Source organism: Micropterus salmoides, unplaced genomic scaffold (assembly GCF_014851395.1).
Source record: "Micropterus salmoides isolate LMB-PRFRI ecotype aquatic unplaced genomic scaffold, ASM1485139v1 Ms_hic_scaffold_4, whole genome shotgun sequence".
Lineage (NCBI taxonomy): Eukaryota > Metazoa > Chordata > Actinopteri > Centrarchiformes > Centrarchidae > Micropterus > Micropterus salmoides.
In genome coordinates, this window is record NW_024043372.1 from 13,474,288 (window position 1) to 13,618,466 (window position 144,179).

General features: G+C 39.3%; 2 protein-coding genes across 4 annotated transcripts in view; one reads left to right on the forward strand and one right to left on the reverse strand.

Moving 5' to 3' along the window:
• Positions 1 to 8,634: 8,634 nt before the first annotated feature.
• Positions 8,635 to 118,399, reverse strand: tafa3a (TAFA chemokine like family member 3a). 3 transcript variants are annotated; one of them, XM_038697798.1, is made up of 6 exons: positions 117,935 to 118,399; positions 55,567 to 55,682; positions 52,839 to 52,951; positions 19,073 to 19,222; positions 18,123 to 18,247; positions 8,635 to 9,419 (listed from the first exon to the last, which is right to left on the reverse strand). In XM_038697798.1, the coding sequence occupies exons 3-6, from the start codon at positions 52,948 to 52,950 to the stop codon at positions 9,408 to 9,410; spliced, it is 399 nt and encodes a 132-aa protein (XP_038553726.1). In that variant the 5' UTR covers position 52,951; positions 55,567 to 55,682; positions 117,935 to 118,399; the 3' UTR covers positions 8,635 to 9,407. The 3 variants fall into 3 exon arrangements, with proteins under 3 accessions (XP_038553726.1, XP_038553727.1, XP_038553725.1); XM_038697799.1 differs by lacking the exon at positions 55,567 to 55,682 and adding an exon at positions 104,696 to 104,827; XM_038697797.1 differs by lacking the exon at positions 55,567 to 55,682 and having other exon boundaries at positions 117,935 to 118,398.
• A 9,969-nt stretch (positions 118,400 to 128,368) lies between these two features.
• The window catches only part of ppm1j (protein phosphatase, Mg2+/Mn2+ dependent, 1J), a 19,488-nt gene continuing 3,677 nt past the window's right edge, over positions 128,369 to 144,179 (forward strand). The window contains exons 1-8 of the mRNA XM_038697081.1: positions 128,369 to 128,906; positions 134,849 to 134,963; positions 137,030 to 137,359; positions 140,664 to 140,776; positions 141,038 to 141,122; positions 141,608 to 141,726; positions 142,157 to 142,220; positions 142,623 to 142,730. Coding sequence (XP_038553009.1) covers positions 128,647 to 128,906; positions 134,849 to 134,963; positions 137,030 to 137,359; positions 140,664 to 140,776; positions 141,038 to 141,122; positions 141,608 to 141,726; positions 142,157 to 142,220; positions 142,623 to 142,730 — 1,194 coding nt within the window. The 5' untranslated portion in view covers positions 128,369 to 128,646. The remainder of the gene's footprint in view (positions 128,907 to 134,848; positions 134,964 to 137,029; positions 137,360 to 140,663; positions 140,777 to 141,037; positions 141,123 to 141,607; positions 141,727 to 142,156; positions 142,221 to 142,622; positions 142,731 to 144,179) is intronic.

Consider the following 144,179-nt stretch of genomic DNA (forward strand, 5'->3'; position numbering starts at 1 on the left):
GTTGTCAACAATTTCTATGAAAAGAGCCAAACCAACAATGCATTGATCCTACTACCAAGGATTCCCTGTGTAGCCAAAGTCTGACATTGTGTGTTTTTCTGTGCCATAGAACTCCATTGTTGTCCAAAGAAAAATATTAAAAACATGTCAGTTAGCTATATTGTTGCACTGGGTGACATGTTCCCTTATTAGAAAGACAATTTATTCATAAACCACACTACTGCTCCAAATACTCACTAGAGCCTCAAACATATTAATCCACAGCTGAAAATAGTCAACAACAAATGCACTATTAACTCCTGTTTGAGTGACGTTGGCTAAAAACTACAGTGCCCTGCTATTTCAGTAAACTACATTTTAAAAATGTAACTATATATTTGTGACCCTTTTTAATGTTTTACATCTTCAATAGGAACAATTGTGTAGTATGAGAGATGGACTAACACATAAGACTGTCGCGTTAACCGCAAAATTGATCAAGCCTACCACGGGGGACGGCAATCACCGCAACAACTGCAATGTTTATACTGTACACTTCTGGGCTTGTTAAATTAATAAATGAGTGCTTCAAAAGTTCCACAACCGCAACAAGCTCTGTAATGGTTCAAGGATGGATTGCCATGGGCTGTACGTGACCCGACTTCAAACTTGGAAGCTGTAAGTGTTGCCGTATTTTGTGTTGTTTTACTGTTCATTTGAAAGGTTAGCTAACTTGGTGTTAGCATATTGCGTGGCTAATGTGGCTAGCAGGCTCAGCGATGTTGGACTAACGTTGTAATCCTGAGGGACAGTCAAGACAAACTGAACGGTAAACCTAATTTGAAGCTCACTAACTAACGAGAGTAGTGTGTCGGATGCCTGCAGCTGTTTTTCATGTTGCTTTCTGTTGAAATTTAGTTACTTTACTAAAATCCCCTATTTTAGGATGGAGATTTGGTTTAAGGTTAGGGTAAGGATTACTTTTAGTCAAGTAGTCATTAGGGTAAGGGTAAGTCTCCGGGGTGTGTGTGTGTTTAATATGTGAAAGAAATACCATGAGAATTAGTGAGTATATTGTGGTATGAAAAACAGACCATGCCTAATAGAAAGTTACTGTACAGTACATTTTTGTTGAAATGCAATGGTGTAAATCATTACTAACTTATAAATAGAATAACATGTGCCCTATGGGTCCAGGGGTGAAAATCATGTAAGATTGGCAGGAAATTTAACAATCTTTCATCATGCATCTTCCGAAATTGTTATGTAAACTGATTTAGAGGAGGGGACTGCAAATTCAAAGGTGGCGGCATCAACACCCTTCAAGATCCCCTTTGACTTCACCTCTTCTATCAGCCAACATGGTTTAATCTGAAACACAAGCCTGGGGTTGCAAAAGTCACTCTACATCTTGTCAGGACAATATTTTCCCTGCCTCCGTTCCCCAGCGGCGATGACCTTCCTGCGTCTCGATCTGTGCCAGCCCACAGCCACAGACCACATTGACAAGACTGCGAAATGCAGCCAAGCATATCTTAATCCATTCTAGCTTTGCTTTGCTCTGGCCTGGGTTGTCTAAGGTGCAGCTGGAGTTCTGTCTGTGTACAGAAAGGGTTTTCTCAACTAGCTAGTCCATTAGTCCAAGTGGAAGATGCTGGAGAGCTTTAGACAGCTGACAGAACCAGACAGAGTCTGACGTTTCATGTCATGTAGCTAAACCTGCCATTTTTTCTCTGACCCTACTTTACTGAAATATTCAGGCTGTGTATGAAAGTGTGCAAACTGTTTCAATTTGCTCTCTGTGTAAACGCTCTTTTGTTGAATTATTCATCAGGAATGAATGTGCCAACATGCTCATCTTAGAGAACGGCCTTAAGAGCAGAAAACCCATTTTTTGTCTCAGATGCTAAACTTTTTTCAAAAGGGATTCACACAGCATTAACTCTGCAGAGTGCAGAATTAAGTCACAAACCGTCGCATGGTTCACAAACATAAGAATTATTTTTTTCAGTTTTATGCTTTTTCACTCTCATTGAATTTATTCTACTTGTTGAATTTGATGCATAAAATGAATCTGAATGAATAACTACAATGAATAGGCTTTGAAAAGCCTAACTAGAAAAGATGTTCAAAGGTCTGTTTCCATAAATAACCACATGCCTTCATCAAAGTCCAGTGCACCACGCCACAGCTGTTTTTTGCAAAGCACACTTAAACATAATAGCTGTAGACTGTTGCACTTTATATAACTCCTCTCCCACTGAGCTTAAGCAGCAAGATAGAAGGGTGTTTGCACTTGAAAATGACAGCTAAAAGGTGTGTGTATGGTGTTGTATGGTGGGCTAGTCTGTGTGTCTTTCCAGTTTCCTTCACAGATGGAGAGGACTGCCCCAGGTAAGTGGAGACCAAGCCAAGGATATGAAACAGGGATGACCAGGCTCCCACCGGAAGACAACAGAGGAACTGAGGGATTATGGGATCTGTGCTACAATAGATAATTAGTCAGGAACATCTGTTGCAGGAAGTTCCCCTGTACCTCATGGGCCATAGATCTTAAATCACTCTCTGGCTCAGAGTGGAGAGTGAGCAGCTCAAGCTATTTACTTTGATAAATCATTTTGTATTAATCACCAAGGTCCACCTGGGCACTTCCATATGGCTGTAACAGGGCGGTACGTGAACTTCAGTCGCTCCCAACGTGATGAAAACCAAACCTAAATCTCAACCAAGATACAACTGAAATAAACATTTTAAACAAAGTCACAACTTTTGCGGACCTCCTCTTCTAGTTTTTAACATTTTAGAGTTTAATCTCTCATCTCAGCTTTTAAAAAAAACTGTCTTAAAAAGCTTTTTGCAAATGGCATCAAATTCAAGGAATTCCCATATTCCCACTTTTAGCTACAGCTTATACTGAGTTAAAGGGTTTGATTTCCACCTGAGTGATTGTGAGATGTTATGAGTGCTTTGTCATGTGTCTATCAAGATAGAACTGATATAGAAATACACTGCCAAACTGAATTCTTTGATTTTCCACTGCCACCATTTCATATTTAGCATTTCAGTGTAATTCACAAATCAGTGTGCTAACATGCTGATCTCTAGAGCAGATGTAATGTTTACCACGTTCACCATCTTAGTTGAGCGTGTTAGCATGTTAATATTTGCTAATTAGCAATAAACACAAAGTCATTAGTTTAGCAGGTATTTGATCATACACCAAAGTAATTGACAAATTTGGGGTGGTGGTGGCGCATAGACAAGATGCTTGCCTTTGGTGTGTGGGAGACCTGGGTTCAATTCCCAGACATCCACCATTCACCATCGGGTCCCTGAGCAAGACACTTAACCCCTAGTTGCTCCAGAGGCGTGCGACCTCTGATATGTATAGCAATTGTAAGTCGCTTTGCATAAAAGCTTAAGCTAAATGAAATTTAGATTCTGACCCGATGATGCGTGAAAAGGGGAACAAAGTTTACTATTTAACTGGTGAACAATGAAGGTGATTACCAAAAGTCCTGGCAATCCATTCAATAGTTGTCAGACATTCGTCTAAAAAACAAACATGTCAAACTCATGGATGCAATGATTATCAAAATGTCAGGACAATCCAACGAAGGTTAAAATGAAGGGCTTCATTTTAACCTTCGTTGGATAACTATGACCTGGATGACTGAGAATCTTCATAGACATCATGTCAGGACAATCCATCGAATAGTTATTGAGATATTTCACGCTGGACCAAAGTGGTGGAACGATCGTGCGGCTGAAAAAACAAGCAATTCAGCTGCATCTAAAAGTAACGAGGGACATTTGCACATCATAAACATAATGGAGGATCCCTTTTCAGCAGAATGACAGTCCATTGGCCCTCTACCTACTTCTACTAGTCCCTTCAATCATCAAATGTCGCACTGGGGCTGGCCCTGTTCCTGGTGTAGTGTAACCTGACTATTAGCATGAAATGAATGCTATTTACGGTGTCAAGAAATGAGGCAAATAAATAAATAAATCCAGTTACGCGCCACAAAGTGGGGCCAAGGAGAAAAAAGGCAGTTAGAAATCCATCAGAATGTCATTTTGTGTGTCTCTGCCTCTCTCTCTCTGCCCATCCAGATAGATATCAGCTCATTGCAGACCTCACTCCCATTAACCTGTTCACAGGTTGCCAAGAGAGGAGTAGTACTTTTCACCTTTCTATCAACTCCCCTTGCCAATAGACACCCACTCACCCCTTTCCCTCTTTTTCTCCCCCCACTTTTAGGTCTGTTTGAGTAAGTTCCACAAAAGATAATTTCCTTTTCAAATTACAGCAGGCCTTTTCACTGACCCGAGGGCATTGTGATAATGCAGTGTGGGAGCTGAGAGTTTCTCTGATGAGGGGTGAGAGCAAATGCACTGGCCAGCACTAATGTCTTGTCAACACCATACTTGGACATGGGCGCCTATTGGATACCGCACAGCCTCAGACTGACTGAGCAGGGCAGGTCAGTCAGATTTTGTGCTACAGAAAAGTCTAGTATAATTAGCTGACACTTGCTTCACACAAAACTTGTTAGTGTATGTGAAGGTACAGTGTGTGCTTTCGTAAATAGCCAGAAAAAAAGAAGAAAAAAAACACAACTTTGGATAGGAAGCCTCAACAGGATGTGTGAATGACTTGCTGAAGCAGCTTGCAGGCTGTGTCGTGATTCATGGTCTAATCGCCTCCCAGTCCAGTCAGGCATGAGAAACACAGAGAGGAGGAGGTGTCAGGTACAGCGAGGAATACTTTGATATTAGAATTCAAGGCATCTACGTCTTGCCTTGAGCAGGATAATCCCATTATGCCTCAGGTCACAGCAGCGCATGCAGAGAGAGAGAGAGAGGCACAACTCACTTCAAAATAAACTGCTTACGGATGACGAGAATAACACAAACAGCCGTCAGAAATAACATCAAACTCCGACCCAAACTGAATTAGAACATCCAATTTAGGGGTGAAAAATACCCAAGATATTGAAAAGAGAAAATAACGCAATTGGATTTTAAAAAAGCAGGAACGTTTTTCCAGCTAGACTTTTACAGTTCATCTTGGATGTTTGAAGATGGAGTGTTTTTTCATTACTGTCTGTCAGCTTTCATTATGAAATAAGAAAATCTAATTTCGCTTGGTGTATCTGACAGTTTTTAAAACTAATTCATCCTGTCAAGATAAAGCCCTGGCAAACCCAGCAGATGGTGTTTGTGTAACTGAGAGCTTTGTTTTCGGTGTACACACTTCTTAAGTGCAAGACCCTTCTTGATTTAGATCAAAATGTGCATTGTGTTTTGTTTCTTTTTTTTTCTTTAGGAGAAGGAAAATTGTCTCCAATCTTTGACTACTATCTTTTGTTTAGATAAGACCCCAAAAACAAATTGGTTTAGTGCTCTTCAATTTAGATTTGGGTCTTCTAATTCTTAGATAATTTTAGATATTTCTAAACAAAAAAAGCGAAATACTACAAATAGAAAGCTGCAACTCTGAGATAGTGAAATATTGCTCTCATATCGGCCTTCCATTAAAAATAGGATTGGTGAGTCATGTCATCCACTTCCAGTAAGATGTGTGCTCCTCCCTGACCTGAGCTACAAAATGCCATTTTACTAATATTTTCTACTTCAGATGCCTGACCAGGGAATTTATTCCAGGGAGGGAATGTGGGAGGATTTTAATCAACAGCTACAGAGGCATCAGTCTGTAAAACCTGCAATGAAACCAGCTGTAAGCTAATGACCTAAACTAACCCACCTCAAATTATTTTATTAGTAGGAGTTACACTGGAGAAGTTTAATGTGCAGAATGACTTAAATGCAGTTTTTGAGGTATTTTTCTTACTAAATACAACATTTGGGGAAAATAGGATAGGATAAGAAAATTGTAATGTTAAAAAAAAAAACAGCACAGATATAACATGTTAATAGTTTGGCATCTTCAGAAATACATTTATTTACTTTCTTGCAGAGAGTTAGAGCTGCCAACAGCAGCCAATTAGCTTAGCTTAGCACAAAGACTTAGGTACCAGACTATTTCTTGGTGATTAGCAGTGAGCTATAGTCAGGGAACCAGCGTAAACTGCAAGAAGTCACTGCACCCAGCCAAGAAATAACCTGGAACCTAATCCCTTGTAAAACAACATTTTACACTTTTTTAACCTGTTTTTATTCTGATTAAAAAAACATTATAATAATAATATAATATATATAATGTGTTAATTAGCTTTAAGGGTGCTGGTAAGCATATTTTGTTACAGTAGGAAAGAACCAAGCTACATGTTTCCAGTTTTTGTGCTAAACTAAGCTAACCAGCTGCTGGCTGTAGCGTCATATTTACTGTACAGACGACTCTGCTGTGGGACCACAAAAGCCACAGAAACAATCATGTTGCGACGTCTCTGCCTGAATAGTTGGGTGTTGAACTACTAACCTTATAAACTGTGCTTGTATATGTCAGTTTTGTACTGAACTGAATGTAGCAGTTTCAACCAGCAAGTGACTGAACAAACTACTAAAGTAAAGAATGTCTAGGTGGTATGAGTGGTGATGTCTAAGAAAAACAATCAGTGTTCTCCTCTAATTCAGCAAGAAACTAAATATGTTAGCAAAATGTTGAACTCCTTTAAACAACATCAGTGAGAGCTTATAATGACAGAGAAAATGACTGGAATGAGGATTTCAGTGGCTACAGGTGGTCTCTGCCTACACAACAGGTGATTTATCTCCAGTATGTGTATTCTGCCCGACTCATTGTACTGCAGAGAATGAAACACCGAAGTCAATAGCAGCACACAGAATTGTCAAACAGCCAGCCCTCAGATCCACACTGCGGTTTCCAAACATGCAGAATACATTTCCATTCAACTTTTGTGAAGGTCTTTTATGGCAGAGCAACAAAACCCAGAGGAGCTATGGTATGAAAAGATCTTTCATTATTAATAGAATATTAGCCCACATAAAGGTGAATGATTGAAGGATTGTGTTTCAACACTGCAGGGGCTGTAAAGTGCACAGGGGTTAATTCTCTGATCCAAGGGTAGATTTGTATCATTGTTTGTAGATAGAAAGGGTTTTTCCAGGGGACTGGATTCATGTCTTCTCTCGCTGTTCCTTGGAGCACTGTGGTGGATTGCCTGGTCTGATTAATCTTAATGAATTATGCAAATAGCCTTTATCTCAAATGATTTAGCAATGTTTCTGTATTGTTTTATTAATGCACTTTTGAATTGCTCTGTATAATCACGTAGCCTTTCCTCAGCCGTTCGCTGTTTGTAATTCATCGCCAGCTCTTTATTAAATCCATGGTGGTCTCCAGTGAATTGCATGCAGGAATGAGAAATTAGTCATTACTGTAATTTAATGATTTCTAACCAAACAAGAGGCAACCTGGATTGCTAACCATAGCACCCCTTCGCACTCCTCCCCTTCAGCGCTGGTCCCTCGGGTCTGATCTTTGGGAGCGAGGCATCTACATTTTTGCTTAATTAATTATGTTGAGTATAAGGAGCGTTCTGCGGTGAATGCACTGTTTCAATTACAGATGAAAATTGACTTACAAAATGTGAAATTCCCCATAAAGTGGTGGTTTGTTTGGAGTATAGACACCCTTACAGTTGACTAAAGCTTTCTCTACTTCAGTGTGAATTTGTGTAAGATTAGTATCAACTGTCTTTTTGTCATTTTGTTACAACAAAACATTTCTGGAATTTGATTATTGTTCATACACAGATGGTATGTGGATGTTTGTCTTGGAGTCAAAAACAAGACCGCTATAGAGAGAATCGACATTTTAGAAATGTCTCTTGTTATCACAACAGAGGTGGGGGGCGCTGTATTATCGCATATACCATGGGATCCTGTCCCTAAGGTCTAAATGACACATGCAGGTGAAATATAAATATGTCTCTGACTATTTTCTGCCTCCTCAGAGCAGCCTGCCTCTAACCTGTTGAGAGGGGAATAGAGCTGCATGTTGATATGAGTGATGATTGTAACCACAGTATATAAATGTCAAAATGGATGGACATCTCCTTGGAGTACACAGATTCAGATAGTTAGCATGGCCTCTAGGGCTAAAAAACCCTGTTCTGCTGTGCTTTGGTTTCTGTCTTTGTCCTCGGAAGGTTTATTTTCTGTAACCTTTTAATATCATGCCCTAAAAATCCTTTTGGGATTTCTAACAAACAACGCCTTACTGGAAATCATTCAGACAAAAACAAAAGTTGGTGATGTGTAGCATTATTTCAACATAAGAAATGTAGGCTTGGATGACAACAACACCTAGCTTTGGAAATGAATCAAACAGGATTAGGGATGTGTTAGGGTGAGAGCTAATTATCAGTCTCTCCCTGGACTAGATTTCAGATGGCTTTTTGTGAAGTCTGTTCATTTTAAGAAACAGTGCGGTGAGATTTTCCCTACGTATTTTTGAACATGGCCTATTTTTGCATTTGCTGAATTTCACATTTCAGTTCCATCATGAACACAGTATTGACTAGCTGTGAGCTTTCCTCCTCCTCCTCCTCCTCCTCCTCTCTTTGTCAAATTATTTGCTTGACCTGCTAATTTAGTCTCAGCAGATACTGGCCTGGTATACAAAGAGAATTAACACAGACTGTAAAAACCCAGATTTTTCTTAACAGTGATATCCATTGAGTTAGATTTATTAAGATAATATTGACATTTGTAATCAATGGTAGTCACCAGGCTTTGAAAACAACAGATACCATTAAAACATTTTGGCAGAACTCAGCTATGTTGACTCTTGGTGACTTGTAGTCAAACATCATTACATTTTTTCTGGGTTTTATTGTTGTGGCATCGTCTTTTGTCTTTAAAAAAGGAGACTTGACATCCTAACAAACTTAAGAAAGCCAAACACTTGATAGTTTCAAATGAACAAAAAAAGAGAAGATATATCTGCTGCATAAGGCTAAAAGTAATGAAAATGCTTATGATCTCACTAGATCTTCAACACAGATATGCATCCAAGAGTCCTGGGGATCTTTGTGGCAAAATAACACAAATGTTTCACATCACATGGTTTTGCTTTATGGGTGATTTTTTTCTGGTGTAATCCACAGTCTTTTAGTCAATAAATATCTTCATGGTTGAGTCTTCTAGTTCATAGGAATAAAACTATAATACAAAGAGAGATTTGGTGGGCAGTAGAGGTCAGAGACAGCTACTGTTGATGCTGGATCTAAAGTCAGGACTCTTTTTGGATATGTAGTCTTATAATGCTCCATGGTCCTTTTCTTCCATTCGTTCAGTGGAATGTCCGTGATTATTATTTATCCTTGTTGGTCCCTGGTTTCCACCGGTCCTTAAAACGCATGGTATCCAAATGTCCTACAGTGTTGGTCAAACAAACAACGTCTGGTTCCAAGCAAGGTTATCCTGGAAATAGACGACTATCGTGTGACCTAGAAAGGGGGAAAAAAGAAATGTGAAGGAAATTGTGACAGTGACATGAATGGAAGCTGGGGATAAAAAGGGATTTGACTAATGATGACAAATACTAGTAGTAACACTCAAAGTCAGTGCTATCTGACATTTGACAGATACCACTGAGAGACGAGTGAAATAATTAAACCCACTGTACTTATTATAGTTGAGCCATGTTTATCTAAGCAGAAGTGTAGCAACAAAAAATCTAGATAAAATTTAAAAAATTACTTTAGAAAATCCAGGGTTCAAGTATTATGGTTTTGTAAACATGGACAAATGTCTATACACATAGTACTAACAATTGCTACTCTGTACTATACTCTGTAATTTCTAAAGTTAAGCATCACTTACATCACATTAAGCCTGCAACTAAAGATTATTTTCTCAATTAATTGCTTAACGGTTTGGCCTGTAAAATGTCATTAAATAGCCAAAAATTATTCATTGTTAAAATTGTTGCTGATGATTTTAGCCATGGAGCCATCGAGGGATGACAATGATAGTCAGTCTGCCCTTTGGTCCAGACTGAAATATTTAAACTATTGGATGGTTTGCTATAATATATTGTACAAACAGGAATGAATCCTCATGAATTTGGTGATACTTGGCTACTTGATACTGACTATTCTGCCATTTCTACTAGAATGTGATTGGGATGTCTTCATGTCCCCTTCAGGATGACTTAGTTAGCATTATCTTTTAATAACTGCAATAGACTCATTCAGTTTTTTGTCTATCGACCAATTTATTGAGGTATTTATCATTTCAGCTCCACTTCAAATTGTGACTCTGTCTCATTAAAACTAACTTGTTTTGGTGCCGCACATCGAGCAATTGCATATTTGTCAAAAGTGTGACAGGTTCAAGGTGTGTGTATTCCCAGCTGGCACATTCGTGACTCAAACATCTGTGGTGTTCTACAAAAAAAGTTTGACAGTGACAGAGACAGTGAGCAGCTAGAAGTCAGATGTAATGCAATGTACATCATGCTCAATAATTTCCATGCAAACAGGGGAATTATTATTATTCATGAATGGCATACTGCTAGTATAAGTATTCTCAGATGTTTTCATGAATATTAATCTAAAATATTGAAAGATGCAGTTTGTACTACTCTCACTTTAAGCATAATGCTAAAAATACTCTGGGAGGTGAATGTTGTTCCTTGTTGGTTTGCCCTTTAAAAGTAGAACACAAGTAACTTTTTGACTTGCCCTCTGAACAAAACACACTCTCACACACACACACACACACACATATATACAGAGAAATAAACCCAGGTGTTCCTGTGTGAATATTTGCACATTACTGTCATTCAATTAGCAGTTAGCAAGGTCTCACCAGTTAATCAGCGAGGGGTTTACCGCACGCAATCAGTCTTCCAAGCAATACGATTCTAATATTTTGTGGAAGTGTGATTTTTATGCTGATTAGAGCTGCAGCTGAAGACACAGTGCTTGCTGTTTGGGGAGTCACAATTTCATTTTCACCTCCATGTGAAAATCCTCAGGAATCATGGGTGTGAGGGAGCATATGGAAATTATTGGGTCTTGCTACTTTTGCAGCAGCAGGCTGTAGACATACATTCACATACTGAGTTAAACCTTGTTATTTGGTCACGACATTATCAGAGGCAAACAGTTTTAGTTATGGCCTCTGGCATATTTCTACTGGCAGCAACATTTTGGATCTACTGCATTGGTACAATAATCAACCAATACATAGATTTACAACCACAGTTATACTGATTATTGTTGTTCTGATACTTGTCATGTAGACAATATTTATTCTACGCATGTTGAGCTCAGTTTTACTTTCTAATTATAAAAGAAAATATAAAACATAGTAAAATATACAGATAGGAAACACATTTTTAACTGCATGAGAAGCTTATAAAGGGAATTTAATCTCATAAAGGATAAGTAGAAGGGATAAAGAGTTTAGACACAAAATCAACAGAGAATCTAAATCTAAAAAATGTATATGGCAGCAGAAAGAAAAGTGTGAAGCAAGAGAAACCTTATCAAAGCAATTAGCATGCCATGCTGTGGGTGTCACTGGGAGGGTTATCGGTGAGTAAACACACAAAGGGGAATCAAGGGAACGAAAGGCAGTTCCTCAGGGCTTGATCCTTAAGCTGCTTCAGGATGAAATACCACACTTGACTGGTCAGCTGCAGGTTCAAAGACCTACTGACAAACAAACTAATACCCTACTTTTGATGGAGAGCTACTGAAGCAGATGTGTGTGTTGTGCACATGTGTGTCTATCCCATAGTCTTATAATTTATAGAGCAATAAAAAAAAAAACTAAGCATCTCTTAATTTTGAGTTATTGAAATCTATTATTTTAGGTTTTAATGTTGATCTAAATTCGCAAATTCAGTGTCAGTCTCCAGCTACGTCTTAATGGACTATAAAAAAAACAAATCAATTATCAATAGAATAATTTAACTCCTCCTTTCAGGCTATCGACTAAATTTCGTCTTTCAGCCCTTTAACTATAAACATCAATTTATTTACACGCTGTTTCTGACTGATACTGCAGGCTGAGAACTACAATCACAAATTGGTTCAATTTCAGTGACAATAGCTTGTTTGCCGTGGGAAAAAAAACATATTTTACATTCAACTAAAACTTAAGCTGCCAATCTCCACTTCACCTGCTGCACCCCCAATCCCCGTTCACCAACGGTTGCAGGGAGTTGTGTATATTTTGTGCCATTAAATCCACCTCGTCTTCATTTTCCATAAAGGTTGTTTGTCTCCTATTGCCCTAATAATAGGATTAATTCTTCAGATTGCTATATTTTAATTTTAACATAATTATAATGTAAAAAACTTTACATCAGGCGGTGGTCGTAGAAAACGCTGTGGATTCAAGATCATTTATTCTCACTATCCCACTGGTCAACTGCATCTATGAGCTGTCCTTCATTTGCAGAGTGTAATAAGTTACTGCCATAGTAAATCAGGAGCTACATACATGCAAACTGTGGCCCAAAACCTTTTGAGCATCTTGATATACAGTTGTGGCACAGAAAAGTGACAAGTATCCCAGTACAAACTGTAAGTCTGTATACAGCATATTAAGGCCAGGATACATACTGTTTATTTTAAGTGTAGTAAAGTGAAGGCATATTTTCATTGTGTCTGGAAAAGAAATCTAACTCAGACAGCTATCCATCACCACCCCTCAACACATTCTGAATGAGCATCATAGCACCTGTCAAGTGCAAAGGCTCTGTGGTTCTTTTGCCTTCTGTCCTCTGATTGATAGGAAGTGAATAGGGGGAGCAGCTAGGGTTATAATTCCTGAAATTACCAGCAGGACTATAAAACTAGCTGCTCCCAGACATGCAGAGAAAGAGGTAACAACTGGAGTTGTCCAAGAGGGGGCCTGCAGGGTGTCAAGACATCTGATTTATTGATGTGACTTCATCATGAGGTGAAACGACAGCATCATCTTTTTTTATCAACAAAGCCATCGCTGGACATCAGAGAATAAAGAATTTATGGAATATATATGAGACATGTACTGCAATGGAGGAGTTTAATCACACCTCTATTTATCCAGTTTGAGAATATATTAAGAAAAATTAGTAACGTTTTCAGCGTTAATATAAAATAAATAAACAATATAACTATAGCATTTTCCAGAGCAGTAGACTTTAGACTTGGACTCCAGTAAGACTTAATAACAATATTTATTGATATTTTGGCTACTTGTGGGCAGCAGAACAAGCAGTAAACACAAGTGACATATAATGACCATATAAAGTTGTTGTGGTAACCATGTTAGCTAATGATTGCTTATCTTTACATCTTTCAGACATCTTTATTTATAGAGCATGTTACAAAACTGAAGTTACAAAGTGTTTCACACTAGGGAGCAATTATCATCAACAAATTCTAAAATGTGCTATGATATAATGAAAAAACAGTTTCAGTAATGTAAAATGAAAGGAATAGATTTCTTTAAAGGAATAAAAACAGAAATAAAAAGACAGTTAAAACTACATTAAAAAGCTGTTAAATTTTGAGTTTTGCTGTCTCCAATAGCTCCTTCGGAAGAGCTGCTAAATGCTAAATGTTCACCAGCATGTCGCTAAATTTGTATGTTAACTGTTTAGTCCTGGGCAGGTGGTGGGTTTTTCATGCTGTTTTGTTAAAAAAACAGCTGTATGCTGTTGGAAAGGGTTTGATGAGAGCTGTGAGACTGAAACAAACAGTTAAGTTGCAGGCTAAAAAAAACAAAACAACGAGCTGAAAGATACTAAAATGCATTGTATGGTCAGGTGATATTTTCTTGTGTTTGTCACTATAAGCTACCCTTTCACATACATGTAGTTATTTGATACATTTTCATTATAAAAACATTAATTAGTGCCACAAAAATGAGGACTTGAGACTTGAGTTGGACCTGAATGCTGCTGAAAGTTGTTTAAGACTTAAACCATAAACCTTTAGGTCTCAAGTTCTTTCCTGGCTACTGGCAGACTTTGAATAGCCACACACCTTTAATATGAGTTTTTAAGTTTATGCAGTAAAAGGATGTATTCTGTTACGTAAAATGTTTAGGTGCCAGGTCATTTAAATAGTGTTCAGAGACCTTAAAGGCTTGCAACTGACTAGCAGTTTGCTTACAAATTCACCTGGACTTCACCGTGACACTTTGACAACTTGTGATTTGATTAGCATATTAAATTAAAAGAAAATATAAGTCATCTATTATTCTATGCTGGATACTATGCAGGACAGGTTTGTTTTTTTTATACATGACTTATCAAGTAATTTGAGTAATTTAAATAATCTGGGGCTTTTCTCAAAAGAAACTGTCACACAATACTTGTGATCCTGAGCTTGATCCACAGCAGAGCCCTCCATTTATTCCTCAGAATGATGTTAACTGACCAGGAAGCTCGGGTACAGAGCCCTCTAGCATACACAGGCTGTCCCTTGCTGGCTCTCTGTGGGAGGCAGCAGGGCCATGAGCATGGAGCAACCCCCGCTGACTCCCAAATCAAAAAAGAGTCGAGGTTCTGACAGGTTCTACTAGCCACCTGGACCCCTGCTTGTCTGTGCCTCTGTTTCTACTTTCCTGTGGCTGTATGAGAGGGCATGAATTATTAACCCGGCTAAAATAAAAAGCTCTGCTTCGTCCAGGCCTCCTGTAGCCATGAATAATGGAAGAGGCAGCTCAACTACAGGCGTTTGGTGAGTCAAACACAGGGCCGTGATGGATGGCTAAGGGCCCACTGAGTCCCCCCCTCCTCACCTACCATCTACTTCAGGTCCACCACACCCTAAAACCCAAAATACACGTCCAGATAACCTCTATTAATCTGAAAGTGCTACAGCTAGAGTCCTCCTGCCCAGTCTCAGCATTCCCACTTGATAATTTGGATTCCTGAAGGGATTTTTGTTTGTTGTTTGTTTGTCTTTCTCCTGCCCTTGCTTGCCTCTGTTTTGCTTCACGCTGGCACTTCTGTAGTCATATGCAAGCCTGCCCTGATTTTTCAAAGGCAGGACCTGACTCAAGCCAGCTCTCTTTCCCCTTAATACTAAAACCCTGAGGATGAGGCGGATACATGTGAGCTGGATTTCTGCTCAGTTCCCAAGAGGATGCGTTTTCCAATTTGTACCAATGGATTGGTGTATGATCACATCATTTTTTTATACAGAAGTGATAATTGATTTTCCATTTGCAAAGTTGTCATGTTCTGTATGCATCCGCATGTCATTTCTCACCTAAACCACCAACTGAGAATCTCATCTCAATTTCTCATGATAATATATGTATTTGATCTATTTTTATACATATTTCTGTTCTCAACTGATAGTTATTATTAATATATATTATTTGATTACTATTATTATTCAAGTGAATCAATTTGACATGTTCATTCAACCCTGTAATTCAAATTTTTGTGAAATTATACAGTAGTTCCATGCAGAAACATGGTATATTAATGTGAGACATCATGTATATCCATGAAAATGTTTGACACTAAATATTCTGTTTTGTAGTTAGACTCTGTCTTAAAACGAGCTCAAATCTCAGCTTGTGATAAAAACCCAGAAAATAGTTAATGATTATTAATGAGGAGCAATGGCATCGTAAAATAGGCATCAAACTATATTTTTTTATGCTAATCACTTTTCAATCAAATATGTGAAATTACAATTTAATTACCCTTGAAATTACATGGTTTGTCAGTCTAAGTTTGGCAAAACAAAAATTCATAAATGTCATAAAATAAATATATTTTAACTTTTTTAAACTGTCAAATCTGTCTCAAGTCATACACAAAAGCCAAATAAGTCTTGTACACATTTGGCATTTATGGTGTTTGGGGGAGTTTTGTATTCATTTCTAATATCTATTAACTTCAGTCTGCATTCACTCTCTAGAGAAACAATCATGTAAAAAAAATCAGTCAAAGGGTGCTTTTACACCTATTGTTCTTTTCAATTAGTCTGTCCAAGGAATACATTATACATTTTTGGCTTTTACATTCTTGGCTTATGGTCCGTTACATGTTCACACCGACGAACCAAGACCTGAAATCCCAGGTTACCCCATTGACTTTCATCCGGCATCATCAGAGCTACATGGACACACGTTGGAAATTCAGATTCTAGAGAATGACAGCAATCAGTGCATCACATTACTGCACCTTATTTTTTTTATTGATCTTCTCTGATGAGCACACAGAAATAAAATTTTAAAAAGAGCACTGTTTGTCGAGACTGAAACTTGACTATGACCTTGTAAAGCATTTCTGAAATAGGATGAACAGGTGGAATTGGGACAAAATGAGGTATTATGTACTATAATATTACTGGTGGATAGTTACTTTATTGGAGAACTGCAACACATACAGATGATTGCTTCCTAACCAGCCCATGATCAGCAGATAGATTTAGCAGTTTGGCCTTTGAAATCATGCTTAAATCATATATCAAAAAATCCTGTGGTTTGTCTGCAGGCTTTCATGTCACAGCCCAACTACACCAGAGTCTGCATCGAAGTGGATAAAGACCCACCTTTTCAAGCAGACTCACTAATCAAACTGAACAAAATGGGCAATGCTGGCGGAGCTGATCGCAGCCATTCAAGTAAATGTTTGTGTTGACACCAGAAGCGCTGCTGTGCGTCCCAGAAGTGTCCCAGCATCGAGCAGCACAGAGCAGATGAACCGGGAAGGTTGTCAGACACACAAACGGCAGAAAATCTGGTCAATTTCCAAAATAAAACATCCGGTACAGACTTTGAATCGTATATCAATAATAAACACAGTTAAGTGAGACAAAAAATAAATAATTTAACTACGTCGCCTACTCAATCATAGTACAAGCACAAAAAGCAAGCACTAATCACCTAATCAACAAAATCTAAACATGTTGGCAAAATCCAGCAGGCAAATCGCTCTTATTCTGAAATGCTCCCTGTGGTAGATGCGAGATGCACCCGTCAAGACGAGGAACGCAAGCAGAGAGCTGTGAAGAATGTAGTAGAAGCACAAAAAGGACATATTAAAAACAAGTGTTTAACGTGTGTCAGGCTGTATGCTCCGCTGCTGAAACACTTCTGAGAGGCCTCCAGTGGACTTTGACGCCGGAAATAAAACAACTACTCACACGCAGCCTACGTCTGTCCCCCAGAATTCCCATGATGCAAGAGGGTGAAAGGAGTTTTGTTAAAATTTTTCTAATAAGTTTGCCATTTGTTTGAAATGCAAATGTTACTATATGATTTATGTTTATTAAAATGTGTCTCCTTAGAATATAGTGTTTTTGTTGGTCATTCTTGTGCTGGGTTTATAATTGAAGCCGGGAGTGAAGGGACTGTTTCATTTGACAAGTGCTGCTGAATTTTACCCGTACACCGGAACTGCATGCAGTTGTTCACATATATCCATAATCAACTGAGCTAAACTTCATGGCCCACACGTAGGGGGGCCTCCAGCTGGGGTCCTGGGTAGGCCGCCCCCATGCACCCACGCTACCTCCGCATATGGTGGAAAGCAACCTAAAAATATACTGATACTTCTGTATTGTGTGAAGAATCCTTTGGCTTTCACAGTGGAGTGGATGTCTGGGTTTTGGTTTGGAAGCAGCTTACCCAGAACACCCAGCTCTGTCCCCCACTGTTCCCTGTCTCTCCACAACTGTGCACAATAAGCTGACATGCTCCTGGATTGCTGACTACCAGATCTACTTGGCTCTGGCAAATGTTCAACTTAGGTAGAAATACGATAAATTGACTGCTGTTAGACTTCCGCAATAAAATGCGAGATGTAGCTAAATAAATATCTGAACTTAACTCAACCCTTTCTACTGTTGTAAGCCGCTTCAAGAAACACTTCACTGACTCTCTCCCCTGTGAGTCACATCTTCCTCTCCTTCTGCCTCCTACTCTGCCTGCTCTGCTATGCGCTCATCTGAAGTTGATAGAAAGAATTGTCTCCAGCGCGCTCTCTAGCTTGTGTTTCTTTCTTCTTCAAACACTTATCTAGCCCTCCTCCATTATTCCAGGGTCACATTTTGTTACAACTACTATGCAAGGCCATGTGTTTTGCACTCCTTTTCGTTGCCTCTAATCTGTGACTTATAAGCATGATATCTTAAGAATATCTACTTTCTGCTAACAAATATTTTGTGAATTAAACCCACCTTGGTTGTCTTAACTTTGTTTCCTGTACTGCAGCTCCATCCTTTGAGATCTGGCAGCACTTTACACTCTTCCCCGTCCATGCAGGGATGCATCTGGCACCACCATTTCTGTGCAACTATGGATGCTGTAAAGGAAAAGAAAAGAAAGAAAATGGTTAAAAAAAGAAAGGGCTACTTGGGGTAGCAAACAAAATGCAGTTTGAAGGTGTACCATGGTTCTGCCCTGTCTGAAGCAACAAGTGCCTTTGGTTTCTCTATACATCACAGTGATTGGAGACAGTGTCTTTTGATCTCCGGCTGACAGAGGAGACCCGTCAGTCCTGCCACGGTGTGTTGTCAGGTCTGAATTACAGGGCGTGGGTCAATGTCAAGTATTTGTGTGTTGGTGGCTGGTGAATGCAGTGTGTGAAGAGGGATGATGTTTGTATGTAGGAGGGGTAATAATGTGTGCAGCAGAGGTTGGTGAGTCAAGGTCTTGAGTTCCTCTGAGGAGGCCTACAGGGGAGAAACAGCTTCCCCTGATATTTCCAAAGTGAAAAAATAACTGTCAAAGTCGAGGTAGCCCCTGTCAGAGCCATTACACTGAAAAGAGGAGATAGGGATCGATTCACCTGTAACTGAGGCCACTTTTGACATGATAATAAATGTCCTGGCTATCTGTCTGTCTGCACAGGGTTTGATATAGCCTCAACAAAAGGGTGAATGAATGCACAGGTTTGCTATTTAATTTCAAAGATTATAAAGCCTTTGGGACACAACAGCAGGACCATGAAAATCTCAGCTCTGTATTTTGTTTTCTTCTTTCATACAATAAACCTCTCATGTCCAAATAATAAGTGAAATAATTACCAGAGGCACAGTGACAGGTGTGACAGTTTTGCACCATACTACAGTTCTACCCTAATCAAAAGTCAATCATTACCAAAACTATAATGAGAAGCTTGGCATACCGTCTACACAAGATGGAGCTGCTCTTGTTGTTCCTGCCACCTGTCCAGGGAAGCAGGAGCATTTGACAGTCTGGGATCTCTCTTCAATCTTGTTCTTGTTGCAGCATCGGTGTGCAGCAATTACCTCACAGGTTCCTGCTTTCACATGAACTGAAAGCACAAGCATACACAATGGTTAGATTGCATGTGACGGCTCTCTGCAACTGTAGTTCAAATTTTTATGATGCTTCTCACCAAAGCATTATAGTAACACATAATAGAACTCTGTAAGAATATGCTAGTCACTGTTGGAGTCTTCTTTTATGTAAAAATGTGTTTCTTTGTTTTTTTTTGTGTTTTTAAAAGATTGCATTAAAAGACCTAAAGTATCAGCCTGGTTCTCTTTCGGACTTCCCTGTCTGTATCCCTCAGCTGCGAGGGCATTTGTTGCCACTGAAGACACAGATCTTTAAAAATATATAATTTCCGAAATATATAATTTCATTTTTTAAAAAGTCAAAGCAATTTGTAAACCAGCTAGGCACTGTAAAAGGTGTATTTATTGGGTACTATTTTCATCTGCAGATGAATGCACTTTTAATTATATTAATACATGTTATTGGATAATTACAGCACCAGCACAGTGAATATGGCATTGTTTCAAAATTAATATAGTGCCCATGTATCATAATTAAGAAACATGTCACCAAGTGCAACTGCGTGGCTCACCGATGTGTTTTAATAATTTTTTTTGAAAACAATGGATGTCTATCATGGCACATTGGAAAAAGATATGTCAGTCTTTGGATACACAGACAATACTTTATTGATTCATTATTAACGTTGGTATTTTCATAGGATTTGTTGACATTCACCCATAGTACTTGATACTTGAATGACCTTAAAGAAATAGAAACACTTATTCACTTTATTGCCAAGAAGTAGATGAGAAGATCACTCTCATGCCTGTAAATTAAATATAAAGTAACTGTAGCTTGTTAGCTTAGCTTAGCACATAGACTGGACACAGGGAGAAACGGTAAGTCTGGCTGAGGGCATTTGAGTAATATCTCGGCACAGTCTTGTTTCAAACATCATAGCTACTTGAAATCCAGGTCATCTCCCAGGTGGAAGAGCCTGGCTTTGAACCCAGTGCAGCCCCACCTGTCCACGTATCCTTGAGCAATACGCTTAATCCACTGACCCTGCACCCCAACCAGAGGACGAAAAGAGAATTTCTCCATTGGGATAAGACTGATGTAGTTACACAACACCAAAAACACACAGACTTCCAGAAAATGACTGGATTAACATCAGTAAACTGCAGAGAACTGCAAAAAACATTGCAATATCAATTACAAGGACACTGTTTTCCCTGTCAGTAAGTTGGATCAAACATCAATACTGCTCTCTATTTTGTATTCATTACTTTTCTGCATAGACTCATCACCATTCTGGGCATGTTTGTGTATTTATACGCAACAATCAGGATTGGACGGGTGAAAAAAATAAATAAAAAAAGCATTTCAAAAGTTTTGACATTCCTTTCAGATAAGCCTTAATTATGCCCGTAAAGATTTTCAATTTGGAACTTGACTTGAAAATAGATTGCAGTGAGCTTCTATCTTCCTATTAGCTAGCAATCCAGAAATCTCATCTAGAACATTAAAAACATTTAGCTTCCAATCAATAAGGTGCTATTCACATTCCCACAAAAGGCAAGACAACAATTGCCGATTGAGTGCTTTTCACCGACCAGAAACTTACTGATGCAAAAACAGGTCAGGCTCCATGCCCTTGATGTGATTATCTTTAAGCCAGCAGCACGCCCCCCGGTCAAAGTTAATTTCAAAAGTTGGAATAGCTTGTATAGAATATTCAAACTTTGTTTAAGAGATAGATGCGCATGGACAATAGGCAATCACAAAAGGTGCAACGAGCAAAGGCACTCATTATAAATCATCTTATTATAAGGGAAAACTAATAATATGTTTGCTGTCAGTGTCTAGAAAGTGCTCAACCATTTTAACTTGACAGCATTATAAACACAAATCAAGACTGCAATACAATAATAAGATAATATTTCTCTATTACCCTTATAATAGAACTGTATTATCTGTCAAATGGAACATGTCAAGGGACAGGTTGTCATGTTGGGTCAAGTCTGTCTTTGTTCTCCCTTTCCCTTTGTTTCTGTCTCCCCTGTTAGTTCTCTGTGCGTCTATGCACGTGTGTGAGTCTGTTGGCATGGGCGTGGCCTTTTCCTGCCACCTCTCCTGGCTTCACACACCTGTTTACTTTCTACCAATGCTCCTGCTCAGCTTACTCAGAGTCCTGCATTTGGGTGCAGTCTCTTAGAAAACGTAACACAGATATCATTCTCAAAGCCTTTTAAATATTTTCAGCTTTGTCTGCAAGTCTTGTACAGTGATGTGCTTCATTGGATGTAGTTTTGCTGTACGTACGCCCACTCTGCTGTGGTGTGAAAAGAAGCTACTATGTGAGCTGCGGCTAGGTCTGGCCTGGGACTCTCGACTCATTAAGGTGCAGGAAACGGCTGGTTGGGGCTGCGTTCATGTGGAGAGAACTGCTGATTAAAACTGGAGCTGCAAGCCAAGGTTGCTGACTCCGAGGCTGGACCCCAAACCACCATGCAGTGTGGACAGGATGAGAGGTCAGAGAGCAAGGTGTGGTGGTCAGCCCAAGCTGGCAACCATCCACATGAGAAGAAACAACCATGAACTGTCTGACTACTGTTGTTACTGTATACTAAATGTCGGGTTTGTGAGACAATGGAGCATAGAAAGTGTATTAAAAAAATAGGGAAAGAACTTTAACTAAATTGAACTAATGAAGATAATATTATTTTGCAATCTTCACAGCATTGAAGCATGTCACAAGAAAGGAGATAAAGTGAACACAGTGTAAAGAGTACACCCTCGACTTAACGAGGTGGACATTAAACATTAAAGGAATGGTTTGACATTTGGGAAATACACATGAGAGGATTGATACCAGTGTCGTGTCAGTCCACTGAATCTACAGCCAGGAGATGGTTAACTTAGCTTAGCATAACCCACTGTAAAGCCACATCTTGTCATTTTTACATTTTGGTCTTAAATTAAACTAAGGAAATAAAATGTATTAATTAGTGAGCTTCAGTGGTGATGATAGGTGGAATTTGTTACCGTTGGACAGAGCCAGGCTAGTTTCCCCATAAGCATATCTTCCAAAACATCTCTTTTTTTAAGGATATATTTGAAAGAATGTGGAAAGGGTGATGTCAACTTAGATTTCATAATGATACAACATATATTTTATTTGCTTTGCAGTTTATTGTGTAGGCACAATGTTTGTGTGAAGTATGGAGAGAGATACAAACGTTTATAGTTATGATCACTTGTATGTTATGAGCTAATGACTATGGCTACTTAAGGGTTCTGGATGGCCCTTTGTTTGAAAGAAAAGAAAAAATATAAGTGACAAGAACAACGTTTATAAATCATTTGGGGAAAGGTGTGTATATTATCGCTGCTTTTTTTTCTCACATCCTTTCAGTCAAACAAACAGTACACAAATGCTTACAGTTGAGAGCTGGCAGGTAATATTGCTCAAGGACACATTGACTGATTCTCTGGTTGTAAAACCACCAGGGTCACCTTGTCACCCTGTTCACAAACCATGCTCTCTGTTTGTATCAATGGGAACAACTGAATGTCAAGAAGTGTTAATGCATACATGTAAGAGAGAAGCTGCCTGTTTTCTCCATGTGCTCTGTGTGTGTGTGTGTATCCAGGCGAATATTTAAATATACTCACAACACCGGTGGTTAATACATTTCAAGCACTTAGGATTGTCATCAGTAAGAATCACAAGCTACCCACGTCAGCAGGAGGGAGAGATGAGGGACAAAGAAAGTTGAAAGGACAGAGACCACTAATGAGAACTGACTGCCCAACCCTTCAGCCAATCAATACCACTCTGAAACAAAGCACTCTCCTCTACAATCATATTAATCGATTCCTGATTGATAAATGCCAGTATGCAACCAAAAAATGCACAGAGCTTAAGGGGAAAAATAGAGGGAAACTCATTTTGTTCTAACCTTCTCTTAAAACACATGCTGTACATGTGAGCATATGAGGTGCTTACGTCAGTTTCAATTTATTACTACAGCAAATTTAAAGCATTTCTTTTAAAGGACTCAGGTTGTGTTTGAGATTAGGACTGGGTGACAAAGTATAAAATCTGTATGCATAAATTGCCAGATTGATGTCATCAGTTTTGTAGCAATGACATTAGCTAATACATTTATCACATCTTCTATGACAAATATACAAAACTTATCCAAGCTCCTTTTTAGATTAAAATTTGCCCATCTTGTCAAGACATCACAGTTGTTAAGATACGTAAGACAAAAACCAGGTATGTGAGTGTCACTAACCAACTGACTGGAATTTGGCTGATGGAAAAACCTGGAATAATTTGCAAGACTAGCTCCTCCAACATTCATATTTCAGCATTAAAGTACGTTCACATCTATTCATCCCAGTCCAGTATCCCCAGGAATTACCTTCCTATTGGGTGATTTGCATTTTACAATTTTTGCACAGCACCAATGTTGAGTGCTAATGCCACATTCACGTTATATCGTTTAAACTGTAAATGCATGTCTATAAAAACTTTGCGTTCTAATTTCCATGTCAAAGACATTCTGCATATCCAACAGTGACAATAACCCCAATAACTTAGTAAAATGAACTACAGACATGTTGTTTGTATTTGGTTTTACTGGTTAAACAGATACAAATATGTAAAAAAGTAGCAAATTAAAACTATTAAATTGTGTGGGAGACCGAACTTCGCATCTCATCCCAGGCCTGCAAATAATGTAACAGTAACTAGTCATTACCTAAACTTAACCAGTTGTTATAGTTGCTGAACTTTAACAATAGTTTATTTGATATAACCACAATATTTACCTAACCACAACTATAGTAGAAGATACAAAAATCTTTTTTTTTTTATTTTTAAGGTAAAAAATGTATTTGAAAAATTCAACATAATGGGGGTTGGTTTTGCATAATTGTCATATCAGTGTTCTTCTCCAACAATAGGGTTGATTCATCCAAATACATATTCTCTACTTTCCACAGAGGGGTTGAATAAGTAGCAGGTTTGTTGTGACAGCTGATGTAAAACACATTAAGGATTCAAGAGGTTGCCAAAGTTACCTTAATAACAAATTCCATATTAAGAGGCGTTAATAAAGAAAGGATTTAATTTAAACACATAGGAGCTACATTGGCTGGGACATGTCTTCTTTTTCATGCAGGGTTGGAATCTGTTTGTTTCTATAATTTGCACCACAACATTGTATAACAAACACACATGTGGCTCTGGTGAAGTAACAGCTGGAATATTAAAACCAAAAGATTAAAAGACCTAAATTCAAACAATAGTGATTAAATGAAACTGACAGAAATGTCTTGTTTCTGATGAGCAGCTACCCCATTTATAAAATGAGTGTGTCAAACACTGCGAACTACACAACACAGTAAAAAATATGAACCTGTTATTACTTTAATGAGGGTACAGGGCATTTATAAATAAGACATTGCAACGTGTGAATCCTCTGACAATCCTCCGACTTTCAATTTGCTTATTTTACCTGTCACATTGCCTGCTGCACTTTGACTTGATATCATGTTTTTCATGTAGGAGCTAGCTAACGAATTGACAAAATCTATGGCAGGAGATTGGCATTTCCCCTGACTTTATTTATAAATGTGTTAATGGCTAAATTTGCATTGTTAGATTTGGAAGCCATTTAGTTTTCCCAAACATGTTATGTTCATAAACTGTTACATAAAGCAGGAAAATCAAGCAACAAAACACATGTGAATTCAACAGGGATGGGGAAATTATCTGTTTAATTAAGCAGCTGCCAGTCACTTTTACTCACAAAAAAATAATAATGATTATATTAATACCACTAAATATACAAGGACACAATAAATAGGATGTAACATGTCCTAACTCAAAATAAATAATGTCTCAGCTCAGAAAGCCCTTGACCAATTCCACTGCAGACTAAACTTTACTGTATTTTGGGAGTAATGCTATACATTCATTCTGTACTGAATCTGCTGCTCATTACTGGTTAAAGTGCTCTCTTGTTGTCCTTAACAAAGAAATAGACTGTACAAGTTAGAAAGAAGCCACAGGTTGCTTTCAGCTTCTACTGCGATCAAACAATTGAGATAACATTCAGGTAGGGAGGCTTCAAGAACAACACACTGTTACAAATGTCAGCTGCATGACTGGTTGTATCAGCCTCAACTCGCCAGTGAAGCAGAAGATACAGTAATAGAAGCACAACAGGGGATACATGAAAAACAGAAGCACATTCATTCTAATGCTGACAGGGAAACTTCACTGAACACAACAAGCATCAGAAATCCTTCATATGCCAAACATAATGCACAGGATGCTTCATTTGTCACTGTGACACTGAGCAGGTATTCTGTTAAAAGATCTCAACCAGATGTTTATTTTTACATACTAAAAAGAGTCCGTCATTGGGGTGAAATTATTTATGAATTCCTGGAATAGAGTAATTTTCTTGCATTTGTTTATTTTTGTAAGCACTGTTCTGAAATAGCATTCTGGCACAAGGTCAAATATACTTGGAGACTATTATCTAATGCCAATGGTAGAATTCTTTCTTATTTTGCAGGTTCAATATGAGACTGGTGTGGCTGTGTTGAAAGTGACCAATCATAAGATGGCCAGTGCCTCCCTTGGGTTCCGCCTCCAAATTGTCAAGTCAGGTTGATTAGTGCGAGCAGAACTCTACTTCGAGAGTGGAGTGTCAGAGTGTATGCCCTCCAGCGCTCGCCAAGCAGAAACTCTCTCGCATACGGAGGCACGAGCATGTTTTATCATGCTTCTGATATATAGAAAGCACAAGACAGAGCCACCTCTAAAAAGCAACTACTTCAGCATCACAAAGATGACATCCATAACTACACAACTACATTGGAAATGACAGATTATTAGAGCTTGTTAAATGCATACATTGGCAGGCCGATATCAGCTTACCACACATTTAGCTCTGTCTGAATACAAGTTCGTCAAATAAGGGAAAAAAAATTGCAGTACAGGAACGTCAAACACAATCCGTGTCAAACCGTACAATACCTGGTGTGACAAAGACAGTTTGTGATTTTTCCTATTTCTTGGTTCGGAGCAGTGACTTCATGGTACAGTGGAGACTCCAGGAAATTATTGCTCACATCCAAGAAATAATCCTGCACCTAATACCTCATAAGACATTATCATTTTTACATTACACAGTTTTTGTACAGATTAAGCAAATATAACCTGTTTATCAGTGAAACTTAGAGGTGCTGGTACATTTTATTACAGGATGTAGCCAGGCTAGCTGTTTCCCCCTGGTTTTGTGTCTTTATGCTAAACTAAGCTATCGGTTGCTGGCTTTAATTTCATAATTAATATACAGATATGAGAGATTGCTGCTACTGCTCTCACAAGAGAATAAGCATATTTTTGCCAAAATGTGTTTTTATGTTCTGTGCTAATGTTAATAAAGGAATATACATTACTATGTCCCCAGTTTGATTCTAGCTGGGAACTTGTGTGGCATGTCAGACCGCTTTCTCTCTCTCTCCGTGTGTGTATGCAAAAAATGCAAAAGAAAACAAAAACTTAAACAAAATGAATATTGATCAATGTCATTATCTGACTCTCAAATATTGACATCAGTATCATCCACAAATATCTGCAACATGAATATTCAGTATTTATGTACCATGAATTTAACGTATAATGTGCACTCTGTTACATCTCATTGTTTAGACACAAATACAGAGTTGTCTTCAAGGTTTGAATTCATCAAGGAACTGCAAAATGACAAAAAAAGACACTAAGTTATACATATCTATGACCTGTTACATAATCTCAGTAAAGAAAATGTTCAGATAAGCCAATTTCATGCTTAGCTACACCTCTCAGATGCCGATTCACTGACATCACAACACCAATACTTTGCTTTTGCAAAATATGAAGCACAATATGATTTATTTTTAATGATTGTGTTTCAAAACACAGAGGAATCAATGCACAGTGAATCACAGACAGGATTTATACTGTCAGCTGCGTACACTCCAGCAGATCACACACCTACTCAGGGAGCCGAGATTGTATGGAAGGAAAAAAACACAATTAGTGAAGTGCATTACAGCTTAAACATTTTAATAGTTAAATTACACAGCAATTTACAGCAAGTCACTAATCAAGAACCTGGTCATCTAAACACAGAGTGCAGAGATCAAAACAAGCATACTTCACAAAGCTTGGTACACAATCTTGGGAGGCCGAATCAAGTACCCAAAAATGTTCAGTCAAATTAACGTCAAATCAAATCCTATTCCTTGACCGCATTGTTGACATGAACAGATGTATCTTTCTGACAGGAAACAACAAACTTCTTCATCCACTGAGACATGAAGCAACAAGTCCGGCTTCAGAAAGCTTTCACCATGGAAGGACAAACAAAATATACAGTGTGTATTTTCTGTTTCAATTCAACCTCATGCAGAGTGCGGCCAGCCGGCTTTTTTCAGTAGGCAAATGCAGAGGCAGATCAAAACACTGAAAACAGAGTCACATCCTGGCCACAGGCTCAGACCCAGAAACACCAGCAGCCATAAAAAAAGGAGGTTGTAGGCCATACAATGGAGACACCCTATGATTTAGTAATGATTTAAATCATATCGTTCGCTTCCGATGCTGATAACCTATTTTGGTTGACTCAAAAATCTTTCCATGCTGAATAAAACTAACTACAATAGGTAAAACTCAGCCTATGATGCCGAAGGACCACAGCTGCCTGTTTCACAGGGCCAAAACACTCATTAAAAACATTCATTAAAAGGAAATTTGAGTGAGTAGTTCCAGGTAAAATAATTCAAATGGCCACGTCAAAAAGTATGCTAATGTGGTAGTAAACCCAAGACAAACTGAAGTATTAGTTTATGAAACATTCATTCATCTTGTCTGGTTTGAAACATGAAGAGAACTCTCACAAGACCAGTGTTTAATGGGATCATTGTATTCAGAAAAGACTGACTCATTTTGAACCCAGCTGTAAACCTGCTGACAATCAGGCTGAGCAAGACCCAAGAAATAAGCCCATGTCTGACAGAGAGACTGAAGCAGGAGTTTAATTTAAATGGCCCACTCTGCCGTTAATGCTCTGTTACCCTTGTTTTAGCATCTTTAGGGTATTATTTACAGTTTTGATTCAAAGGCTCATTAGCATCATTTCCAGCAGCAGCAGTTAGCTGTTTTCAGCAAAAAAGCTCCAAAATACCCTGTGTACGCTACCTGACCAGCATCAAACAGCAGGTAGACAACGTTAGTGGTGAACCTAGCATTCAGCTGCTAAAGAGCCAAATATATTTACCTCAGGAGATGCTGGAGATCAAAACTGAGCTAACAGGAGAGTGAATACAGGACTTACATTTGGCACAACTCTAAATGAACGCTATTGTCTGCTGGATGTGTGAATAGGAAACTGTTTGCTAACACCTTCACCATAACAATTTATATGGTGATAATATGTCAGTGTCAGCCCAAAATGAGCCAAATAAAAACCATTATAGAAGGTTTAAAGTGAACAGAAATAATCTTAATAAACTGCATAGCACAGCAGACATAATAAGGATCAATTTGCCAAATGATCTAAATAACTACCTATCATAGATAATCGAATACGCTATGCTGTCCACAACAACAGCTACAGGAATTTCTAGGGGACTAATTTCTGTATTTACACTTGTTGGACTCAGAGATGTGGAGTTTGAAATTATCTGAGACTGACCTCACCAGGAAAAATATAGCACTGGGTAATTTGTTCAAACACTAAAAAGAGCATATTTCTAGCTATACCTGACAAAGACCTCTTGTGGTCAGTCTGATAATTTGTAACAGCACTGACAATGTCGCCCCACCAGATAAGAAAACCCTTGTTATGGATAATTTTGGAAGGCAATGCCAATGGATCATTTTGGGGAAAGATCCTTTTCCTATATCAACACAGTATCTCTACAATAGACATGGTAAGAAAATGTTGTACGATATAATCTATGCCTCTCTTTTCAGGATACACACATGGCTAAAGGTCATGGATGGCTGTGGGGAAATCTTTGTGACAGACAGTAATAGTGCTCAAAAGCAACCATTTCTTCTACACAGTTTGTTTATAATAAATTGATTTGATGCAAATTCTTTTTGTCATGATAATTTGTAACAGCACTGACAATATCGCCCCACACAATAAGAAAACCCTTATTATGGATCATTTTGGACGGCAATGCCAAACAACCAATTTTGTCCTTCAGTTTGGAGGACATTTTAGATTTCTATTAGTTTGAAGTTTAAGGGGGGAAAGATCCTTTTCACAACACAGTAAACACAGTATCTCTACAATAGACATGGTAAGAAAATGTTATATGATATAATCATAATTGACAAAAATATAAGAATAACAACCAAGTTGACAAATACTGTAAGTTTTCATTAAGAGCAATATATATTATATTCAGTGGTTTATTATTCCTGTGACGGTCCCCAAGCCAAGAGTCAAACTAACTATTATGCAACTGCAACATGAAGCTTTTGAGATCATACTACTTTCAGTTACTAAAATGAAGTCTAAGTTTTGCTTACTCATCTGTCTTTATTCTCATAGGTCACTTTCATGGAAGCAGAATTTATTTTATTTTTTAAGCTCTTACTCACTAAGGACAATCTTTAGAGAGAAAGAATATAGAAACAGATGAGTGGGCTTGCATATTCCTCGAGAGTATGCTTTAGTGGTTTAGATGTAGTCCATGTCAGTACTATTCATCTGGCTGCCAAGATGTTACAGCCCACCACTGACTGATCAATTGGAATCCCTCAAGGAATCATACAGCCTTATAAGTGAAAGGCTACTGAAGTTATTAAACCAAGGGACAGCAACGGCAGCAGCAGAGAGGCAGAATAGGACTCCTACACAGACTCAAAGCTTTCTGCAAAGAAAGTGTTGTCTCGACACGGTTACTCATTCTCTAGACAGTCACAGAAAATGTAATAAGAGATGTTCAGACACACCATCAGAGAACCATTATTGTCTTTTTCTCATTTCATCACATATCATTTTCTGCCACTTTTAGCGCATAACACTGTATGTGCATTTGTCATAATCTCATATTAACATTGCAAGACACAGTGCAATATTGGCATTTTTTTCTTTCTCTTGAATGAAACATTCTCTAAATATTAGAAGGCTATTCCACATGAAGAAAAGTGATGCTAACTTAATATGTAGCTTGAATTACCTTTTCATTTCATGGACCAACACTAGATGAAATGTCTTGTTTTGGCTTAAATGTTCTTGTTGTAATGTAACTACAGAGGAATTTAACTGTTAAAAGTTTACTGTTAAAACTGTTAAAACTCAGCAATTAGAAATCACCTGTACTGTCATTCTTGTTAGGTTTTACCTGCAGAAACTTGTCTTGCTGGTTCTCTTGATTTGTTTTTATATTAATATGAAAAGGAAAAAAATACATTATTTCCAATGGCCTGAAATTGTCATTCTGCTGCAATTTAGCAGAGAAGGATTTTTTTATTTCATTTTCGAGTTGTTTTCTTTGCTACTGGGAATTGACTTGAAGTTCACCCGACAGTTCTGAAAATTGGGCAACACTGATTTAAAATTCTTTCAAATTACTGTGTGAATGTAAAAGGTGAATTTCCTCTGTGTATTTCTTCAGTGTTTAGTCATCATAGGCATATGAGACCATTTGCATTTAGACTATTTCTATATGAAATATTACTTCATGGCAGAATATTAATTTTACGTGGGACAAACTAGAGACACAGTACACTACAACTATTTTTCCAAACTGTCCCCATCTTTTCAGGACACACATGGCTAAAGGCCATAGATGGCTGTGGGGAAATCTTTGTGACAGACAGCAATAGTGCTCAAAAGCAACAGTTTCTTTTACACAGTTTGTTTATGAACATTTTTTGAACATTAGTAGCGCTATTGAGCAATGTTTTGATGAGCGGATCCCTGTTTGTTTGTTTGTCTCTCGTGTCACACGCACAATGACCTATGAAAGCACATGGGAAAAGAATAAGACATTCCTGATAATGGGTTGTTTGGGGTAGCAATAGAGCAGTGGATAAGACACATGCCTGGAGACACATGTTTGATTCTCACTGTGACACGTCCACCAATGTGTCCCTGAGCAAGACCTAGTTGCTCCAGAGATGTGCAACCTCTGACATATATAGCAATTGTAAGTCGCTTTGGATAAAAGCGTCAGCTAAATGAGTAAATAATGTAATGTTAATATTTCCACTGTGTGTGTTCATTTACTTTCCCCTTAAAAAAATTATACTAATGGGTAGTATAGCTCTGTCTGGCCCCGTCCAGTTCTGCTCAGCTTTCAAACCAAAGTCTGAAGCACATGGATTAGCTAGCGCTAATTTACAGTACAAACCTTGTCAGTGAACTAAAAACAAAACAAAAACAAAATAATTGTTGATTAACTGTAACCGAGGTAAAATGTTCAGTTAATCTTATATTTGGATTTAGGCCAAATTTAGGCCAGTCCTACTTTGCAGATATGTTCAGTAAAGTGTTCCTTGCTATTTGAAAAATAATACATTCTGCAGCAAAACATTTCCTACAACAAGCATTTCCTAATAAAAATTAGCTGAATATGAACAACAGGAGACATTGTTGCCATGGCTATGCTACAGCTTCTGTCCACAAGGGCTGCCAAACAGGAGTTCAAACGCCTGGTAGCAGCTTTAAAAGACCAAGATCTCTCTTCCTTTAAGTAAGTAAGTAATCAATAGTTTACAATAACTTATAACACAATATTATAGCATGCCTGCAAGTTTATTTTCTGTAAGTGTAACCAATAGAGTTCCATGCCCAGTTTCATCATGACTGTTTTGGTCTCCACCGAGGCAGACAAAAGAGAAGCCGGAGATCCCTCTACTCCTGTCTGTGGTCTCTCATCTGACATGCACACATGCTGGTTATCTGTCAAGCAGATGTCATGTCTGCTCTAAACGGCTGCCATCTCTGCTCTCCAACTGGATTCCCATGTTTTTCATCTTGAGCAGATTCCACTGATGCCTTTCAGAGCTGAGTGACAGGCACAGTGTCATGAAACATGGTGCAACTAAAAGGAGATGAGGGTCCCCAGTTAAACTGTACATTTCTGCAACAATGACAGAACCACAACGATCTGAACCACAGGCGGATTCGTCTTCATTAAACGGAGGAGACAACAGACTGCGTTAAAAGTAGAGAAACGAGCACAGTCTGAAAATAAAAGGAATGGTTTGCTTCTAATTACTCATAGCTGAGGATCACAGATTACAGTAATGTAATTACATTAACAATGTTGTTAACTGAGAGGTACATTTAACCAGTCGCTCCAAAGCAAACCTCACCCTGGAAAACAATATTATCTCGTTAGTGGTAAGGCAGCCACTGGCACTGATCCTCTGTTGAATTGCGGGCCGCCCGAGGACACTATTAAAGGAGCAGCTGACCTGTCCACCCACTGACAGCTCAATATAAATGTTCCTCTTTTTAATAGACCCTCTTGCTGAAAAATATGTCGACAAACCTTTTAAAAAAAGCCATTTCAGGAGAACTCCAATGGTTCCACCCATTACATTTTATGCTCCAGTACATTCACATAAACTTGATGCTCAGCCTCGGTAGCTGTTTTTATGGTCCGATGTGGACAGTCAGCACTGCACCTCATTCCTGGGGAGATGTGAGCCAGAAGGCGAACAGTCATGGAGCACAACTAGAAGATGGAAGCAAGCAATTGATAGAGTGCATTTTAGAAGCTTATATTTCACTTTATTCAGTCAGTATCCAGCCTCTAGTGAATAACTATCAGACCATAGCGTTAGCATTACTTTAAAATAAAAAAGGAAACTACCCAAGGCTGAACGGCTGACGAGTTTCTCTCCGACTTCTGTCTTAACATTGCCTGACTACAGATGAGCACACATAAATGTCTGTCAGGATTTATATTATCAGACTGCATGGAAAAGAGGTTTCAGGGGACAGTTGTTAAGGCAAATGTGTTATATTTACGATTAGGGACTGCAAATCCGTAATACTAAGTACAGAGAATTAGTGTTTAGAGAGGACATTAAACTTTCACAAAGATGTTCTCCCACATCTTGAAATAATAGTATATGCCAATTTAGAGACAGATGTCGAGTTGTTGGAAAGCTTTCAACGGTCTTACTGACAGCAGAGCTACAACAAGTAGCCCTCGAGGAAAAAAAGGAAAGCCACAAGATGAATTTCAACTGATCATGACGAACACATTACATGTCTCAAAGCAACCTGCTAGAATACCCCACCCCACCCCCCCAACACCTGCTGTTTTGGAACAACAGTTACTATAATGCGTTGGGGGATGTAAACAGGAAGCATACTGCTGCCATGGATATACTGTAGGCTACAACTTGAGCCCTGTTTGTTTAGCTTGCATTTTGAAAAACTGATTCTGAAGAAAACGTGATTGGGTTAAAAGAAGCGATTTGTTTGGACGTTTAACGATGGACATCAGAGATAACGATATCCTCAAAAAGTGTCGCGATGAATATAAATATGTGTCATGTCATCTATTCAGATCTAGAAGTAGGAGTGCTATTTTTGACGCACATTGCGTCATCCAGGCGCTAGGGGTTTTAAAATATGTTATTGCCACTGCTGCTGCAGCAAAACTGTTGACTGTGATGGTGAGCAGGCCAAACTAAAATAACTTCCCGTTGTTTTCAGAACACCGGCATGCATCTGTGCCTTTCACCTTGCACTGTATCTTTGCCTCACATCTCTCACATCGCTCCTGTGCCTTCTCTCTGGTCTAAAAGGTACAATTTATCTTTTCTGTGAAGCATGTGTCAGTATTTTTAGTCTAAAATTTATTGAGATGAGGCACTTTCATTTGGATACTGGTATTAAGGCTAACACTGAAAGCTTTTCAAGTTCAAAGGACTGATCCCTAATTGATTAACTACCATTTCACCTTTTATAACTTTTTTTCCTTTACGTCTTTCTAACTTTTATTTATTAATCTTCTTCCTGAACTCACTGTAAACTCAGCAGGTGGTTGTTCCATCCAGACATCAGGTTGTAAATATCAAATATGTTCGATATAATAAGGGCACCTCAGATCAGTCTGTGAGTCAATCACTATAAGAATTTCTAAATCCCACTGTGAAGGAATTTTAGGGGTACTATGTCACAGGTTTCCCCAGGTCTTGTTAAGCATGTCAAGCCAAAGCCTGTGACTCTCCAACAGTAGGTCAGAGTCTATCTCTCCTCTCTCTCTGCTTGATCGACTGACTGACAAAGCTGTCTTGATAAGGATGCACTCTGTGATCCATCTCCTAGGTAACCCAAGGTCGAGATCATCTTTTTCAGTTTGTTTTATTACAGACAGACTAACTGGGTCTCTTCAGTATGTTATGCATGTGCCCTCTGTCTCCAATGTAGCTTAGGTAAGGGATTTGAGTCTAGCAACCAGCAGAAGTACTGTACGTAATTAGGTCATTTAAGGATAACCTTGTATGGAGCACACCATAGACAGTATGGGGATTTAGCACAGGGACTATATTGTGGATCAGGATTGCTTATTCAGATTTGGTGGTACCACAATTTGTGTATGCTGTTGCCTGGCTCCACGGCCGAATTTCAATAAACAATGCTTTATAATACATCCTGTGTTTTCTTGAGGTCTTCTTCTGAGAACTTTGATAACACCCTTAAACTACTAGACAATCTGCTCAGACTATTAGTTCAGACCCAATATCTCTGTGTCACCTGCTTTATATGAAAATGCTGTATGTTGAACTTTGATGCAATATTTTAGATGCACTGTTGTAGTGAATTTGACGGCGTAGATTAAAATAGGTGTGCAGGTCTTGAAAACCTTCCCTAAAAAGTTAAATGAGTGGAAATACTATTCTCTTTACCTGGCTTTCTTTCTGTACTCCATGTGATTGGTTCTGCAATAACACGTCTCAGGCTTCTGTAAGTATGGCTGCACTTGTCTGCTTCTGTTTCCATCATGACTCAGACATCCCGGCCTACTTCTCCGAAGCTATTAAAACCACTATGATACACTCTATAGGCATATAGTGAGTGTGTCACTCCAGAACACTCATTTGTAGAGCATTTAGCGTAACACAACTCAAGCATTTGCGTGAGCAATTCTTATAGCCTACGTCAGTTCATTCATAATGTGTGAGCTCAAAATATTCTATGAAAGTAGACATCAGAGAAGTAAACGTGTAATCTGTGATTCCATGCTGGCATGCTGCTACCACATCATTGACAAAAATTAGGAAGGGAGAATGTTTTGGATTCACATGCTTAGGATGCATTGTGCATTTTTTCCTGTATGTTACCTTGTTTTCTTTGTCTTTGAGCAAACATAGTTTTGTCTTTAACAAATGTTACTAACTAACTAACTGCATCACCAGCCCTCCCCTCCGCAACCTCCTGCACTCTTCCACGGGGATGACTTCTATTAATCTATATATCTTTCTTCATCCACCATATTCTCTCTCTTTTCTTCTTCCCCTTTCATTTATCTCTAATAGTTTTACATTATTTTTATTGCATACAGGCATCCCTCTAGATCACTCTAAGAACTCTAGATCATAATAAGTATGACACATATGCACTACATCCATTCATGTATTCCTCTACCATATCAACCACTATCTTGCACTCATTACCATTCCTCTGTCTGAGTCTTTGTAAGTTGAAACCGATTCTTTCTAAGCTGAATTTTGAGATCTTTATACACGCCTTTGTAACTACTAGACTGGATTACTGCAATGCACTTTTTGTGGGGATGAATAGATCGTCTCTCGTCCATCTCCAGATGGTGCAAAACGCTGGAGCTCGTCTTTTAACGGGAACACGTAAATATGAACACATCTCCCCAGTTCTACGTTCACTCCATTGGCTACCCATTCAATTTAGGATCGATTTTAAACTTCTTTTACTGACTTTTAAATCCTTAAATGGCCTTGCCCCCACTTACATATCTGAGCTGCTTCATCCTTATACACCTGCCCGTTCGCTCAGGTCAGTTGACAAACTTCTCCTGAGAGTGCCAAAAACCTGTCGCAAACTTTTGCGGTGGCAGCTCCAAAACTGTGGAATGCCCTTCCACTGACCATTAGACAGGCTTCCTCACTATCTGATTTTAAAACTTGTCTTAAAACCCATCTCTTCCATCAGGCTTTTGACCCTTGAGGATGACACTTGGAATAACTCAATTGTTAGTATTTTTAACTCTATTGTAGCGAACCAACAGTGTGGATTTGTGCATTTTATATTAAATAATTTGGAGACTCAACTCCTCTTTTCTCTCTCAGAGAGAAGGAGGAGGGGGTTTGATCATCAACCCTCTACAGACGGCTGAAGAGACCCCAAAAGAGGTGGGGTTGAAAGGTTTCTCTCTCTAAGTGCTGTCTCTGGGCAGCTGATCGTAAAACTGGCCACCTTTGGCAACAGCCGAGATAAGCCTCTCAGTACCCGAATTGTTACAATGACGAAGAAACTAACCAGAGATTACAAACAGCCTATCAGAACTCTTCTTAAAGAAAGGGGCAGGAAACCCTAAACTGCCCCACACATGTAACCATGGCAACTGACCTTCCTCTGCTTTTAATTATCTCTCATCAAAGGGATACTCCTTGTCACACCCAGGTGTGACAAAATCCAGGACACCAAGGACAGCCCTGAACTTTATGTACACAAAGACTGCTGTCTCCAAAGACTCAAAGTGTTACCTGTTTAATTAATCTTTTAGTTACTTGATTACGTTTGCCTCTATTTGAGTAGTTATGTTACCATGTTGTTGCTATCTGTTGTTGATATTATTGCTGAAAAGAATCTAAATAAGTTACTTTTGCAGTGTTTTAATTTTCAGCAAGGTTAAGGACACTCCTTCATTTTATGTGTAACTAATGCTTGTTCACAATACTTTCTGACAACACCTTTAGAACTAATGATAAAGAAATGTCATACTATACGCTATTAATTGCCAGCTTGAATTTAAGGCTAAATAACAAAATTTCCCAGTTCCTAAGCAAAGATTGTTTTCAGATTAATCTAAGCTGTCGTTATGTAACCTGAGCTCCCCCAAGTGGACGAAATAAGTATTACATGCCATCATTCTGAAATGCTAACCTTTTAAGGTCTAATTACTGACAATTGTTTTCCTGTTACCAAATGCTTAAACTTATGACCATTGAAGTTTGATTGTGGGAAGATTTTTGATTATAAATACGCGCAAATAGATTTTCTTTTCCTTTTATAGACATATTAAAAGTTTAGAAAGACAGTCCCTCGGGAAACCGGAAACGGCCCGCCCTGCGGGAAATGAAGGACTGCCCTCTGGGGAACCACGCCCCGCCAAATGAGCGACACACGACGTCTTTCGCTGTCTTGACTCTGCTCTCTGGATGCTTCCCTCTTGTCTCCCGGCTTGTTCCGGGCTCTTCAGCAGCGCTTAGACACGCGCCTGGCGTGCCCCTTCTCCCGGCAATGCCCTAAGAGTCGGCCCGACCTTTGTTCGTTCAAGCTACACACGCGAAGTGCCGCAACCTCAGTTTTCCCTCATTTCCGGCAACTTTACTTGTTTTATTTTCTTTCTTTTGTTTTGTTAAAAGTTATCAGTCCGCTAAGTTACACTAGTTAATTCAAGAACGACCAAGTGCGTCGAGCTAAGCCCACGGAAGTCGGACGCCGCCACGTGGCCTGCCAGCAGTAACCAAGGACGACGAAAACTGCTAACCCGAGCCAGGGTTGGCCCCCACTGCGAGTTTCTCCATTAAAGCCGACAAGAGACGGACCCCGGAGCAATTCCCTGGCAGAGAAAGCGACTGGCCGGCGGCTTGAAGCTGTCCTAAACGAGAACGCACGGACTCTGCCAGTGTGAGGCTGTTTACCAGCAAACCGCGGGGAGAAACACAAGCAGTAAGACCGAAACAAAGCATTCTGTGTTCAGGGATGTCCCATAGTGTTAATATTGTCTTTTTAACTCCTAAACTCATAGCTTAGCTTTCATTAGTTCTCCTCTGCCGTATGAGTCAAATCCTCTCACAATCGAACCTCCCTTCTCATTGTTTAGCCATTGTTTATTTCTTTGTTGTATTTAACCGCAATTTTATATCACCTTAGTTAGTTAATAAATTCACTGTAACCAAGGAATTGTGTGTATTGCCTACTTCTAAGTCCCTGCCAAGAGAATTTACCCTTTAAATATGAGACTGACTGACTGATTGATTTAAGATAATTGAGCGATTATTAACTAACTGATCACTGGTGAATAATTGTATAATTATTAAAAGCTACCTAGAGGTCCGGAGACTCTAGGTTAATAACAACTCCGGTGGTGCCCCTGCAAAACGAGAGCTTTTTATGGATTAATATTTTCTGAATATTAAAATTCGTAATTGGGTATTCATTCTCATAAATTTATTAAAATTCATACGTAGTTTAGACCTGCTACACTATACATTATATGTATGTGATAACCTGTAAATTGATGTTTGCTTTTAATCTTTGTACAGCACTTTGTGCAACTTCGCAATTGCTGTTTGCTGACTTTTTGGGGACAGAGCCTTCAGCGTCGCTCTGGAACTCCATCCCCACAGAGATCCGAAATACTCCCTCTCTGGACACCTTCAAAAAACTCCTAAAAACCCACCTCTTCACAAAGGCATTCAACCCTGAATGACTTTTTGTTGCTCTGTCTCTGCAATTATGTGTAAAGCGTCCTTGGGTCTCATGAAAGGCGCTATATAAATATTAGTTATTATTATTATATAAGTTATTATTGCTGTTAAAGTGCTCTATAAATAAATTTTGATTGATTGATTGATAATGTTATGCCTGTCAATGTTATGTTTTGTCTTTCTTAACCAACTAAATAAAAAAGTATCACATCATACTGTAGCGCTTTTAAGGGTTATCTTTGTTCAAATAGAAAATGTGACCTTTTGTACAGTAACATGTTATTATACAACTCTTACATGATCCATATGGAAATGAAAGAAAGGGCAAAAGCATCCTATCTTTCGAGTTACTAGACAACAACTGAAAGAAAACACACACCTATTTTAGCAAGGTGGAACACTTATGGTCTTACTTAAGTAAAGAAAGTGCAAAGATGAATAATAAACATTCTTGAAGTAAAAATGACTGAATCCAAACATATTAATGTGCATATGCAATTATTCATAGTATTAGAGACTGCAACACAGTTATACATGTATGGCATACCCACAGATGCTCACAAGTCTTTGAGCTAGAGTCCAAATCAAGTCTCAAGTCTCTCATGGTTATAATGAATGTTGAATCACCTGCTGCATTCAAACCAGGCTGCATATAAAACTGCATAGCTATAAGGAATTCTGTAACTGTAACCTGTTTTTCACTTACAGAGCACAACCATGTAATCTGCAATGCAATCAATGACAGCTTATTACTAACTATTGTAAATCAACACATCCCCCAGACTCTCAAACCAGTCTAACGCTATAACTAAATAAAACTGTAACGTTAAATGATCAACAATAAACCTGTAACCTGTGTGCAGCCGATGTTAATAATAAACGTGATGGCAGCCAGCGGGACGTAAATGATTACGTTTATCTACCACCATAAGTTTGGCAAGCAAACAAACGCTCATTCATCTTTTAGGTCGTAGCTAAAGCAAGAAGCAAGCTAACGTTAGATGGCCAATGCCAAGGACATTTCCAGGCTCTTGAAACATTGGGGGCTTAGCCCAGCCCATAAATCTTTCATGTTTTCACCTGTTTTCACCCCCCACCCCCCGTTGCCGCCTACCCAAAGTACATCTATAAAGCAACAGTAAATTACCTCCACACAGTAACTCTAACAACTGGCTCATTTTCTGAAAATAATTAACACTGATAATATTAACTCAAAAAATTTGGGCTTTAAACACTTAATTTCCTGCATTCTGGTGAATTGTTTTGCATTATTGAAGAAATGTCTGAGGTGACAATTAAGAAAAAAAATATATATATAGTGTAATATAATGCAGTGCAGCTCTCAGGCATTCTGTATTGCAGTCAGGTATGTTTCTCCTGTAGAACACCATTTCTCATTTAATTTAATCCCAGCTGAGTCTACATACATGCAGGCATGCCTGAAGTAGCCTAAAGTCTTTTCAAATGTGAAGATGGCACCTTATCACCTCAACGATAAATTAGCTTAATTAATTAGAATTCAGTTATTGAGGAAAAATTTGATAGGGAGGTACGGGGATCCTCCCCCAGAAGATTTTGAGCATTAAACACTTGAATCACACCTGAATCCTGGAGACATTTTCTGCACCGATTTGTGGTGGAAATGTCTTTATTTTTATAAAGGAAGGACAATATTTAGGTGGCAGGTGATAATTCAAAATATAAAAATATAATAGAATGTAATGCAGTAATCAGTAGCTTATTCTTTTTTTAGCTTAAGTTACTTTTTTTTTAATATAGAGATTTATTCAATATTTACACTGCAATGCAGGTTTATTTTGCAAATAAACCTTTCCCTTAGCATTTATTTTGTTAATTAACATTTCTTGGTGCAAGGTATTTTTCAGACAGTGGTGGGTACATATCCCCAGTGTAATGGTGCTTTCAGACCAAAAGTGAAGCGAGTGTTTGGGGCGGTTAGTTTATATACAAAATCTATGCAAAGACGCATAGAGCCGCAATTTCCTGTCGGGTGGTGCGAAGCTACGCAAAGAATATTTTCAACTCAAGCGAGAAAGTTGCATGACGCTGAGTCGCGATAGCCTATCAGTGTTGAGATTGTCTGTACGTCTCCCACAGCTTCAGAGCGTTGTGTGGAGAGGGCCGGGCAGAGCGGGGGATTGAAAATCTGCTGGCCGGCTGAGAGCTGCTAGACTTGGGGGAGAGGAGCAGGGAGCAGCGCTACAAACTTTGGACAAATAAACACACGTAGTCGGACTAGATTCTGCTCTAACAACTATGCCGTTAACTCGCCGGAGGAGCTCGGAGTAATCTGCTTTTGTTAAATTAGCTTTTTACTTAAGTTTTTGGGATTACAATGTTGATTTATCTTCACTGGAGCTTCTCAGCAGCTAGCTTCTGTGAACATCCGGTTCCAGTGTTGTTGTTAGCCTCGTTAGCTCTGCTGGACTACAACTTCATATTTATATAAAAACCGGACAAAACTGGACATTACTTGGAGAAAAGAAAGCGAGGAGGTTGAACTACCTGGTGAGTTCAGAAAACATGTCTGTAACTTTATTCCAGCGATCATTGTACTTTACTGTGACCAAGTTAGCATAGAATAGCCCTGATCGATCCAAAATCCATTCAGAAAACAAACATTTTAGAAGTTGTTGTCCTGCTGTCTTGCTGACAGACCTGACAAAGCATGAATTCATATGTTTAACAAATCTGCATCATGTTGTAGTTATTTCGGCATCAGTTTAATCTGTCTATTGCTATTTAATCACAGCAACATGTTTACTTTGGGTTCATAGAGCTGTAGTAATGGCAAGTTGTGTTTATTCACGTTATCGCGTTAAAATCGCCTTCTCGTGTTGTGTGTGAACACTTGCAGTGAATGCACTCACACGAGGAAAGTGTGGCGAGGAGAAAATTTGCATTTGGTCTGAATGCCGCATAAGCGACACTCCCTCCCTGCTCCTTCCCTATAGGTTGAGCTACTCCATGCTTACCAACCACTTCCCCTCTACTCTCTTATTGCTCTCTCTCTTACTGTCCCTTTACCCCTGTCACTTTGTCACTCTGTTTTGCCTCCTTTACTCCTTCAAGTGCCTGTACCTGCACTAGCAGGGTAGGCTACTGCAGCTGATGTTGAAGCTACTGCAGCCCGGGTAGCAAACAAAACTGTTATTTTCGCGCATTTTGCCGATTTATTTAAATTTTTCATGCATTAAAATTTTTACTGAGCACAGAAACCCTATGACAAGGAACGGAGCTGTGGCCAATTTCAAAGGGAACTGTACCTCCTCGTGCTAAGCTTCAACCAAGCATAGACCATTAACAGCAATACAATTGACTAACTTTAAAGGAGGTTGCTCTAATTGCTGGGTAAGGGCAGGCTTTTAGTTTGTAAGACCCAATTACTGCCATGCTGTTAGCACTTCTCCATTAATTGCATTCATCAGCTTAAATCGTTATCACCCGGCTCTCCTTCGATTTCTATCAGGATCCAAAAATCCTCATTTCTTTGAGTTTCTGAATAGCTAGAGGTAACTCATAATGTGGTGAGGGATAATGGGTTTACATTTGAGCTGTAATTAGAGAGGGAATGGAGATAGAAGACTGCTGGCGTATCTGATTGTGACACAGTATGGGTCCTATGTGCCACAATCAAACACAGATTTTACTCTGAGCTATTGTCCCAGGCAGCGTTTGCTTGAAAACACAGATCAGATCTGAATTGGCCTTAATGTAGGAGTACAGACAGAAATTTAGTAAAATGTTGGTTTATTACAAGTGCTGTCTTACGCTATAATTTCTATAATAGTAATTATATTCACAAAGGTAATTGCTAAGATCTAGAAACATTGTAACACTGCACACTGTAATAAAACAACTGCACACCTACAAATGATGATATGTGTAGGCCTATTTCTGTTTAAACTGAAAATAAACACACAAATAGGGTTAACCTTCCAGCTACTGGTCTGAATGATACCATTCAGTCAGTTGTAACACCTTAACACCAAGGGCTTGATTTACTAAAGGTTTGCGTGACTAAAACCGTGTGCACCAGCAAATTAGCACGTAAGCTGATCTACTAACGGTGTGCACGCAGAGTGACGTCTTTCAAAAGCGCAAGATAGCATCTGTTGTTCATTTAGTACTTTTGCCTTAATGAATATGCTATTTGGACCGTAACATGCAAATACATTTATTTACTACACGCAATGTGATCTACCAAGCCTAAACGCAATTTCACGTGAGTGCAACAGTCTCTGTATTTAATACGTTTGAAACGAAAGTGCAAACCGCCAAGTGTTGAGCAGAAATGGCTTCTGTTATTGTTGCCAGAAGGAGACACAGCCGTAATGAAAGAAAACGTAGAGAAATTAACAATATTAGATAATATTATTCTATATCTAATATAGAAATACAATTATTTTATTTTATTCGATGAACTACATGAATATAATTTTTTTGTATATTCCTTTAGCTTTGGCAATACTGTTGTATTAATATTCATGCCAATAAAGCAAATTTCGTTTCGACCTGATTTTTTTTCTCCGTGAGATGGAAGAGTTTAGAAAGCTGCGTGTCGCTGCGGAGAGCCCCCAGCTGCAGTAGTGCACGGATCACACATAAAATTCATCCAGCCAGAGGGAACGATCACCAACTGTTCACAGTGCGCCAGCCGTAATATAGCGACACGACCAATTGTAGGTATCGAAGAGGGTGTGTACAGGGCCAGGGACAGGAGATGGCGGAGTGACCAGGCACGGTGTGGACGGTCGGTGATTGTTCCCTCTGGCTGGATGAAGCACGATCTGCTGGCATTTCCTTGTGTCTGGGTCATTCCAGCATACTGTAGCAGTTTCTGCTGGGGTTTCCCAAAGCAGTTTTTCCAGGTGTGCTGTCCCAAGTACTTAGTGCAATGTCAGGCAGGATGGGTAGGTACATACCATTTCCACATACTTGGGATGCACTGAACGAAACAAACTAAGGTTTTTACGCTGTGGCTGCTTTCCATCCCGACTCTCAATGGCGGAAACCATTAAAACATGCAAAACCCTCAATTAAATGCTCCCACCTCCATTGTGTTTGCTCCTGTTGTCATCTACGCAATAATTCTTAGTAAATAACCCATAACAGGTACTAAAATTGCACGTGCAATATTTTAGAATACAATTTAGTACTCTTTATTTGGGATGTTATTAAATTGGGTCCCAAGAGTTGGAATTGAGAATTTATGAAAACTAGTTAGCAAGCAAGCAGAAGGCATACTAAAGAGGTACGATGAAAAGGGACGAGCCCATCCGACAGGGCTGTGGGGTACTTTAGACAAAAAACATTGGGAACTACTGATCTAAACTACCTTATTGGGAGGTAAAACAGAAGGTTAGTAAATCCAGTAGGCGATTTGAGGGAGGATGGGGTAGGAGTGCCACCCCCTTTGTTAGAAAAAAGACCTAAATGCATCTCTTGTTAACCTGCTCTCCCCACTCTCCATCCCCTAGTGGCACAGAGAGTGCAGAGGCAGAGGGTGGTTATGTTGAATATGTTAGTCTAGTCTGCCTGACTCATTGATCCCTTATCTGACTGTGCTTTGTATTGATAAATCCACGGCGCTGTCCATGGTGGTGAAGTCGTACATAGATATGTCATTATGACTTTTTCTCTGAGCCCCATGCTTCTGTCAGTTTTGACTTCAATCTATAATATTCTCGGGTGAACAAAACAAACTGGGTCGTCCTAAATGTATACATACACAGTTATGATACAGAAATACTCGGAAACAGCAATGACAAGGTGGACAGCTGACACTCACTTCCTTGGGCATCTACATAGGCGGTCCCATGCATACAGTCCACTCATTCTTCATACTCGGACACTTACCCTCAACGTTATGTGGACACTATGTAGACACATGAAATACATAACTTGAGCTTATGTACGGTAGGTCAAGGTTGAATAATGAAGTTGGTCTATAAACTGTGATGAAGAGACAATTTGGGTAATAATTTTACCAGTCTTTGTTTACTCTTTCAAATCACTTACTGCTTCTGTTTCTTGCCCTGTTGGTTTTAGCAAAGGCGCTGCGTTCTCAAATCTCGTCAATTCACTTGTTGGTAATAACTTAAGTTGTGTGAAACCAGAATTTCCCTTTAAACTGTGCATCAGAGCAGATGTATAAAAATACTTCACCATCACCATAACATGATTAAAATTACAAGCTCACGAGTAATTTTTTCCTCTAAGCAATAAAATTATTGACATTCTATACACTAGCCCCTGCTCCCCTCTGCTTGCTACACAACTACACACACAGGATGCAACAGAGGCCACACGCAGTCGCTCATGGCTCATCTATACAGCTGCCATTCAGATGCGTATAGCAAAGGACGTTTGATGGTTTTCTAATCTTGCTAGCTGCCACCGGGAGATGGGGCATGCTGACCCCTGTCATCCCCACAGTGAATCTCAAACAGCCCCGCATCTCCATCTCAATCTCCCTCTACTCGCTATCTCCGTCCACCATTGTGTCGTCCATCTGCTCTCCAAATGTCAGGACGAATGCTCCACAGCCGCTTCCCCAGGGTGGGGGTGACCTGCTTTGGCGCTGCTTGGTATAATGTCATGCTAACCCTGGGCAAGGGTTTCACACTGACCTGTTTGTGCAGGGTGCAGCAGGCCGATATATGGTATCACACACAAAACAGTGACAGAGATACAGTGTATAGCTATAGTGTCACACACACAGAACAAAATTATAAATGCAACACTTTTGTTTTTGCCCCCATTCATCATGAGCTGAACTCAAAGATCTAAGACTTTCTCTATGTACACAAAAGGCCTATCTCTCTCAAATAGTGTTCACATAACTGTCAAAATTTGTGTTAGTAAGCAATTCTCCTTTGCCGAGATAATCCACCCACCTCACAGGTGTGGCATATCCAGATGCTGATCAGCATGGGTATTGCACAGGTGTGCCTTAGGCTGGTCACAATAATACATTTAGCTATATTCAATTCAATTCAATTCAATTTTATTTATATAGCGCCAAATCACAACAACAGTTATCTCACAGCGCTTTTCATAAAAGACCGTACTCTATGATGTTATTTACAGAAGCCCAACAATTCCCACCAAGAGCAAGCACTAGGCGACAGAGGCAAGGAAAAACTTCCTTTTAAGAGGCAGAAACCTCGAGCTATAGTAAACACAAGCAAAAAGTGAAGGTACTGAGATCATTTGGCCTGACAATGTCATATTCACCACAGATATCAGATTAAAACAATTTACATTCAGTGTTAACTAGCTCAGCTGTGTGTTGCAGTAGCATCTTGATTTTTTCTTTTTTTGGTGACAATGTTCAAGAGCTCATTTGCTTAAATCATTAGTATGATAATGCAAGATATTAAGTTATTAACATGATTTGCATTCTTCACAAACAATCACTAAACTGGCTGATTTGTACTTCGTTGTTCTGGAATCAGATTTATCAACATGAACTGCAACACTTATTTTATACCAAATATGTAATATAATGTACACTGCTCAAAAAAATAAAGAGAACACTAAAATAACACATCCTAGATCTGAATAAATGAAATAATTTTATTTTTATATTATATAATTATAGTACTCATTAAATACTCCTTTCTTTACATAGTTGAATGTGCTGAAAACAAAATCACACAAAAATGATCAATGGAAATCAAATTTATCAACCCATGGAGGTCTGGATTTGGAGTCACACTCAAAATCAAAGTGGAAAACCACACTACAGGCCGATCCGACTTTGATGTAATGTCCTTAAAACAAGTCAAAATGAGGCTCAGTAGTGTGTGTGGCCTCCACGTGCCTGTATGACCTCCCTACAACGCCTGGGCATGCTCCTGATGAGATGGCTGATGGTCTCCTGAGGGATCTCCTCCCAGACCTGGACTAAAGCATCCGCCAACTCCTGGACAGTCTGTGGTGCAATGTGGCGTTGGTGGATGGAGTGAGACATGATGTCCCAGATGTGCTCAATTGGATTCAGGTCTGGGGAACCGGCGGGCGAGTCCATAGCATCAATGCCTTCCTCTTGCAGGAACTGCTGACACACTCCAGCCACATGAGGTCTAGCACTGTGTTGCATTAGGAGGAACCCAGGACCAACCGCACCAGCATATGGTCTCACAAGGGGTCTGAGGATCTCATCTCGGTACCTAATGGCAATCAGGCTACCTCTGGCGAGCACATGGAGGGCTGTGCGGCCCCCCAAAGAAATGCCACCCCACACCATTACTGACCCACCGCCAAACTGGTCATGCTGGAGGATGTTGCAGGCAGCAGAACGTTCTCTATGGCGTCTCCAGACTCTGTCACGTCTGTCACACGTGCTCAGTGTGAACCTGCTTTCATCTGTGAAGAGCACAGGGCGCCAGTGGCGAATTTGCCAATCTTGGTGTTCTCTGGCAAATGCCAAACGTCTTGCACGGTGTTGGGCTGTAAGTACAACCCCCACCTTTGGACATCGGGCCCTCATACCACCCTCATGGAGTCTGTTTCTGACCGTTTGAGCAGACACATGCACATTTGTGGCCTGTTGGAGGTCATTTTGCAGGGCTCTGGCAGTGCTCCTCCTGCTCCTCCTTGCACAAAGGCGGAGGTAGCGGTCCTGCTGCTGGATTGTTGCCCTCCTACGGCCTCCTCCACGTCTCCTGATATACTGGCCTGTCTCCTGGTAGCGCCTCCGTGCTCTGGACATTACGCTGACAGACACAGCAAACCTTCTTGCCACAGCTTGCATTGATGTGCCATTCTGGATGAGCTGCACTACCTGAGCCACTTGTGTGGGTTGTAGACTCCGTCTCATGCTACCACTAGAGTGAAAGCACCGTCAGCATTCAAAAGTGACCAAAACATCAACCAGGAAGCATAGGAACTGAGAAGTGGTCTGTGGTCACCACCTGCAGAATCACTCCTTTATTGGGGGTGTCTTGCTAATTGCCTATAATTTCCACCTGTTGTCTATTCCATTTGCACAACAGCATGTGAAATTGATTGTCAATCAGTGTTGCTTCCTAAGTGGACAGTTTGATTTCAAAGGAGTGTGATTGACTTGGAGTTACATTGTGTTGTTTAAGTGTTCCCTTTATTTTTTTGAGCAGTGTATATTGTTTTGATAATGTCATTTAGAATAATCACCTTGTTATGCAATAAAAAGCCCATGTCATGGAAAAATGGACTGTATGTAACAGTGTAACTAACCAAATGAGTCTTCACTGTGGCTTAACACACTGAGTACTAGCATTTTCAGTTAGCCACCTAGCTGAAGCTATCTTTCTTAAAAAACACACCAGCCACTTAATGGTAATCATCCATTTTACCAGGGAAGCTAACACGAAATTACAATCACAATTAAAACATACTAAACAAACAAGACACAGTACAAAACTACACACAGCTTACACACAAATGTATAAAACTATAAAATGAAGAGACCATGCATTATAAAAAAAAACTTCTGTTTAAAGCATTTAGCAATTTAGCTATTAATATTTCTTTCCTAGTACACTGTGAACCAAGAAAATGATTTGCATTGTTCAAAGCACAATGACTAAATCTACCCCAGAGCTACTCGAAGTTGGACTGTCACAAATTATATTATTTTGAACTTCTAAAATAATCTAAGCCTTTAAACACACAAAAAAGTACTCTGCTGCTGCCTGGTTTTCATCAAGACCCATCAAGCATGAAAAGCTCTCTTCCCAGCCTTTTCCCTCCAGGCTGGCACAGGAAAACAATTCTAATTTATCTAGTAAGCATATTTTATAATACTATTTTTTATTCATGTGGCACATCTTAATATATCTTTTCCTAAAATGTATCTGACTTGGACAGTGGGGAGAGGAAAAAAAGTTAATGTCAGGCAAAGCATTTTTAAAAGTATATGTTGAATATGTTTTCCCATTAATTTGGGCTCCGGAGAATCAGTTTGTTCCTAATATGAAACATGAAAAATGAAGAGGAAAAAAAGTTAAAGCCAATTTGCATAGTATACACACAAAAAAATCCCCTCAAGCATGAAAATCAGCTTGAGAATGAGCCATTAGAGTGCGTCACACAGTTTTTAGAAAGTCTCAACCATAAGCAAATATGGAAATATTCCACTGAATTCAAATTAGAGCCAGTGCACAGTTTCATCTTCTTAATAAGGCAGCATGGCCCCTTGTGTGCGTGTGAATATAGAACGGGACCTTGATTTAAACCCAGCATAAACCTGAGCTCCAAAGTCATTTTGATTCCAATTTGTGGAGCTATCCCTGAGCCATGTGGCTTAATGCCTTATATTTAAAAATGTAACAGAGTTTAAGACCTGTAAACGGCACTGCTTAGAGTGTTTTTATCTGAGGAAGCAGGAGCTGCTGCCATGTTGCATCACACAGCCTCAGTGGGAAATGTGTTTTTCACGCCTGTTTTCCTCTCTACCACATTTGAGTGTTTGCCCTCGCAGACACTGACCAACAAACCACAGAGAGCTTGATTACAGCTTTAAATGAGACAAAGTGAGTTACTGTTTAGGAAAAAAGAGTATCCCAGTATCTAAATAGCTGAGTTATAAGGCCGCCATTTGACCTGGTCACATCATCAGTCTAAATCCTGTTGGCAGGACCAACACTAATTGTATAGCTGAAAGGTACTTGTTATCACGCTCTCTCTCTTTCTGACCACTCTCCTCTCTCGCCCTCCCTCTTCTTCTCCACTCTTTCATGACTAGCTAATGAATGCAGATGGTGCTCTGGGGGATGCAGTGGTCTTATTACAGAGGTTATGTGTGCGCATTGTAAGCTCAGTCAGGCTCGTATTCCAGTCAGACCATGGTGAAAGGTTCAATTGCTTTGGCAAAGACCCCTCCCCCTCCAAGAAGGGCTAAAGAGGTTTGTTTATTGGCCCCACCTTGACTTGACCTCCGTAGCTCAGGGACAGGCTGCGTGATTACCTAAGTGTCAGTGCTGCCCGAGGAGAATGGACCAAGCTACTCGTGTTGGCCCCCTTTTTCTCTCCTAATAAATCACAGGAATAAACGCACAAACCACAAGAGCGGGACAAATGCAAAACCAAAGAGACATCTATGTAAGCCCAAAGATTAAATGGTTTATCCAACATGTTTCCAGTCAAACAAGGGGGATTTACTACTCTACTGTCAGTCTACAATCATCAGATATATTCAGAAAATATTGAATGTATTGATTAGAAAGTAAACGTGTGATTCCCCATGAATGCTGTGGAGTTGCAGAGGCCAAAAATAATATAATAGATGGCCACTGGCCACATGGTATGATTGTTGGAACACCTCAAACCAAAACAATTCATATGCTGCTATAACAGCCTCCTCTGAGAAGGCTTTCCACAAGATTTTGGAGCCTGGCTGCAGGGATTTGCTCTCATTCAGCCACAACAGCATTGCTGGCCACTGATGTTAGGCCTAGCTCGCAGTCGGCATTCCAGTTCATCTCAAAGGTGCTGGATGGGGTTGAGGTTAGGGATCTGTGCAAGCCAGTCAAGTTCTTCCACACTAAACTCAGAAAACTACTTCTTTATAGACATCACTTTGTGCACGGGGGCGTTGTCATGTTGAAACAGAACAAAATATCACTGTCTGCCATAGCATTTCTCTTAATGTGAACTAAAGCGTGGACAGGGGTGTCCACTTACTTTATGGTACATTTTACGTCACTGTTCTTGATTGTACTCATGAAGACAAAAGTCAGAGAAGATAATTTTAACTGACAATAAAGATGCTGAGCATAATATACATATTGCATCCCACATCCATAGTTTCCAAAGTAACATCCAAAGTTTACATCAGCAGCAGCTTTGTCGGTAATACAACAGTAAAGTATTAGTAACATTTCTTGAGCATGTGAACATGTGAAGTTTAGTATGTCCGTGCTTCTGCTTTGCATGTTTCAGTTACTGTGTAACAATACAGCACAATGTTGACATATTTAGTCCATATATCTATTAACATCCTTCACTACACAGTTTTGTATTATGTGTGTCTGTGTTGCATTTTTTTAATAGTACCTGACAATGTAGTATAATGGTGTCCTGGATTATGTTTTTATTAACATTAATGGTCTCTTTTCTTTTAATATTGTTCTGCATGCTTCTCCATTACTTTGTCAATTTAATCTTATATTCTGTTTTTAGGGTGACTTTGTAACATCTGTCCAGGGACTGCGTTTTGGCCAACTCCGGTGCATTAACAGCAATGTGCGCTGTCCCTGTTAAATAATCCAATACATAAATAAAAAAATAAATATACAGTGCATACTAATTGCATATAGTGTGGATGGGACACAGCAGCAGAAAATTTAAAGTGGTGTTTCCCTACTCAGTTCAATCAATTTTTAAAAATGGAACAATATACCCTAACTCATACACCATTCAGTTACCTCCTATGTCCCATAGTCTCTCCAATGATTTATCTGAAATGAAGCTATTAAATGGTAAAATTATTCAGCAGCTGGTGAAGTCAAAACTTGGCTGAGAGAGAGTTAATTCTGCTGACATAGACTTTTCTTCTTCCATCTTCAACTTGATTTTAAACAAAACCTCATCAAGGCACACTTTATGACCCATTTTGTTTCATATAATGTAAATCCTCTCCTAGTTTAGTCCATCCTGTCATGGCCCTGGATTTTTGATGCCCTATCAAAATCTTTTCCTGGTCATGTTTTTGTTTCCAGCTAACATGGAGCCGTTTCCCTCCAGCCTTTTTGTGCTGTTTGTCCTACAGTGGAATAAGGCTCATTATTTCAATGTGTAGTCACAGTTTCTACAGATACGCCCAGGGATCAGGCCATCTCTCCATTAAGGGAAATCTCTTTGAAAGGTATTGTCCCCTGCCGCACACACACAAACGCACACACTTACTGCATTGGTGTTACTTTTTCCATGTCATGTTTGACTGCTAAACTGCCGAATTCCCAGGATTTTAGTACATCTTTGCCTTGCTGGTGAGCAGAGAAACCAAGAAAGCTCTACTAATTACCAGTTTCTTTTAAAAATGATGATGAACTGTGGGCAGCACTTGCAACTGACCTGGACTGTAAAGAACTAGTTGTGATTTGCTGTGACTGCTGCTCCCATTTATTCAGAACGCAGTCAGTGAGTGAACTCCACTCTAATCGAATCACACATAATGTGTTATAATTTACTGATACATTACAAGTTGTATCATGTTTGTTATGATTCATCTTACTGTCTTTTATTGTGATCATTTATCGTTCAGAGCCTAAAATGCCATATATTTGTTTGTTTAAATAAAACATTCTCTAAGAGCAGTAAACAGGAACATAAAGTGTTTTATGACTCCACATACATGGCTGATGACTTAGGGTTTGTTGGTTTAAATCCCTGGGAAACTTAAGTCATGAATTAAATGTATGTATCCTGGGACACTAAAAAAGTAATGCTCCGTCTTCCCCTCAACAATAGCCATTTAAGTCTATTCAACAAGACACTTAGATAATAATTCCAGTGTACTGTATGTGTAATTATTCATGTATTTCTTTGTTTTTCTTCAGAGTGCCATTAATGCCCATTAAATATCTTTCCTGCTGGTGTATTTTGCCACAGTCTGACGCTGCTGCTGTCTGTTCTCTTTCCTTCCTGGAAATCAAAAGCTGCCATTATATTCCAAAATACATTAAAAACTGTTTTTCTCGATCAGACTTAGACTTTTCATGGGCAATGACTGTAATAGGGAAAATACGGATTAATAAAATTACACCAGTACTTTTCTGTAATCCTCAGCTTTTCCAGCGGAGCTGTTGACTAGCCAGTAGTAGCAGACTTTTGTTGTTCTGGGCAAGATGCCCTAGAAAAATAACAATGAGGGACACATGCAGTGTTGTACCTATGTGGCTTCTGTGTGACGACGCGCTGGTCAGTTGTCCCCAGAGAGACACCATACAGACGGTCAGCAGCAGCACCCTTCTGCACATGCTCTGTAGGTCCCTCTCCCGCATTCTGGAAAAAATAAGACAAAAAATCATCAGTGGTCAACCGTATTTGCATTACATAAACACTCAGATGTGCAGGCAGGCTCACTTGGGCTCATGCCAACAAGCTCCAAAAGCTTTGGCTTGGCAGTCAGAGGTGGTCAATTAGAGTAACTCCTGAAATCACAAAGCTTGGATCTACAGAGCTTTAACTGGATGCTTTTGCTGTGCTAGGGATAAGCCTTCTGAGGGCCACACACAAAGTTCCCCAATATGGCTCCATACTGCCAATTCAAATAAGTACATATCAACACACATCAACAACAGCCTTCTAGTAAGGCCCGATCACATGCAATCGCAGTGTGGATTTGCTCACAGCGGTGAAGTAAATCTGCTTTGGTGAACTTTGACATGCACATTAGTGCCGTTGAAAAAGAAAGTCGTCTTGACATTACATTTGGGAACATAGGGCAGAGTCCAAAAGAGGCTATTGTAGTTTATTAGCTACACAATCCAGCTACTGTTCCAGAAAAGAGGAATTATTTGACAGTTATGAGATGGGAGTTGATGATACAAATATGTCTTAACTGCAATAACTTATTATCCCATTAGCAACTGAGCTAACAAGCTTGCTAGTTGTCAGTTAGCAAGACTCTTCCCTCCTCAACAACTCTTTATTGAAAGAAACAATGTACAGTCTTGAGAACAAAATGCCAGGGGGGAGTAAACGTCACAGTATAAACAAAACAGAAAGAAGCTTACGGATCTATTGTGACTGAACAGAGCTAGCATGTTCCCAGAGCTGCCAACTTTCAACATCCAGCTGGAGTGTATATCTTTTTGTTTTGTTCTTTGGTGGGGGTGGGTTTAAGATGTAACATGTTAGTGGAGGTAAGCCTATGTCAGACAAGATACATGTCTCTGCATACCTCACTGTGGACTATTTCTTCAGTAGAAAACATGCCCATGAAAATTGTCGACAGTTAATTCTGTGGATTATCACTTTCATTGTATTCAACACTGGTTCTGGAAAGATATGTGGAATTTTAAATGCTTTATTTAAATCCTGTGAACGCCACAAATTAAATTCCATTCACCCACAAAACCTGGACAAAAAAGCCCCCAAGCTATCTGCATGGACAGATGCCACTACAGTCGATTGAGAAAATAGTAATTTTAATAGTAATCTTGGTGAACTGACACTTTAAAAGTCTGGGAGAAGAGAGGCTGAGGTGTATTTGAGTGGGAAAAAGTTAATCTCCTTGAAATAGGCTATTAAGTATCACAACACAATCTTTCCCCAAATATTAATATACCCCAAATATACTGTCTGTGCTGCTGATAAAAATAGTTTGTTAGTTGAATTTATGATTTTCTAAAGACTGAAATTCCTGTCCATGTGTAGGTTTATCAGACTACCGTAATTTATGGTACCAGAATAAGTGCCATATTTTGTTAATTATTTAAATGATTACAGATGCCATGTCCTGTTTAAGGGAAAGCATACATGCACAAAATAATGGAAAAACTGCAAATACAGTGAGACTTTGTATTTAAGCATCAAAAACAAAAATTCCATATAAAAATAAACTTGAGAGGACAGAAAAAATATTTTTGACTTTCCAGAGTTTACATAAAGCTCAGAACTACTGTATGTTACAAATGATTGTAGCCAATAAACTTGGAATCTGTGTGTGACAGCTTACCTGTCTGAGGTGTAGAAAAGCATAGGAGGTCAATTGGATCTGTTAGACCCTGACCGATACTGTCGCCTTGTCAGGGATGATAAACAGTCTTGAATAATTAATATATTTACCACTGCTGTGCCACATGAGTAAATCCACACAGTATCTCTCTCAGTTTGGAGTTGTTCCTGCTGTTTTGTCATGCCTGATGGTTATGATTGTGTTTGATAAACTTAAAAGAAAGAATCCCACAAACAGCTGTAAGCAACAAACAAAACTTCAGCTCCTATTAACGTTTCAGCACTAGTACATTTTTTCTTAAAAATGATTCTGATGATTAAAACACCTGTAAATGACAATAATGTCACCATCCCTTAATTCAATATAGCTAGAATTCATAATTTCATTTGAGAGTGTATAGTACTTTATAAATATTTATAAATGTTGCTGTATGTGGTGCCAGATATCCATATCCATTTTTTATACAATACCAATACACTACCCAAGTGCCATGTATCACTGCACCATGTAAAACTGTACCACGGCTGTCCCATTGTACACTTTTTGTCCTACAGCCAGAACCATTGTCAATATGGCACAGTGCTGGTCCATTACCATTTATCTAAACTAAAGCCACACAAAATGCTTTCTGTAATGTTTATGGACCAAAATTGCTGCTGGAATGTGAATAAAAGACTGATGTTCAAGCTTTGTCTTGTGTACACAGCTTAATTTTTTCACAGCTTTGTGACTTCCTCAAGTGAGGAGTTGTTTGAGCAGCGTGAGAGCGTGAGACAGAGCCTGAAAGCGAGTGTCTCACGCCAAACATATGAGTTGGCAACCCTGTATAAACACACTGCAATTTATAATACCAATTTAGATCTGGAGACGGCTAGAACAAATGAAGTCTGTTTACTCTTTCTGTCTCCCTCTCTCCCACTTGCTGTCATCCTGCTACCTGGGAGGTGAGTAATGCTGTTTGTGTGGTCTGTCTTAATGTGCTCAGCTCGGTAATCTTCATGTACTTTCAGAGGGATGTTGTCCAGTAATACCCTCCATCTCCATCTGAGAGGCCTGTGGAGAACAGAACAAGTAATGCAATCAGTGGCTCATGTTACTGCCAACAGATCTGGCCTCCTCTCTTGTGAGAAAGCAGTCACAAATCACAACTCCGCTTTAAACTCTGTTCCACTGCAGCCACTCAAATTAGTAAAATGCTTGGCTTCATGCAAAGAGATCAACTCTTGCTTATCTGGCAGAGGCTTGCATATGAGAGAGATGTTTTGCTGTAACTGCCTTTGACATTTAGAAATGGGTGAGATCTTAACCGGGATGCTATAATTCTGTATCATATCAGACAGATGATGCAATCGGGATGTTATGAGCACACAGACTGTAGAGAAACAGACACAGTGTCTGCAGCATCACAAATAGATTTCTAAAGGGACTATCTGAAGCCTGGGGGTTTAAGTCTACGCTTGTTTCATCTGGTCATGTGATCCAACTTTGGGCATAAGGGTTGGAGCCTAAATGGACCTAAGGTGAGGCAAACAAGTGGCAACCATGAGAGTGGACTGTGACAGGCTGCCACACCTGTCAGTCAAATGCCTCAATATTCTCTGAAAAATCTAGTTTCAAGACTACCGCGAGGGCACATTTTAGCATCATGCCAATGTCGACTTTGTATTTCTTGAAGGAGGTTGGGATTTTCCTATTGAAGTCATGTTTTTAAGCGTGAATCCTCTTTTTGTTAAAATCTCGTGCTATCACACAAGCGGCTGATGTGATCTGAAAGGATAAGAAATGTAGCAATGTGCTGGAAAGGAATACTGCAAGCTAGCAAACATGGGTATAAACAATGTAGGTCTCAGATTCTTCCAAGAATCGTCTCAGTCAACATATTTAGGCCTCAAGGACAAACACAATGCATTTTGGTAAGTGCATTAAACATACAAGGTATCTTTAACTTCTATAAGTTATTTGATGAAGGGCATGTTAAGCAACTTCACACTGACAGAAGTTGTCTGCCTTCTGCAGAACATTACGTTACAAAATAGATACACACTGCAGCATCCAGAATGACTTAAGTGGTTCATTTGATCTTTTTGTTAATTGGGGACAAACTAGTTAAATAAACTCCCACAGAGCTATAAACATAATTTTCACCTGATCTCACTGTAGTTTCTCACAAGAGCAACACTGCCTCCAACACCAGACCAGATGAAGTAGTAACATGATTAAACAAAAGATTTTTCACTTTGGGAGAATGCATTTGCAGCGCTGTTTCATATACACAAACACAGTACTTCTTATGTCAGCCCTGCTCTGGAAAACAGCTTGACAGCTCCAACTCACATTCAGTTTATTATCTTTCATTTCTTTCACTTCTGTTTACCTTAAAATAAAAGAGAATATTAGACACACAGTGAATACTGCAGCTTCTGTTCACAATCGACTTATTTGCAGTTTTTGATAACAAGAAAGGGAGAAAACTAATAAATCTGCGCTGACAGCTGAATTCCAGAAATAATTGGAATTTGAGTGCATGCTGTCCTGCTTGATGAAAATGAAATGTCTAACAGTTAATCAGTGACTGTTGGTGTTGGGCAACAGAATGCTAGGTTTTATTCCAAACAAGATTTAAATCTAATCTAGCATCTAATACTACTACTTCCATCTTGTGTATGGTAGTGTTCAGGTGGCCTGTTGGAGCTCGTTAACAGGAAAATTATTCCACCTGATGGATGTGACACTGAGACCAGGTGGCTCATCACAAAATGGCCTGATCAGGGTAAACCTATTTCATAGGTTAAGGCAGATTTTTACATGCTGGAGGCACACGTACACATTTAGTGTGATGATCAGTTTGGATATCATGTTATGTTCACGGGTTGTCCACAGTAGAGGGTGACATGAGAGTGGATTCTCACTCCTGTTCAATTCATGGCGCAGTGGCTAAGACAGATGCCTCTGGTGTTGCAGAACCAGGTTCAGTTCCTGCTGCAACCCTTAGTTGCTCCAGAGGCATGTGACCTCTGACATATATGGCAATTATAAGTTGCTTTGGTTAAAAAGTGTATTTATCCCACTCCTGCAAAAATACTCCCAATCCCATGAAAGATTTTTTTTTAAATTGCTGCCTTATGCTAATCCCGGAAGAATGACTCCCGTCCCATTCCACTCCTTATAAAAATAAACTGAAGATATTGTTATTCATATTAAAACTGCATATTCATAAATAAAAAATAATATGAGCTTTTAATTACATTTCTTTAAATTCAATATAATACACATAACTATGTTTTAAGTGGTGTATAAAGACATTACATAATGATCCGTTATGTTTTTATTACCTTAGAATGAGACATTTCTATCTAAATACACCGCGGGTCCTATTTCATGGACGTTGCCATGTTGCGCCACCATGTTTCTAGAGCAGCCCAAACGGACAAACGGCTCTACAAACCATGTTTCACACTACTACTACTACGAAGATACAAGTAACGTTAGTAATAATAGTAGTGCAATTGTTTATTAGAAGTAAGAAAACAAGAGTAGCTTCTCCTGCGCACTTGGAAAAGGAAGGGTTGAGCAGTGTATTCATGTGGTGTCGGAATAATTAGAATCTTTTTTCCCCCTTAAATCTTTATAGCAAAAAGAGAAATAAAGTGTACATGGGACATAAAGTAACATAATGTAAAGTGAACTAGATCTATGTGTGTTGTTTATATGCTCTGATAATGCTAATCGAACACATCTTTGTAGTAGCGTCCATGTTGATTCCACATTTCGACTTCAGAGCACATGATCACACACTCAAGTCAGAAGAACGACTTCACAACTCTGGAAATGGGACCATCTGAGGAGCACATAAATGCACCATGAGCCGCTGGTTGCAATTTACAAATCTCACCACTAGATGCCACTAAAACTTACACACTGAACTTTTAAAGTACAGTGGGTACGGAAAGTATTCAGACCCCTTTAAATTTTTCACTCTTTGTTTCATTGCAGCCATTTTCCAAAAATCAAAAAAGTTCATTTTATTTCTCAGTAATGTACACTCAGCACCCCATCTTGACAGAAAAAAACAGAAATGTAAAATTTTTGCAAATTTATTAAAAAAGAAAAACTGAAATATCACATGGTCATAAGTATTCAGACCCTTTGCTCAGTATTTAGTAGAAGCACCCTTTTGATCTAATACAGCCATGAGTCGTTTTGGGAAAGATGCAACAAGTTTTTCACATCTGGATTTGGGTATCCTCTGCCATTCCTCCTTGCAGATCCTCTCCAGTTCTGTCAGGTTGGATGGTAAACGTTGGTGGACAGCCATTTTCAGGTCTCTCCAGAGATGCTCAATTGGGTTTAAGTCAGGGCTCTGGCTGGGCCATTCAAGAACAGCCACGGAGTTGTTGTGAAGCCACTCCTTCGTTATTTTAGCGGTTTGCTTAGGGTCATTGTCTTGTTGGAAGGTAAACCTTCGGCCCAGTCTGAGGTCCAGAGCACTCTGGAAAAGGTTTTCGTCCAGGATATCCCTGTACTTGGCCGCATTCATCTTTCCCTCGATTGCAACCAGTCGTCCTGTCCCTGCAGCTGAAAAACACCCCCACAGCATGATGCTGCCACCACCATGCTTCACTGTTGAGACTGTATTGGACAGGTGATGAGCAGTGCCTGGTTTTCTCCACACATACCGCTTAGAATTAAGGCCAAAAAGTTCTATCTTGGTCTCATCAGACCAGAGGATCTTATTTATCACCATCTTGGAGTCCTTCAGGTGTTTTTTAGCAAACTCCATGCGGGCTTTCATGTGTCTTGCACTGAGGAGAGGCTTCCGTCGGGCCACTCTGCCATAAAGCCCCGACTGGTGGATTGCTGCAGTGATGGTTGACTTACTACAACTTTCTCCCATCTCCCGACTGCATCTCTGGAGCTCAGCCACAGTGACCTTTGGGTTCTTCTTTACCTCTCTCACCAAGGCTCTTCTCCCCCGATAGCTCAGTTTGGCCGGACGGCCAGCTCTAGGAAGGGTTCTGGTCGTCCCAAACGTCTTCCATTTGAGGATTATGGAGGCCACTGTGCTCTTAGGAACCTTAAGTGCAGCAGAAATTTTTTTGTAACCTTGGCCAGATCTGTGCCTTGCCACGATTCTGTCTCTGAGCTCTTCAGGCAGTTCCTTTGACCTCATGATTCTCATTTGCTCTGACATGCACTGTGAGCTGTAAGGTCTTATATAGACAGGTGTGTGGCTTTCCTAATCAAGTCCAATCAGTATAATCAAACACAGCTGGACTCAAATGAAGGTTTAGAACCATCTCAAGGATGATCAGAAGAAATAGACAGCACCTGAGTTAAATATGAGTGTCACGGCAAAGGGTCTGAATACTTATGACCATGTGATATTTCAGTTTTTCTTTTTTAATAAATTTGCAAAAATTTCTACATTTCTGTTTTTTTCTGTCAAGATGGGGTGCTGAGTGTACATTACTGAGAAATAAAATGAACTTTTTTGATTTTTGGAAAATGGCTGCAATGAAACAAAGAGTGAAAAATTTAAAGGGGTCTGAATACTTTCCGTACCCACTGTAGCTTAGTCATTGGGAGCCTGTTAGCATGCCGATGTTAGCATTTAGCTGAAAGAACCGCTGTGCCAAATAATAATAATAATAATAATAATAATCCTTATTTGTAGAGCACTTTTCAAAAACAAGTTACAAAGTGCTTTAACAAGTGTAAAGAATAATACAAAAAAACAAGATAAGAGCATGAAAAATTAATATAAAATTAGTAAAATACAATAAAATAAAAGGGATAAAATAAAGTCAAATAAGATCGGGAAAGGCTCTCCTATAAAAGTATGTTTTAAGAAGGGACTTAAAAGAGTTCACTGACTCAGCCAACCTGATTTCCTCGGGCAGGCTGTTCCAGAGCCTCGGGGCCCTGACAGCAAACGCTCTGTCCCCATTAGTTTTCAGTCGAGACTCTGGAACAGACAATAGACCTCTGCCCGAGGATCTCAAGGTACGTGCTGGTGTGTATGGGACTAAAAGGTCAGAAATATAACAAGGCGAGAGGCCATGAAGAGCTTTAAAAGTGATCAATAGAATTTTAAAGTCAATTCTAAAACATACTGGGAGCCAGTGTAATGAAGCTAAAATAGGAGTAATGTGGTCATATTTCTTTGTTCTGGTTAAAAGCCTGGCAGCTGAGTTCTGGACAGTCTGGAGTCGATCAATAGATTTTTGGGTTAAACAGGTGAAAAGGCTGTTGCAATAATCCAGGCGTCATGAGATGAAGGCGTGTAAAATGGTCTCGGTGTCCTTAAAAGTTAACATAGATCGAATTTTTGCTATATTTCTAAGTTGATAAAAACATGATTGAACAAGCTTTGTGGTGTGCTGCTCGAAATTTAAATTACTATCAAACCAGACACCAAGGTTCTTTGCCACAGGCTTAATGTGATTTACTAGGGAACCAGCAGATGGCAGTATTTGATTTGCCATCTGCTGAGACCCGATGACCAGGATTTCTGTTTTGTCTGAGTTCAGCTGGAGGAAATTATTTGACATCCATTTTTTAACTTCACAAAGGCAGTTGTTAAGTGTACTCAGCATTCCAGGATTTGTGGATCTGACGGGCAAGTATATTTGTGTGTCATCAGCATAAATATGAAAAGAAATGCCATGTTTATGGATAATATGTCCAAGGGGAAGCAGATACAAGGAAAACAAAATGGGTCCTAAGACCGACCCCTGAGGCACACCATATTTAACTGGACAGAATGAGGAGACATAGTTGTTCACAGACACGCAAAACTTCCTATTTGACAGGTAGGATGAAAACCATTCTAGGGCAGTACCAGAGATCCCCACCCAGTGCCTCAGTCTGTCTAACATGATGTTGTGATCAATGGTGTCAAAAGCAGCGCTAAGGTCCAGGAGTACAAGGACTGAGCACATGCCTTCATCAGCAGACATTAAAAGGTCATTGGTGACTTTAAGCAGGGCAGTCTCAGTGCTGTGGTACTTCCTAAAACCAGACTGAAACTTTTCAAATAATTTGTTATTTTCCAGTACAGTGAGCAGCTGTTTGGACACAATTCTTTCTAGAATCTTTGCAATAAAAGGCAGTTTTGAAATTGGTCTAAAATTATGTGGGAGGGAGGGATCTAAACCAGGTTTCTTTAAAAGTGGGTTCACGCAAGCCGTTTTAAAATAATCATAATCAATCATCAGCCATGCCAAAGTACACCCTCACGGAGCCTTTGGCATGGCTGTTGACTCTTAGTCTTGTTTAACTTCATCCACTTTGTTATTTCAGGATAATCATCAAAATAGATACAGTATCTTGCATGCTATTGCCAAATTTTGTGTTGCATACCAACCACAGCAACATAACACTCCTTGTACCCTTTGATCCCATGCTCTTTCTGAGTTTCACAGCTGCTCACTGTGAAGAAAGCCTCCTCTCTGATTACCGCCTAACGGACAGACATAAGCATCACGTTAATGTGCAAACACACACACTCACTCACACAATCTTTCACACAACAAACGTCCCCCAGAGCACTTATTGCCTTGTAGCAGCAGTGAGTAAATGGGACTACTGAAGACAGAAGAGTCTGTTTACAGCTGATACATGACATAGAGTGGACGAGCTCTTGGTGGCTGCAGTGGCTGGAGGGCAAAACAAAACCAATGTTACTGTTTATGTTCGCCGTTTTTGTTTACCTCTTCCCTAAATATGACAGAGTCGGTTGTGTACCAGCAGTCATGCCTGGGGCCAAGCCTTCCCTTTCATAAACAGCTATTACACTGACAAGGAAAACATGGAGTCTGCTGAAATGGTACAGTGCACTTAAAAAAATTCTGCTGTAACACTCAGACTTCATATTTACATCTTAAAATGTCTTGTTTTGTCTGAACAAAAGTCCAAAATTTATTAACAAAGATGTTTAATTTACAATTATACAAAACAGAGAAAAGCTGCAAATATTTACCTGGACCCAGTCATATCCCCAGACCATTCCAATGGACATAAATTTTGTAGGAGTCTACTGCCATCTGACTCCACCTAAATGTACAAACTTATTTGATTGTATGTATATAAGCCAATCACAGTGTTCCACATAATCTAAAGTGGGCCGCAATAGAGCCACACCATCTTTTTCAGCAAGTATGGCCGGCCATTAGGCAAGGAGGAACTGTAAGGCACATTGTAATCTAAAGTATCTCGCAAAATGAATACACCCCTCACATTATTGTAAATATTTGATTATATCTTTTCATGACAACACTGAAAAAATGACACTTTGCTACAATGTAAAGTAGTGAGTGTAAAGTGTAAATTTGCTGCCCCCTCAAAATAACACATCACATAGCCATTAATGTCTGAACTGCTGGCAACAAAAGTGAGTACACCCCTACGTAAAAATGTCCAAATTGGGCCCAAAATGTCTATTTTGATTGTGGCCACCATTATTTTCCAGCACTGCCTTAACCCTCTTGGGCATGGAGTTCACCAGAGCTTCACAGGTTGCCAATGGAGTCCTCTTCCACTCCTCCATGAGGACATCACAGCGTTGGTGGATGTTAGAGACCTTGCGCTCCTCCACCTTCTGTTTGAGGATGCCCCACAGAGGCTCAATAGAATTTAGGTCTGGAGACATGATTGACCAGTCCATCACATTTACTGTCAGCTCCTTTAGCAAGGCAGTGGTCGTCTTGGAGGTGTGTTTGGGGTCGTTATCATGTTGGAATACTGCCCTGCGGCCCAGTCTCCGAAGGAAGGGGATCATGCTCTGCTTCAGTATATCACAGTACATGTTGGCATCCATGGTTCCCTCAATGAACTGTAGCTCCCCAGTGCCGGCAGCACTCATGCGGCCCCAGACCATGACACTCCCACCACCATGCTTGACTGTAGGCAAGACGTCGCTACAAGTAGCGCGAATACTAGTTTAACTACATTTCTCAGTAGCTTGGTGGTAGCGTCGCTATTTTCTTCATCAAATAGCTTTTCAGTAGCGAAGATCTTTTATTGACTGAGTAGCGTGGTAGCTTCCACACACGCTACATTTCCCCAAGCATTTCTGAAGGATCAGTAAGAGATGCCACTGCCACACACGGACCTGTATGTGTAGCCTAGGTAGGTAACACCTCTTGTGAGAAGGATCAGGTTCCAGCCTGGACACCTCTTCCTCTAGTGAAGAGGAAACTTTGAAATGTAGTGGCAGAAACTTGTTTCCATGAGATGAGATCTCTCTCTCTTTCTCTCTCTCTCTCATCTATTGCCATGAATGTTTAGGTTGTTTTGGTTGCAATGTTGCCAGAGCACAAATTCACATATAAACAATAAAAAAAATATAATTAATAAACAATTAAATGACATAAAAACTAAAGAAAGAGGAATAAAAACACAATATAGGCCTATGTTACATTAAATCTATGTCTTGCTTTTTGACAAGTAGTATAATTTTTCAAAGGAACAATTATTAAAATAGCAAACAATATTAATGATATGACGTATGATATAATGTGATAATTAAGTTACTTTATACAAACAACAATGTTTCTGCGTTTGTTGCATGAGAAAATACATTTAGCTGCAATGATTGGCAGTAAGTAGGAGAGTTTCTGTGTGTCTCTCTCGCACACACACACACACACACACACACACACACACACTTTTTGGAGCAGGTTTTTACTACTACTACTGTGGAATGAAGTTAGTTTAATATAAACTAGGCCTTTACTGTGTGTGTGAGTGTGTGTATAAATATGGCATCACTAGACCTAACTATAAAATATTAAAAAAATTAAAAGTAGCTTAGATGTAACTAAGCTACTTTTGCCACATTGCTGTAGCTTAGCTTGCTACATTTCACTGGGGGGTAGCTTCTGTGTAGTGAAGCTTCATTTAATGTAGAGTAGCAAGTAGCTTACCTCACTACATTTTCCAAGTAGCTTGCCTAACACTGGATGCTGAGCATGTGCACTCAACTTCTTTGGTCAACCACAGCGAGGCCTGTTCTGAGTGGAACCTGTTCTGTTGAACCACTGTATGGTCTCGGCCACCGTGCTGCAGCTCAGTTTCAGGTCTTGGCAATCTTCTTATAGCCTAGGCCATCTTTATGAAGAGCAACAATTCTTTTTTTCAGATCCTCAGAGAGATTTGCCATGAGGTGCCATGTTGAACTTCCAGTGACCAGTATGAGGGAGTGTGAGGACGATAACACCAAATTTAACGTCTGCTCCCCATACACACCTGAGACCTTGTAACACTAACGAGTCACATGACACCGGGGAGGGAAAATGGCTAATTGAGCCCAATTTGGACATTTTCACTTTGGGGTGTTCTCACTTTTGTTTCCAGCGGTTTAGACATTAATGGCTGTGTGATGTGAATTTACACTGTTATACAAGCTGTACACTCACTACTTTACATTGTAGCAAAACGTAATTTCTTCAGTGTTAATAATAATATAAAATTATTATAAAAATAATCAAATATTTACCAAAATGTGAGGGGTGTACTCACTTTTGTGAGATACTTTACTAAAGGGGTCATGTGTAGTTTTCAGTGGCCTCTAGCGGTGAGGTTTCAGTTTACAACTACTACCTTTTCCAAGCATGTGCGTGTGCTTGAACTAATAAGCGAGCCAAAACTGAGACCAACACACTGGAGACAGCATCATGTAAAATGCTGAAAACTGAGGTAAACTTCCACTGCAACATTTACAGTAATATGTTATCAGCTTGACGTTTTATAACTAATCCATGCTCTTCGCATGACATATCGGCATCAACTTGCCTGCCTTTTTTACACTATTTGTGTATTTTTAACCAGAGAGGCGCAGCAACGTCAGCATAGCTATTTATTGAATGATAACAAAAATGGTTAGTGAGCTAGACTGAACATTATAAATTAGATTGTTGCTTAGCAGAGGGATGAATAGATGGGAGATAAAGCACATAAATTAAAAATAACAAGAACAATTAAAGCTGCAAGCAGCGTTGGGCGGGCCCTTGCACTTGTAGCGCGTCCGGGTGTGAGCCGGCCGCATTGCATATTCTGGAGCTCTGCTGGTGCTGCTGTGAATTTGCTACGCGGTTCCAACACTGCATGAAGGTGTTATGTCACTTCCTGTGTCTCCTATGTGGAGCTACATAGCACTTGCCTCTATGAATATAAATCGGTATGGCGTGTAGATGTCTTTGGGGTGGGAGAGTTATCAAGCACGTAAAGTTTTGTTCAGATTTGAGCATGTACACTGAAGTTACAACTTCCTGTGTCATGGCGAAGAGATGAACTTTGACGCCATGCCACGGACACGCCCATTGACGAAAACTCATAGATAGCACAACTTTTCATCTTCAATGCCTTTAGAAGGCACAGCAGAAATTTGAAGTCGGTCGGACTAAATTTCTAGGAGGAGTTCGTTAAAGTATGGAATGTGTAAATCATCCAAAATTTGACCATAAAATTCAAAATGGCCGACTTCCTGTTGGTTTTAGGGCATCGCTCCAAGAGGCTTTTTGGATACACGTACCACAGAAAATTCATACACGCAGGTGAAACGTGCGGCGGGGGCTGCTTCGTTAAACGTCACTTCCTGTTGCCAGCAGGTGGCGCTATGACTGTGGGTGAATGTCGGCATGTACATGTGTTCAGGGCAGGACTCTCATCCTACATGTACACTTTGGTCCAGATGTTAGCATGTACACTGAAGTTACAATAACTTCCTGTTTCATGGCGAATCATTGACGCCAAGGACACGCCCATTGACGAAAACTCACAGATAGCACAACTTTTCATCGTCAATGCCTTTAGAAGGCACAGCAGAAATTAGAAGTCGGTCCATCTAAATCCCTAGGAGGAGTTTGTTAAAGTACGAAGTGTGTAAATCATCCAAAAATGACCATAAAATTCAAAATGGCCGACTTCCTGTTGAGTTTAGGATATGGTTTCTTGAGGCTTTTTTGTGCATTTTGATATGATACATGTCCCCAGAAAATTTCATGCATGTAGGTTGAACGTGGACGAGGGGCTAATTTTTTCCAATTTTCTAGGTGGCGAGTCATTTTGCCACGCCCATGCGCGAAACCCACTTTGCAGAAAAAAGAAAAAAAAAAAGTTTACAGTTTCAATAGGGACTTCACTTTAAAAGCTGCAGAACACACACTGAAATTGTCATGATTGAACTACCTCACATCACATTAAGCCTTGAGATAAAAAGACTAAAATCTCCACAATCCTCTCTGAGACAGAGAACTGTCTAACTGCTACCCAGGGTCAGCTGGTTGGCTTTAAGTCAGTCTGCAAGTTTAAGTTCTGCACATAAAACTTTTTTTTTTTTTTTATCCTTACGTCAAGTTTGTGTTGGGAGCCAGATGTTTTTTGGTGTTAGCGGACTCCATTTTGTTAGCTGCGGTGTTGTCGCTGTGTTTAGAATTCAGAATTAGTAGGCAAGAAGCTCGGGAGTGTACAAGAATGTCACAGCTTACTTAAACCAATGGATTTTGCAGAAAATCTGACCCGATTTCTTCAGGGTCAGCAGCATACAGGCTCTCAGAGGCAACCAAGAATGGTGTTCCTTGTAAAAATAGTAAATTCCCTGTATGAAATAATTTCTTTCTAGTTTTACCATGCAATGTTTAAATCAATCTCAATACTGAAGCAATATAACTACACTATATGCGAAGAAATTACTTTTTTGTAGGCAAATTAATTTCTGTACACTTACACCCAATGCAGAAATGCAAGTAATGCTCCAAAGTTCAAGTATTCAACTACTTCATAGACCTTGTAGTTAATTCATGACAGTTTTTAAAAATCAATTTCACGTCAGACTCAAACAAAGACACTTCAGGAAATGTGTTACCAATAAGACTAGCTAGCCTGCCTGAGGGATGTTCTACAATATGTACAATGTATACTGTAGATAGATAATAAATCATTTTATATTGAGTGCTTCAGTGCACCAATGTGTCAAAGCATACTATACACTCTTTCATTTCAGTGTATGACAGTTAAATTAAATCTAACACTTCGGTCTCAGGACTGTATTTTACACACAGTCATTTAAACAGCATAGAAACAAGAAGTATGCAGACACACTCTGTTTCATTTTTGAGTGTTAGAACTAGCTAGGCAAGGTAAACCTTCTGAGCTTTTAAAGTCTGAATTAAAGCAAAAGTAATGGGTGTTTGAGACAAAATGATAATGTCAACCTAATACTACATAGATCAGAGAGAGTATGTAATGAACTGCTGTTCTCTGGCTTCTGGATCTGTGATTCCTCATTTAATGATTTGAAATGAATGCTTACAGAAGTCTGCGGTGATAATAATTAGTTCTCCTGCCATCCATTACTGCATATTGGAAGATGTCGGATATGTATTTCTGTTCCTTGTTTTAAAACATTTTTTCTGATAATAATGATGAAGTGAAATGTATTAGTGTCTTGGAAGATGTCTTTGGAGATGTTGCCACTCCAAAATGCTGTTTTACAAAAGGATTGTAATGACAGGATGAGCGGGAAAGCATGCTTCTTAAATCCCTAAATGAATGGATAGAGGGAATGTCTATTTCCATAAAGTGATAGAATTTGCCCCAAGCGTGTTTTTGCACCCACAAATCCCTTGCAATCCTACAGATAAGTTGAAACAAGAAAAAGATTTGCACATTACACAACTGACTGCCATGGGAAACTCACACATAAAGCAACAGATGAGTATCAGACAGCCCGTCAGCGACAGCTTTAACTCAGAAGGACTGATTACCTCAAGAAATTATAACTTCTTAGGGAATAGTGCATGGCATGTAATCAAATGCACAATTAACACTGCAACATATGGCTCAGTTGGCAGTCAAGTACAAGATGTTGTAAGTATGTAAATTCAACAGCATCAATTTTCATCAAAATTGAAAACCAAGGCATACTCCCGCTCATTTATGGTTTCTCCAAATGTAATCTAATAAGTGTTCAACTTGCAGGCTCAGGCTTGTTATATCGAGAAAGGTAAGACAACTATAGTACATATTCACTCTCCCCTGCCAATCTGGTTATTAACTATGCCTAATTATTTGTAGTCTTGAAGGACCACACAGTTGTTTTAGCCCATTAACTGCAAATCAAATAGAATTCACATAACTGTGAAACATTTACCTATGTCTTTATAGTACACAGGGCATCATTTCCACTGGGGATGGGGGACATGCTCCCCTCACTTCTAAAGATCCTGTTGTTGTTCAACTTTTAGAGTTTCAGTTTGATTTACTGACTAAAACCTCTCTGAATTGATTTCTCTTATTGTCTAGCCAAAAAACAAGAAGTTCCAAGTAGATCAAACTGCTATACTATAAGATCATCTGAGTCACCTTAAATTATTAAAGTGTAGAGTCACAGCAAGCTTTACAAGCAGCTGCAAGTTCTTAGAAGACATTTTTGCCCTGGATTTTGCCTCTCAGACAACATACAGGCATTATTCAGCCTCAGAATAAAACTGTATTGCTAAAAAAGTACTACCGTATGTTTTTGGGTTAAAATATTAAGTACTATAAATAAAAATATAGATCACATTTTAATCTATGTATTTGCAGTAGTTATATAGAGTTACTATTGTATTAAAAATCACTAGAACATAGAATCAATCAAGGATAATGTAATAAATGTCAAATACAAACATAATGTATCAAAGTATCAGGTCTTTAAATGCATGATTTTATGTGTTAGTGCATCAATAGTGCATCAATTAACATTTTAGCAATTTATTGTTGACATAAATGTACAGAAACTTAAGAAATTACCACTCTTGACAGCATATATATAAAATATGAAGAAGAAGGTGAAGCATTTGAAGGAATTGAGTCTAAAATGCATCCATTCAGTCAATATTATGTAGCAAAAATAGTGTGGCATGAATAAAAAGCTCATCCAACTGTGCTCCCAGAGACAACATCAACAGTGGTGGAAGACCTATTAGTCTGAGCTATTTAGCAATTGCTCCTAGACATCTGGTAAACAAATTGCCTTCCATTCAGAATATTTTTCTGACTGGGAATTTGTGGCTATGAAAGTGTGTTTATACAGATAGTAAGACAGACAGAGAGAGCAACAGAGAAAGAGATTTTCAATTCTGCTGTGTAAAAAAACTTGAGTTTCGTAGTTATTTGTGGTTCGATAACTCGCCACAATCAAACTCTATGTGACTCGCAGACTCCCACCGTGTCTAATGCTGACAGAGAAAATTGGAGTTATGAAAAACAGCAGCAAATTTAGTGGGCAGGGGTGGAGGACTGCGGCCATGTTCCAGCGTTTACTCCCCGCCGGGCTTGGTATGGTGTTATTTTGGAAGCGGCGGACCAGAGGAGGCCGAGTACTTAGTTCCAGAAGCCAACATTAGGCTCAGACCTGTTGGAAAATATCCTCTCGGGCGCAGAGGCAGAGGTCATCTCAGTGTAGCTGGAGTCCTCTGACACACTTGGCTGGTCCCTCTATCTCGTTCTGTTCCTCTCTATCTCTTCATCTCCTGCGCTATTGTGGTTCAGCGAAGTCTACTTGCTTCTGACTCATCCTGTGTCCTCACAGCATGTTCTGTGCCACCGGACACACGGTACAACGCAGCAGGGATCAGATAGCTGTCCTACTGCATCATCACACTGCACAGGCAATGGAGAGCAGAGAGAAGAGTCGGCCACTGTAGGTTGAAAAGAAGTGTGGTTGTTTTTTTATTAGAGTGCTAAGGGAAACTATCCCTCAGCACTCAGCCTATTGTAATAAGTTGTCCTGTGAAACATCTGTAACAGATAATGAATAATTGACTATATATATTTATATTATGTTATTATATTATATGTATATATTTATTCAATAACTATTTACTTAACTAATTTAACTAATTTATGTATTGCACTTCTTTTATTTATCAAGTATTTATTCACAATTAATTCTTATTCAGTCTCCATGACAAGTGAGCAAACTTGATCCGCTGATGAAGGCAGTGAGACACTACTGGAAGCTCCCAAAAGAATCTACTAAGTATTGAATTAAGATTTGTTTGTCAAAATATCAAAAGGTAAGAATAAAGAATGAGGTCAAGAATCAATCTTCATGCTCAAAAGTTCTACATGAAAAATTAAAACCACCTGCAAATGTTTCATGTGTATAATCATCATTGCATATGATTACAGATATGTTCTCCTGGTTTATGCGGTTTGTCCTGGAATTTGCATATTACTACATTATAGTGTGTTATAAATAATTTTTAACATTTATATACTACTTATAAATGGTAAAACAGAAAAATAAAGGGAAGTGCTAACCATATATTTCTGGTTGTAAACAAAGAATACTGTAGTCAAATAATATAAAAATATTACATTTTGTGCTATGAATCCAGAAGCAGTCTGATATTCAGCAGAACGGCTCCAGTTGTTAACCAAGTACATATACAACCAGCCTACAGTTATTGAGTTTTAGGATTGAGTCTCTAAATTAAAGCTTTGTATGAGTGAGGATCTTTTTCACAAATAACGGCAGAACTGCCAAAGAATAATAGCATGCAAAACCTAAAACACAGTCAGAATCCAGAAACCAAATTATGGTTATAAATTGCATTAACATTTCACTCACAAAGGATTTTTGATCTGGTGGACACTTTTGAGTAATTTGCATTTTAAATACAGAGACAGGTTTGTTGAATTTTCTGGGTTATTTTTCTAAATTATTTACCCCTCAGCAACACTGTTGTCATGTCTGATATTGACTCAGTCACAAAGTGCTGTGTGTGCTGCGTGTATTACGGACTTAAATGAATATTCAAAACCGTGAAAAGTATTTTGACATAAACTGAATGCATGAGCCAGGCATAAGCTGTAATAAGATCAAAGTAATGCTAAGTGGATCTTCAAGCTTTATTTCCACATTTCAGCCAACAATGTGTCTGCTAAAGCAGAAAATTATTCTGCTGCTTTAAAGCAATATAAGTCACTCTAGAATAAACAGTGTTCACTCGGGTTCTCATACAATTAAGCTCTAACGACTGACTGAGCAGATAAGAACTATCAAGAAATGAAGCCCAAGTAAAATGATTAACGTCAGCACTAAACCAGCAGACCAACAATCTTTGTATGTGGAATTAACGTCGCTCCTTCCACATAAAACGGAATTTTACCTCCACAAACAGCACAATGGAGTCTGATTGCTCCCAACAGCCTTCTTTAACCTCCCTGTCAAGATTGCTGTGGCTGTAAAACCACTAATGCAATGTATTATTTTTGCAATATTATGCATTTTATATTTAGTGTACAATTTAATTTATGATTTCAGTGATTGCTGGCAACTGCAAGCCGGGTGAACTGTATTTGAAATACCTTCCTAATTTTACTTTTCTGATAAGAATTTTAGAAACTATCACTGGGAAAACGCTGTAGGTGTAGATTTATGTTGGGATTGTACTGAAGTCTTTTCCAACTTTAAGGGAAGCTAATATATGTCTACCAACATTGTGGCTCATAATTGCAAGGCTGAAACTGATGTTGTCATGTGCTATAGACAAGCACACAGTCAGTAAGCAACCTCTGTGCACGAATAGTCATAATAATTAATATCGGTGGGATATCGGACAGTGCAGAGGCAGACATGCAACAAAGGTCTGCAGCTGTAATCGAAGAGGGGATGTTGCGACTATGTGTTATTTGCTCTTATCATTCGGCTATCAAAGACCCATCCACGCAACTGTAAACATCTCAAAGATGGAATGATGTTTTATTCTGTTAGAGTGAACCTGTAACAATTTGATTATCACCCTCTGGTCAGGAGCATTATACCAAATGAATAACATCTCTGGGTACAACATTACCCTCTGCACACAGTAATGACGGACAGCTCCAGGTTCACTTTCCATCATAAAACTGTGATTTAAATACATAAATACCTTTAATGTACCTTCCTCCTTGGCATATTCCAACTTATCCCTTCTATCCCTAATAACAATGAAACCAAACCTATGCCAATGCAGCTCCACGAGGTTTGGATGCAGAAGAACCAAACTTTTCCTGACCTACATTCTGATTCAAGTGACTGGTGTGTGTCTCTCAGAAGAGTGACAGCTTCATGATGTCACCCCTTTATACATTGAGCTGCACATCACACTTCAGCAGTTACTGTACTGAATCTGAAATAGGTCAAATTCAACTCTAGAAATAAAATGAAATAAGTGAGAGACTGACAGAGTGAATGAGAGTGGGGCGTTCATCTGCATTAATGCAGACCAGGGGTGATGGCTCCAAAATCCATTACTATTCAAATCAGTTTTGGGTCATCAATAAGCATCTCGATTGTTCTCTGTTGCAAGCAGAAAGTTTTTCTTGTTGTTATTAGAGGAAAGATTTGCTTGTATTGCTGTCATCATGGCCAGATTGTGGCACAGCAGAGCTTTCTAGGAATACAAGCCAAACTTACCAGTCAGAGTACCACTTTAATAATGAGTCCCCATGCTACTGCTGCTGCTGGACTCTCTGTTCTGCATCATAATAAGTGTAGGGTAAAAAAAAATTACTTGGAACTACTATACTGCACCTCATTAGCCGCCCTTTAGGATAGCAGAGTATGTGCCAGAGACTCTAAAGGGCAACACTTTGGGACATGGGCCAGTATTCACAGGTCTCCAAGACAACACCATCTAAAAGTCCACCAATACCTTTGAAAGACTGCAAGTTCATGCCAAATGAATTATTTACTCTGGAGCCAGACAGGGTTCCCGTTCCATTTGCTTCAGCAGAAGTAGCTTTGCATGCATTCATAAATAATAAATGTGCAGCACAACGCGTGGGAACGAGGGAAGAGCAAGCATAAAGAGGAGGCCAGTCACACAGCATGACAGTGAACAAGGCTGCTTAATCTGGGCATGGTAAAACACTGTCCATGCAAGTGAGTCACCCATAAAGAACTAAACACCAGATGACAAAATACATACAGAAAAAACAAGGGCAAGCATGCCACAAAAGAAAAACAAAATTTGCATATCTGGCGGCATTTGGGCACATGGCCACTGTGCTAAACTGATCTAATCACTGTCTGGCAGGAAGAAGAAAAGCAGAGGAGGGCTGGCTCCGGTTGAGATGGATATTTCATGTACAATAACGTACAATGAAAGGCTTTCACTGACACTTTGACAACTATGCTGTGATGCAGTGAGACATGGTCTATTGCATGTTTTCATGCAACTGCCACTTATCTAATTCTTTTTTATAAGCTGCTGGTAAGAGTTCCACACAGACTGTCATGACTAAAAATGAACAAACCTTTTGAATGGGATTAGACGTTAACCTCCCCACGCCAACCCCCCACCAATCTAGTGAGGATTTGCAAAATGTTTGGATTCATTCTTCATAAGAGAGTAGTTAATAAAAGTTGTTACAGCCGATAGCCCTGGGAGAGCAGCAGCCTTAATTGGATGTCTAACTGAGTCCTCTGACATGTTTGGACAAGCTAATTCTCAGAGCAATTTAGAACTTTGGTTTTACTCGATGCAAAGCTCCAACACTGTTCTCCTGACACAGTCATACACAATCATTAGTTATGCGCTGCTTTGCACGTTTCTGAGTCAGGTGGGGATTTTACAGCAGGCACAGACCGGTAATGGCCGGTAATGATTCCTTAACGAAACATAATGAAGAGACAATCACAAAACAGGAGACATCTTTAGACAACAGTCTGATCCTTTTTGATATATGATCCTCTTATAATACATGTGAGTTTGTCTGCTACAAGTCTTGCTCAAGATCCATTCCCCGTTGGTTTGCTAGAGTAGGTAAACACAGTATGTAGCTGAACCCACCTTCCACAAGTTGGGAGTGAAAACATCTTTTTGCCCCAACAAGTCCTCCAACCTAAACGAAAAATTTGCTAATTTTTCCGTGCCTCCCACAGCAACACATATGAGCGTTTCTCGTACCAGTCCAGCGAAAGGCGATCGGACCTTAACTAAGTTAAGTAAGTCCTGTGACACAAGTCACATGACATTAAACACGTGGTTAACTGAAATGATCGCAGTTTGGTCGGGTTTAGGCAACAACACTATTTGGTTAGATTTAGGAAAACATTGTGGTTTGTTTGTGTTAAAATAAGTTTTACATGTCACTCACATGACATTCATAAAGTAACTTCACATGTGACGGAACTCACATTAATCACGTGATGGAAGTCAGTAATGCTATTTAACTTAGAAATCAAAATAAATGTACTTGGTTTCACATGGGACTTGAACGCCATAATCCTGCGTGAAAGTCCTGGGTTGGTTTGACCCATCCATCTAACTATCCAGCCACCTCCTTACATAGACTTACTCGCTGTTTATAACATGTCACCCAACTTCCTCCTTTGCTACAGTCAGTGTTGGTGTTAAATAATATTACTTTTCCCAGTAACTAGCAGTCTAACTAATTACTTTTCTAAAACCGTAATATTATTACAGTTACTAAGGCAAGTAAGGCTGCGTTACTTGAACGCGCCATCCTTGACGTAAATCCACGACTGCACAGCAGGTCAGCGAGGGAGGGAGGTGTTCTTTCCACAGCTGTAAGTAGCTACTGCCACTATTGTGTCACAGTCTAAGATGCAAAGAACATTGTCATCTATTGTAAACTCTGTGCGACCAGCAAAAAGCTTTCAACCAATTCTACATCTGATTTGTTGAAGCATCTGCTGAAGCAGCAGAGCAAGGTGAAACTTACAGAAAGAAACTCCGGCCGCTACTGTCACTGATGCTTGCACTCGTTGGGAGAGAGTGGCTTTAATGTAGTGTTTTGTAGTCGGGATTTACTTGCTTTATTTTTTTATTTCAGCCAGTGGTGTTAAGAAACGTTAGGCCTAGGCTATATGCTTTGTAAAAACCATACTCCTTGCTGCTGTTATGAATATGAATACGATTAGTTTGAAAATCAGGAGAGACATACTTTGTTTCCGCCACAGGTTGATTTTCTAATTTTTTTACTAGGCGTATTTAAAATCATATTTGATTGAGGAGCTGTATTGAGGAGCAAATATTCGTGCAGCACATCCTGGCTCGCTCCCTCTCTCTCTCTCCTGAACAACACTGCACACACCAGTCCAAAGTTAGAATAACCCCCCCCCCCAACCCATTCTGTGGGAAACACTGGGAAGTAACTAGTAACGTAATAATATGACTTTTTTAAGGAGTAATAAGTAACTAGTAATATATTACAATTTCTGAGTAACTTGCCCAACACTGGATACCATCATACGGACACTAGAGGTTGCTGCCACACTAAACGTAAATATGTGTTGTAATAACGCGATGCACAAACAACCTATTTGGTCGTTTTTGGGGATGACAGGCTGTTTTGCCCACTTCCTCAAGCCTGACTGAAGATTTTGAGTTCAAAATCTTCAGTCAGGCTTAAGGAAGTGGTTGGATTTCCAAAGTTTTTATTATTATTTCATAGTATAGAACACATGGATGTGTTAAACAGTTGGCAGCTGTTAACTTACACATGTTTACTACTATATAAGGCTTTTGACTTTGCTTAGTTTTAGTCAAAGTCCTATCATTGATGCACAAGAGCATTATATGTTTAATTTGTTAAATTTATCTGGTATATTCCTTTTGTTTTCTGTTTGCAATGTAAGTATTTTCTTGTTAGCCCACCTGGGCTGGGCACGTTTGGGTGTATAACAATTGAATAAAATTATTCATTCATTCACTACAGCTAATGTGTGTTCTGTGTTTCTGTTAAATTCATTCAGTGATGGGCGACAGACTCCGTTTTCAGCGCCACAGAAATCCCTGGCCTCATGTTTCATTACGCAAAAAGTTATTTTAACAAAGAGTGAAGTATATAAAGATTTTCAATGCAAGAAAAAAGTATTAATTCTTATCACTCACCATCATGATTCTCATAGACAAGTGTGGTGAATATAAAAAAGAAGTCCCTCATCAAAAAACAACCAAACACAAGAATGCTTCCTTTACCCTTCTGTCTTTCCATCATATAGGTCTGATGATAAGTTATAGTAGACCACTAAAACAAATATAATGTGCTTACACCGACAATATACACAGACGTCTTCCTTACAGTATGTGGAGTGATATGGTTACTTGTAACTGCAGGATGTTACTACACCTCTGCTTTATCTTGACCACTAAAAAGATTTTGCCTTGTGACAGAAACAGAGAGCCACAGAGGACATGGTTAGAAATATCAGATTCTTCTGTACACATCTGAAATGTGGTCAGTCCAGTTTAAAATCAGGAATCTGGTAAACCAGGTCTGCCTAAACTGGTATAACTAAAACAATCAATGCAGAGTATCAGAAAAAAAAAAAGTTTTATACCAATACCAAGATATGAACTGGTTTACCACAAGCTCCAGTCTTTAAAATCTGGATTATATAAAAATCATTGCTCAAGAGTTTCCTAAGACAATAAGCGGTATTAACAGACTCTGTGTGAGGTTTTCCTCCATGGCAGAAAGATCTGCAGTGTGGACTGCAGTGTCTTGGCAGGGCCCCATGTATTCTGGGAGAAGGAATGGCGAGGCAGAAGAGAGCAGCTAAAAGAATCCCTTTTGAAACTGGAGCCAGTTTAATTTTTTGACAGGCCTGCTTAATTCCCTTCTAGAGTCCCTTCAAAAGATTTTGTTCTGTGCTGCTCCTTTGTGCCTTTCCAGTGGGGAGTCTTGTGTTTGTGTTTTCTGGGCACACTTCAGCCTATTTATGCAAGCTAATTTAAAGTATAAATGAGGCCACAGTTTTGGTGAGCGCACAATTGCAAGTGGGAATAGAGTTTACTGTTTATTTGTTTCACCTATATAGTAAGTTTTGCGAGGATGCCGTGTCCCCTATGACTTCTTGAGGATGTGCTGCTGCATATGATTACAGATTTCAATGAAATCCATAAGTTGCATTATATAAAACTGAATTTGCTGTAACAGTATTATAGTAAACAATCGTGTGCTTCGTATTACAGAACCAGCTCCTCAATAGTTTCTGGTCATATGAAGTAAATAAATCCCGGCATCAAGCTGGTAATAACACACATCATCTTTCAAACAACATGTACAGTACAATAAGAAACAGTACAAATTATATTCACTAATGTTCTTTGCCAAATACATTTTAAAGGACATGTAATTGTTGCCTGGATTATATTTACTAGCAACAGTCTTTCAATCCAAATCCAGTGTGATGTTGGAGCTGCGTGGACGGTTAGTTGTACATACCACAAGACTTTAACACTAGACCCCATGATTTGCTTTGACATGTCTTGGTAAGGGCAGGGAAAGATGTCCATTCATCACAGTCTACTCATCCTTCCTCATGCTTCAAGTCAATGTTGACGTTTTCAATATTAAACCAAGCCACCGTCTGCTTTTACTAACCTTATGCACCATATATCTGACAAACTTCCAGAAAACTGGTCTGCTGCAACTTTCAGTCCTAAATCAAGGCTAAAATGTTTTCCACTGTGTTTTAATAAATCAAATTTGAAGCTTTTGATTAATTTCTTACACTGCACTGTTTTTATTTACTATTGAACTCCTTTAATTGTATTGGAATGTATTTTTAAATTGCTTTATGTTGTATGTAAAGCAACTCGAGTTCAGGTTAATTGTATAGGTGATACAAATGTTATATAAATGCTAAACCAATATGTTAAGACAGCTTTGTCAAAGTATCCCTATAATGGTGATTTACAACCAAAAAACATCTTCACATTTCAGAAAAATGAACAGCAGAAACTGAACGATGAGATTGAGTCCAAGTAGCAGTCCTTCCTTCACTCATAACTTGCAGCTTACATGCCACCCTTTACTGATAATGACTTTCTCCCTGTGCATGTAAGTGTTATATTGTGCCAATGGTGTGCCTAGAGGTCAACCATATGGTGCGGGATTTGCAGTGTGAGGTTTAGGTTAATGTTGGTGGTAATGGGACAAGGAGGGATAAAGTGCTACTTTTAATCTCTTGTACATTTTATTCCCATTTGCAACTTTGTTCTGGTTGAAAATTAATGAGATGTTTTTTCTAAATGGCCAACTGTACACTGTGCCACTTAAATTTCTCTATACTAAGCAATAATAATGTACAGCCACTTCTATAGTAGATCCTTTTTAAACAAATACCATGAAATCTATTAAAGTGTGTGCAGCAACTTAGTTTTTTCTACTTTGCCTCACCCTTTTCATTTAGCCGCAGCGTCACTTGAATCACAGTCCCTGTCAGTTTCCTCTCCAAAGTCTCTAAATGCTACCTTCTGCTCTCCGGTGTGAGAGAAACTGCTCTCAGCTTATCTTACAAACCCACTCAGGGGAATTGATTAATTCATCACTGCAAGCTGTTTTTAATTACAGTGTCAAATGATCTGTTAATGGACAAAGTGAAATCTATTACACGATTCTATATATAAGTGAGCTTTCTGCGGCCAAGTCAACAATCCTTGGTCTCCAGTGGCTGAGGTCATACAGGATTACTGATATATGAAACTGTATTCGCATAAGCAACACTTAATTAGCTCCTGCCTGCTCACTTATCACCGTCTGAGTCTAATCCTACAGCTCGGACAGGGTTTGACACTACTTTACAAAGGACATTTACTTTAATGCCTCGAGCCAATCAGACAGAGTCATAATAAAGTGATGAAAATGGCTATTAAAAAAAAAATTGCTGTTCAATTCTAGTAGCTTCATAGGCAGACAATAGCATGTAGAGGGGCTCAAAATATGAAAAGTATGCAACCTTGACATTGTGGGGAAATAATTGGTGGTGTAGTTGCCAGCCTGCAAGGCAAGCTCAAGGCCCCAAGGTTGAAAACTGCTTTCATTGCGTTTGGCTTGAAACAATAGCACAGCACATATTATAATGGCATTCTACCAAACGTCAGGTGAATGTTGATATGTGCTGTGTTATCAGTTTCACTGAGACTCTTTGAAGGCTTTTCCTCAGCTTTGTACTTTATTCTGTAAATGAAAATTTAATCTCCAGATCAAGGACGGAGAGCCTCAATTATCTGTCTCTCCTCAACATATGTCTAGACAATCTTCCTTTTATTTCTCTTTGTGTTTTTGTTTATTTCTTGCTTTTTCCTTCATGAATGAGGAATCAGGTGAGGGGGGGGGCAGAAATGACATTTTCAATAAGAAAGATTTATGGATGCTATCTGACCCAGAAATGCTGGGAATCCTACAGTAGCTTTGCCTCTAATACTCGCCTCACAGGATTGAGAAGTTCTGTTTCATAAAATATGTCTTTGTGATCACAGGTATGTCAAGCTGCTTTAAAAATATTCAGGAAACCTGCCTGAGCCTTGGACATGAATTATTCTCTATCATGGACACATGTATAGGTAATCCAGAGAATGGTTAGTTGTCCCCAAACACCTGTGAAATATTGTTTTATCACAGTGTTGAGTCTTGTAGGTCCCATTCGCATCAAGGGTGAGCTGAGAAAATGCACATTCTAAACCATACCAGACATTAACTTCCACTGTAAACGGTTGCGCTGTATTGATGTACAGCAATGACTGCACCAATTCCCTGAGACAGCAACATTTATAAAAAAAACATATCAAGAGAGAGTCAACACAGGAATTATTGAAACAGAAAGATTTCATCTAAGGAACAGTATGAGTGTTTCGTCAAACAACATGCTCTTTGAGCATTAAAAGCCACTCTGATTGACAGCTCAGTGACAGTATTTCTCTCTAACGCTTCCTCCTTTGACCTGAGAGCTGAAATTGCTCAGTGGGGGGCTTAGGTGATAAAATACTAAAATATAAATATAAATAATATTAAATCATTGCCATACACTGCACCTCTACTCTGAACAACACTGTCTGTGCTGCCTAAGCCAATTTCCACTCTTTTCTTGTTTCCTATCCCCTCTATCCTTTTCAACCACACTTAACACTCTTTTCCATTTACTGCTGCCCATATTCAGCGGGCCCCCGGGGTCGAGCCGTGCACATATGTCAGGGAGAAGGGGAGAAAAAAAATCAGGAGTCGGCTTTGCTTCCGATCTGTGCACGACTCGCACTAATTCCTTTAACCACTACTCTCAAACGCCTTCAGCATTAGCGCCTGTCCGGCCGGTGGTGGCAGCTGCAGGGAAGCACCACTCTACGTGAGCTCTTTTTAATGTCAGCTGCCGGATTAAGCATAGCTCTGGGACACAGATTGGGTCATGCATTAGGAAAAGCCTGATTGGGCCAACAGATGGGTTTCAGTAAAGAAGGAAGGTTTAATCAATCCAGTTTGCAGACTGTTTACAGAGAAGATTTTATAGCTGAGAGTAGGAAAGAGAGAGTAGAGGGGAAGGTTGGGTGATATTAAATAAATGTTCACATACTCTAATTGATTTATTTGTTGTTGTGTCTGGCTTTTTATTGACCGGACTGCTTCAGAGCAAACTCAGTTACCCTTGTTTGAATTCATTCTGCAGTGAAAAACAACAGCTACTATAAAGATACTATAAATACATACATACATACCTATAGAAGCTTGTGTGAGTTCAAAATGGCATCTGGACCAGCATTTCTCTGGTGGCCTTAAGCCAATTGAGTGCAACGCACATGTAGCAACAGCTGTGATCATTACCAGCAACATGCAGCCCTCAGGTCAGTGCACACTTGTTTACATGCTGCGGGAAAAAGTTATTCATTACCAGTCCAAAACACAAGATTGGTTACAAAATACTGTATAATAAATTGACCATTTACGAAACCTTTGTTCCTCACAGCGATTGTCCAATCATAGCTTTGCCACCGTTACTAGGCATGGCAGATTTGTCAAGCTTCAGATATATCCATATGACGAAGCGGTATACATGGCTTCTTTTTCATTGCACTAAAGCAAAATTATAAAGAATTAATTAAACAGTGTGCTTATCTGCTTTAGCGTTAGCATGTCTAGCTAACTACTAACTAAAGTAAACTAACCTAAAGTAAACTAAGCACATGTTACAGGTTACACTCCAGCAACCCCAGCTACAGTTACCTAAGATAAAGCCTTACATTTTTCAAACAAATCAGTTAGTCCTCATCCTAAAAGCCTGTTGTCTTGTAACATAAAAAAATGTTACATTTGTCCTTATCATACATACAGTAGTAAAACTAACTAGCTCCACATAGCAATACAAGAATAATGTGCTTTCTTCACAGTGATTATCAACTGATGAAGTGTTTTAGTACAGTATCAGAATAATCTAAGACCTTTTTACATGGTCAGCTGGACACATTCAAATGTCAGCCAGAGGCAGCTTTTTCAAACTACTCATTGATCAAACATAAGCTTAATTAGCTAGCTACAACTGATAGTGTGAGTAAAAGTTGTCATTTTAGCCGTAAATGAATGGTTGTTGGCTAAAACTAATAATAATAATAATAATAATAATTTTGAGATGTAAATCTGCCACTTTTGTACACTGTTGTAAACTGAACACTGTGTGAGAACAGAAAGTTTGGCAGGTGTTAACAACAGCAAATCAAGCATAGCATTAGTTCAGGCAGGCAATGAAGCCAAGCTCAGCTCACAATCCCAGCATCAGTTGATAGCAACCATCTTAAAGCCAGCCAGTCAGCTGATAGCTCAGTTGATTCCTCTCTTAGCATTCATTGGCAAATTCCATACAAGGCGCCTTGTTTAACCTGCTATAGCCTGCCTGCCCTTGCTGTTTCCTCTGCAAGCAGCTCATAACCCACCACCACTCCAGCTGATTAATCATGTAATTCGGTAATAATACCTGCTCTGTTCTGTTTCGGGGTGTCTTTACTGCTGCTCTCCACTCAGGCTTTCCATGTATGCACATCTTATGGCTTTTCCACGTAGACACATGGAAGGGCAGGGACATCCCAGAACAGAGCCATGCCGCCAAACATAACTACAGTGGTGCAAATATCAGTTTCTTTGATGAAAGTTGTCCTGACTGAACTAAATGGAGTGGGTTTTAGCAAACGGTCAATTTGGACCTAAGTTCTACTGATACACAGTACATCTTCTTATCTATTAGCTTTTCATGCAGTGTGTTTACTGTAAACACATTGACTCTGCATTAGATTAGCTCCGATTGAACAGTTAACATGATCAATAATGTGATTAATGACACTTCATGATTCACAAATTAGTTACTCTGAAAAGCTTTGAGAAAAGAAAATCATGCAGCAGGAACAGCAGAAGTTGTGTGTAAAGTTGTATAATGTGACAGAACATGCTGACGGTTTCAGCAGAGTGGTGACAGCTGATCTGAGCTGATGGGAAGTCAATGGAGGCTTATTTCTACATGTGTTTTTTTTATTCGCCTTAATGATTGACATTTCTCTCAGGGTGTTATTTGAGGTGGAGATGAAGATGACAAACATCATAGTTCTTGTCAGTGTGTTTTAATGAGATGCTTCAAGGAATGAAATAGATCCTTCTATTTATACTGAAGGACCGCACATTGTCCTGTGTGACAATCCTCAAATTTCAATTTTTTTTCCAGAAGACATAGCATCTCAGATCAACACTAAGTGAAGGGGTTCACGCCCAAATGGTTTCCACACTCATAAAAAATTCAAAACAAGTTGATGTTTTATATCTGTACTGTCGTTAATTAAAGAAAAACCCAGCCCAAGACCCAGCTTTGTTTTTGGTTCCTCTCTGATCAACCTTCCATTGTGTGACTAAAATAGATGTTGCAGTTTCACCACTTTTTTATCCAGGATTTATTTGGCCTGTGACTGTGCATGTTAATACTTTATTACAGCCTGTATGCTAAGTGGATTGTATAAGCTTACTTAGCATAATCTCAGTGGTGTAAGCATATGCACTGCAGCAGGCTAAAAACACACACACACACACACACACACACACACACACACACACACACACACACGCACACTCTCTCTCTCTCTCTTACAGCTAACAGATGCTAAACCGTCAGTTGATCCAGAAGATTACTTACCAATTAGTTTGTGCATTTCTTTTTTTATTGGATGCACCTTAAAATCTGTCTTTTGCGAGAAGTGGGATTTAACTTACAGTGTGTTTCTACAGAAATAACGTAAAGGTGGTGTTTTATTGTAGATGGCTACTTCCTTGCCCTCCTGTGTGTGCAGAGTAATCTGGAGCGCCAGTTTGACATGTTGCTGACTGCTGACTCCAAGGCTTTTTTTTCTCTCCTCTCCTCATTTCCTTACTTCCCACCACCCCATCCTCTCCTTCTCTGCCTCCTTCCTCTTTGGCAACAGTCTGTTCAGTTACCTGCGAGTACAGTATCACCTTGCACACAGCGGTGTGTACTGTACAGCTCAGAGAAATAAGCCTCTTTTCTAAACCACTGTTTTGCAGCAGAGGTGCAGATAAGAAAGAGATAGGTCTGCTGTGAAAATTACCTTTTTTTCATTTTGAGAAAAGCAAAAGCATGCCAAAGCATTAGCTTGGCTCAAGTGAATAATCTGGTGACATGAATATAAAATATAATAATAATATGAATATACACAAAAATTCTTCCCTCTAATGTAAAAAAACAAACAAACATGTAGGCTACAGTGTACATTTGACATAATCCATGAATATCTGAAATTCATTCTAAATGCTTATTCTAAATGTGCATGTTTTTGTGTGCAGTTTTTTTTCTGTTCTTTCATCAAGTTTCACATTCTGTCTGATAAAAGCATCTCTACCTCCAGTATTTTCTCTCTTGTTGTCCCCTGCCTTCAATTTTCATGTAAAACAACATAGCTACAATTGCTTTCTCTCAGGTAACGTGGCCAGATAAACAATATGCACTGCTGGTAGAATATCATCTGCATAATAAAGTCACACTTCGCATGGCCCACACAACATTTCTGCTTGTATAAGCAAACTGATTGAGGCAGGTCACAATAACAGTAATCTGAAATAGAAAGGGAAGCAGACAGGGAAGCAGACAACAATGTGGTTGGTTTTTATGATAAACCAACTTTTGGCTGTTGTCTTGCCTGTTTGATAAATATGACGCTACTTTCAGGAGTCGGATAGCTTAGATTAGCATAAAGACCGGAAGCAGGGGGAAACAGTTGGGGTGGCTCTCTCAAAGGTTAAAACATGCACATGCCAGCACCGTTAAATGTATATAGATATAAGCAAAAAAGTAGAAAGTAGTATGTAATATTTCTTGGCAGTAATTTCCAGGGGTATGCTGGCTGCTTGGCAACATCGTCACAACAAGACTCCAGGAAATTACTTTTCTCGCCCAAGAAATACTCTGACACATAAACAAGAAGAGGTGCTGGTAGGCAGATTTTGTTACATTTGGACAGGGCCATGCTAGCTGTTTCCCCTGTATCCAGTCTAGGTTAAGCAAACAATCTTCTGGCAGTAGCTTCATATTTATCTGACAGTAAAAAAAACACAAGGCCTCATTTGTTGCAGCCAAATTTGTGATTTTGGCTAGAAAAGCCATAAAATCCTTTTTATGTTTTGAGACTCACATAGATAAATAGACACAGTAATTATAAACACCTCTGATGAGACCATCTTGTACAATAATCCCAGTCAGTCACAGATTCATGGCATGCTTACAGCTCATCCCTCAGAAGCGGAGTTAAGTAGTGATCTGTTATTGACATCATCCTGCAACCTGAGAGGCTCGTCATATCGAGTCATGCTCCGCTCTGTTATGCTGCATTCTAGAGGACAACTGAAATGTGTCACTGGCACAGACAAGCACAAACATGATACAAACGGGACAGCAGCTCTGACCGTGCAGATGCTCGGACCCCGGAGGAGAAACTGAGATTACAAAATCTAAAATAGTCTGTGTGGTTTTTTTGGTCGAGTGACAGGTTTCATTAATCATTCCTCATGTGGACATCATGTTTTGTTAGCTTGTTTTGTAATTCACATTTTAACACAGCTGTCTTAGCCAGAAGGGAAATAGTTTCAAGCACATTTGTTTTTATATTTGATATCTTTAATATATATATATGACAGATATATTCATTTTTATATATACAAATTAATTAAACCTATTTTCAAGTAGGCTACATTTTATGACAGACGATATTGAAAAGACACAGATGAGAGTGCTGGGCTCACATGTGCCCTTCTATCAGTGACTGTGATGGTGACATATCATGGCACTACAGGTACTATTTAAAGGTGTGTATGTAGTATAGCAGGTAGAGTTCAGTAGAACACTGATGGAAACCCATGGGCACTTGATGTTCACTGTGATGGACTTTGCAAGTTAAGCAAAACTCAGGAGTCAGCTAACTGATTTTCATAATATCAGAGAGAGACTGAAAGCCAACAGCTGCCTGAAACAGTAAGAAAAATACAACCAAAAATCTTAAACTGCAAAGCATGCATTTAAAAAGGGTAATCAAAATTTTAACATATGCATTATTTGTTGATAAGAAGCAATCCTATCCCCAGACAAAAACACTGCAAAATTCTGCAAAACCCTGACAATGACAATATTTTAACATCTAGTGGAAATGTTTTCAAAAAATATCGCTTTCTATGGCAACAACAGTATTGTTACAGTACACCGGCCTCCTTTCCACCTTGCTAAACAAAGGTCACGTTACTTTCTGCATTGGTACTGAATGTGGGTATTGGACATAAATCATGAGGTGCGGATTTTGGACACACTGATGCACACTGATGTCATCGTCTAAGCCACTACAACATTTGCATTTCTAAGAACTACATATGTATGTGTGCATGTGCATTGCATCACCTGCCAACACTCACACACACACACACACACACACAAACAAGCACATGTCTCGGACACATGGGTTGGAAATCTGCAGCTTCCGACACAGGCATCTGGTGTGTGATGATGACATTGTTCTCACACATCTACATCTGTCCTTCACTATTATTACACAAATACAGAATAAACAGGAACACGAAAAAACACACAAAAACAGGAGAAACACACAAACACAAGCTTATATTAACCAACATGAATGGAACATACTGCACGGCTGCAAGGAATATCCAGTTCTATTGGGTACAAGGCTGTAAAGGCACGAACATCTGGACAAGACTGAGTGAACACTGGGATTGTTATCAGATCAAGTCGGCCATCTTTTGACCAGGGAGTCTGCTTCGACATTCAAAATGGTGTATATTGATTTGTCTATTAGTGTCTGCATCTTTCTTTTCCCATCCACAACCAATTCAGCAATGACTAACCATCCTCCCCTTGTCAGTGCGGCCGTAGCCTATGCTCCATTTAAGTGAGGTGGGATCAATCTGTCAAATGACATGACAGTTCAAATCAGCGGGTTGTAAGTGGTGATGTATTTAAACCCTTGGTGGCGGAAGTTTCCTGTTGATTTTTGGTTTTGTGTCTTGCCATTGCATTTGAGGTCAAATTGGATTTTTATGCATTTTAGAAATTACAGATCAGAAAAGAGGGGAGGCAAAATAGGTTTAGTCATCTGTTTCTCTTCGGTCTTCACTATGAATTGTTTTCTTTCTCTTTTTTATTAATGCTTACAAACTTTAAGTTGTAACTTCCTTATATACTGTCAGTTGATTGGCTGATACTGTAAAATGAATTTATTCTACACAAAAAATCATTGTCTTCTCTGCAGAAACATTCTTCAATGAGGACATTTTGTCACAACATAATAAATGCAAAATATCAATACTAAATGTGCTTACAAAATGTTCACTGTCAACATAGTTAATTTGTTTGTCCTGCAACATCCACCCATGGCAACTACAGCATGATTAACTATTAACATTTTTATGGTTATGTTTAGGAAACGCCAAGCACTTAGTTAAGCTTAGGGAAAGATCCTTTCAAAAAGTCAACACTGACTTGAGGTACTAGACTACTGACTTTATTTATGTTTAACCAAAATCCCAGTGTTTTTCTAACCTTAAAGCTGCATTACATTAAGTTCACCTTGTAAAGTGAACATATTACCAAACTGTTTCTATTACTGCATCATGCAGACACAAAGCAACATTAGCATTTATCTGAAGTTGGGTTTTTGTCCACCTAATGAATGTATGACCAACATTCACTCAACTTTTAGCTCTTGTCTGGTTTCCACCAACTCCTGGGAGAAATATCTTTCTATCCTTCTCTTTAGCCATTAAATACTCCACTGTGCCAGCAGCTTTTGGAAACAATGCTAAGTTGTGGGCTGGAAAACCGAAACAATGAGCTGAAAGATGGTAAAATGGGCCATCTTTATTTAGAGGTTTGTGACTACTTTCAACACCTTTTTATATTACACAAAGTCATTTGATCCATTGTTAATATGAAAATACTGAATATTGCAGCTTTAACCAATTGTTTTAGTAGCCTATACCTGACAAAACAAACGACACAGGATGCATACCCCAGTTTCCAGAGTTAAAGTCATGTGCTTTGTGTGCCTCACAATGAACAAAACACTGCCAGAGAAGGTCATACAGGCATCAACTACAATTAATTTTTAATGTATTGAGAAAAGCAAGTTAGTAATATATGACTGTATTTTGTAGGGGACAGGGTTGATGAACACGCTGAATTAAACTGAACCATCTCCTCTCATATCCCGGTCTCTTTCAGTCTCACGGATTTAAACACAGATGTCTGTGCAATCACACACACACACACACACACACACAAACACCCCGTCATCACCCAAACATGCTCATGAGTGACAAGACAAGTAGGCGGTGTTCTGAGTGCTCCTAGAGCCAGTGTGAAGCCTCTTTACTTGACTGGTTAATGAATTGGCAAAAGCCCCTTGCATCCTCTGCCAAACACCAGAGTGCATCAACCAACCCCAGCATCTGTTTCTCAACCAGGAGGCTCCATCCCTACTTCATCCTGTTCTGTTTTTTCTCCCCTCTATTTTTTCATCATCACTTTTTCACAATCTTGTTTTTCTCCTGGAAGAGCAGCGTGTTTCTAATTACCTCAGGGCTATTCATTACAGATGACACCCTCCACATTGCACTGCGGAGATATTCGGAGTGCAGAAGAAAATGAGGTTTGCCTTCACACTGTGTTCTTCTGTATTGATGAAAAGGGAGATAGAGGGGAGGAAAGCTTTTATCTCTTGACAAAATGCTACGCCGGGGCATGAATATCTGCTCTTATTGTCAGACTATCTTCTGTGTGAAGAATCTGTTGAAGGGAGTTGGTCTTGCTTGACAGAACACAGAGCGAAAGTTTGATCTGCAGCGGTGAATCACCTGGAGAACGAAACAAGTGACGTGAGATAAATTAATTATGCCGCGAAAAGGATCAAACTCACAGGACGCATAACAAGTCACACCACCACAGTACAACTGCTCTGCATTTCTATATCTGCTAGTGCCACAGTGGAAGACACACCATTTTCCAAATCTGTCAAAGTAATACTTAGCACATACAATACATAGTAATAGTCATGGCCCACACATCCGGCTACCTGCATTGCTTCTGGACAGAAATGAAATGAACATATTCAGTCAGCCCCTAATGGTGTGCAATATTTACCTCCCACTAGTTAAGGCATATTGAGTACAGCTGTCAACAAGGCTAATATTGCAATTACACAATCAATGGTGTGACATGATTGCTGCCTGTAATGTTTATCATGTTCACAGTCATAATTTTCATCCTGTGGGGACCCTGAATTTCTGCACAAATTGCATGGCAATGCATCCAGTAGTTGTTGAGATTTTTCAGTCTGGCCAAAAGTGGTAGACATTGCCTTCCCTAGAACCACGCCACTAGTATGTCTTAAAACTACTTTTGTCTTCGTTAACAACAGGAAATGTACACTACCATTTTCTTCAATTTCACTTCTAATGGAATTACTGACGAATCTGTAACATCTGGTACTCACAGCAGGTTAATAATGCTAATTGTTAAACACTATTTGCCCAGATGCAGTGAACCAATCAAGCTTGGGCTCAACAACCGTCCCAGGCCGCTAATGATCTTTTTTAATATGCCGCCTTTTGTATTATTGGTTCATCTACCAATCATTTAAAGACATTTCTAGTGGAAGTACAATTCTAAAGCAAAACAACGCAGAAGGCATGATTATGATTATGGAACTCAATGTTATTTATTAATTATTTCCCAACTGGGTGTGGACCAGATGGCGACTTGGTAATGAAAATTAATGGGAAACCCTAGAAAGATACCACATTCCTGTTTTTCCTATCAACTCCAGCTGGAAATCCTAGCAACACCTAGCAGTGATTTTATATACGCTATTGGCAATGTACCATCCGTGTATCAGCTCTGGGTTTATTGTTTGCTGGTTTATTTTTCTTGCTTTCTGGCAAAAAACAACATGTTTGATAGCGAAAAGTTTAAATTATGTAACAATAACAGTAAATATCAGATTTACTGTAGGCGTAGCACTTGCAATGACTGAGTAAAAGCTGATCTCTAGATTCACCACATTTCACATACAAGTTACTGTAAAAGAGGCAGTTTCTCCACCAACAGTGGCCAGTGGCCTGTTATGGCCCATAATGCAGTGCAACTACAAGACATGCAGTGATTTGACTAAAGAGTGCGACTGTCACTTTTCTTTTCCTGGAATAGATATACACTTGCGCTCTTACCCTTATTATGTGATCATAGTTGCTTTTGCTCTCTCCACCTACACATACAACCCTCAGCTGAAAAGAACAAGTTTAGTTCAGCAGTGAAGGGGTGATCTCTGTGCTCCTGTTCCTCAGCTGTTTGTTCTCTCCAAAACAAGTTGGGAAAAATGTTCTACACAGCCACAAAAGTCTCAACTGGGCATTCTTGCGTTAACAAAATCACACTGAAGCTCACACTGTGGATAAAACCATGGCAAAATTTGGACTTCAAACCTTTAATTTAAAAAACCCTACAACACTGGCACACAGTTAATAAATTACTGCTCAATAAACTAAATCTCTGACTCCAAACTCTCATCTAAATGCCATATTGATCATATTTTGAAGGAAATGAACTTTGGTACAGGTGTTCCAGAACCTGCTTTTCATTTACTGTTAGACAGAAGCTTGCGTTACACCTCATCTTACCAATATCGGATCAGGCTACATCCAAAACTAATGTTATTCCTCTCAATATAGTTTTATAATAGATTATGCAGATTAGTTGTTGGCTTTCCTTTCACATCTCATCAATGTATGAAACCCTTAATTTAACTTCCCCCATCATAAGAAGACAGTAAAATTGGCTGCAGTTTATTTTTAAATGCATACATTTCAATTACCCTCACTATTTAAACGCTTTATGGCACCTTTCTCCTCAAATTATCAATTGATACACTCAATACAACTCTTTTTCATTTCCCGCAAGCTTTTTTGGCTAAGTCATTAGCCAAAAAAGCTTTTATGTTTAAAGCTCCCTCTGACTGGAGTAATCCACATGTAAATCTCTAAATATTCAATCCACATCTTTCCGCTAGTTCAAAACTGTCCTGTGTTTTTATTATAGATTCAGTTGTACATATCCATAATAACACCTCTATAATTATGTTTTATTACTTAATGTCATTCATTGTCATTGTCATTCAATGTCTATCATTGACATTAATACTTAAATGAACTATGAAATTTCATTTTCTGCTTGGAGTATGATTATTTGAAATGTATTGTGTTTGTCGTCACATTTGTTATGGTTTACTTTTTTGTTAAATGTTTCGTCTGATTGTGCTTGTCTTGTACAATTGTACAAGGACCCCTTTTGAAAACGAGATGGTAGCGCTCAAGGGGTTCTTCCTAATAAAGATTCTCCAACTACCTGATCAAAGGATGAACATTTGTTATTTGAAGGCTCTTTCTAATTAACTTTCTGATTTTGGAATATCAATAGGCTTTCATGCTTGTCCACCGGGGTTAAAAGACTTAGTCAAAGACTTGAAGATGTGCCACTTTCTCTTCCACTGACTGTAATTTAAGAGCAACCTTTTTTAATGTAGTGTATCTTTTCTTTGAATGGGGGACATTTCCTAGTTTAGGAGAAATAAACCAAACGCACACCTTAATTTAATGTGTATAGCTCCTAACAGTAGGATAGTCAGATTACAAAAGCACAGCAGTAAGTTTATAATGAAAAGACCTGTTATTTATCGGCTCCAGCTCAAATCGGCTGTGATGTAAACATGGCATCCTCATGGACACTTAAGTGTTTCATCTATTTCTATCTGCAGATAGATAGATAGATATATGTCTATAACCAGCTCATATGTTTATGTATTAGCATGCTAGGCTAACAGTCCATCAGCTGTGACTATATATCCACACTGTGACGTCTCTCAGAGCACACAAACACCGTAAACACACAGCAACACTGAAACATTGTCACTGGCCTCCATGCTGCTTTCTAGTGTTAACTAACTGCTTTCCGGCGCATTTCTGATGCTGAACACGGCACATCGGAAAACAAAAGACAAACCACATTTTTGCACCCTTGAACAGAACCAGGTTAGCCGTATCCTTGTTTCCCGTCTTTATGCTAAGCTAACCTTTTCCTGTTCTGTTCTCATCTAACTTTCGGCAAGAAAGTTGCAAGCATCTTCCCCAAAATATTGAACTATTCCTTTAACTGATTATTTTATCAAGTGGACATGTTTCATTGGTAGTATCAATGAGATTAATCAAATTCTGAAAAACATTCTGTCAGCAACAGCCAGTGACTGCAAACCTAAATATCCAAGTTGACATTCAGAGCAGCAATAATTTGGGATGTTTACTTCAATACTTTGGCTTACTGTAACTAAATTTATATCACCATGATTAATGTTAGCTTGGAGAGACGGGTAATCGTTCTTTCACAGACAAAAAATTGGATAGAGCAATTAGCTGGCCTCGAGGCTGCTAGATCTCTGGTCGAAGTGTATCAGTCACCTCTAAGAGGAGCACCAGTGAACAGTAAACACACTCAAGCTCAGACCAGAGGGCCATGTGCGGTGACTCTCAGTGAAGACAGGTGGGAGAAGCTAGAGGAGCGATACTCAAGAGAATGCAGGGAGAGAGAGGGAGGCTGACAGAGCAAAGAGGGGGTGAAGAAGCATGAGAGCTGAGGCAGAAAATGAAGAATTAAACAGCGGCAGGAATATTCGGGGAGGAGCGACGAAGAACAATAGCTAAGCTATATCTCTCTCCTTGTGCTTGCATAAGGAGAGAGATAAAGATAGGGAGCACAGGAGAGAAAATGAGTGAAGCAGGGAAATGAGTGAAAGAGAAAAAAAGAAATGTACATATGGCACAAAGACCTTTAGCGTCAGATACAACGAACAGTAGGAGCTCAATTATCCACATTTCCTGCTGCTTCTCTCGCCACCTGTGATTGGACAGCATGAATATATCAACTCTCACAGCAAACTAATTTGTGTTTTTTGGGGGCAATCATTTCAAACAAAGTTTGATTTTGCATTATTATTACACACAAAATTCCAAGCTGTTAGCGGATTGTAAACATTTGATTAAAATTAATTGAGCAGTTGGGAGCACTGTCAGAACACGCGGCAGCACAAGAAATCAGACGCTTTGGAAAGATTGTTCACAAACCCTGTTCACGATTCCTTGGAGAGATTATGTCATTACGGGCTAATAATAACAAGAATTTAGCACACTTTCTCAGATGCTTGCACCCGACTCAACTTGATTTTTCTTCAGTGTTTGCAAAGACTGAGCAAACAAGACACTCACACTTACACACAAACAAACACACGTTATATTGAAAATGGCAGTGGAGAGATCTAATGCATCTAAGGCTGACAGGGACCAGATCAATAAAGCTTTTGGATATTTTAAGAAAATGACTGAGGAGGTACGCAGACAGCCGAGAGCTGTGCCGCGGCTTCAGCACTGTGTGTATTTAGAGAGCTATTCCTGAGGGGAAGGCAAAGAGCAGCAAAGCTCAAACAGAGCCACAGAGTCATTATTTTTAGTCCTGTTTGCTGTGGGGTCGTTCGAAACGCCCGCTCTCCTCCCTGGGAATAAAGAGCAGCAGCATGAGAAGACAAATGGAACAGGCCCCGAGGAGAGCGCACACATCAATATAAAATCAGATACAACCATAATTATAATCACTCAGATTAATTTTTTTTTTTTACAGTTAAGCAAAGTCATTGTGGTGCTCAGTGCATACTGGAAGAAGCGACAACAGGCCAGGAGCTGAACATCACGTGTGTCAGTGCAAGTGTTAGCATGCCATACATCTAAATAAAACATTTTCCACATTACATTATACTTTGGCTCTATGTGCCGGGGGACTTTTGCAGGTCATTAGCGAGGAGGAAAGGTCTGTGGACTGTGCCGCTGTGGGATTTCAGGGCTGAAAATCCTCCTTTATCATAGCTGGTTTGCTCCTCCCTGCAGGTATGTGTGTGTGTTAGGAAATGTGTGGGTCTGAATGTACACATGAATTAATCTGACGTTTGTATGAGGATGCCATGCATGTGTGTCTGTGCCTGTCTGTGTGTGTGTGTGTGTGTGTGTGTGTGTGTGTGTGTGTGTGCGCGCGCGCGCGCGCTCGTGTGCGTGTGCATGTGCATGTCTCAATGTCCTTGTACAAGCACACGTGCGCCACTGAAGCACCAAAGACAGAAACTCATTCTGGTAGTGCTAATACAGAACAAAGCAGAGCCAGAGATGACATCTATGATCTATCACACTCAGCCACCTGCTTCCCCCCACAAAAAAGGCCATTTAAATGCCACATCTGCTCCAGTGCACCACCATCCGCCAAGCATAAAACACAGAAGAACACCAGAATACAGCACCCTCAGAATACATCAAATACTCCCATATATATTTAAATGTACATACAGTATGCACACACACAAAGGAAGAGCTCACACTGAATCCTGATAACCATTCGGGAAAATTTTTTTTAAATATATCCAACTTTCTAGTTTACAGTAACCCACATGGAGTCAAATGATGCATGTGCAGCTGTCATATGTTATAGAATCCGACCAAGGAAAACTTCAGGGGTCCATATCCAAGATAATCTGACCACCTGTCTGTGTTTGGTTGGTTCACTGTGTGAACTGTGCTGCACTGATATGGACAAGAAATGAATGTGCTGTGCCGCTCTGTACTAACAGGAAATGATGCAAAACAGGGGCCTGTTTCAAAAAGCAGGTTGAAGTTGACGAACCCTGAGATGTCGAGTTTTCGGTTCCAGAACATTTGATCTGAGTTTGTCCAGTCAACTCTATCGAGTATGTTCACTGAGCTAAACACGTGCGTGGGGAATGAAAAACAATGCCATCATCAGTGGAGCTCCGATTCACCGTGGCAATGGCTAAATAAAGAGGGGAGCCTCCAATTTAATTCAGTGGAGCTAGAAATATGAATACATGCCAATGCGGACCATGACATTTATCTTAAAAAACAAGAGTGGAGAAAGGAGTCAGTAAGTTAAAACGAAATTTTATTCAGCGTAGTACGCTCATTCATCTTTTACCAGACTAGAATTTCCTTAATGGATGATAAAGTGCTGGAATCCTTCTGTATTTGGTGTTTAGATTTATTTACTCAGGCGCAACCTTTTTTTAAAGATTATTTTTTAACATTTGTGGACAGTGAGAGCTGCAGAAAGAGGAAAAAATAGTGTGTGTGAGAGAGAGAGAGAGAGAGAGAGGGGTGGACATGAAGCAACTGATTGGAAAAGAACAGGCCGCTGCGGTAAGGACTCAGCCTTAATGGTACACGCTCGGACAAAATGCAGGTCACAGCAACAGAAGAGGAAAATTGGCAAACTGGTAAGACAGTTTAGTAAATAACCATTGATTGTAAAGTCATAGTCTGAACCAGTAATAATGATTTTGGTGATTTGCAGTTGAAAAGGTGTCTAGGTTTAAACTGACAGTGCATTTTTAGACTGAATGGCCAGCAGGGGGAGACTCCACTGGTTGCAAAAAGAAGTTAGATTGCATATATATATACATACATACACACACATGTCTGACCATTTTGATTTTTTTAAAATGAAAAAATTCCACATAGAAGGAAAGTGATTCTGGTAGTCTATGCTCTCAATGTACCTACATTCAGTGCCAAAACAAACATACAGAGAAACACACATGCTATTAAAAGGGACTTAAGTAGAGAAATAGAGACAGCCTAGCATCCATACAGTTGCTATACAGATATGGGGGTTAAAATGTCAGGTTTCTGCTCCTTCTGCGGCAAATATTGCATCAGTGATGTTCTGATGCCAGATGCTTGCATATTGAAGTGGAGGTTTATCTGTCTGTATTTTTGTACTGATTGAGAGAGGTTTTAAGAGTTATTATGGGAATTTTGTTGATTTGCTTTAATAATATGGGTTTTGATCAACGGCTACAACTTTTGGAAGCTCTGTTCTGATTAAAATTTTTCATGTTTAAACAACTTGATTCATTCCAGACTACAATTACAATGTAGGGGTGAAGTACTAGTAAAACACTTCTGTACCACCTTTTTTATGGTTTTTGATATTTGTTAATTAAGTACCTTAATAGGTGAGAAAAGTCAGTACAGAACTATTTATTTCTTTTTCTTGCTACCTGTATTGTTGAACATTGGAGCAAAGTAGATAATCTAGTTGTCTGATGCCAAAACCTGATGTTTAAAACTGATATTCAATATCGTTGGAAAGTCTAGTCCGTATAATTGCAGAAACTTTTCGGTAACACTTTCTATGAAGGTCATCGCTATAATGACTTATGCATATATTTATAACACGATATAATGCGTCCATAAGACATTATAACAGTTGTTATAATCACTTACAAACATGCATTAGGCGCTATAGCAAAGTTCATAACGTATTATGACCTTTTGATTTAATGTTTTATAACTAATATTAATACCAGTTTATATAAATGTGCGGCAAGAATCTCCGACCATGTTCCACAGTACATTATAACCACCGACTCCGCCTCGTTATGAATACACTTTAGTCACCATTTACAATTAGTGATATAAAATGGATTAATAGCTTATAGTAATGTTTAAAGTTATATAGCATGTCTTTGTTTGCTTTAAGTAAAGTGTTAAAATATCTATCCCTGTATAATATATTACAGGTGGACATAATACCATATGAACATTATAAGACCTTATAACACGGAATTGTTTGCTTTAAGTAAAGTGACACACATTTTGCGCAGGAAAACAATTTTTATTTATGTTTCTTCACTTTAACAATCTGTATGAATTTTGAACATTTTGCAGTTTAGCACAAAAACACAACATAATTACATCAAGGACACCCATTCTCAGGGTGGTGTGAGATCGCTCAAGAGAAGACCTGTTGCCGACCAATACAGGTGCTGGTCATATAATTAGAATATCATCAAAAAGTTGATTTATTTCAGTAATTCCATTCAAAAAGTGAAACTTGTATAATGTATACGTTCATTCCACACAGACTGATATATTTCAAGTTTTAATTCCTTTTAATTTTGATGATTATAACTGACAACTAATGAAAACCCCAAAATCAGTATCTCAGAAAATTAGAATATTGTGAAAAGGTTCAATATTGAAGACACCTGGTGCCACACTCTAATCAGCTAATTAAATCAAAACACCTGCAAAGGCCTTTAAATGGTCTCGCAGTGTAGTTCTGTAGGCTACACAATCATGGGGAAGACTGCTGACTTGACAGCTGTCCAAAAGACGACCATTAACACCTTGCACAAGGAGGGCAAGACACAAAAGGTCATTGCTAAAGAGGCTGGCTGTTCACAGAGCTCTGTGTCCAAGCACATTAATAGAGAGGCGAAGGGAAGGAAAAGATGTGGTAGAAAAAAGTGTACAAGCAATAGGGATAACCACACCCTGGAGAGGATTGTGAAACACTGTTGGTCCACTGTGTTTTCTGAGGTCCAAGGTCAATGCAGCCGTCTACCAGGAAGTTTTAGAGCACTTCATGCTTCCTGCTGCTGACCAACTTTATGGAGATGCAGATTTCATTTTCCAACAGGACTTGACACCTGCACACAGTGCCAAAGCTACCAGTACCTGGTTTAAGGACCATGGTATCCCTGTTCTTAATTGGCCAGCAAACTCGCCTGACCATAACCCTATAGAAAATCTAATCGACGCATTTCGCCGCTGCTGAATAAAATTTCACACGGTCATCAATATGACTGCGACATTGATTTTCACCGGCACACCGTGCAACAACACTCATTGCTGTTTTGGTTCCTGTGTGCAAAGCGAGTATGTGTGCCAGCAAAAGAGAGAGAGCGAGCAGCAGAACGGGGAGAACGTAACGGTGAATGTTAGCGGAGGAAAATATTATATATATTTATATATATATATAAAGTTACTTAGTAAGTTGTCCGTCAGGCAGACATGTGCAGTGTAGGTCACAGTGTGTCCGTTAAGTCTGTTGTTTCCGCAACTGCTGGAAAAGTGAAGGCGGTTAGCGCTAGCTAACAGATCCCCGGTCTGTAAAGCACGGTTTTGGCTGCAGTGTAACGTTAGCTAAATTAGTAACAGAGTAATGTTAATTAGTTGCGTGTCATTACTACCTAACTTGTTGAGGAATTAGAACAGCAGGTTGAATCTAAACTGGTGTCCTGTACACATACTGTACATCCTGATAGTTAAGTTAAATTACTGTATATTTCAGTGTCCAGAGGAGTCTGACAACTGGTTATTAAAGGAAGGATGCTGGTGACCATGGAGGTGCTGAGGCTACTAAAGTAAATCAGGGATGTAAACTAGTCCTTTAAAGCAATGGAGGAGACATTTCTTTTGTGTAAACAAAATGCTTAGTAATTATCCAGAATTTACACAGAAAAAAAATGCATCAAGATGGATTGCTGCCCTCTGAATTGTAATCAAACCGAATCGTGAGGTGCCAAGAAATTCTCATTCCTACTGCCCAAACAGTATTCCCATTCAATTACTTTAAAATGTCTTTTAACAGGCTACGTTTTGTGAAGTGGTTGTCTTTAATCGTCCACTGCATCTGTTAGGGCCTGTCCATAGGCTCGCCATTCATCTGTGACAACATCTGAGCCTCTTCTTACATGATGTTGGTCGGCAACAGGTCTTCTCTTGAGCGATCTCAAACCACCCTGAGAATGAGTGTCCTTGATGTAATTATGTTGTGTTTTTGTGCTAAACTGCAAAATGTTCAAAATTCATACAGATTGTTCATAAAGTGAAGAAACATAAATAAAAGTTGTCTATGAAGATTCTCAGTCATCCAGGTCATAGTTATCCAACGAAGGTTAAAATCAAGGGCAACTGGACTTGGTTGAAGATACTGGAAGACGTTTCGTCCCTCATCCAAAGGACTTCTTCAGTTCTGACTGACTGGCAGGGAAACTCAGCTATTTAACCTCAGTGGGGTCGTTGGTCCGGGTCATCGATACCGCTGGTTCGTTAGTGTTCCTTGTTGCTGTGACGACAGTCGTTACAGTCATTAAGACTACCTGTGGCCAAGACTGAACGACCATCGTTGGTATCTTCACCTGAGGGCAATAGGTTACGTTTGTTGAGTTTCCTGGGAAATGATGAAAGGAAAGTATTGTAAGTGGGGGATAAGTGGTGGCGTAGACCCCCTCCCCTGTTCAATGACGGCTTCTCAACCCTGGTGTAGATGGCTTCCTTGACACCTCTTTCAAACCATCCATCTTCTCTGTCTAAAATGTGCACCTGGTGGTCCTCAAACGAGTGTCCTCTGTCCTTCAGATGTAAGTAGACTGCAGAGTCTTGACCTGAGGAGTTGGCCCTTCTGTGTTGAGGTCCAATGCAGTGAGGAATGCACAGACCTGTATATTGGGGAGACTAAACAACCACTACACAAACGCATGGCTATATTAATGTCTTATGGACACATTATATCGTGTTATAAATATATGCATAAGTCATTATAGCGATAACCTTCATAGAAAGTGTTACCAACTTTTCTTTAAGCCCAAATATGTTGTGAAAATCACTGATTTGCCAACACCTGTAATTACAGTTACAGCAAATGTGGTTTAATATTACTGGTCACAGAAAAGCTATTGTCACTTTAATACAGAAGTCAGGCAGTAATTGGCCTTTTTCTCATCATTCTGTGAACAACCGTGATCTGATTTTATGCTGCACACAGCATGATACTGCGAATAGCAGGGCACAGTGAAAGGTGTTGGTTACCTGTGAAGCTGGAGGTGTGCAGCCTGCAACTCTTCATAGAACAGCTCACTGCGGCTCCTCGCAGTAATGGGGACTTGAGTTTGCAACTTGGACTGAAGTCACAGTGATTTGAGACATGACTCGAGTCTCATCCTCAAAATACTCGACTCAAGTTGTGGAACTCGTGAACAATCTTTATTTTATTTTTTTGTCACATTAACATTATGGAAATGTCTGGCAAGTTGAATGCCATTCCCTCACTCATTGTCGTGCATAACCTTACGCATCTGGTGCACTTAGCTATTCATTCCAGATTACAATGAGTAAGTAATGCATGCAGATTTAGAATTTTTGGGTAATGTATTAGCTTTTTTACCACTTTTTTCCTTTTTTTCTGTTCTTTTATTTGTTTTAGTCTTTTATTTGTTTTTATTTGTTTGTTGCTAATTAAGCACCTTAACTGGTGAGAAATGTCAGTATGGAACTTGTTCTGTTACCTGCTACCTGTTTTGTTGAAAATTGGAGTCTAGTCTAGCAATTTCAAAAACATACTTTTCTTAACCTATTTCGTAACCTATGAGTTGTCATTAGTTGGAGATCCAGTATAATTATACAATACAGTTGTACTCTGTTATTGAAAAATAGGTTACAGTTATTGCATACTTAATAAAGTCAGAAATATTTTGCTGTTAACCTAATGTTAATCTATATCGATTTTTAGCTAATACTAATACTATGCTGTTCTAAGCAGACCAGGTGGCATGCAGCAGATGATAGAACGAACATTATAACCATAGGAGACTTGAGACTTGACTTGGACTTGCAAATAAGGACTTGTGAGCATCTCTGGTATCAGCGTGTGGTGAAATCACTTTCTGACCCTGTTTGTTTAGCATGGGAGGTTGGCTCTGGTTCAGGAGCCACAGAGGAGGCTGCATGGGCTATTTTAATGAACTCCCTGCTTCAGAGTGATGAATAGGTGTGTCTGAGCTCAGTGTCTGCTCCACCCCTTCAGAGGGTTCAACTACCAGGGCAATCGTAAGCAGAGCCTTATGCTTCCCACACACATATATAGACAAAAATATTCATGTATACAAATAACAAACACACAGAAAACACATTTGCACGCAGAAATATGCACATATAAAGATTCAAACAATCAATGCAACAGTATTCTTGGGGTAAAAAATCTTATTCCTGGCAGATGAAAAATGCTGAAAGATGAAAGGGTATATAAATATAACCCTGAACCACACAATGATAAATAAATTACCTTGGTACACAGAATCAGAAGACAATTACCTAAGAAAAGCAAGCTTATGTTACTGTTATATTCCTTCATAGCTATCTGACTTCATCGCTACAATAATGAAAAACAGCAACAGAAGAGATTAACGCAGCTCTACAGGTTGCCAACAAGTAATGGCCAACACAATGTCAGGCTTAATGAAGGATGTTAAACATTAAGGTAATCCAGTTTGATTATCGGGATACTTCTTGTGTGCATTACTAGGAAAAAACATAAAGCACACAAAGTACATTTACAGTTGTGTGACCCCAATGTGTGTAAAGAGTTTCTTTTCAGTAAAAATAACTATGGTTAACTATAACTTATTTTCCTAGCTCTGGCCATTGGTTCTATCATTAAATAAAAAATTATATATATATAAAAAATTGCACACACCAAAGTAATAACATCTCAGAACGGGGTGAAGTTGGAAAAGATAGGACCAGTGGGTAAAAAACATTACAGCAGTAAGACAATCCGAATCAGAATATTATCTAGATAGATAAAACTCATGTTGTAATAAACCATAGTTGTCCTTTAAGAGCAGTGTTTAGCGGCCCCTTGAGAGCATTGACATTATAATTACTTATAAGTTCACATGAAACGTGTTCCTGAAAATAAATGGATAATAGTTTCATGTTGTAAATGATATATAGCATGAGGCTGGAAGTATTGACCATTAGTAATTAATGGTAGACATGGTAGACCATGTTTCCACATATACCAAAATGCCTTGGAGGAAGGATGAGCAAGAGCCATATAGTATAGGCTTCCATCACTGTAGTCTTTTAGTATTGTCTTTCTTTTTTGTCCAGAATAGATGAAAGAGACAGTTTCTATAACATATCACAGTTCATTAGCAGTGAGCCAGAACCGTTTAATTTTCTTCCCTTTTCAGTGAAGATTTATTCTTCTCCTCACAGCAGTCAGGATGATGTTCTGTCAGATTCTTACAGTTGTGTCATAGAACATGCTCTTTGGAAAGTACGTGCTCTATCTGCAGCCGAGGCTTCCCTGGCTTCGCCCCAGCATGCCGTTAATTCTATGGAGGCTCCACAAACTGTTAACTGTCAAGCTATCAACTCTCTCTCTTCCTTCCTCTGTCTTTCCCTCAATTCTTATAGGCCTCATTTGGAGATAATAGGCCGTACAGGGGAAAAAGTGCCCTTTTTAATTATCCAGAGAATTATGAGGTTTGAGTTGTTCCCAAATGCTAATACATAGATCGCAGCTGTGCATCTTTGCATAAGGTGGAGTATATTACCCTTCCATTTGGCCTCTGTTGCTGATGGCTTACAGCTGATCTTTGCACACCTCATTTGACGGGAAAATAAGAGGCTGAAAAGCTCTGCATGAGAGACCTGTGAAAGTAATGACATTCTGAGATCCGACTAGGGATTAAATGCCAGAACTCACACAGCTAATGACAGAAATGAAAGATGGAATCAATCAGGAATTCATTTTGAGTAATAAAAGTTACTGATGAGGATGATTTTATGGTAGTGACTCAAACTCATAAATCAGAACTTATGGAATTGCTCAGTGCAAACGATTCTTAGAGTATGATTTAACTTACAGTACATTTTAGTAGCAGTTTGTGAAGTTTACAACTTCAGGACAATTCAGTGTTATAAGTGGTTTAAAACTGGGCCCACCAGCAACTATGAGGAGCTTAAACGTACACTACAAAACACTGGCTTTTACAAAAAGAGGATAAGAAAGAGACCTGAATCTACTTTCTACAGGATGGCCTGAATGAACTTGATGGGCGAGAGCATAGACATATTGTGCATGATTCATATACCCAAAAGTGTTACAAAGCACTGACTCTAAAGGCAACAGTTTGACAGAAGCTAAAATATACTAAACACTCTGACTTCAAAAATCTGACCTTAAATGTGACGCGTTTCTGAATCTATGTTCCAACCACCCGCGTGGTACAATATGAGTGCAGGTTCCAGCAAATCAATAACATTCACAATCCTCATTAATTACAGCTGCTTTGCAGAGTTACACAGGGTTTCAAATCACCCACAAGTTCTATATACAGTCCCCAAACAACACAGTGGTGACTTATTTATTTTCTTCTCTTTAATTCTGTATTTTTTTCTTGGCTCGCTTAGCTGCTACTTTGTCAGCGAATGTGGGAGACAAAATAATTGCCTCTATATTTCCTGAATTGATTTCTTGCACAGTTCTAATACAGTGGTCAGGCTGGCACTCAGGCATCCATGACAGGCCCTTGTGCTACAGGCTTTGTGTTTCAGGGGGGAAAAAAAGCACTCAAGAGTCAAGCCTCTTTTTCTACAGGCTCGTTTTCTACAGCTTGTTATCAAGGTCAAGCATTAGCAATCAAAACAGAAATCCCTTGAAGAAAATCCATCCATCCAAAATGCAGTTGAAGCACACACTGTAGGTAACTGTTAAAATTATACTAAATTATAAAAAAAATTGATATAATTAAAAAACATGCATGAAGGTCACACACATTCAAGGAAAATGAGAGCTGCACAGTTTCTGCGCACCACATAGCACACAGACAACATTACAACAGTCAGGCGAGTTTGACCACAAGGTCCTCCACAGTCTGCTCTGGATCCAACATCTCTGCTTGTTTGTTCTCAGTGCATAATATTACAATAAGTCTACGCAGCCTCTCTGTCCGACTGCACCCCTCAAAGTATAAGTGGCTTCTGGGGACAACATTTTTTTGAAATTGGTCCAGTATTGAGCAAGCTGCGATACAGGGCTGCAATATAATCCTTGTAGGCAATTGTGTCCCATCAAAATACATCCCCTAATATGCCTGTTTTTGCCACTGACAGGCTCAGATTGTTATAATACATGTCTGACAACATTATGGAAAGGATCCCTACAGAGACAGACCTTTCATAAAAGAATAAGATCCTTTTGGTTGAACCCTTTTTTTGTTTTATTCCTTTAAACCTTAAGCTATATAATAACATAACCTAATAAAAACACCAAAGTCACACAAAACACAAACAAACTAACCGATTGAGGCAGCTGGTAGACCAGCAACTCCAACGTTTTTTATTAAGGGAGTCTGGCGGCTTTGAACGGGGCGATATAGCGGCTGTTTCTGGTTAAACAAAAACTATTTTACTCTTTAAAATGTTGTCAGACAACCTGAGTCTGTCAGTGGCAAAAAACACATTAGTGGACGTACTTTGACGGGGCGCAATTGCCCGCAAGAATTACGTAGCAGCCATTTTTTTGCTGCTGCCGACTGTGGCTGTTTCCTGGAAAGTAGAGCAGTAGCAAACATTTGTAATTGTATTTCTTATAGCATGCAGTTTCTCCAACTAAAATTTAAAAAATGATGAGGATGAGATGATGAAGTAGATAATAAACTCCTGTTTTGCAAAAAAAACCTCATCCTATAATCTACTCTTTTTAATGGGTAGAAAATACCGAAAGTATGATTTTGCAGTCCTTAATTACTTCACTTTTCATCTTGTTTTACCCTTCAAGTTGTGTTCCCTGTGGTGAATGTTCAGTATAATGACCCCCTAGAACCTTCCCTTCTGTTACAGACTGCTCTTTAAATTTAGCATTGGCACAGGAGGTAACCACCACCCACATAGAGAGCTGAATGATGGAGAATACGGGTCCCAGCTACATAGAAAGGATATGAGGACAGAAGTTAAGAGTTAAAAGGACGGAGAGAAAAAAAGAGAAATGTATGTTGCCTACTTACACCAGTCTCAACTCCTGTGGTCTGGCCCCTTGTCGAACAGTCTGTCCTCTTAACAGGCCAGTGGGGTGAAGACGCCCTTTTACCTTATTTGCACGACTTCATGACATTTGTGCAAAAAAAACATCACATCGTCTGTGTGAGAGAGGGAAGAGACGACATGCTGGATTGGCAGTGAAAGCAGGCAGAGAGTGAGTGCAATAGACCTCTAGTGTCAATGGAGGCATCCATTAATGAGCAGGCTGGGAATGTGTCCATCCTGACACACTCTTCACCGGGGTACAGCAGGAGGTTAGGCCAGGGCCACAGACGGCTGGGGGACATGAATAATTGAGGTCCCTGTTTTAAATGTTTAAATGAATTAGGGCCAGGGGAAGAGGTGTTAAGAGATGTACAAGAGGGAGGAAGGGAATGGCAGCAAAAATACTCCTATTATTTATGTCTGTAATCATGGTGCAGAAAGGTGTTCTGTGTCAGGAGTAAAACTTGCTAAGTCACATAGCACTTAGCGTGGTGACACAAGTGCATGCTAAGTCCTGCATAGCATTAGTTTTGACTACTCTGACAGACAGAAATGTCCATATTCTGACACAATTCAAATACACGCATGTGTTGGCACAAAATTTCAGCCTAATTCTCTGAGTGCTGACCTGCAGTGAGGTGACAATATTCCATTAATAGCCAGTGGAGAGATTTGTAAAGACTCAAAGAGAGACCTCACAGTATTAACACCAGACAAAGACATCCTATCAGAATAAGTCCAACCTCAATACCTGAACACCTCAGTGGGTGAGGTCCCAACAAATAAGAGAGCCATGTTTTCTTTCTTTCCGCTGTGCATCGTCACATTTTACATCTGGTAACCTTTCATTCAAAAAAAACAAAGACAAGTATCTCCTTCTAATAAGGCATCCTAAATTACAGCTAGTGGCATTATTGATTGCTAATAAACATTTACTAATACTTTACAGAACAGTTATAAATTATTACTAAATCCAAATCCAAATGTGAAAAATCTCTGATTGGTATTTATCATCCAACATGATGTTCGTTTTATCTCTTTAGCTGACTCTTCTGTTCAGCAGGAAGACCTCTATAAATAGCTTACTAATGTTTGTAACTGTAGACTTGATGCCTTAAAAAGTTATATAGCCAGTAGCATTTATTGACTTACTAACATAACTGCAGATTGAACGGCTTATCAGAATGTAATAAATGAATGACCCTTTATTAATTACTTACTAACTTTAGTAACTGCAGACTTGAGTGTCATGAGGATAATGAGTTTTTCACTTTCTAATGAGCCATCAGTCTGTAATTATAAATGCTAGTAATTAATAAATGGATTTTGGTCCAGATGCTGATTTTCAGAAGGTATGTGGGTCCATTGACAAGGTCTCCCTGATGAACTAAAGAGCAGCTACAACCTGGCAACAACAAAAAAAATTTAAATTTTAGGCTTTTCGTCTGAGGCAGACAGGAAATGAGGGAAGAGACAGGATACACTGTATGACATGCAACAAAGGGACCCGACTGGAATGCCCCCAAAAGTTGTTCTTATTAATGGCTTATAACTGATCTATATGACATTAATACATTATTTTTTCATGACATGGCCTCTTTGAAATGTGAAATTCACTTATGAATGTATATAAATGTCTATAAATGTTTATATTTATTGATATTTCAATAGTATTGCTCATTATTGCTTTTCATTTGTTGCTGATTTTTCCTTTCAGACATATAGCAAAACTACTTTTTCTTGGTATTCGTATCACTTCTCACCGTGCATCTGGAAAGGAATGCTACCGTTTTTCTTTTCTTAATATACACTATTCAGAAAACACAGATAAAAAATAAAGTTGAGCCAACATGCAGTGTTCATGCAGTAATCGCAGTCACTCAATCAGGGTCTGGAAAAGTAGCCCCTTCTGGCCTTTTGTACTTGTCGCTCCTTTTCTTGAACTACTTTCACTTTATTTGAACAGATTTCAAGGTACTTGAGGGGCACAGTGTTTCACTAAAGGTTCTCAAAAAAAATTTTATCTGGTGATGAACCCACAATTTAAATCAGTTCCCTAATGACACAATGTATAACTTAATAAAACACAAGTGCCACAAAACCTATTTCAGTTCAATGTTTACTAAATTGTACAAGGGCACAGTGTGTGACACTACAGCAGCTGATATTTGTACCAGCCAGTTGTCAGCAGGACACAGAGAGTAAACAAAGCACTACTGACTGGCAGCCGTTCCACTCCACAGAATCCAGTAAAGATGCCTCAAATTGGATGCAAAAACAGCACACTTAGATTTCAATTTCTCCTCACAGATGGGAGCACCACGCACGTAGGTTGCTTGTGATGTGTCACCAGTACCTGATACTGGGGAGTAAACAATGATCAAATCGACACAGTCCCAAAGAGGCAACACACATGCTGGGTGCTCTGGGCTTCCACTGGTTTCTGAGACAGAAGAGACAGAATAGACAGACAGGCGGCCAAAAAGATGAGACAAGAGGTATCAGGCTCCGTCGATGTGGGTGGCTTCCTCCGAGCTGCCAATGCACCACTGCTTCTCCTCACGGTTTCATTTTCTCCTTCTTGCCCTCTCTTACACTGAAGTCCAAAGCCCAAGAGAAATTAGTCACCCCGCACGCTGTGTGTGTGTGATCATGAGTCTGTGTTTGAAGAAAAGAGTGAGTGCAACAGAACAGGAGGGGGGAGAGAGAACAAAATTGTTTTCCATCCCAAGGCTTATAATTTCGCCTTATATCTGAAAATTGATGCTGGTCTGAAAAAAAGACATCAAGAAAAAGAATCTGAAATGTGCTGCAGTTACAGGAAAAGCCTCGCTGTACAGACTGTACGGATACAGTATGGCCACAAGAGGAAGGACTGAAAATTATAAGGGAATCTACAAGAGCCTCTAAGCTATGCCTCTAAGAAATGTTCAAGACAGACCCAATTGCTCAAGGGCAGGATCAATGCTTTCAGCAGGGTTCAACATATGTATCAACATTTACTGTATTTTACGATTCTGAGTTAAACTGGACTTACGCTTCTGTAGAGGTACATGTAAACATCTTTGCATACATACACAGAGAGGGGTGTTATGGGCAACTGTAGGTCACGTCAACTCCTCTGCAAGGAGACAAACATACCTCCCAAAAATCAACAATGCATTGTGCGGACCTGCACGTTTCACCAAGCTGATTGGTTGATCCAACATCCTTTTGGGAAGTTTTCTCAATTTTTTCTTTCAGAGTGTGGGTATATATTTCAACACAGTACTGCCACAAGAGATGTTCTAGCAGAGCATATAGAGCAATATATCCTCTTAAAATGTCAGATGTTGTGGTTTGTTTACACTGTCACAGAGGTGAAATTGATTTCAGTTTCCTGATTTCTTTCATGTTATCTTTACGTTGTGTTTTTTTTTAAATGTGGCACTTGTTCCTACTAGAAGACACTTACATTTTACGTATAAGTGTAAAACAAACACTTATTTGAATGTGTCTGAACAGCAACCGTGTATGTTAGCTTACATGCATCCCTGAGAAGCATAATTCCAGCTTCAGCAAAAAAAGAAAAATACATAACAAAACTGTTGGCTGCTACCTAGCAAGTGTATTGTAAACATAAAGTCTTTATGCCCTTTCCAACAAGTTTTTAGGAAGTGAAATTCCACAGATGTTAGTGAGGATTGCTTGTTTTTACTGTTAATACAGACAGTGATAAGGCGGTCAATAATCTACAGTTAGCCTCCTGCGCACGTCATTTTCCAGCCCCGTACTTTGATAGCAGATGTGAAGGACCAGAGTCCAGCTCTACAGAAGTCCCAGTGTGGCCCTGCCAGATCCTGTAGCTTACTTTGTTCAGCCTTTTGTTTTTGTTATACTCTACTGATTTCAAATTATGACACTGGGTTCCTTTACATAGGTTATATTTACTGTTACAATACATTACTTTAAGTCATACAAAACAACTTTTACATTTTGTAACTTTTCAATATATTAGAAATAATTTTTGCTATATAAAATTGATCATACTAAATTTACATTCTTGATTCATCAGCTTCTTATGTTAATTGAATATAGTGTGATCTAAACTTAGTTAACAGCTGTAAATGAAAATTTTAATATGGTATTATAGGTTAACATTTTGCATATGTGTCAGTAAAAACTAAAAAATTAAAATCTGATGTTATATATTTGTTTCATTTAGACATTTCCTCAAGAGATAAAAGTGACATTCACTGAGAAGTTACTCTATTATGAAAACCAAAGAATTATCTGCCCACTGAATAGTTTTGAAGCCCTGTAGAAGGTGATGTTGGCACAGGCGGCTTACATTGTTGAGAAGCACTTATTTACCACAGGGAAATTCGATTAGCTCTGAGACCTCAGAGTTTGCATCACAATTAATGATACCACCTAGTTGGATTCATTGTTACTCTGTGCAGGTTATTTGTTTCGTCACTTACCCACAGGTTGGTTTGGATGTGTGCACATTCTTCTGTGTTCAAACTAGACTTAAATCAGAGCAGCAAACAAGGCACTCTTCAAAAACTATTCAGGCGTAAGTTCAAGTGTAAGACTCCTTATGTATCTTAAAGTATAAGGTGGAAAGTGAAAATACTCCTGCACACATAGAAGTGCACTGCATAATTACTTTTCAACATTTCATATGAACCATGAAACATTTTTGGGAGCATTTTCACTTTTCAACTCTGCCGCTGTCTGGCACCAGGTGGGACATCTGATCCACACTGTGACTATGGAAGGAAAATAAATGAGTAATAAATGTTGCAGGTAGTTAATGCAAAATATAACGTTAACTATAAAAGATGCCTCAGTTTGGTTGACACTACTATTATGTCACATATTTGAGAGAAAATGGAACAAGGGAGCAAGACCTCGATATATAGATGACAGTCAACAACAATAGTCAACAACATGTTTTTGTGTTGTCCTATGAAGACAGACAATGTATTATCAGCTGTCAAATATCCAGTAGCCATAACAATAAATGCCGATTCATGGTAACGTTAACGTTAGTCTCTAATAGGGCTGCACGATTTGGAAAAGTCATATTGCGATTATTGTGGACAATACTGCGATTGCTGGAAGCTATGCTATAACTCTCGTTTAGTTAGCACACGCTATATGTATGTTTTTTTCGGCCCTTTGTTTACTCACTAAAAGGACATCTGAATGGAATTAACAGTCTCGCTTAATCATTTTTAGTTATAAGCTGATTCTCCTACAGATTTGATTAAAATGGAACAAATGGTACTATGAGTCTAAAATGCACAAAAAATGACATTTTGAAATGTTTTTCTCAACTTGAACAACGTTAAAAAATAAACAATATTTATAACAATAACTAGTAAAACAAATGTAAATCAGAACAAGGGGAGCATGATGCTCTACGGAGGAGGTGGATAGAAGGAGCAAATATTGCCAAACTGGCACTGACTAAATCTACATCTGCCTAATGCAGATCTCTATCCACAACCTGGAGGAGGAAATAGTCTACATGAGTGTATTAGTGTAATATTATAACATTAAATAAAGAGTATAATGTTCAGTTAATAGTATACTGTTAGTATAACAATAAGAGCTATATTCATTATAATTTCATAGTATAGTTAGCCTAATATTTTACCACTAGTTGAATATTAAATCCAATTACAGCGGTTTCATTTCTGTGGGTTTTTTTTATTTATTTAATCCTTGTGCAAGAAAAAGGCTCTACATTGGTCTCTAATTTGTTAATGCTACGTAACTTGTCAATAATCATATTGTTCAACATTTGAAAGTTTGCTGTGGCACGTCAAACTTTTTTTAATGTCCCGCCCCATCCAGGCTGTGATTTGTCGGTTAAGGAAAAGTGAAACTTACAGGCACGTCCGCTTTCTGAAAAGTTGAACATGTTGAACAACAAAAGGCACCGATACAGCTAACGTTAAATGGCTAGCGAGCCAAACCCAAACCTTCCTTATCTTCTCTCAGTTTTCTTCTGTCTTATCTTCAACTGTCGACGATGTCTCTCTGTCTCTGTCACAGAGTGACTGGAGTACCGGCATTTGTCCCGGTACTCTGGTCAATATTATGTAGCTGCAGTACTGGAGGCTGCAGTTTCAGGACCCCCGCAATCCTGAGACCGCAGTTCTAGGACCGTAGTTCTTTTGCGACAGCGCCATCTAGAGTGGTGGTGGTAATGCATAGCAACACGAAGGAGGTTAACCCTGTCTGCTAACACGTCGGCCGTGAGTTCGATGTGCACAGCTGTAGGGTTAACAAGTCAACATGCATATAATCAATATCTTAAGTTTAGGCACACACTCGGTGATGGCTGTATTAAGGATAATTGGCTTCGGGGGGGCTGTCAAGAGTAACGTAGCTAGATTGCTAGCCAGCCAGCCAGCTAGCTGGCAGTATCAAAGTAAACAAGGGTCCTAGAAATGCAGTTCCGGTCCTAGGATTGCGGTCCTGAAACTGCAGCCTCTGGTACTACGGTAGGTTGTTGCCAGTGCTCTGGTCATTATTATGTAGCTGCAGTACTGGAGGCTGCGGTCTCACGGTAGGTTGTTGTCTTAAGTTACTCGTACACTGCTCATAAATCATTTTTCTCATTGCACATAGGCTTATCTGTTTTTAGGGACACATGCGAGAGCCTGGTGTGGGCGGAGATAATAAGCATACTGCAGCACACACAGAGAGCGCCACGCACACTCTCATTTATTAAATCGCACACTTTTTGCAGTTATGTAATTGCACACGACGACATCGCGATTGCAAATGTGATTACATTATATGCGATTAGATTAATTGTGCAGCCTTTGTCTCTAGTCTAGTGTGGCAAATTACCACATATTAAATCTTGTGTAGTATAACCTAAATAACAGAGAAATAGTTACTTTAAGTGTTGTTGTATAGTTTCAAGTTAACTTACCTCCAGGATAAGCTGGTAACGATGTGGCCACAGGCTACCAACCTCGAACCAGACATGCTCCAGGTAAAAGCTACTTCTGCTAACGCAGAGTAGCATATAGCATTAGCTCCTAAGCCTGAGCTAACTTGGTCATGTTGAACTAGGCGGGCGTAGTTCCTCTTTGCCAATTTTTGGTTATCTGGACACTACGTCCATTGTTTTATACAGCCTATGGTTAAGTCACATAAGTAATGTTGTTATTTTAAGCCAAACCATTACCTTTTCCTAACCTTAACCAAGTAGTTTTGTTGCCTAAACCTAACCAAATTACCACATTTCGCATTTCACAACTTCTGTTTCAAAACGTGAACTGCTAGTTTTATTTTGAAAGTTTAACCGGACATTGCATATTTATTATTGCTATCTTGACCAGACGTTGCATACTTTTTGTCATTAACTTAACCATGGAGCCCTACACATATAAAAATGACACTAAAGGGGTACCCAGGGAGCTAAAAAGCTACGCCCAGGGGTTTTGAACAAGCATCCATATGTGACGAGTTGGGAGTGATAATGTGTTGAATTATAATGAAAAAGAAATTTCAGATTTCAAAGATACAAATGAATTTTTATGTTGAAAAATACTACTAATTTTGTCAGTGGCATAGTTACACCCTGATAAAAGGGGAGTACTTTCTCACCTTATTTTGCATCCATATGCTTTTACAATTTATTTTTTAGTGCAATCGTAAACACAATTTGTTATATGTCTAATATAATATCTCTAAAATTCTTGTATTTTTAAAATATTATTTTAAAGCATTCACCAGGTGTGTAACTTTCTAAAAAAAAAAGTAACAATGGGCCCAGTTGACCCCTTCACAGACAATACTGGGTGAAATGCTGCCCATACTCAAAAATGTTCCCTGTTTGCATTGAGATAAAACTATATTTACACAAAATACAAGAGCACAGTAGAAGCCTGTACATCCCTCACACATCCTTCATCAGTTAGTCACATTAAAATGTGACTGATACATCAAACTGTAAAAGAACAATTAAAAGGGAAATGTTCCGTGAGTATTTATAGTGCAAGTACATTGTGCACATAACTGACTGATAGAGGAGGTATGTTTGAACGGATAATAGAGAAGCGTGAACTGTAGCTACCCTTGAGCTCATTCTATCATGGTAGAAAGATAACACAAGTACCCAGTTTTCTGTTTCTCATTCTGATCTTGTACATTAGATCAAGGCTCTGACGTTAGATTCCGCATAATGCATTTAATGACATGGGTACAATTCTTTTGAAGATAGCAGCGTGCTTTGAAGAGTCTGCAGCTCTTCAATTGCTGGGATCTGATGATGTGGAAACCTGACCAGCCTCCACGTTGGGTCGCAAAATCCAGCCTACCACCTATTGTTCATATGATGAGGGGCAGAAGAAGGCCCTGCCAACATCATGTTAGCAATCCACAGGAGGAAATTGTCTAACTTTAAATAAGAAAATACCAACCCAATACCAAAAAGGGGAGACCTTTGACATTAATTGCCTATTTGTTGGTTGGAGTCTGGTTTGTTTAATTATAAAAACAACAAGGTCGCAATTCTCCTGTTTCCTCAATAAAGAAATAACAAGCGAAGAAAATAATATGCACATTTTTAAACCCTGTAATTGCAATTTTATACAAAATTTTCAGTCTGACAATTACAGGATGAGGTGGAGCTTGACAACAAACCAGAAAAGAGTAGGAGAGAAAACATAATGCTAAGGACCATCAGGCATCCCAGGAGAGAGAGAGAGAGAGAGAGAGAGAGAGAAATCTGCTAACAAAAAAAAGAGTGCTCCCTTACTTCAATAGGGGATAGGGTTTAGATGTGGATCTGCAATTCCCCAACCTTTCACTGGGCCACTGGTTAAGGGCTTGGAGAATTGAGTTCCTCGCTGCTGTGCTGGAGAAGGAGTTGATGGGAATTCAGCGCAATGGCACAATATTGAGAGTGAAAGCTGCCAAATACTGACTATCTCCAGGAAAAGGAACAGAGCAATGGATTGAAGAAGGAGGGAGAGAAAGGGGGGCTGGCAGAGAAGTCTGATACCCAAAACCCACCTCCATGAAAGAATGGATTTGTAGGCTCTGCTGAGGCTGTTTCTCCACTCAGACCTCATTGTCCTCAGTGTCCAGAGCACTTGAAGAGTCAGCTGGAGAAATTTCCCAGGCAGAGTCACATGTCTCCTCTGCTGTACACCTTGTATGTTCAGGACAGACAGGAAGGACCATTTGGGCTTAGAAAATGTAAGGTATGTCACCCCGACACAAAAAGTAAATGGGGATTCCAGCTGGACACATTTCAAAAGAAAAAATAATCATTCTGAAATCATCATATTATGAATAGAAACCTGAATATGCTTCTAAGAATTGTGTGCATCAGTTGTTTGAAACACTGTAATCTTTAGCTTCCACCCACCGTTATCGCGCACATAACAAAATTCAAAGGCCTGTGATTGGATGTCTTTTACTGAAATGTAACCTGGTAAGTAGTTAAAGAGTTTACTTACCACCCCCTGAATATTCTTGTTTTTGCTGTTCTCCAGTGCTTTGACCTTCTCACCTTGCAATGGTCACATGAAGGGGTAGCTAGGGACACTATGATGTCACTGTTGGGTGTGGTTACAGACCACTGGATGTGGTCAGAGGCGAAACAGGCTTGAAACAGCAGAACACTGCTTTTCAGCAATTTTTCTGCCAGATATTGCGTTCACGATTCGATTTGAGATTTTTTTTTACTGAAGTTTTGCTCAAGTTCAATATTCACTGCCAGTCTATTTTTGACAGAAGCCGCATCAAGCAGCACAGAGCAGATTGAACCAGGCAGGAAGTCAGACACAGAACAGCATAGAGAATCTGGTCAATTTTCAAATTAAAACACCCTTTGCAGACTCCCGATCGTACATCAACAATAAACACAGTTAACAGTTTAACTACGTAGCTACTTAACTATGGTAGAAGCAGAAAAATCAAGGACAACTGAACAAATAAGCAAAATCTGAACAAGTCAGCAAAATCAGACTTATTTTGAAATGCTCCATGTGGATATGTAACTGTTGGCTGTGTGACTGTTTAAAACGGGTCAGCTGCGCTGTATAATTAACCTACATTTTAATCGTCGTCTTCACGATTAGCTAATTGCGTCCTTTTAAATCACAATTTCGATTTGAAAACGATTAATCATTCAGCCCTAGTGTTAAGTTAAGCACTCTTCCCACTTTGAAATCTAAAACTATCACTTTGAAATATAGAATACGATTTCTGATTCTACAAACACTCAACAAAAAGTTGAATCCAATATTGGAATGATGGCTTTCACTACATGACATGAGTTTTACAGGAGGAACTGATATAATTCAATGACATCACAACACACACACACACACACACACACACAACATTAACCTCTACACACATACATGATGTGCCCACACACCATTCACATACTGTAAACTCACTCAGGAAAACACCAACTTTTATAAACACTCTCTCTCACACACACACACACACACACACACACACACACACACTCATACACACCAACAGCCAAACATGCACCCAGCAAATCAGCATGAATAAATAAGAGATGGAGTTGTGCTTCACAGCCTAATCTCTAAGGAAAAAACAGCCTGCCGCATCTGCAAGGCTCAGCCAGGGCGAGTGAGAGGGACACTGCTGGCTTCCAGAAACCCAATTTGTTTGTTTATTGTCTTGGTGTTTTGTCTGCGGTTACAGTTCATTGCAGTCAGCCCATCATGGGCATGCTCCTTTAAATGGCATCTATAAAACATGGGATGTGCTCTCCCCACATCCACCTCCTCTGTACATGACGGAGCTGCACAAGAGCGTAACAATGCTACATTTCGTTCGTTATGGTGGGGCTTTGAATTTCCCTTAAAACACCCAATGGATTCACCCCAGAGGCTCGAGCAGGCGCTTTGAGAGGTGGAACAAACTGTGCTTTCTAAACACATTAGCCTATGAACACCGCTGAGCAGTGAATCTCAGGGTGCTGAAATCGGGTGTAATCATGTAGATAGATGGCTGACTTTTTATTGTTCCGCTAAGCCAAATCTGCAAGGCTGGTGGTGAATACAGGGTTTCTAAAATGATGCAATACCCAGGATTTTATGGTTAAGTCGTGGGGCTGCACTTCTATGTTCACTGTGACAAGACACTGGGCTGTCACATGTATATGTATCCTGCATACACAAACATGATTAGCATGCCAACACTACAGGGACTGCATAAATGTCAGTCTTACATGAAGACATTTGGATGAGCTGTAGTCTCAAAAGGCAATCTTAATATCACAGGGTGGTGCATTCACATATGGGTAGATTGTAAAAACTACTAAATTGTATTGTTTTGTCTCATGCCTGCAAACACAAGCCAGACTTTCATATTATGCCCTATTGATCTGACAGAGAGAGCAGGAAGCTGCCGGAGAACACAAATACTGCCTGGGGTGGCTCCTTAAAACTAGAGACAAGCCTCTTATCCATGGTGTTCTCTTCCTCTGGAAATCACCTGGTGGCTCATGCATATCAAGTACTTTCCCCAAGCCTCTTTCTGTCTTCTTCAGGCTCTGCTGTTTGTTCCAATGTCTGTGTGATGATGGTTTAAAAAAAAAAATAAAAAAGAAGCATACAACTACTATTGCAAGCTAATCTGTTTAACCGCTGCATTCTGATTATTTTGCAGAGATGCGATTGACGTTACCACATCGGCATGAGCAGCCGTTTTTGATTCACCACCTGTTTGGGAATATGCAGGCCCATAGTGCAGTATGGCAAGGTTAAGCTGGCAGGGTGTTTGCAGGTACAGACAACTTTATTCTAAGCCTTTAGCTCCATAACAAATTCCCACTTTTTACAACAACCACTGCAGAGTGCACAAATCTTTTCCAAGTTTCCAGTGTTACTGTCAAATATAGTGGAACTGTCACAGGGATCCCATCTCCAGTAATCCCATGGTGGCCTTTGCTTTGCCTGTCAGCAATACCAACCAATAACACCGCACAATAAAACCCTCCAGAACAACAGTGGGCCGCAGGCAGCTTCAAGGGCTACTGACGGCGATCTATAAAACAATATAATGGGTTGCCTGTCAGTGAGCGTGAAAGGGAAGATCTACACCTCCTCTGAATCTCTGAGGGGACTTCAATTAATCACAGCAGAATTGTATCATCCCGCAATAGGAATGTAAGGTTATTACTAGCCTCATATTCCGCAGGATGAAATGTGATGATAGCACTAATTGAGGATGGGGGAAAAAAGAAACAGCTGACTGCACAACGCTTGTCAAGGGGATGAAGGGCAGGTAAAAGAAAGGGGGGAACAAGGAGATAGACTGATATATATTAAAAAAGAAGAGAGGAAGTGGGAGGGGGATAGTGAAGACGGGAGGGGTTGTAGAAAGCATAATAATGATTATCTACTGTCTGTGTGCAGAGCATCTGACAGCAAACAGAAGAGTTTTCATTAGGGCCTCCATCTGTGTCATCTCAACAGCATTGTACTTTTCTTAAGTCACAAACAAGCCCTTTGTAGCTGGAGCTGCTTTTTTTCTTATTTTGGAGTTGAGGGGAACAGACAGACAGACAGGATAGATAGAAAAATAGATGAGAGATAGATGTTTTTCACAAGATTATCAGTGAAGATTATCTGGTAAAAAATTCTTCTTCTCTGAAACCATAATCAGATAATGAATTGTCTGCATGCTGATGAGACCACACACACATTACTCATTTTAGCCTTTTATATAGGCTACATGTTTCTTTAAAAGTTTCTTTCTGTATGAGCACACAGAAGGGACTTCCTTCACTTCCTTTGTGCTCCCAAAATGATCCCTCTGAGAGGAAACTTTGTTTTTGTCTAATTTAAGCAGTTAGTGAGGATTTCATGTTGCGGCACAGATCTGATATTCTGTGAATCTAGACAGTGTGAAGCTGAACATTTCTTCAGCCACACCTGCACGCCACTTTGAATCATTAGTTTCCAGTAGCTTGCTGGAGTCTCAAGGTACCCTAATAACTATTTAACATAGTGGAAATAATCAATATCCCAATCGATGAGCTTAGTTTATTCACAGGTTTGGCTGCTTTTCGTTTTCCCAGTCACGCCAGCTGCTTCAGAAATCCACAGTATAAATTGTTTGAATTCAATAATTTCTATTAAACGTTGTAAAAGCCACCTATTACACCACATGTACAAAACGTACACCAATAACATTTTCATGGTATGTCAACCTACCTGTCGTTGTGCTGTCAGTTAATCCCCTGAAATGTCCCTTTCATTTATTCTCCATTGTCAACCACAAAAAACAGAAATGCCATTTCCGTGTCGCTTCAAGACGTCCTCCACAACGCATAACCTAAAAATACTGGTCTAATGTAACAACTGTCCCGACGCACAATCCCTGAGTAAAAGAAGTCTAAATTGGGGCTGCTGGCTACTTGCAGGCAGGGGACTTCAAAGTCTATAAAAGTTGCTGGTCCTCCGCCTCTGACTCACAACTTCCCATCCGCCAGAGCGCCTCAGCAGCAGGGCAACACGCCGGACCGTCACTCATAGTTTCTGGATCCAAGCATGGTGGGACTTTATTTTGTTTACAATCCTCCTTCCAGATACTGGTTGCAGTTGGGTTTGGCAACGTCTTCGCCCAGTTAGAGAAATGGACTTGATGTGTCCGAGGGACGGAAGAGCCGCCGGATTCATCTCAGTGAGTGTTTGTGTGCGCGCGCGTGTATGTGTGTGTGTGTGTGTGTGGAGGCTGCTGTTACTGCTCTGGTGTTTTAGCGCCACCCAATGGAGATCTGTGGTGGTGAAAGGAAGGATTGCAGACATTAATCTCATCCAGTTTAAGATGATGATAACTTGATGGTTGTGCCTTCTTGTGAAGACAGCAGAACACCATCGATAGCAGCGACAACCATAAATGTTCCTTAATGTTGTTACAAATTGCTTCAGTGTAATTTCCAGCACTATGTGTGGCTGTTTAGGTTGATTAATATTTTTGATGTTTTTTATCAGCGCCTGTATTGAGGAAATGTTTTGCAAACAAACCAAAGAGGCCAGTTTATGATGGGATATGGTTTTGCAGAAAGTGCAGTTTAGGTTTTAGGTGTGTTACTAGAATGTTATATTTTTAAGCTTTATTTTATATATATTTTTTAAAAGCTCCCTAGCATTATTAATATTATATGCTATAATAATATTTTCTTTGAATCCACACTTCAAAATAACCTCCCCCTTTACTAACCCCCTCTCCCTAATAATTTCTGTATAGGCCCATAACTTGTGTGTTCTGACATGCATTAGTCTCCTGACTACTCACTGAGGTTAATACATCTGTTTGTCTCTGGCATTCAGCTTCCCCTCTCCTCAAGCATTACTGCCCGGTCTACAAAGGCTTCCCCCCAGTAATTGCATTATCATCTCTCCATTTCTCAAGCAGTCTCTTTCGTCTGTTCCCCCTCCGAAAGGCAGGAATGGGTGGAATAATCAATACCAACCTTTGAAATAGCCTGTGGAGATGCGCGGCAAGCATTTGGGTTTGGATTTGATTGATTTTGGACACCCTCAGAGAGTGTTATCATCATAAAGCCAAAACCATCTACCTCATAGACATGCAAGCAGAATCAAAGGGCAGAATACACAAATCTCTGGGGACCGAATACCAAAAATGTCAGGCTATTATCATTGACCAGGCTGAGCGATAAAATTCAAAGCAGATATGTAGACCACAGCCAGGCTTCACATCACTTCATAATTGGCTATGAGGAGAGAAGCTGTTATTTTTATTCTATTTAAGTAATTTATTATATGATTCCCAAAGTCATCAGGTTTCTTTCTTCCTCCCTCTCTCTCTCACACACACACACACACACTCTCTCACACACACTGAGAGAGGAGATGACCTCATTAATCTTTAGTGCATTGTATAGACCTATCCTGTCATACCCCTGACACTGTGGTTTGTGACACAGCTCTACTCATTAAATCATATGACAGGATGAGGTCAGCCGTGAGGTAAGGTGTCTCAAGCTGTGTGAGAGCAGATAAAGCCAGCAGTATTAGCTTCTGTGAGAGAGCTCAACAACAAACGTTCTGTAGGTGGCGGCTGAGTTGAGTCATGAGGTAATCCCGGTTAGTGAGCTTTCAGCATCAAAATCTAATAAAAGGCTCTGGTTTTGTCTCTTTGGGGTCACACCGCAAGGGAATAAGAAACACACATCTGCTGCATTTGAGGCATCATGTGATTTGGCAACCCGCAGAGGAAACCTCACTGCCTTTTTAGGTCTTGTTACTGTAGGTGGCACCTTGCATAACGCTCATCATCCCGTGCTTGTCATCCTGTGATTACTTTCACTTCGTACAGGGAGCAAGAGTTGTGGTGCCCTGACATTGATTGTGGTGGTCCAGCTTAAAATAACAGCACCCTGCTGGGAGCAGTGCGAGTCCTCTGCCTGAACCCTCACTCGCCTTCGTTGCGGAAGTGTGTTTGAAGACAGTGGGATGTCTACCAGAAAATTGCAAGAGGAAGAATAGGAGGCATAATGGCTGCAGAAGTGGAGCTAGCCATCAATAATGCAGAGGAAGCGGCAGTTAATGCCCCCTTTAAGTCAACAGGTCTGCAGACACCGAGACAGTTATTCTTCCTCAGCTGCAGATGCCCGATGAGAGGCAGCCACATCAGGCTTTATGGCTTTGTGTGCGGTTGCACTGCCAGGTCTTTCCCCCGACCTCAATCCAGATTATAGAGCCATTAATGGGTTTTCATCAGGGGCCCACCTTAATGGAGTTTCCAACTTCACCAGCTCACTCAGATACCAGTGGGGAGCTATAGCCACAGAGAAAGAAATAATGCCCACAAAAAGTCAAAATATATGAACTCAACAGTGAGAGTACTAACAGCTTTAATAAACAAAAATAAGGCACAACCAAGACAGTCAATGTTACACTGCTAAGATTACCATATAAACAGTATACTGTCTTTCATTAAAGTTTAACACCTGACCTAAGATGAGTAAAATGTAAATAATATCAAAAATGTTGTGTTTTGTCAGCTACTGTATAAGAGGATTATAAAAACATACGAAAATAGATTGGGTCAAATAAATAGCATATTGTATGTTTCCTTACCCGTTGAAAGAAAGGAGGAGAAGTCACATACTCATAATAACTTTGAACACACTATTTATTTTCAGAATTTCAGAAGTGGAGGACGAGCATTCAGATCCTTTACTGTAACAATACCAATTAAACAATATAAAAATACTCCATTACAAGTAAAAGTCATGCATTTAAAATACTTAATGCAGTAGTATTATCAGCAAAATGTACTTAATGTAAAGCATCAAAAGTAAAATAACTCATCATAGCCCCTGCATTACACTATTATATATGACATTATTAGATTGTTAAAACTGATCCATCAATGTGTAAGTAGCATTTTACTGTTGTAGCTGCTGTTGGGCCCCCTTCAATAATAATTATTGAATAATTTAGCTTTATTTGTAAAATAATGGATCATTTTACATCTGTGGACCTCAAACAGTTTGTTAAAATGAAGAAGTGTAGAGGGGAAATAACACTTTGGTGGAGCCACTAACACCTCATCTGAAACAATAAACAATAAAGGCTCAGGTTATGGTGGAAAGTGGCAGAAATAGTTTTGTTAAATACATGCAATGTAGTAAATGTATAATTGTATGAATTGTTGTGGAGAAGTAGACATTGGTATACAATTGAAATATTCTAGTAAAGTACAAGTTCTTGAGTGAATGTACTTTTAAAATAAAAAGATTACATTGCTGTTATGAGTGTGTGGCTTTATCCTCCTTTCTTTGATGTCTACAGTACCTGTGAGTCAACACCAGATTCAAAGCAAAATATGAGACAAGATGAAAATCTTGTTAAAATTAAGTTTTTTGCAGTGGAGATCTGACTACAGTTCATTCATTTTGCATTGCCACACAATAAAATATGAACTCCAGAACTGAACATTTTTCTTTTGTCTTGTTTTCTGTCCTGAAAATCTGCATATCAGATTATTTGATGCCTTCTCACCAGAGATCTTCTGCCCTGGGACCAGTGTCTGCGACCTTACCAACACACACACACTCACACACGCACACACACACACGAACAGAGAAAAATAGAGGAATCATAGGAACAAATTCTCTTATTTTATCGTTTCGTTTTGATTTAGGGCAGTCTGGCTCGGCAGCCTCTGACAGAGAAGTAGTGGGTCATTCATCAGGAGAGAGATTAAATCTTCATCCACTCCTACTGGATGTTGAGAGTACTTCATCTGTGCGAGGGGAAATAAACATCTTTTCCAATCCATCCTTTAAGGCAAAGGGAATCATTTCATATCCTTTAATCACTTGCCAGCATGTGGTGTTAACAGCTGTTTTCACAAATAACTAGTCAATAAATAGGTGCTGAAAAGAAAATGTGTTAACTTACAGACACAGAATTACAATGTGTCTGTGAATAACATGTAAGAGAGAGAAAAAGTCAACACACATAATGAAAGGTTCACACCAGCCTCTTCCACAGCATCCTAGCCTCATTGTTTTCAAAATGCTTCTCATCAGATAGTACTTAAGCTCCATCTAGTGGAGAACAGATACAGGTGCAAAGAGCTCTACATCTCAAAACTACACTGCACACAACCTCATCTGTGTCGCACTTTCTGTGGCTTTGTTTCATGGTGATAACCATAGAATTGATGTAGAAGATGCAAACTATTATAATTATAACATAATAAATAATATAATCATTATAGGAATATATAATATATATATATTTCCTAAATGTAAAAGCACTATAAAGTATTATTAGCAAAATGTACTTAAAGGTAAAAGTATTTCATACAGAAAGATTCTGAGTGTTATACTATTATATATTACATCACTGATAATCCTTATGGATGCATTAATGTGTATGCAGCATTTTACTGTTCACTGTTGAGTAGTTAATCTATCCCAACACAATATATTTCGGTTCATCTTACATTTGGTATTTAAAAACTTAATCTGAAATGTAACGAGTAACCAAAGCTGTTAAATAATTGTAGTGTAGTATATTGTACAATACATCATTTTGGAAGGAAGCAGAACTGAGTAGAGTAGAAGGATAAAGTATAATACTCAAGTACAAGCAGCTCCAATTTGTACTTAAGTACAGTACCTGAGTAAATCTACTTGGTTACTTTCCATTTCTTAAATTCATAAATAAATAAACACCTTCAAAAATACAACTGAATTAATTAATTAAAAACGGAATATCAATGCAGATGACATGTTGCTGATTCAAAGGGATGATGAAGAATAATGTTGTGTACTATATATGTCAAAACAAATTTAAGTGATTTATAGTCAGTAAATAACAAAGATAAGAATTTTATCAATAAAAGCAGAGGAGACATCTTTAGTATTGAGTGTGCTGATGGTAGGAATAAGCAGGAATGGGCGGATGGATGTTTTGTTTACCTGGTGCATTTAAATTGCCTATCAGCCTCAGTCTTTGAGCGCTGTCGGCTGCAAGATGGTCTGTGACCCCAGATAAAAGTGATTATGTAACACAGTTACAGGCTACTCTTTGTGTACCATTAGTGCGGTTCCTCTTTCAAAACTGGACCATAACAAGGACTCTTGTCTGATGTCAAACTCCAGCTCCTTTGTGTGTCGATTAACTGTGCAGTGTCAGTATGTTTCAGTGATGGGGATATGGCAAGGACGGACTGAGAGTAAAAAATGGCCCTGGACTTAGATCCAGCCCAGCCCACCAGTACGGTCCACTGTATACTCCACCATGGCCGCCCTGCTAATGCACGCATAAACAAGCAGAACCAGCCTCTAATAAAACACCTAGCAGCATCACAGCCATTGATCACTATGGCAGTACTACTTTAAAAGCTGCAGAACACACATTGAAATTGTCATGATTGAACTACCTTACATCACATGAAGCCTTGAGATAAAAAGACTAAAATGTCCACAATCCTCCCTGAGACAGAGAACTGCTGCTCAGGGTCAGCTGGCTGCCTTTAAGTCATGGGAGTACACATAATAGAACACCTCTCCAAACATAGAATGTAACCTAAGAGAGCAGCACCTATCACCAACCTGGATATAAATAAAATAATATATAAATTAACTAATAAAGGCATTTTTATTTAAAAACTACAAAACACATCAGCAGCACCACTATTTCATATCAAGTGAATGAATGGCAACACAATAAATGTTACTGTGTGGCTTTACTCGCTATTTACACCAGACTGTTGATGAGTTTCAATGTGTTGTCTAGTAAGAGGTGAAGTAGGAAATTGTCAATGAGCGTCATATCTAGCAAATCACTGAAGACACATTCTTTCACACAAAATATGAATTTGAGAGGGAAAGGATTGATTTGTTTGTTGTTAATATGTATAGGTCATTTCCAACCAATGGCAGGCATTAACCCCTTGACGCCTGAATTGTTTTACAATAAAAAAATTTTTTTAATTATTTCTGTTCATTTGCTTTCAAGCTGATGTTAAATTAAGTGAAGATTGTTAATTTGTCTGTAGAATATAGAAAAGAGGTATGATGTAGGTATGATGCAAATTAGCGACAACAGGCATAAAGGAGAAACCAGGGTTTGCAAAAGGTTCCTAGGTACGTATCAAATATGCACTAACAGGCATCGGGGGAATACATGCGCTATCTTGGCTGCAGTCTGAAAGGAAGAAGTGTGATGCGAATTCGTGACAATTGGCGTCAAGGGGTTAAATACAATTGTCTAAAACACTTATACATGTAGAATGGCAAGGCAAAAACAATCAGAATCAAATGAAAATACTTATTTTAGCAAAATAAAATTACATGATACTGAAGTGATTTATTTCCCACAAAATCTCCACAGGACAGCAAAATGTAGACATTCAGAGCTTTACTAACGTGAAGCATCAGATTTTAGTTTTTCCACTAGCCTGTTTGAACACACAGTTACTGTACTCTTACCTCAGTTCTTTCGTTCTGGTACATTGCCAGAGGTTGGCTGGCCCACCGGGAATTGTCCCAGTACTCCAGATGGCCAGACCGCCACTGGGACTTTTCTCCTAAATAGCAAACCACTATGGTGGGATGAGACACGACACAGGTAGTACAACAAGTGATTAGTCAGTAAGCTCTGCTACAGTTGCATATATAATTGTGTAAATTAAATAATACATATAAAATATGTGTATTCATAATAAACAATAAATAAATACAATTTTGTGAAATTATGTTTAAGTTCCTAAAAATCCCACCTAAATCAGAAACCTCGTTTACAGATCGGACATCATATTATCAGTTTGTTTGATCTCTGGGAGATTATTCAAATTATTATAAACATACCCTCTACAGTGGGGGAAATAAGTATTTGACCCCTTGCTGATTTTGCAGGTTTGCCCACTTACAAAGAATGCAACGATCTATAATTTTAATCATATGTACATTCTAACAGTGAAAGACAGAATCCCAAAGAAAATTCCAGAAAATCACATCATATGAATTTATTAAAATTGATAACCATCTGATGAGGAAAAACAAGTATTTGACCCCCTGGACAAACAGCAAGTTAATATTTTGTAGAAAAGCCATTATTGGCCAGCACAGATGTCAAACGGTTTTTATAGTTGGTGACAAGGTTTGTGCACATTTCGGCAGGGATGTTGGCCCACTCCTCCCTGCAGACAGCCTCCAAATCATTCAGGTTCCGAGGTTGTCGCCTGGCAACTCGAATTTTAAGCTCCCTCCAAAGATTTTCAATTGGATTCAGGTCTGGAGACTGGCTAGGCCACTCCAGAACCTTGATGTGCTTCTTCTTCAGCCACTCTTTTGTTGCTTTGGCGGTGTGCTTAGGGTCGTTGTCGTGCTGAAACACCCATCCTCGACCCATCTTCAGCTCTCTTACTGAGGGAAGGAGATGTTGGTCCAGAATTCCACGATACATGGCCCCGTCCATCCTCCCCTCAATACGATGGAGTTGTCCCGTCCCCTTGGCTGAAAAGCACCCCCAAAGCATGATGTTGCCACCACCATGCTTGACGGTGGGGATGGTGTTCTTTGGGTTGTACTCGGTGTTCTTTGCCCTCCAAACACGACGAGTTGAGGCCAAAAAGTTCTATTTTGGTCTCATCTGACCACATCACCTTCTTCCAGGCCTCTTCTGAGTCGTCCAGGTGGTGAATGGCGAACTTCATGCGGGCCTGTACAGGTTTCTTCTTGAGCAGGGGGACCTTGCGTGCGCTGCAGGATTTCAATCCATGACGGCGTAGTGTGTTACCAACCGTTTCTTTTGTAACTGTGGTCCCAGCTGCCTTCAGTTGATTCATCAGTTCCCCCCTTGTGGTTTTGGGATGATTCCTCACCGTTCGCATGATCAGGGACACCCCACGAGGCGACATCTTGTGTGGAGGCCCAGACCGAGGGAGGTTGGCGGTGGTGTGGTGCTTCTTCCATTTCCTGATAACTGCACCGACAGTTGATCTTTTCTCTCCAAGTTGCTTTCCGATTCTCTTGTAGCCCATCCCAGCCTTGTGCAGATCAACAATCTTGTCCCTGATGTCCGTAGAAAGCTCTTTGGTCTTGCCCATGGTGGTGATGTTGGATGCTGGTTGTTTGGGTGTTGACAGGCGTCTTTTATACAGGTAACGAGGTGAGGCAGGTGTATTTGATGTAGATAATTGGTTGGGATTGGGGCTGTGTCTTAAAGAAAGACTAACTGGCTTGTAGGAGCCAGAATACTTGCTGTTTGGTAGGGGGTCATATACTTGTTTTTCCTCATCAGATGGTTATCAGTTTTTATAAAGTCATATGATGTGATTTTCTGGAATTTTCTTTGGGATTCTGTCTTTCACTGTTAGAATGTACATATGATTAAAATTGTAGATTGTTGCATTCTTTGTAAGTGGGCAAACCTGCAAAATCAGCAAGGGGTCAAATACTTATTTCCCCCACTGTATAAAGGGTTTATACGTTGTAATCAATGGCTTTCAAACTTTAAAAACACATTCAGAACAGAATGATGGCAAATGTCCTGCATTTCTCAGTAACAAGACTGAAATAAATAGAAAGTCTTAGCAGAATATTTACATACATTTTATGTTTACCACTATGTGTGTATAGTGTGGTTTCAAACTGCAATCTGAGTGTAAAGCAGGAAATGTGCTTGTATTTTAGCAGAATTGGTTCAGGGGGTTGGTAAATGAATTACAGGTTGTGGTCATTGTCTCCCAAGTACCAGTTTTAGTGTGTAAACAATTGAGAAAAACTGTATTGCGGCGCTGAAATTTCAGGAAGTAAATTACATGCAATGATCTAGAAAAAATAAAGGATATTGAAACAAATTGCTGCATTTCTGATTTATTCTTGTTACATTACACTTCAGTACAGTCAATAAACGGAAATATGTTATTATTATTCTATAATGAAATAGTGATTGATGTGAAAAATCATTCAAACTTCAAAGATAAAAAATCATCATTTATCTAATGCTGTGTGGCCCTACAATGGACTGGCACCTGACCTGTCCAGGGTGTACCCCGCATTTCAGCCGATGTCAGCTGGGATGGGCTCCTTTCTGAGTGAGAATTGTTACCAGTGTTTGGTCGAATAAGCTTATTTTGAGACATGTATGATGTGTTTTGGTGGTTTGAGTGATTTTTGGAAGTAAGACTAACTGTTTGGCCTAGATGCATGTTGGTAATGGAGACCTTATGAAGAGTTTTGAAAAAAGTGGCTACAGTTTAGATCAATGCTTGTTAGAATTGTTTTGGAATTGTTTTTCTCATGTTCACAGCATAAAATCTGTCTTAGGGAGATTTGTTTTGTGTAAAGCCTTTTCATTTAAAGGTACTATGTGAAATTTAGAAATTTTCAGCTCTTACTGACACCGGTGTCCGTTAAGTGAACTGCAGTCAGCATCCTGTTGCTCGGTTAGCAGCAGTTACTTTAGCAACAAGAAAGCTAAGGAAACTGTGTAAATCACCTAGAGCTCAGGCAGAGCAGCTGGAGGACATCAGAGGCAAAACCAGAAAATAATAAGATCCAGTGATGTCTTATTATTTTTCCAACCTGATTCTTGTCTCATTTGTGGCCTGACAAACAATTAACTTATCAAATTCTGTGACCCATATCACTCTTTTCCAAGCAACTGTAGCTGGGTGGGGGCCGGTCGTTTGTTGACTTTATCGGACTACATTTCTAAGCTAATATTAGCTAGTGTGGCACACTTTTGGCGCTGTAGTGGAGCTGAACAGAGGCAAGGCACTCTGTAGGCACATAAATGTCACATAGCCCCAACCAGTCAGTCCACAGGCAGCCAAGAAAGCTGGGCAAGGTTTCATTTTTTAAGTTACATTATAATCCTTTCACACATTGGCAATAGAAAGCGATTATTTAATGTACATTTCTTTACATTGTACCTTTAATGTAGCCTACTGTGTAAATATCACCTTTTCTTGTAGGTTATCATAGGTTATAGGCCTAGCTGACCAAGCCAATGGTCATAATCCATAAATCTTCCAATATTTATTTGGCTGACTTTCCCATTAAGGTCTGTCAGTCCTCGTGACTAAAGCAGCCTATTAATATTTCCCGTAGCTGTTGAAATAGTTGTTTATTATTTGGGTGTGTGTGTGTTCACGGCTTGCTGCACGTCCACGTGAAGCCCTGCCTTCTGAGATGAGATATAGCCATCTGCCGGATTACAGCCCATACGCAGCCAGTGAGGGTTTTATTCTGTTTCAATGAGGAAAACACCGTATCTGCCTGTCTGAAAGCTGTCACATGGGGCCAAGGAAGAAAAAAAATCGCTTCCTGAAATGATCCTCGTCACTGGCTGTGTATTGTTGTTGTTTTTTTCTCTCACATCGCATCGCGTTTAATTTTCCGTCCGTAGCTTTTGGATCTTCGGTGCCGAAGATGATCAGCAAAGTTAAAAACGCGATGTCCACCCTGGTGGGAGGGATGATGCCGCACGGACACCACCACCACCACAACCATCACTCAGGTGGCGGCCAGACCTGCGGACCGGACAGCCTGCCGCCGCGCTTCCCCTACGGCCGGCCGGATTTCTTGGACCTCACCCCGGAGCTCCTGCAGTACTCCACCGAGCACGCATCACGGCCGGTGCTGACGTTGAAGAGAGACAGTAGACTTCCCTGGCGGACGGGATACGCAGAGTGAGTGGCCAAGTCAAAGCATTGCTTGGCGAAATGCGCCCCCAAAAATCATTCCCATCTCCAAATCTTATGATTTTATTACTATCCTGATGAGTGTCAGGCAGGCCTGTGTTGCAGCACACTCGGCAGCTCTGAGTGCACTGCAGCAGCCAATTGCCACAACATGGCCTTTTGCGATTGTAGGCTACACTTTCTACCACAGCATTCCTCCCCCTAGCTGCTGTAATTAATATTTGGATTAGTGTGTCTGTTATTAGAAAAAACGATTCCTGTCGTGACAGCAGTGAAATGTATTCAAATATCTTTGACTGAAGGCTCCTCCTCAAGTCAATATGCTTGAATTTCTAGGTCATACAAAAGTGAAAGCAGGAAATGTCTACCTACTCATGTTACTAACCAACCTTTCTGTGTGTTTCTTTACATTCATGACGTTTTTGATATTCAAAAAAGCCCTCTGTGTTGGGGCACTTATTTGTATTTTTTTACACACTAAGAGCCTTTGAGTCAGTGTTTTTGTTAAATACTTTAAGGTGCTTCATCGTCTTTCATAAAAAGGTTTTCCTGGTGCATTAAGTTGTGACTAATTCACATTTCTTTGTGAGCTAAGGTGCAGAATTCCACTCCTGAAGTACTGCATTCACTGCAGGGGGTTTTACACCTGCAGTACTGTCACAGGTAGAAACAAAGCAGCAGCATTTCATTCACAGTGTTGGCTGGGATTTGCTGTTCTGGCAATTCCCACTGAGGAAAAACATTTTCAGACATTCCACTCTTCCAGAGGCAGGGGAGGGCGGGGGGTTATGAAGGACTGAATAGCTCCAGTCCTACAGTATGTGGGCTATACTGTATATCCCCTCGCTATCCTCCTGTACCCAGTGTCGAAAAAAAAGGCTGACTCATGCAGAGTGTCTCAAAAGGGACAAGGATGAGATTTGTGACGACAACTGTCTTCTCAGAAGACTGAAAAAGAGAAGTCAAATAGGTAGGCTGTAATGCAGAAAGGGAGGTCACTGTGTGGGATTGTGCACCGTCATCAGTGCTGTCATCTGCTTTATGCTGCAAATGACTTTGATTTTAGTCGCTTAAACTGTAATCACAGCATTAGCAGTGCTGTTTACAACACAATCTAATCGTCTGATCTGCTCAGCTGTTGGTGCTCATGTAGCAAAATTCCACACCCATCGGTGTTAGATTATCACATTTTGAGCAGACAAAACTCTCCAGCTAACACAGATCAATCCCAACTAAATGTGACTGAAAACATCTGCAATTACCCAAATAAGGATTCCGTCCACTCGCTAAAATGCAGCACTAATGCCAAGTTGTTGCTGTAATCAGGTTGTAAAGATTGAACACCTGGATGAATATACGGCCGTGTTTATTCTGGATTGACTGAAGAAGCTATTTATTCACTCATACAGCTGATATGGCTCTGATTAGACCATTTACAGCTATCCAAAGGTGTTAAATGGACTGTGATGTGTGTGGAGTCATCGAAACATGGGTGATGTAGCTGTGCAGCTTCACTTCAGATTCAATTTCAGGCTGAAATGATAATTTTCACAGAGCAACATTTATCTGTTGGAGCAGATATAAGTGCCATCCATTTTGTCTGGTGCTGTTTGTCTGGAGCAATGATGGCCAAAACGCTGTACAGAATGTGGATGCTGTCCAGTTGGAGGCCGCCCTGCTGACTTACATTCATTCAGACTCTGTGCACTCTCCACTTTGATTACACTTAATTAGTGTCTGTCTGTCATTCTGGTGGTAATGAGGAATTATGGTGATTGTTGTTGGGTTAGCTTGATCGAGGGGTTTTCACTGGTCCTGATGTGACAGTGTTATTGAAGTTCAACCTTTGAACATCACCAAATACGTGTCAAAAGTTAGACAGACACATAGGATCTAGTTTCAAAGGAACTGTGAACAGTTTTAGCACCACACAGGTTTTGGATGATCAAGATAATGAGTCCAGTTGATGCTATAACGCTGCTGTACAACATTGTGTCAGCATCAAAATGTGAGTTCATTTACAGTAAGTGCTTTTGTGAAATAGATATTTAATACAATTCAATATGGAGGCAGAAAGTCTTCCTGTGGCTCAATTAATTTTGGAAATGTTTACATGGATATTTTCTCTTGTTTTAAGCCAAGATGAGAACACATTTTATTTATATATAAATATATATATATACATCATCTATGATGTAATAACTCCACGTAATATTATTAATAATGCATGAATAAACAGATGTTAGGCGAGCACAAAACTGCAGGAGAAAAATCATCCAAAGCTCTCTGTGATTCTGAAGTGAATCAGCAGGTATAGAGAATAGATCACTTTTTAACAGACTTGTTAAAAAGTCATGTTGGAACAGTTCATGTTCATGGATACATGATTCTGTTGGATAAGTGATGTACTGTAGTGTGCAGTAACTATTTCATTAAAGTAGCTATAATTGATATTTTTATAACAACATTGTTTGAAACAATGTGTAATAAGAGATGTCGCTCATAGTGACGAGCCTACAAGGAATTAACACCAAAATCTGCAGCACATTGTGAGTTTCAGCTCATTGTTTAGCTGGCCAGCCCGCCACTTTACCTTTTTTATTTACTCTCACATTGTCATAGAGTCGATTATTATTTACCAGTTTATATGTCCATATCACCCAATCCTTACACTATTGTGTGTCCAGGTCCTAAATTAAAACAGCATGTTTTAATTAAAACAGCATGTTTTAATTACAGTACTTGAATTATGCTCTAAGCAATACCCAAGTCTATGCAGTATCTGCTTATATTGGACTGGGGATTTGTTTTCGTCAGGTCTCGCCTGGCAGTTTTCATTTCAGCATTGCACCATGTGTACACAGTGTCAAACATAACAAGCAACTTCCTCTCCCTGAAAGGGAATTCAGAATATGGCTAGACTAATCCTTACATGTTAAATATAAAGACTTTGTGCAAGGCCAGCAGAGTTTGTCCAGATGCCCACCTCCACCTGATGTAGCATAGTTTAACCAGGGATTCATCTTTTTATTCAGTTTATAAAAATCCTATCAAACAGTCCACACTTTTACTCTCAAATGTGTCTGCACACACCTGCAGGACAGACTGTTGGTGCAGGTATACAGTTTTTATTTTAAACTCTATATTGACCACCATTAATCCAAAAAGCATCACAAACAATATAAAAATATACTAACACATGTGACAGTTACAACACGTCTCAGAAAGTTCAGTTTTGTAATGGAAAATTCAAAATCTGTGTCTTTCACTGGCTTACTGATCGGCCTCTGATGGACTCTACATCACTGAAACAGCCTTTCTTGAGTAGCATGGGGTTAACAAACCATGAGGTGAAGTTTTTAACCACCGCTCTACTTTTTACTAAAGAGGAAATATATAACATATAACACCAAACTTGACACACATTTCCCTCAAATCTATGACGTTTGAAGGTCCACAAGAGATTCTGAGAATTCACAGGAACTCTCAACTTCCTCTTTTGAACTTTCCTTGCATAATATACTGCACAAAAGGAGGGTTCAAACAGAGAAATACCAAACTTGGCCAACATAGTTTTCAGTCACAAGTCAGTGTGGTTGACCGAAATGCAGATATGTGTAAGAGTTAGGCCTGAGCTCCTTGTTTAGAATCACATCCTCCCACACAGCCAACATTATGCTCAATTATAGCTCATTGAGCGCATGTGACTGCTTTCAAAACAGAGAATCATTCTTTACTGTGGGAGGGTGAAACTTAATTACACTGTTAACCTGCAGGAAGAGGGCATTTATTTTCATATTCAATCTAGTCTCCTCTCAAAACAAGTGTTAAAATGATTTATGGTTTTCGACTTTAAGGAATTTAGCATTTTTAAAGTATTGTAAGAAACTCTATAATTATGATATTATACAACAAATGATTATATTAATGTTTATTTAATGGGTTAGGGTTAGGGGCCAAAATGTGAAAAAACCCTAAGAAGAGTAACATTGTTGTACCAAGGAGGTATATGGTGGCCATTTTTTCAGCAAGTCTAATATACTGATGGCTGATCCATCAGCCATCAGTATATTGCATCCCATAGCAAATAAAAACATACACTCTTTAAATTCTTTCCTGTCATCAGTCTTAATGCAGGGAGCGATGTGCAGGACAGTATGGTGCCTGTCCACTGCTTTCAACTGATTAGAAAGTGAGAGAGCTTTTATAATCCAGATTTGGGCAGCAGTAGCATTTTGCGCCTCATTTTTGCTGCTCTCTGATACGAGTGCTTCTGGCCAGCCAGTGACCATTTTTTGCAATGATTATAATCAGCTGAACTATTTGGAAAGTGAGAAGTCAAAGGTCTTGCATTGATGAGATTTTTTGCTCTGGCTTTCTCTTTTCTCTCCTTTGTTTGACTGGACAGTTTTTCCTCTTTCCCTCTCACTGCCAGTCTCGCTTTCATTTTTAGTGTCTTGCTCTTTTCTCTTCCAGTGATGATCCCAGCAGCCACTGATAAATTCCTAATCCCTCCTCTGCAGAAGTTTCCGAGGGAATCATATTGACAATACTTGAATTACTAGAATTGTGCAATAGGCATTATGCCATTTTTTCAGATAAAGTGGCATTTATCTATAATTGAAACTGAATATGTTATATAATATGCCAGCATGACATTCCAGCCTCATGCAGCAGCTTAAAGGACCATCCGGTGGGATGTTTGTATGTTGAAGCCCATTTACTATAAAACTTATGTTATGCCTTACTAAACAGCGAATCACTTTGCAAAACATGCTGTTTTTTCTGCGTAGGCAATAGTTTCCATTCACTTCAGCTAAGTATGAAAAATAACTGGCAGATTCTTGAAACATGCTTGAGTTGTGTAACCCACCAGAGTAAACATCAAGTCTGCATTCATGTTTGGTGCTGAGAGATTATCCATTGTGTGGCAATGTAGTGAAAGTTGCTCAAATCAGTATTTTTACATTATGAAATCATTATAGGTAATGTGAAAGTGGCACGTTGTTACAAACCCATAGAGAATTATTACCTGACTGCAGTTCTCCTCAGCTCTACAGAGATTTTTAGCATCTTTCTGCTCATTGTTGTGGTTTTATGGCCCACAACTTGAACCTTGTTTCCAGATACAGCAGTTTTCAGAGAAAAGCTCTGATAAACCCACTGTACTCTACCTTCCTAGAACCACAGGTGCGACTAATAAGGTAAACATAGTGAAGCATTTAGCAGCTAAAGAGCCAGATATTTCCATCAGGTGTATAAAGTCCAAAACATAGCTAAAAAAGAGTAAATATTGGACTAAAAATCGCCAGGTAGTCAGAAACTCAACAACTGAATGCTTATGCTGCCTCGTGTCTGCTGGATGTGTAAATATGCAGTAGTTTGCCAACACAAAACAACTTTATGATGTAATTACGTATGTCAGTGTTTCCTGCTTGTTGCACTTGGTTGTGCTGCACCCAAGTGGCAAACCCCACCCAGAAACAAGTAATGCAGGTTTATGGTCCATAATGATTTACAATTTTACAATTTACAATTAAACAACTCAAATAAGTTTCAAGAATCTGCTAATTAATTTGCATACTTTGAGGAGAGGCTTCACCACTTTTTCACCACAGTTAAGCAGTGGTACCTCCAGTGAACACTGCTGCAGCACACACCAATATAAATGCTGCTAAAGTATAAAACATTGTTATTACTCCAAAGCCATTATCCTCCACAGGCATCAGCTCATAATAAAAACAATTAATCTCTCCTACAAGTTCCCTATGGGACATGACTTCATCCTGGCCCACTTCTTTCAACACTGTTCGATTCTCTCCATTTTTCTGGGTGCTATTATGTGTTTGTGTGGTTAGAGGAATGAGAGAAAACACCATAAATCATCTGACTCCATTCTCACCTTTCTTTCTCACCTCTTTCTCCATCAGGGTGATCAATGCGGGGAAGAGCATGCTGAACGAGGACCAGGCCTCCTGCGAGAAGCTGTTTGTGAAGAAGCCAAGCAGCAAACACCGCAACTCCACTATGCTGGAGGACAACGGGGTGAGTGAAGGGAAAGCTCCTGAATACCAGAACAGGAGTCAATGAATGAGGAACGAAGTGTCTGGTTGAAGGCAACAAAAACTTGGCAGCTCCAATACACAAATAAACAAAAGCACTGTATAGTCTGTGCAGTAGTGCATTTGAATTATAATCGCGTCTGTTCATGAAGTGCAGTTATCTGATACCCAGTAGTGGTGTCTTCGTATCCTATTTGGTATTGATGGATTCACTTTGTTACTTGCAATTCCCCTCCAGTCCTTGAGGGACTTCTAATATTTCACTATATATACTGTTGTTTAAATGTCTCTGATAGATCCCTCAGTGTACCTCATCTCGTCATTACAAAGCAAAGCACCAGAAACGAGTTCCAGTTGTACAAGTACAAGACAAGTATTTTTTGGAACGTTTGTATCTTCACCCTCAGCTTTGTAGTAAAGAAGATTTAACTGAAGAGACCCAAAGTCCCAAAAAGAAGACTTTTAACCAAATTCTACTATTTGAATATATATATATATATATATATATATATATATATATATATATATATATATATTAAAGTATATTAAAAGTATGTAGTTTTTCAATAAAATTACTTATCAGTACATCACGTTTTTACTAGCTGCTTGTCAACGGGCTGTAACCTCACTTAGAAATGAACCACACGCCTGTTTTCTCTTTTGCTTGGGACAGCCACTATTTTTCTTCTTATGTGAAGGAATTGGGTCGAGTTCTCTGCATGCATGCTCCCGAGCCTCTTGCCCACTACAGTGATAACACCGCAGCTAATGACATTCAGTCCACTAACACCACAAAATGACCGGCTCCCAGCACAACACAGACTCCAAAACAAACTCCACATAAGAAAAAACAAAACATCAGCAAGTTTTATGTGCCGAAGCCCATCAGGCCAAACAAGAATCAAATCGATGCTGGGTGAAAACACAGTCAACGTCAGAAAGGCTTGAGTTACATAGAGACCTCCACTTTGTTTTGAAACTGACAAAACCGACCCAGAGTTGGCTTTCATCGGCTATGTAAATGCAGTAAATGCAATGTTATCCTGCCCCCAAGCTGCCAAAAAAATCACTCATTGCAGGTTTAAGTGCCAGATCTGGCTGAGCATTAAGGTTTTTTACTCTACAACCAAGATTGTGTGTCACAGTTATTCATTTTATTAACATACTAAAAACTGTGTACACACACACACCAGGTTTGTGCTTTTGAGCTGATGTTGCATAAGGACTGTTCTATGTCTGTAGAGCACAGGCCAAATACTTCTCAGTGATTGTAGTCCTGTAGTCTTTGACATTTGGTTTTTCAGGTCAATATATCTGTTTTAGTGTGCCTGCGCACACACACACACACACACACATACACACACACACACACACACACACACACACACACACACACTCCTCCATTTGGTGTAAATTAATTACCTCATCCCTTGTTGAACCCCTCCCCCACTTGGGCATCAGAGGGGTAAGCCTGTTCATCTGTTAGTCAGTCAGGCCAACTCTGCTTGTAAACATGCCTGTAAACACAAAGGTGGCAACGCCTTTCCATCGGGCATTACGTCATGGTAGATCAGCAAAAGCCCTGGCATGTGAAGAATTTTCCTGTAGTCTTTCCATCGCATGTGTAGATCATGTTAGGCCAGATATCACAGGACACTTGATTTCCACCGTAAATCAAATAATATTACTTCAATTTCATGTTTTTTGCACACTACTGTTTTAAATTGTCTTTCACTTAAACTGTGCCACATAAATCATTAAAAGTAAAGATCACAATAAGATTTTTGTCTCTTTCCTGCTTTCCCATAATATTATAATCTAGATTTACTGGAACTGTTCAAATAAACCTGAAATGGAAGAAACATATTGCTTAGCATTACAAATGTAACCAGCTGCAGCCCCAGAGCTTGTAAACCCTCACAAATCTGTGCCTTCTGCTCAGAGATGTAATCTCACAGGAGATTTCAAAACCATAACCATAGGACTTATTACTTTTCTGTTCTTTTTGTATTGCCACTTCTCATTTTCATATTCATATACATTTTGTAGGATGGAACAGGAATCCCTCTCCACTTTTGGGGCGTGTTTGATGGACATGCAGGTTCCGGAGCCGCCATCATGGCCTCCAAGCTTCTTCACCGCCTCATCAGAGACCGTTTGGGAGAAATCTGTCACCTGCTGGAGAACCCCACCAGCGCACCTCCTATCTGCCTGGCCAAGAACGGCAGCCCGTACCAGGTGGAGACGAAGAAGGGAGCTGCACAGGAACCAGAAGACCCAGAGGCTGTCAGCGACTCTTCCGTACGCTTTCACATGGAGAAGGTTGTCAGCTTGGAGAGCCTGGTGATGGGAGTCATAGAGACGGCCTTCTCACAGATGGTGAGCAGATGATAAAAAACAATCCATGTGAGAAAAAAAAGAGAACACTGCTTTGCTTAATTCAAGCTGCACAAGGCATGTTTGCACATTTGTATCCTCAAACAGTAACATTACTGAAGATTTTATATTCAAATTCCATGAAAACACTTACTATCTTAGCCGGTCTGTTATAATTTGTACAAAAAGCTCACTAAAGGGGGACAGTAGAAAGATCTTATTTTGGTAAACCTAACTTTCTCTCACATCTTCATGAGCCATGGGGATGGCATTTGTCTGTTGATCGGTCAGTTGATCCCCCACTTTGGTCAAGATTTAAATATCTCAACAACATTTGGATTGATTGACGTAGAATTTGGTTCAGACATTCTTGGTGGTTAGAGGATGAATCCCATAACTTTGGTAATCCTCTAAACTTTGCTTCTAGTGCCACCAGCTGTCAAAATGTCGGCATATCCAATGAAATATCTCAACATTTACTGGACGGATTGGCATTAAATTCTATACAGGCATTCGTAGTTCCCAGATTTTATATCCGAATAAAATTGGTGACTTTTTGTCTAGATTCACTATTACGTTCTCAATTGGGGTAAATTGAGTAAAATATCTCAACAGCTATTGGATGCATTGCCATGTAATTACACACATTCATGTCCCTCTCGGGATGAATTGTAATTATTTTTGTGATAACATAATTTTCCATCCATCACCATCAGGGTAAACTTTCACTTTGTCCAAATATGGTTTATGACTAATCTGCAAAAACAATAATAATAATAATAATCTTTATTTGTAGAGCACTTTTCAAAAACAAGTTACAAAGTGCTTTAACAAGTGTAAAGACAATAATACCCAAAAGACAATAATACAAAAACAATACAAGATAAAAGCATGAAAACATTGAAAAGACTAAAATACACATTTGTGATAAATATAAAATTAGTAAAATAGAATAAAATAAAAGGGATAAAATAAAGTCAAATAAGACCGGGAAAGGCTCTCCTATAAAAGTATGTTTTAAGAAGGGACTTAAAAGAGTTCACTGACTCAGCTGACCTGATTTCCTCGGGCAGGCTGTTCCAGAGCCTCGGGGCCCTGACAGCAAACGCTCTGTCCCCTTTAGTTTTCAGTCGAGACTCTGGAACAGACAACAGACCTCTGCCTGAGGATCTCAAGGTACGTGCTGGTGTGTATGGGACTAAAAGGTCAGAAATATAACAAGGCGAGAGGCCATGAAGAGCTTTAAAATTGATCAATAGAATTTTAAAGTCAATTCTAAAACATACTGGGAGCCAGTGTAATGAAGCTAAAATAGGAGTAATGTGGTCATATTTCTTTGTTCTGGTTAAAAGCCTGGCAGCTGAGTTCTGGACAGTCTGGAGTCGATCAATAGATTTTTGGGTTAAACAGGTGAAAAGGCTGTAATCCAGGCGTGATGAGATGAAGGCGTGTAAAATGGTCTCGGTGTCCTTAAAGTTAACATAGATCGAATTTTTGCTATATTTATAAGTTGATAAAAACATGATTGAACAAGCTTTGTGGTGTGCTACTCGAAATTTAAATTACTATCAAACCAGACACCAAGGTTCTTTGCCACAGGCTTAATGTGACTTACTAAGGAACCAGCAGATGGCAGTATTTGTTTTGCCATCTGCTGGGACCCAATGACCAGGATTTCTGTTTTGTCTAAGTTCAGCTGGAGGAAATTATTTGACATCCATTTTTTAACTTCACAAAGGCAGTTGTTAAGTGAATATATATATATATATAATATATATATTTGTGTGTCATCAGCATAAATATGAAAAGAAATGCCATGTTTATGGATAATATGTCCAAGGGGAAGCAGATACAAGGAAAACAAAATGGGTCCTAAGACCAACCCCTGAGGCACACCATATTTAACTGGACAGAACGAAGAGACATAGTTGTTTACAGACTCGCAAAACTTCCTATTTGACAGGCAAGATGAAAACCATTCTAGGGCAGTACCAGAGATCCCCACCCAGTGCCTCAGTCTGTCTTACATGATGTTGTGATCAATGGTGTCAAAAGCAGCGCTAAGGTCCAGGAGTACCAGGACTGAGCACATACCTTCATCAGCAGACATTAAAAGGTCATTGGTGACATTAACCAGGGAAGTCTCAGTGCTGTGGTACTTCCTGAAACCAGATTGAAACTTTTCAAATATTTTGTTATTTTCCAGTACAGTGAGCAGCTGTTTGGACACAATTCTTTCTAGAATCTTTGCAATAAAAGGCAGTTTTGAAATTGGTCTAAAATTATGTGGGAGGGAGGGATCTAAACCAGGTTTCTTTAAAAGTGGGTTCACGCAAACCGTTTTAAAATAATCAGGGACACAACCAGTAGATAGGGAGCTGTTAAAAACAGAGATCAAATGGGGCCCAACAGAATCCATTACTTTCTGTAAAAACTTTGTAGGTATTACATCAAGTGGGCTGGAGGACACTCATTTGTGATACTGTTTTTAAAAGGTCAGACAAGTCGATGGGATAAAACTGGTTAAAACTCTCTTGTTGCTGGTGAGGAACCTCTGAGTAAGAGGCCGCGGGGGTAATAGAGGCTCTGATTGACACCACCTTATTGGTAAAATAAGATAAAAACAATTCACAGTCATCATTAGTTCCAGCTGAGGCACAAGGAGGGGTTGGGTTTACCAGCTGATCCACAGTCTTAAACTTGTTTATGTGTAGTAATGAGTTCAGAAAAATAGTGTAACAATCTCATCATTCTTTGCTGTACTTTGTATTTAGTGCTTATAAGAAGATGTTAGCATGCTAACATGTTAAACTAAAATGGTGAACATGGTAAACATTATACATGCCATATATCAGCATGGTAACATTGTCATTGAGAGTATGTTAGCAACCTCTCAATGACAACGTTATGATTTTGCTCAAAGCACTGTTGTGCCCAAGTGCAGCCTCACAGAGCTACCAGCAGTAAACTGGTAACTTTTTTAATAGTGATATCTTCCTGTTTGTGGATAAGTATCCAGACATGAGGATCCTGAGGGCCTCACGCAGTCAGTAAGCTCAAAGTGATTCTCTTCTCTGATGCAACCACTGTCTGGTTTAGATGATACTGATAATAACCCGTAGCCAAGGTAATGTATTCTTCAAAGCCTCCTTGTTTCTCTCCATTACCACTGCTGTTTTGTTTTAAATATGAATATGGATGAAGAAAATAATGAGCTATTCTGGGTGATGAGAGGCAAAGCGAGCTCTTAAATCACTGATGTGTTGTGTGGCATTTTGTTACTTTGACTTGTCTCTCTTTATTTCAGGATGACCTAATTGAAAAGGAAAAACTTTCATATGCCATCTCTGGTGGGTGTTGTGCCTTAGCTGCCATTCATTTAATGGGGAAACTCTACGTGGCCAATGCTGGAGATAGCAGGTGAGAGAAGTGGAAAATACCTGACGACCACAGGAAAAATGCAATTTACTCTAGCTCTCTATTACACAGTGCATGGATGCACTCATAGGAAACCTTCTCAGACATAGTAGCTTCTTGTGCCCCCTGGGGTTCGTTTTGCATACTGCAGCATCATGTAGCCTTCTTGTACCAATAACCAATCCACTTACATAAGCTGTTTGTGAAAAATAAGGTTCTGTCTGTGTTCTCACTCCTGTCTCCCCTCCCTCTTTCTCTCTTCAGGGCCATAATCATACGAAATAATGAAGTTATTCCCATGACCAATGAATTCACACCCGAGTCAGAGAGACAGCGGCTACAGTATCTGGTATTCTTCCATCTTCTACGTTTAACATAGCAAATATAACTATTTTACACATATTAGTGTGTTCAAGGGGATTTTATAATCTGATACATAGAAAGCTGTAACAGGAGGAGTATAAATATAACTTTACTTGTCAAGTGAGGTTAAACAAACAGTAAAGTTGAGTTGAGCGTGATAAGTGGGCAACCTGAAGAAAAGGGATGAAATCTTGTATCTCACTGATATAAAGTGACGTTCATCAGTTGCCTGTTTTAGTAACCGGTTGTAGATCTGAGTCACAAAGTGGGTGGATGAGGTTTGCTGCTAAAACGGGAAGCTGCTTTGTGCTTTCAGTGAATAGAATACAGTACAGCAGGCCTCCTGTTACACATGCAATCTTACAGCTTTTCATGATTTGGAAAAACATGTGAGTTGTGACTGACATTTAGGCTGAGGTACACTTTTTATGGGGTTTGATGCAACCTGCTCCATTTCGTGTGTCACTCCAGGGCTTCCTGAGGCCAGAGCTCCTGGGTAACGAGTTCACTCACATTGAGTTCCCTCGTAGGATCCAGCACAGTGAGCTGGGCAAAAAGATGCTCTACAGAGACCACACCATGACTGGCTGGTAAACCTGGAGATCCTTTTTAATCACATTTATGAGAGTTAATCACTGTTCATGAACCCTTTACTCTGTCTTTGCCATCCTATAATTTTCAGAACAGTTAAGTTGTAGAGTGTTTAGGAGAGATGAACCAATGATGACTTTAATTATTGATGAATCTGCCAATTATTTTCTTGATGAACTCATTATTTGTTTAGTCTATAAAATATCAGAAAATAGTAAAAACATCATTCCCAGTTCTCCAAAGCTCAACTTGACTTGTTCATACCTTGAAAAACCAAAATGTTAACAATGATGACAAAAGAGAGAAAAGCAGCATATATTAACATTTGAGAAGCTAGGACCTGTTAATTGTTGGCATTTTTGAATTGAAGTAGTGACTTGTTCATCAAAAGAAACTTACATGTGAGATTTGTTGTTTGTTTTCTTGTAGGGCTTATAAAACAATTGTTGAAGATGATCTGAAATTCCCCCTGATATATGGAGAGGGTAAAAAGGTAAGAAACAGAGACAACCTGATGTATTGTACGTGATACACAGCCTTTTAGAGACTGCGGACAGTTTCTACTTAGTAATGATATAATAATAAAATGTGCTTGTTCCAGATTATCTACAGCTGATACATCTTTTAGTCTGTCGGATGCGGATTAATACAATAATGATGCATCTTTTCTACATCTACAAGTGATTTGTTAAATTCTGCAGCATCAGCCCTGCTCAACATTTTCATTATTGTCTGAGAGAACATGGTCTTCACTTAATAATCCCTCATAAGTGGATTTTCCTAGAACTGAATCACATCCCGGACCAATAACCTACATTACTGTGTGTGTGCGTGTGTGTGTGTGTGTGTGTGTGTGTGTGTGCGCCTGTGTGAATGTGTGGTTTGGTTTACACAGGCACGCGTCATGGCGACAATTGGAGTCACCCGTGGTCTAGGTGATCATGACCTGAAGGTGTACAACTCCAATATTTACATCAAGCCCTTCCTCTCATGCGTCCCTGAGGTGAGTTTGAGTAGTCAGCTGGAAGTGACACTATTTTGCACTCCTGGAAGCCGTGTCTCATAAAATGCTTCATTGCCTTTTTGCAGGCGCAGATATGGGTCAAACAAACAGATTCATTGACTCCAGCAGTCATTTTATTTCATTTTATTTTAATTAACGATATTTTACATAAGAAGGAGAAAACAAACACCAACAACCAGCATGGGAACTGAGTGGGTTAGACTTCTTACTGTACAGTCTTTTTTTCAATCTCTCAAATTATTTGGGAAAGGTCTTATTCCTCATGGAAACATACATGTATATTTTGTGTTTCAGGTTGTGTTTTATAGCAGTTAAGAGATCATTTTAAAACGACTTCATCTGTTATCAAAGATACAATATTAAAAAAATTTAATAAGTTGGTGAACACTGGTTCATTCAAGCATTCAAACGGTTTTCACCACAGGCTTCATCAGGCTGCCTTGTACACACATTTGAATAAATATTTTTGGGACGCCTCTGAGTGTGCAACAACTTATTTTAGTTTTTTTGCTGTGTTGAGAGGGCTTTTTTTTTTCAATGCCAGTGGTGTAAAATAACTAAGTGCATATATTCAGGTCTAGTACTTAAGAACAGTTTTGAGGTACTTTTACTTTTCTTTAGTTTTTCAATGCTACTTTATACTAACTGCAGTTATTTAACAGCTGGAGTTACTAGTTACTTTACCAAAACAGAAATTCATCAATTTATAAAATATCATACTGTTGATACTTTATGATACAGATTAAACTGTCTAACAGTATATAAAATACATGTGTAAAATTGTGTATACAGTATACATAATCTTACTCTCAGAGAGGAACTGTTCTACCCAACAAGTACTTTTACATTAATAAGTAAATTTTTCTGTTAATACTTTTGTACTTCTACTCTAAGTGAAATCTTGAATGTAGGACTTTTACTTATTACATAGTTTTTTTTACAGAGCTGTACTGTTATTTTTACTTTAGTAAATGATATGACTACTTCTTCCACCACTGGTGAATACTGTGCATGAATCAATCCTGTTTCATTGACCAAGAACCTATCTTGCTGCAGAGGTCTCTTAACCTAAAATGACTCTTAAGGTTTGTTCACTGTGGCGCCCTAAGTGTATACATTGTTTTTTAAATTTCTTTTACATAATTATCTCTGACTTGTAAATAGTAAATATAAAAGCAATTTTTTTTCTTTCTTCAATTTATTAAAACTCTTTAACACTCTATGTTGTGTTAAAGTGCACAAGGCAGTTAGACACTCATTTGAACTTTTTTCTAGAACGGCACAAAACCTTTTTAGTATTTTGGTTTTATCTTATCTAAGTATAATAACTATATATGGAGGTTATATCCATTGCATGCCAGCATACATTTGCTTTCAGGACAACCAAGCACAAAATGTTAACTGGATTCTTTCTGCAAAATAGTTTTT

Bases quoted from the DNA above. Each gene is read 5' to 3' on its own strand.
- tafa3a (XM_038697798.1), bottom strand. From the start codon at position 52,950: ATGCGGGAGAGGGACCTACAGAGCATGTGCAGAAGGGTGCTGCTGCTG. The intron at 19,223-52,838 runs GTACAACACTGC...TTGTGCTTTCAG, and splicing joins GTCACACAGAAGCCACATAG to TTCATGTGAAAGCAGGAACC. The intron at 18,248-19,072 runs GTATGCCAAGCT...TTTCCTTTACAG, and splicing joins AGCTCCATCTTGTGTAGACG to CATCCATAGTTGCACAGAAA.